We start from the raw sequence: 143,204 nt of genomic DNA on the forward strand, positions 1-143,204 counted from the left end.
TTATTTCACACCCTTGTATTATCTACAACCTCTTTGTATCTCCCTCACTTCCATTAATTCAATCTATTATACGCTTATTTTCCAAATAAATTTTAAATTTCTTCCAATCTTCTTCCGCTGCTTCTTCGCTCCGATCCCGGAGTCTCCCCGTCAATTCAGACAGTTCCATGTATTCTATCAATTTCTTCTGCCAATCATCCACTGTTGGTAATTCTTCATTCTTCCCATTCTTTGCCAATAATATTCTTGCTGCTGTTGTGGCATAGGCACCTATTTTTCAGAGATGGTTGCATTACAGACAATTAAATGATATGTTTAAGGAAGACAGAAAGAAAGGGTTTAGCTATACAATTTCTAGATTTCAAAAGGAAGTGATAGAAGAAGATGTGACACTACTGAAGAAAGCATACAGTGGTGCCTCGCTAGACGAAATTAATTCGTTCCACGGGTCTTTTCTTATAGCGAAAAATTCGTCTAGCGAATCCCATAGGAATGCACTGAATTTTTTTTACTTTTTTTGCCCATAGGAACGCATTAATTGAATTTCAATGCATTCCTATGGGAAACCGCGATTCGCTAGACGAATTTTTCATAAAAACGCATTCGTCCAGCGAGGCAACCTCCGCTCGAAAAATCCTTTCGTTAAGCAGGGCATTCGTTAAGCGAGGCACCACTGTATAGTATTTTGCTAGAAGGGGAAACGAAAGATGAGGAGGTCAAATCAGTTATGATTAAATGGGCGCAAGATATAAGACATAATATACAATTCGAGGACTGGGAAAAACTGTGGAAAGCAGTTTTAAAATTTACAGATTGTTCTCCTCTGAAGGAAAACTACATGAAAATGATGTACGGATGGTACACCAGTAAAAATGGCAAAAATGTACAAAACTGGGTTAAATAAATGTTGGAAATGTAAAGAAAAAGAAGGTACTTTTTATGTAGTGGGAATGTAGAGAAGTTTAAAAAAATCGGGAGATGGTATATAATGAACTGAAAAAAATGTTCAAAAAGACATTTGTTAAAAAAAAAAAAGCCAGAAGCATTTTTGTTAGGGATTTTAGGACAAGACCTGCCAAGGAAAACAAAGAACTTTTTCATGTTTGCTACAACAGTGGCAAGAGTCTTGTTAGCACAAGGATGGAAGAATGAGGAAGTCCCAACGAAAGAACAATGGCAAGAAAAACTGATGAGCTATGCAGAACTGGCAAAGTTAACATATAAGCTACGAGAGAAGGACAACCGTGATTTTAAGGAAGAATGGGAACTTTTTTACAAACTATTTAAAAAGACAACAAAAGGACTCGGACTCATTGGCAGGTTTTGAATAAACACCCAGAATTTATTATTTGAATATAGGATAGATAAGGTAAAGATATGTACAATTTTATAACATGCAAAGAATAACATTTGCAAACAAACCAGAGGGGGGGAGCTGAGGGAAATCTCGGGAGGGTGGGAGAGGGAGGGAGGGAGGGTATAAAAAGGGGGGAAATGTAATTGGTTATAATGATTGGTGATGTATTTTTGTTAAATTTGTTCAACAATTTTTTTAAAAAAAGAATGGCAACTTAAACTGGTGGAATATGTGCAGCTTGCAGACTTGCTTATAGAATAAGAGACCAAGAAGAACGTATGTTTCGAGAAGATTGGAAAATGTTTAATGAATATATGGGTGAGAACTGTGTACATTTGAAAACGTTGGCAGCATTAAGATAAATTCAACAGTGTAAATAAGTTTTGATGAATGTAAAAATGGAATGCCGAATGGTTTAGTTCATGTAAAATATGCAGGGATGTATGGCATGGAAAATGAACCACGGAAGGAGAAGAAGGGAAGTCAGTGATATTTTAAGGTTGTTCAACTGAATATTCTAAAATGTAAAATAGGAAAACTTAATAAAAGTTATATATATATATAAAAGAGAAATAAAAGTCTAAACTTTCCCTACGACCTCCACAACGCACAAGGAGCAGCTTCCTCTGTACCCATTTGCACTGGTTCCCCTTAAACAGTCTGAAGAGAGGAGAGGCGGAAAGAGCTTCATTCTGTGACCGAATACGGTAATATTGGGTGTATTTACCACCCACCCACCCCATAGATGAGGGGAGAACATGCCCACATCCTTTTGTGACCCTCGGCTCTTTTAAGGTGTGGCAGCCATTTTGCTTTATGCTCCGCCCTACGGCAGCCATTTTGTTACTGGCGCCCGCGGCATTTTCTCAGCATCCCGAATGTGCCCACTTGGGCCGAAAAGGTTGGCGATCTCTGTGGCTACCCAGAACCTTAAGGAGAAAAAACAACCACAAACCCACAACTTTCCCATCACTAGCAACCTGATAATTTTAACGGGAGACGCCATAAATTGAACCTGGGACCCTCTAAGTTCAGAGTAGGTCCTCCACAGCTGAGCTACGGCGCTTGGCAAACTGAAAACACATCATGACCCAGGCAACTTTCTGGACCTCCGTGGACGAGCTGGCCGGACGCAAATTCCCTGGTCCTAGTCCAGGCGGTTCCTGATGTTCTCCTCGCCTCGTAGATGAAAATATTGACAGGAACTCTTGCCCTGCTTTTGTTGTTTAAGCAGACGAAAATTCAACCAGAACTCTGTCGGGTGAAAAGGCCACGGGGTCTAAAGATAGCCAATTTCTGGTTTCCAATATTTGATTTCTGGGCTAGGCGGAAGCTGTAGAAATAGCAAAGACAATGACCAGGGGAAGTGTCCTTTTGCTGCCAGAAGACTTGACAGGATGTGTCTGTGTTTGCCCAAAGGAAGCCTGCAAAACAGGCTGTATTACTCACGGGTGTCTTTGCGAGAAGAAGCAAATTGACCTGCCTGCTGGACTTTTATATATATATATAATATTTCTATTGCATTTCCATTTTCAATTTTTTTAAAAAAAAAAATCCTTCCAGTAGCACCTTAGAGACCAACTAAGTTTGTCATTGGTATGAGCTTTCGTGTGCATGCACACTTCTTCAGATACACTACTGGAAGGAATTTTTTTATTTTGTTTCAACTACAGCAGACCAACACGGCTACCTACCTGTAACTACATCCTATGGAGGTATCTCTGACCTTTTTGGGAAGACGGTCCACTGTCCTAAGGCTATTTCCATACTTGGCACTTAACTGTGGCACTGCCACCCAACATGGTCCTATTTACTGCATCTTTGTTTTATTATTAATTAGCAAATGACAATACAGTAATTTGTTAAAATTCATTGCACACCTTAAACTTATTCGCTGGTGAACAGTTCCAACAAAGAATATAAATGGTGAAATCATGGGTAGGCAAACTAAGGCCTGGAGGCCGGATCTGGCCCAATCGTCTTCTAAATCCGGCCCCCGGGCGGTCCGGGAATCAGCATGTTTCCACATGAGTAGAATGTGTTCTTTTATTTAAAATGCAACTTTGTGGGGCATAGAAATTCGTTCTTTCTTTCCCCCGAAAAATATTGTCTGCCCCCCCCCAAGGTCTGAGGGACAGTGGACCGGCCCCCTGATGAAAAGGTTGGCTGACCCCTGGGTTAAATGAACCTTGTTTATCCATAGTTTCTTTGCTTGATTACTAAATTTATATCCTTTCCTTCAAGGAGCTCAAGGCTTCCACCCTGTTCCATTTTAATATTCACAACAACCTTGAAAGGTAGGTTAGGCCGAGCGGCAGCGATTGGCCTAAGGTTACTTAGCGAGTGAGATTCATAGCTGAGCCAGGATTCGAACCCCGGCTTTAGTATGATACTCGTAACCACTACATCACTTTTGGGGTGTGTGTGTGTGATGATGCCCTGTTGACGATGAAGGTTGTTGCAGTTAAGATAGCATCCAGCGTGCTTTTGTTTCTCTGCCACAGTGATTCACAGCGAGCCTTAAACATCTTTGCTGACGAGTAACCCCAAGCGATAATATTTGCATGTGGCTGCAGATAGAAAGATAAGGCATCTCTCCGTTGTCGTGCGCATGCTGCTCCGCAGGCTGTGTCAGAGCAAGTCATAAGAAAGGAGATGAAGGGGAAAATATGGGGAAGATGTCAGGAGGGAAAGCAGAAGACAACTGATAAGCCCAACGCCATTTGCATTGCACAAGTCAGCTATCTTCTCCAATGCCAAGGACAGAGAGAGAGACCCGTGACTCCACTTGGATTTGAGCATGGCTGTTTGTCTCTGCAAGAGGAACGCTCCTACACTCCTCATACCCTCCAGCATTCCTCAGATGAAAATAGGGACATTTCCCACTCCCCCAAAACCACAACTGACCCTCCTCGACACCATAGCTGCCAAGTTATCCCTTTTTTAAAGGGATTTTCCCTTATGCTGAATAGTCTTCCTTGCGAGAAAAGGGAAAACTTGGCAGCTATGCTCCACACACACACACACACACACACACACACACACACACACACACACCATAGACCAAAATTGCTGCCATGGGCAGCCAAAAATAAAACAAAATAGTGATGGTATTTTGTATGGATGAGTACCATCGCAAAAAAAGCACCCAAACCCCATAAAATTCAAAGCACACGACTCGCTGCAAAGAATCCTGGGAACTGTAGTTTATTCCTCACGGGGCTACGGTTCCCAGCGCCCTTGAAGAACTACAACTCCCACGATTCTTTAGGAGAAGTCATGCGCTTCAAACGAAGGGTGTGCAGACAGTCAACTCCGGAGAGAGATGGAGGTGAGGAAAACCCGACCTTTGGGCCAAATCAGGTCTGCAAAAAAAAAAAGCAATTTGGACCATATGTCCATATTTGGCCAGCTACCTGTCTCACACCTGATGCCATATGAATGATTTTGAGAGAGGTAGGTGGGGTTGTTTGGTTGCTATCCCCCCCCCCACCAGCCCTGCTTTTCCACCCATTATCCCTTGCTCTGCATCCCAGTTTCAGACTGGGCTAAACCTGTTGTATTTCTGCCAAAGCAGATGATATCCCCTTTTAGGATCACACCCAGAGACATCCCTGTTTTGTGGATTCTGTTTCAGTAGGCTGGCAAGGAAGCTGAAATTATTAAAGCTTTGGAATGGGTCCAAAGTTTTTTTAATTTTTGTTTTGTTTTATCCCATCTGTAAAAATTCCGAGACAGTAATCTTTCTGCAGGAATCCTGATTATCTAGAGTGCTCATTTTTCTACAAAGGCTGCCAAACAAACTGTCTCAAAAAGTCTACTGAAATGAGGTTGCATGCGTTTCAGTTTGATTCAATCACAAAGCTCTGAAGTTACTTCACTTTAATCACTCAATCCATCTGGGGCCCTTGTCAATCTTAATAACTTTCAAGATTACTGATTACAGTGGAGCCCCGCAAGACGAAATTAATTCGTTCCGCGAGTCTTTTTGTATTGCGAAAATTTCGTCTTGCGGTTTTCCAATGCAAGCAAAGCAAAGCAAAAAAAAAAAGCAAAAAAATTCATCTTGTGAAGCGTGGCCATAGAAAACTTCATCTTGCGAGTCAACAAAAAGATCGCAAAACGCTTTCGCCGAGTGAATTTTTCGTTGCACAAGGCATTCGTCTTGCGAGGTACCACTGTATCATTATTTCTATTCATTATGAATTTATATACCACTGAATGCAAAAATGGGCTTCTCGGTGATTCACAAAGTATAGAAAACAGTTACGCAAATACAAAATATAAGCATCCATAATTAAAAGACGCAAGTAACAATACAGCAATTATATCCCTTATTGTTGCTGAAAGACATAATTTAAGCCTGGAAGAATAAATACCCTCTGTGTCTATTACACAGTGGTCAGAGGACTTCATCACTCCTGCTACATTGAAACATATTTTTAATATTTTAAATCTCATGTAGATACATATCTGGGGATTTGCAGAGCTTCTATCGATTTATACGTTCAATTTTAGATGGAAGTACTGGTGGTTCTTGTGTTCTTATGACGTCTACTGGTGTTGGTGGTCATTCTATGTTTCTGCCTCTTTTCTTTGTTAAATCTGACATTTAAAAAAAACAACAACCCAAAACACAATGAAAGATTAGATATTTCGACCAATGTCCGCTGGAAAGGATTATATTATTATATATTTATTCAAACCCCACCTTTCCCCCAGATAGAACTCAGTGCGTTTCTTGAGCCACAAGTCTGCTCACCTCTCTTGCTGCGGCAGTGTTGCAGGACAGAAGAGGCTTCACTGGGGCCACGGCGGAGGAATTCAAACTGCTGGTAGGTGGAGGGGGCCTATCAGGAGCCGGATCTTGGCCTGCACCTGCATTGGCGAATGGGGATGCAGGTTGGGATGTGGGCTGTGCCAGGGGGCGGAACCGATGGAGCCAACAGTGGGCTTCCCTCGGATCCGCCCTTTTCCTATTTAAGCAGCCCACACCTGGGGCGCAGCCTGTTCGTTCCTGCGCCGGGTTTCCCCGCCCACCTAACCACGGTTTACACTGCTATTCAATTACTTTGTTTTGGCTACGGTGGTTGCCGTCCTTCAAGGGGCTGGGTAGGAATTTGTCCACCGGGATAATTATTGGCTGTGACCCGGTGGTTTTGCCTCCGCCTCCTCCTCCTCCTCCTCCTCCTCCTCCTTCTTGTTTAGTTGTTTAGTCGTGTCCGACTCTTCGTGACCCCATGGACCAGAGCACACCAGGCGCTCTTGTCTTCCACTGCCTCCCGCAGTTTGGTCAGACTCATGTTGGTGGCTTCGAGAACACTGTCCAACCATCTCGTCCTCTGTCGTCCCCTTCTCCTTGTACCCTCCATCTTTCCCAACACCAGGGTCTTTTCCAGGGAGTCTTCTCTTCTCATGAGGTGGCCAAAGTATTGGAGCCTCAGCTTCACGATCTGTCCTTCCAGTGAGCACTCAGGGCTGATTTCCCTAAGAGTGGATAGGTTTGATCTTCTTGTCGTCCATGGGACTCTCAAGAGTCTCCTCCAGCACCATAATTCAAAAGCATCAATTCTTTAGCGATCAGCCTTCTTTATGGTGTCTTCCTCATAGCAATTCATCGCAATGGGTTGGGCATTGCCCTGTGCCCAAGCCAAACCTCTTTCATCTGTATTCAATAAAGTTGTGGCCTGTTTTTTACCCAAAGCCCAGTCTCATTGGTCTCTTATTTATATGGGCTGGGGTATGGGAAGTCCGATGCCTTGTCCTGCAAAGTACATTTCTAATATTCAAGAGTGAATCTGGTGCATAAGTGTACAGTGGTGCCTTGGTTCTCAAACGCCTTGGTACTCAAACAACTTGGAACCCAAACGCTGCAAACCCAGAAGGAAGTGTTCCGGTTTGCGGACTTTTTTCGGAAGCCGAACGTGCTCCGTTTTGAGTGCCACACTTCCGTTTTGCATGTTACACTGAGGTCTGTCTGTTTTTGCTATTTATTTTGCGTTTTGTTTTTGTGACTGTGTGGAACCCAGTTCAGCTACTGACTGATTGATTGTGTGACTGCAGTACATTGTTTATTGCTTTCATTTTATGGATCAATGGTCTCGTTACACAGTAAATTTTCATGTTAAATTGCTGTTTTAGGGGTTGTTTTTAAAAGTCTGGAACGCATTAATCTGTTCTGCATTACTTTCCATGGGAGAACACACTTTGGTTTTGGAATGCTTTGGTTTTGGAATGGACTTCCGGAATAGATTAAGTTTGAGAACTAAGGTACCACTGTATCCCGAACCCCACATTCGTTTGGAAGATGGAAAGCATTAATAGAGCGGTCAATGGTTTCTAGTCACGATGACTGTATATTCCTCTATCTTAAGCTTAAGTGTATCTTTTCAGATAAGAAAAGGCTTCCTGACCCTCTGGCATTAGTGTTTAAAGAATAACAAGTGGGAGGGTCCTTGATAACAGCTGTACAGGACATTTTTCACCATGTCTTGACTTGTATGGTGAGGAATCATTGCAGGGGATCCATCATGGATGTCCGACCTACAAAATAAATCCACAAGATAAAGCTGAAACGATATCAGCTTTGGACCTACAAGTCAGACTAGGCAAAGAATACTTACCTGGGTCAGAAGTGGATGGAAATTAGGAGCCAGGTGTCTGGGAAACGACGATTTCATTTGCAGAACTCATCAATCCATTTATGAGAAAAGATGGGTTCAAACTGAAAAGTAAGGGAATGAGCAGCTCTCCTTTCAGAAGAAGAACAAGAGGAGGAGGAGGAGTTTGGATTTGATACCCCGCTTTATCACTACCCGAAGGAGTCTCAAAGCAGCTAACATTCTCCTTTCCCTTCCTCCCCCACAACAAACACTCTGTGAGGTGAGATCTCCTCGAAATATTCAGGATTTGAAAGGAAACAAAAGTCAAAGAAATAGCCCATGAGTTTGGAAAGAGTAGTGGCTGTTCCAGCAAGCTCGTTCGGTAAAGATGGAAAACTAAGAGAACTACGAGCAATTAATTGATTCCAGCAAATCCACATGAATATTTTTATATATTGCTGATAGAACCCCATCTAGGAAGACCAATAGCATCATCTAAAGCATACTTTAGGAGATAAAATATCAGGTGCTGCAACAGCTGAATCGTAACTGTTGTACCATGCAAACATGCCAGTTTTATTTGAGGCTTTTCGTTTCATCCATTCCAATATTTGACGATTCAGAAACTTCCAAATGTTGGGAGGTTTGGCATATATCCTTTACCCACTTGAGACAACAGGAAAACATACTTCCTGTCCAGGGTTGTTAGGGGAGGAAGTTTCTAGCTCAGTGGTGGAGCACATTTTACCCAGAGAAAACCCCAAATTTAATCCCTGGCCTCTCCAGACAGGGATGAGATTATAGGAATGGGGGAGAAAAATTGATTCGGTTTGCATTTAAAAGCGAATCTACCTTAATTTGTGCCTTCTGAAAAAATAGGCAAACCAAAACACAACCATTGTTCAACATTCACATTTCTCCAAATTCTGCAACGCGGTTTCCCAGCCATGTGTACAAAAATGCATATATTCAGCAAAGTAAGAGAGAGAATTTGATTATATTGGGAAAATACGTTTTGCAAAAAATATATCTATTAGGGAAAACTGGGCAACATCCCTCAAGTGTGAGGGCACATACACAACACCCCACCCAGGGAGTGCCCATTTTATATATGTATATAAATGTAGAAGGTCCATGTTTGTTAGGCTGCGACGTTCTCCGAAACCGCTTGCCCGATCACATTCAAATTTGGCCACAGTGTCACATGGGGATATCCGAGTGTTTCCATATGCTTAGATTGCCCACACCTCACACCTGTGGCAGGAAAATCAGGTAAAATATATTCATTTTGAACACTAAACTCAGAGGCCCAGGGATGCTGGGTAATTCTACCCTGGAACTCCTCCTCCGAGGGCGGAGCCTGTCCCACAGGCCGCAACACTCCCCAGAGACCTCGCCACCTCTAAAGAACCAGCCCACACAGGGAACCAGGCCTCTCTACGACCTACGGCGATCATCGAGACACTCACCCCCCAGAGAACCTCAGACCGCAACCCCGACCGAGACCCCCACCACCCATGGACCCGGCCCACTGCAGAGAGTGCACCTCCGCCCGAGAACCCTGCCGGTGACGGATCGGGCCTCTAAACAAACCGCTCCACCGCCCGAGAAACCCGCCCCAGCATGGTTGCATTCCTGTCTCAGCGACGTCTGTGCTGGCTTGGTCATGACCACAGAGTGGAAGATGTCTGCAAAATGTCACATGAAGGATGACTTCTGGGAGGAGGGCAGAGAGAAGAAATGTTCCGGTGCTATAAAGTTGAGAAACTACGCTGACAAGACCCGGAGCCTGCATCGTTTCTACCAAAACAGCAAACGGACACTGTGGCCTCATCGCCTGGCATTGGAGACTACTTGATTTGGAGAGCATACATGTGAAAGAGCAGAACTTCTGGGAATGCCCATACTTTGGTCTTCCACATGCATCATGCTCTCTCACAAAACGCTTGGAACTTTGCCTTAGCTGTCTGCAAATACCAGAATTGCCTCCTTGTCTGGGAACGAGCTTTGAGGGTCAAGCATCCTAGCGACAAACAATGAGAAGCTCAGGAAGAAAAGCACAACATCTCTGCCCGTTTGGGAAAGGGATGTGAATCACTTTTGCCAAACACCAGCCGCACAGCACCCACCCGAGGGGCACTTCCACTCCCAGAAATTCCCAAGGCCTCCGACAACGTCTGTGATGTAGATGATGGATGAGCGGCGACCACCGGGGCACAAAACAGCGGGGCAAGGGCATGTCCAGGCGTACAGCCAAATCGTGTGCCGGAAAGGTCACTCGCTGGTTCAGTTCTAGAGCAGAAGAGCAGCTGTCCAACATGGAAGGAGGCGGAGATCTCCCTTGGCAAGGGTGAAATGCAGGAGGGAGCCTCTCAGCTATTTGAGAGGTGGAAGGAAGGAAGGAAGACTCTCTGCTAAGGGCCCCATGAAGGAATAAGAGAAGGGGTATCTGTCGGTCCCAAAACTCCTTGAAATAGTTGCAAGCAGCTAGGAATAGCTCCGGACACCAAGTGGGCCCCCTGAAATCCATGGAGTGGCCTCCAGTTATGGAACACCCTCCCATCAGATGTCAAGGAGATGAGTAACTCTATAACCTTTATAGGACACCTGACGCTTAAACGTCTGTTGGTTAGAGTGTGGTGCTGATAACGCCAAGGTTGCAGGTTCGATCCCCGTATAGGACAGCTGCATATTCCTGCATTGCAGGGGGTTGGACTAGATGATCCTTGGGGTCCCTTCCAGCTCTACGATTCTACGAAGGCAGCCCTGTATAGGGAAGCTTTTTAATGTGTACTGTTTTATTTTGTTTTTATATGTGTTGGAAGTCATCCATTGTGGCTGGAGCAACCCAGTCAGATGGGTGGGGTACAAATAAAACATGTTGTTGTTGTTGTTGATGATGATGATGATGTTGTTGTTGTTGTTGTTAATCCTGTGAGAGAGGTTAGGCAAGAGGTTGTAACTGGCTGAAGGTGACCAGTGTGGGTGTGGACCAGTGCCTGATTTATGTATAAGCTAAACAAGCTATAGCTTAGGGCCCCACTCTCTTGGGGGTCCCAAAAAAATTAAAGGGGAAAAAACCTGGATGTATATTTCCAAAATATAAGATAAAAAACAAATAGAATAAAACCTATACAGCAACAGTGTTTGTTTTGTGTAAGCTCCTGTGATGTAAGTCATGGGCCCTGCCTGCTAGCCTGCTCCCTAAAATATCACTGGTTTGCTCCTTTCTATATATAGGGTGCCTCCATTCTGCATGGACTGGTTGCAGGGCAACTTATAGCATGCAGTTGCAGACTGCAGAGCAGCACAGTTGAATGTAGGTCAAGCTGTTGTACCTGTTATCTAATATTAAAATACCTAATTTGTTATGTGCAAATGGCTTTAGATACCTATCAGGTCCATAAATTACTGTATAGCATATATTCGACACAAGCAAAAAGCAACAATTTGTTGTTGACAAAGAGACAGCTGGAGATATAAAGGGCCCCATTGCCTTCAGTAGCTTGTTGTTGTTTAGTCATTTAGTCGTGTCCGACTCTTCGTGACCCCATGGACCAGAGCATGCCAGGCACTCCTGTCTCCCACTGCCTCCCGCTGACTCATGTTCGTAGCTTCAAGAACACTGTCCAACCATCTCATCCTCTGTCGTCCCCTTCTCCTAGAGCCCCCCATCTTTCCCAACATCAGGGTCTTTTCCAGGGAGTCTTCTCTTCTCATGAGATGGCCAAAGTATTGGAGCCTCAGCTTCAGGATCTGTCCTTCCAGTGAGCACTCAGGGCTGATTTCCTTAAGAATGGATAGGTTTGATCTTCTTGCAGTCCATGGGACTGTCAAGAGTCTCCTCCAGCACCAGAATTCAAAAGCATCAATTCTTCGGCGATCAGCCTTCTTTATGGTCCAGCTCTCACTTCCATACATCACTACTGGGGAAATCGTAGCTTTAACTATACGGACCTTTGTTGGCAAGGTGGTGTGTCTGCTTTTTAAGATGCTGTCTAGGTTTGTCATTGCTTTTCTCCCAAGAAGCAGGCGTCTTTTAATTTCGTGACTGCTGTCACCGTCTGCAGTGATCATGGAAGCTTCAGTAGCTTAGGGCCTCATCAAACCTAAATCTGGCCCTGGACAGGACTGAGGAGGGATGGTGGAGACTGCCCCCTCCTCCTGCACTTCGCAGAGAAGGGGGAGACAGTATAGATTTACAACAGTGGTTTGCAGAAGGTCATCATTCAGAGGCTGCAGAGGGGAGAAGCTGGGGAATATTGGAAGAGGAGCAGGAAGAAGAAGAAGAAGCACCAGGGGAAGAGACAGCTGACAGACCCAGTGTTCTTTAGAAAGCATTCCTGACCCCTCCTCTCCCAGAACTCGGCGGGCGTTGAAAGTAGGAGAATAGAAAGCTCAGAGGCAGACAGTACAGACCAGCCAACATAGGGATGATGTACAATAGGAGAGATGGAGGGGGTGGGACTTTACTCGGAGCAATGCTGTGGGAATGTTAGGGATGTGGATTAGGATATATTATTTGATAGATCCTATCCAAGCTTGTGTTAGCAAGCTTCCAATATCAGCAGAGTGACATTCCCCTTTTGTGTGCAGCAAAGCGTGTGCGTTCAGGTTTGCTAAAACCTGTACAATATTATACTTCCTGGCAAAGTCCCCTTTGTCCCTCTTAAAAGAAATACACAACACAGTGTTTATAAAATAAGATAGAGTTTACTTACAGTTTCATCCTGAGTTAACAGCATAATCTCAGAAAGGCAGGCTTACGTAGAAAAGTTACAGATATATACATGTGGAGACTACTTAGTAAAGTAAGGCTCCATTTGGTCTCTCTCTTGGCTGCAGGCCAAGAGGGAGAACCATGATAACTGGAGATTCTCTGGATATGTGTTCCCATCGAAGGAGAGAAGGCTAAGAAAAGAGAATGGCTGCTGGCTAGGGGCTTTTGTCCCAGCTAATCCATCTCATCTGCATATCTGGAGGAACAGGAACTTAATCAGGTGTCCCTCCAGGTGAGTTCCTGTTAGTGGACACTCTAGGAACTGTTGTGACTTGTCTGCCCCAGTGTTCCATCCCACAAATGCCATATACCCTACGTCCCTCTCTGTGAATACTGAATAAAATAGCTTGGTAAGAACTTCTTGTCTTTCCAGTACTGGCAGCCTGCTGTGAGGGAGGGGGATCAGATTCCCTGAAGCCTGACACACGGGAGGAGCTTCCTGGTGCAGAATAGGACGTCCCTATTTTCATCGGAGAAATGTCGCAGGGTATGTTAGCCCAGCAGGCAGTTGGCAGGCGGAACAATTCTTCTAACAGTGGGGTGCCACATTGGCACTATTCTGCCCCGGTGTGCAGCCAAGCCACGCCACCGTGTTTTTCACAAGGTGCAGCTTCCAAAACAACCTCTGGGGCAGCCCCACAGAGAGCGCATGGGCAAAAGTGTTTGTGAAACCCCAGCCTCCTGTTTTTAGCTCAGCTCTGCTCAGTGCTGTGGTGAAGAAGTTTTCCTTTCAATCAAGCTTTAAGCAGCTTTGAGACTTTACGCATGCAGGCATACCTGTGCCCAGAGTTTCCACTTTGGCAACAAACTCTGCATTCAAATCCCACCTTTTTCTCCACGGACCTCAAGGTGGCACACATGATTCCTGCCCCCTCCTCATTTAATTCACACAACAACCCTGTGAGGTAGGTTAGGCTGAGAGACTGCAACTGGCCCATGGTCACGAGCGGTGCGGGACTCTCCTTCCTTGGAGGTTTTTAAGCAGAGGTTGGATGGCCATCTGCCATGGATGCTTTAGCTGAGATTCCTGCATTGCAGGGGGTTGGACTAGAGGACCCCTGGTGTCCCTTCCAACTCTATGATCTATGAACCACCAAACTTCATGGCCACTCCACCAATGTCTTCTCCTCTTGGACATCCCATTGCTCAGATCTGAATGTCTCCCTGCTGGCATCCTCAGCTCTAAACAACTGTTAAAAGAGAAAGATGAGCCATGCTCTCCTTTTCACTAGACGCGGGTGGCGCTGTGGTCTAAACCACTGAGCCTCTTGGGCTTGCTGATCAGAAGGTCAGCGGTTCAAATCCCCGCGATAGGGTGAGCTCCTGTTGCTCTGTCCCAGCTCCTTCCAGCCTAGCAGTTCGAAAGCACGCCAGTGCAAGTAGATAAATAGGTACCACTGTGGCAGGAGGGTAAACGGCGTTTCCGTGCGCTCTGGTTTCCATCACAGTGTCCCGTTGCGCCACAAGCGGTTTAGTCCTGCTGGCCACATGACCCGGAAACTTACCTTCCAAGTCCCAGACTGCAGAATCTGGGACCGGCAGCCGTGTGACACCAGAAGTTGCATCGACGTAACTTCGGTGTCGCTTTGCCCTTCTATGGGCACAAAAAAATGGCCGCCGGCAGCTTCAAAAGTAGCTTCTACACATAACCGGAAGTGTGTCGACGCAACTTCCAGTGTCACCCTGCCCATCTACGGGCACCAAAAATGGCCGCCGCCAACACCGGAAGTCACATCTACGCACTTCCGGTCATGCGTAGATGCGACTTTTGAAGCCGGCGGCGGCCATTTTTGTGCCCATAGAAGGGCAAATCAGAAAGAAAAAAAATGGCCGTCGGCAGGAGAAAATAACGGAGAAAAACAGGAGACGAAGTGATACGGGGGACCACCGGGAAAAGGTAAGTAAAAAGGGGGGTTTCCCGGGGAAAACGGGGTACTTGGCAGCTATGCCCAGAAAGCTGTCTGTGGACAAACGCCGGCTTCCTCGGCCTGAAAGCGAGATGAGCGCCACAATCCCAGAGTCGCCTGGATTCATGGAGTTTGCCACCCGCAGAGTCTGCCCTCATCAGAAGTGGGCGTGTGCTTTGATTGGCAGATCAGGATTTCACATCCTTATGGCTATTTACAGTGTGTCCCTCCTCAAAGAACACACCTCCTTAGAGAGGGCAGAACAAGGCGACTCACCCTTTCTACCTGAAAAGCCTCCTGGGGGGGGGGATTGACAGGCGAGAGGTCCTGCCTGGAGACATCAAACACCTGTGCAAATATTATGTTTTAAGGTTCCATCTGCACCAACTCCCTTCTTAGGACTCTTTCCTCGGTTACTTCTCATGCCTAACATTTTAAGAAGGCTCAGAGCACCGAAAACAGCTCTGAAAGCATATCCATAGCAAACAAAGATGTGTGCAGTCAGGGAGCCCTGCCCTAGCTTTGCAGTGGAGCACATGCATTGTCCCGGGTTCAAATCCTGCCATCTCCAGTTAAAAGGAAGAGAAGGAAATCTCCACTCGGGGCCTCTGGGGAGCTACTGCCCTTCATTACGGTCATTAATGTGGAAATAGCATTATGGTATTGGCTGCCAATATCATAAGACTGCCCATATTATAACGCCATTATTATGCAAATCTGTGGCTCAGCCATATTCGGAGTACTGCGAACGGTTCCGGTCGCCTCACCTCAAAGTTGAGTTGGAAAAAGTTCAGAAAAGGGCAACCAAAATGACTGAGGGACTGGAGCTCCATGAAGAAAGGTTTGGGGCTTTTTAGTTTAAAGGGGAGTAAGCAGGGCACATGGCAGAGATATATAAAATTATGCACAGCGTAAAGAAAAGTAAATAGAGACCCATTTTTTTTCTCCTTCTCTCAGTACAACAAAGCTGGAAGATTCAAGACAGTACTTTTTAACACCAACGTGGATGTCTTTAAAGAGAATTGGACGAGCTCAATGAGGATAGGGCTATCAATGGCTGTTAGTTGTGATTTCTATGCTCCACCTATGTTGCCAGAAGCTATAGGCCACTGCTGAGAACTGCAGAAGGGGAAATTGCTCTTGTGCTCAGGTCCAGCAACTGGTATTCAGAACTATAATAGAATCACAGAATCATAGAATTGTAGAGTTGGAAGGGACCCCCAAGGGTCATTTAGTCCAACCCCCCAGCAATGCAGGAAACTCAGCTAAAGCAACCACGACAGATGTGTCTGTCCAACCTCTGCTTAAAAACCTCCAAGGAAGGAGAGTCCACAACCTCCAGAGGGAGACTGTTCCACTCTGGAACAGCTCTTTACTGTCAGAAAGGACTTCCTGATGTTGAGCTGGAATCTCCTTACTTGTAATTTGAAGCCATGAATTCGAGTCCTACCCTCCAGAGCAGGAGAAAGCAAGCTTGCTCCCTCTTCCATGTGACAACCCATGAGATATTTGAAGATGGATATCTGATCTCCTCTCAGTCTCCTCTTTCCCAGGCTAAACACCCCCAGATCCTTCAATCGTTCCTCATAAGACTTAGTTTCCAGACCCAGCGCCGTCTTAAGCGCCCCCGGTGCCGTGGTGCACCGGATCCCTCCGGCGCCCGCCGGATCCCTCCGGCGCCCTCCCGCCCCGTTCCGGCGCCCTCCCACCCCGTTTCCCAGCGCGTTGGGCGGGTGGGCGCCGCGCGCAGCGCGGGTGCAATAGACGCTGCTGCACGGCAGGCGGGCGGGCAGGCGCAGCTGCGGGGCGGACCGGTTGGCCAGCGGGTGGGCGCAGCTCGCGGCGCCCTCCTGGCGGGCCGGCGTCATGGTGCCCTGCGCCACCCAGCCTGCACGTAGGGCCGGCTCTGTCCAGACCCTTGATCATCTTGGTCGCCCTCCTCTGCACACCTTCCAGCTTGTCAACATCCTCCTTAAATAGAGGTGCCCAGAATTGGACACAGGACTCCAGGTGTGGTCTGACCAAAGCAGAATAGAGTGGTCCAAGCTGGTGTGCCATCACCGGCTCCTGTGGCAGCGAGTTCCACAGATTATTTTTAAAACTATTATTATTATTACTAGTCTCATTCAGCCCGTTAAGAAAACGGGCGCTAGAGGTGCGACGGGGCCACGGCCTTCCCTCCCTTTCTGCGCTTGGCCGCGGGGCGCGCCGGGAACGCAATTAAACAAAGCACTCTCCCGTCGTGTCCCACGGCCGAGCACAGAGAGGGAGGGAAGGCTGCGGTCCCGCCGCTCCTCCCACGGGCCAGGTAGGGTTGTCAGAAGGAGGCGGCGGCAGACCAAGATGGCGGCATCGGGCTCCGGGGCCGCAGCCCGCGGCGGCGGGGGGAGCCGGACCAGGCTCCTGCCGCCGCGGCCCCAGAGCCTGATGCCGGCATCTTGGTCCGCTGCCGCAGGGGAACGGGAGGCAGGGGGTTGAGGGGGGGAGAGAGTGTGTGCGTGTGTACGTCCCGCCTCTTCGTCCAGTCCCTGTGTCCATGGGGCACATGCACATTAGCGCGGACACAGGGGCACAGGGACTGGACACAGAGACACAGGGACTTTATTATATAGGATTATTATTATTATTATTACTACTACTACTACTACTACTACTACTACTACCCCGCCCATTTGGCTGGGTTTCCCCAGCCACTCTGTGGTGTGCAAAAGTGCTTTCTTTCTTCATCTGATTCCCACGAGTTCTAGTGCTAAGCAATAGGGAGAAAGTCCTTTTCTCTCCCCACTTTCTCCATGCCACGCATCATTTTATAAACCCCTCTCATGTCACCTCTTCCGAGAAGCATCTCTCCTTATCTCCCCAGCCCTGAGGCTCTGGGGACCAAGCCACATCACTCTCAGAGCCCAAGATCTCTTCTCCTATAAACATGAATCCCTGCTCAACTCCAGAAGCATCGCAGATGACAGCCTTCTGCAGTCTTTATGAAGTCCTTCCCGCAAAAAGAGTGCACAGATGGCCTCCTGGCAAAGTCCCTCTTGTCTAATGGTCTCTCTGTCCCATTCATCAAACATGAGCTAATGGCGTGTTGGCTGCCGTTGTGCGATGCTCGGGCCCAGACTGCAGCCATCAATCTCTCCCGTTCTCTCCATTTAGGCCTGCTGTAAATCTCGCTGCGCCGAGCTCTTTACAGAGCCAGGATTCCCCCTGAATTAAGCATCAGAAGTTCCCAGGAGCAGAGCTGTAAAGGGAGATGGAAACTTGTGGGGCTAGAAGCATCTTAATAAACTGCAGGACCAAAAGGCGCTTGTAAATTTGAGCCCAGGTTCCGTCCTCTGTCCGATCAACAACAGGGCAACCTCATTGCTGTTACTCCTTTGGAGTATGTCACGTGAGCAGGGCTAATTTCTGCCCACCTGTGGACCTGAAGTCACTATAAATTGCTGCGCATGGGAGGTAAAGGACCCCTGGACAGTTAAGTCCAATCAAAGATGACTATGGGGTTGCGGCGCTCATCTCGCTTTCAGGCCGAGGGTGCCAGTGTTTATCCGCAGACAGCTTTCTGGGTCATGTGGCCAGCATGACTAAACCGCTTCTGGCACAACAGGACACCATGGCGGAAACCAGAGCGCACAGAAGCGCTGTTTACCTTCCCGCCGCAGCGGTACCTATTTATCTACTTGCACTGGCGTGCTTTTGAACTGCTAGGTTGGCAGGAGCTGGGACGGAGCAACAGGAGCTCACCCCGTCGCGGGGATTCATAGAATCATAGAGTTGGAAGAGACCACAAGGGCCATCCAGTCCAACCCCCTGCCAAGCAGGAAACACCATCAAAGCATTCTTGACATATGCCTGTCAAGCCTCTAGTTAAAGACCTCCAAAGAAGGAGACTCCACCACACTCCTTGGCAGCAAATTCCACTGCCGAACAGCTCTTACTGTCAGGAAGTTCTTCCTAATGTTTAGGTGGAATCTTCTTTCTTGTAGTTTGAATCCATTGCTCCGTGTCCGCTTCTCTGGAGCAGCAGAAAACAATATTTCTCCCTCCTCCATATGACATCCTTTTATATATATGAACATGGCTATCATATCACCCCTTAACCTCTTCTCCAGGCTAAACATACCCAGCTCCCGAAGCCGTTCCTCATAAGGCATCGTTTCCAGGCCTTTGATCATTTTGGTTGCCCTCCTCTGGACACGTTCCAGCTTGTCAGTATCCTTCTTGAACTGTGGTGCCCAGAACTGGACACAGTATTCCAGGTGAAGTCTGACCGGAGCAGAATACAGTGGTACTATTGTTGTTGTTGTTTAGTCGTTTAGTCGTGTCCGACTCTTTGTAACCCCATGGACCATAGCACGCCAGGTACTATTACTTCCCTTGATTTGAACCATCAACCTTCCGATTGGCAAGCCCAAGAGGCTCAGTGGTTTAGACCACAGCACCACTCATGTCCCTTAGAAGTAAGCAGGGACTCGAAAGAAAGTCTCTCGTGCCAAGCAGTGCATTCGCAAGCCAAAGCTGATATACCATTGTGGCTTCACATCCTTCCCACCCCATTTGGATTGTCATAAGAGGTGACCTCATGGGAAGCTCTCTCTGGGTGCTCTAGATTCCGAGGACTTGCTAAAAATGTGGGTATGCATATTTTCACACTGGAAAGATAAACAGTGGGCATTGAGTCTGCGGAGTCTAGACCCTGTGAGCCTGTGAAGGATGAGCACATTGTAAAAAGGCCTCCTGGGGGAAAAAACAAGTGAGGATTATTATCAGAGGGCTCAAATGTATAGAACAGTTTCCCAAGGAACCGTGACGAGACACCCAGCCTAGAGGCAGCAGCAAGGAACTGAATCGGGGACGAAATGCGAGGCGATAATGCACTCGACTTGCATCAGCAAGGATGAATTTTGCTGGCTGTTTGTGTCACTGATTGTTCACTCTCAGCTGTGCTATTAAGTGCATTAAACTGCATGACTTTGGGCCATGTTACTATTTGGATTTAATTTCGAATTGAAAGCAGCCCGATCAAGTCATTGGGGTGGTTTGCAACGGACCTCACTGCGCTGCGCTTATTTCTGGGAATCTCAATGCATTACGCGACAGAAAGCTGACACACCCAACATGACCTTTTCTAAAAATGTATCACTGAAGTAAATTGGAGGATTGAAAGGCTTTCACTGGTGCGGAAAATACCATGCCTGGACTTCCTGGACTTGCCCCCAAGTGAGAGACTTCTGGGAAAAGATTTATAATGAATTGAAAAATGTGTTGAAAAACACCTTTGTCAAGAAACCAGAAGCCTTCTTACTTGGGATAACGGGAGATGAAATACCTAGGAAGGATGTTACTTTTTTTTTCTGTATGCCACAACAGCCGCAAGAATTCTACTTGCAAAGAATTGGAAGAATGAAGAATTACCAACAGTGGATGAATGGCAGAAGAAGTTGATAGAATTTATGGAACTGTCTGAGCTGACGGGGAGACTTCGGGATCGGAGTGAAGCAGCAGTGGAAGAAGATTGGAAGAAATTTAAAATTTATTTAAAGAATAAGCGTATAATAGATTAGGATCAGTGGAAGTGAGGGAGATACAAAGAGGTTGTAGATAATACAATGGTGTGAAATAAGTATTGTTAGAAGAGAATCATAAATTAATTAAGAGATAAAATATAGATAGAGTGTAAAAGGATAAGATGTAAAAGATAGAGAAATAAGGTAATATTAAAGCAATAATTAAATATAAGATTTAGAGTTTACTAAGGATAATATGTAAAGAAACACAGAAGGAGGTGGAATGAGGAAGTCAATAATAATAATAATAATAATAATAATATATTATTTATACCCCGCCCATCTGGCTGGGCTTCCCCAGCCACTCTGGGCAGCTTCCAACAGAAATAGAAACAGATTAGAAATAAGGGTTATAAGTTAGAATTTTTGTTTTTGTATTTTTGTATTTTTTTGTGCTTTGTATTTTCTTTTTGTGTTTTGTATTTTTGTATGTTTTTGTTGTTTGAAAAAAAACACCTTTAATAAATACATTTAAAAAAAATAAAATACCATGCCCAGAGAGCTTCTCTGTGGGGAGGCGATTCCGCAAATGGGGTGCCACCACCAAAAAGGCCTTCTCCCTAGAGGGGACTTCGAAAAGAGTTTCCAATGAAGATCAAAGGACCAGGCAGGTACATATTTATGGGAGGTGATCCTTCAAGGAACCTGCTCCCAAAACAAGCTTGTATCTGTTGACGATAGCAACACTAAGCATGTTGACAATAACAAATGTTATTTGGGAAACCAACGTCCCCCAAACATTCAGGGGGCGGTTGCCACGTTCCTCCCTCCTTGCTTGTGAGCTTCACAGAGGCAACGTTGCTGGAGAAAGTTAACTGGAGCTTGCTCTTAAAAATTGCCTTGCAAGATCAGGTGGTTTGCTTGCTGCTTATTATACTGGGGGGAAAGCTTGTTGTTAGGATAGGCAGGAGGTACATGGTACCGGTAATTCTATGGTATGGCAAGGACCCCAGGAGAGTGTTGTCCATACCATTGCTGGGATAACTCAGTTGATAGAGCATGGATCATGGGTTAAAGCCCCACATTGGGCAAAGAGATTCCTGCATTCCAGGGGGTTGGACTAGATGACCCTTGTGTTCCCTCTCAACTCTTCTATGCTTCTTCTTCTTCTTCTTCTTCAGTGATCACTCATAGCCGAGAAATATTGTCCTCCATGAACACGGTCTTAGCAATGAGTCCGTAAGTGACGTGGAGGCCAATTCTGGATCCACACATCCTTCCACAGTGGGGACATAGGTTTCCGGGCGGGAGTTGATCATGGTGAGGGTTTGCCAAGTGTGCCTTCCTCTTAGCACGTTTCTCCCTTTCGTCCTGAGTTTGAGCATCTTCAAAGCCCATGACACCTTTGGTAAAGGCTGTTCTCGCAGGCCCGTGTTTCCCAATTGTCGGGGTTTATACTACATTCTTTAAGATATGCTCAGGACACAGAGACATTGTGCCCCCTTCTGTCCCGCAGCGGCCTGTGCCAGCATTCAACACAAGTGTAGCAGCAGACTTCCTCCTGGAGCAGGAAATGGCAGCAACTGGAACCCAGTCACTGAGAGGCAATCTGGAGACCAAACCCATCGGCCCTGAATTGGCCCGACTTGGGCTGTATTGGTCAGGAAGCTCAAGTAGGGTGGTTATGCTAGGAGCCTTCATCAACCTGTGACCCTGCAGATGTTCTGGACTACAAGCGGTGAGTCTTGCATTGCAAGACTCTTGGGGTCTCTTTCAATGCTACAGTTCCGCGGTCCCATGTCATAATGATTGAGCAGCAATTCACTCTCGACAATTGCAATATATCGTTACTAATAACCAATAAAAACAGCAGCAAAGTTACCATATACAAAAGGCCACCCAAATAACCTCTGTAAAAAGATCCAGCTGAGCATAGAAGCCAACTTGGGGCCCCCAATAAAATATTTGAGGTCCCCCCCAAAAAGTTGATGGGCATTGCCATTCAAATGGTGCTTAGGTGCCATGTCAAGAACTACACAACTTTTAAAAGGCATCTGAGAACAGCCCTGTATCAGGAAGTTTTTAATGTTTGACGTTTTATTATGTTCTTATGTGTTGGAACCCAGGTGACGCTGTGGCATAGCTGCCAAGTTTTCCCTTTTCTCGCGAGGAAGCCTATTCAGCATAATGGAAAATCCCTTTAAAAAGGGGATAACTTGGCAGCTATGCGCTGTGGTTAAACCACTGAGCCTAGGGCTTGCTGATCAGAAGGTCGGCGGTTCGAATCCCTGTGACGGGGTGAGCTCCCGTTGCTTGGTCCCAGCTCCTGCCAACCTAGCAGTTCGAAAGCACGTCAAAATGCAAGTAGATAAATAGGAACCGCTATAGACAGCGGGAAGGTAAACGGCGTTTCCATGTGCTGCTCTGGTTTGCCAGAAGCGGCTTTGTCATGCTGGCCACATGACCTGGAAGCTATACGCCGGCTCCCTCGGCCAATAATGCGAGATGAGCGCGCAACCCCAGAGTCGTCCGCAAGTGGACCTAATGGTCAGGGGTCCCTTTACCTTTACCTATGTGTTGGAAGCTGCCCAGAGTGGCTAGGACAACCCAGCCAGATGGACAGGGTAATTATCATCATCATCATCATCATCATCACCATCATTATCATTATTACCAGTGCTTTTTTACTAGAAAAATAAGTGCTGGTACTCCGGGGCGAAACCAGGCTTTATTTCACCCGGGTCAAAGACCCAGTTTGGTATCCCACAACACACATTTGCACGCACACAAAAGCAGACTGGGAGCCTCAGCGGCGTCCCTCTGGAGGCTTCACCTGGGGCAAAAAAAAACTGGCAAAAAACCTCTTTCAGCTACGACTCTGCGGTACTCACTCTGAAGTTGTTACCGTAAGTGCCACACTTTTAACAACAACAAAAAAAGAGGTGCCATACTGCGTACTCTTGAGTACCCCCTGAAAAAAGCACTGATGGTGGTGGTGGTGCGGGGCGGGGCTTATCTGCCCCCCACAAATATTATTCAAGTTGGCACCCTTGCAAGTGAGCATAGGAGCCAACTCCGAAGGGATCTTCGCCACACACACACACACCCCACAATAAAAACATTTGAGGGGGCCGCCCCATGGGCGTAACCAGGATTTATGTTAGTGGGGGCAAGCTTTATGTTGGGCGGGGGCAGACCCTAAATTAGTTAAGTATTTTATTGGTTTTTATTGATGGGGGGCAGCCGATGAGCCGCCGCCCCCTGCCGCCCCATAGCTGGTGGGCATTGCCATTCAAATAGTATCTGTGCGTCATGTGATCGATTAGGCAGGGCTTACTTGGGAAACAACCCCCCCCCCCGATATTTTATTCACTCTTGCAACTGAGCAACACATAATCGAGGGAATTTTGGGTTGAAATTACCCACCTTCTGAACTCATCCTCCCCACCAACACCCTTTCCCCAAAGACGCGCGCCGCGCCCCTGACATCCCCAGTGGAAGATGGAGAGATGCGTCGAGATCCATCGAGCAGGTGTCCACGGAGGCTGGCGGCGGCTGCGGCTGCAAGAGCGAGGCTTAGGGAGCTGCCGACGGGGCGGGCTTGGAGGGCTGGCCCGGGGCGTGTCTGCCCTCCCTCCCGACCGCCTTCCCTGCTGTCCGCCCGGCGCGCCGCTTCCCGGAGCCAGAGCGCAACGCAGGTTCCCACGCGCCGGCGAGGAGGCTGGCTCGCGCCTCCGGCCAGGAGAGAGACCCCCCAGCGCGGAGGAAGAGGGGGACACGATCCGGTAAGGCTGCCTGGGAGGGAGAGAGAGAGGAGGGGAGCCGGACCTCGCCTGGGGCTGCCTGCGTTTGCTTCAGCTGGAACGCCCCACCCTCTTTGGAAAAGGGTGCCCCAAAGACCTGGGGTTGGGGAAGGTTGGCTGGGTAGGTGCCTTTCGAGAGGCGCCCCATGAGGCTTCCCGGAGGTCCCTTCTGTGGTTCCAAGTCTCTTACAAACTGAGCGCCGAGTCTCAATAATTAGAACTGATTGATTGATCTTTTTATTAGGCTTCCTCGTCGCACCTAACTACAGAAAAGCCTCTTAGACAAAATCAAGAGCCCAAAGGGGGGAATTATTCTCGTCGCTTTACTAAGAGAAGAACTTGGTGGCAGGGCAGCTGCTGGGTGTGCAGAAGGCCCCGGGTTCAGTCCTGGAGATCTCCAGTTCTAAGAGGGTCAAGGGATGGGAAATAGCTCTGTCTCTTTGCCTGAGACCCTGAAGAGAGTAGATGGACACACACACACCGAGCTGGACGGTCAAAAGGAACGGTCCTCTTATTGATGAGGCAGCTGCTTTGACTGCAGAAAGTCTCAGGTTCAATGTCTGGCATCTACGGCTTCAGGGATCAGGCAGTAAGTAATGGGGGAAGACCACCCACCCCCCATGCTCCAGGTTGAGAACCTGGAGAGCTGCAAGCAGTCTAGAAGGCAGCTCCTTGCATTCTGGGACCACCCCTCCTCCTGCCATTCAAAAGGCAAATGGTCTGACCTTGGTTGAGCAATCTACCCAGCATCTTCCCCTGAAAAGGGGAGCCACGCTGGTGGGAATTGCCTCTCTCCGAGACCCCAAAGCCCCCCCAGAGTGAACCATGCTAGACAAAACAGACCAATGGCCTGCTGACCTGGTTTGTCATAGGTTTTGGAAAGTCTGTCGGGTGTTTTTTTTTTGCACAGAAATTTGATGCCACCGTTGCCAAATTAATTTAACAGGTTTAACGCTGCACTGAAATGCCAAGCTATGTGATGTCAGAAAATCTAATTGCAAAGCCCCTGTGTCTTTTTCTCTACTTGAAGGGAGAGGAGGGGAGAGAAGCTGTGGGGAAGCAGGGGGTTAACCCTTTCCCCTCCTGGCTACTATTAACTCTGGGTTTGGTTTGGTTTGGTTTCAAGGCAAGGTACCTGTTGTACCTGTTTCTTCCTTGCTCCCCTTGGCAGCTGGAAGGAAGGGCTTGAATTTGAGGATCGGCGCAAGGGAAAGCGTTAAAGTCTCCCTCTCTCAAGGGGCTAGTCCTCATGCACACTGTTGCTTTCAAGCGAAGAAAAGAACCTTGAGGGATCTATCTGTCCTCATATATAGATAGCATGCCTCTTTGAGCCTCTGGCTTAACAAACACCCATCTCAAATGAATATGCAGTCCATGGAATGCACCTTTGAGTTAACTTAATCGAGTTAAACTGCGGAACTCACTGCCACAGGAGGCAATGGTGGCCACCAACCTTGATGCCTGCGTTATACAAATACATGGAGGAGAGGGCCGTTGGTGGCTCCAAGCCATAAGGGCTGTGCTCTGCCACCACTGACGCAGGCAGCAATGCTTATGAACATCAGTTTCTGGGAACTGCAAGGAGGGAAGAGTTGCTCTTGTGCTCAAATCCTGCTTGTGGGTTTCTCTGGTCGGCCCCTGTGAGAAGAGGGTGCTGGACTAGATGGGCCCTTCAGCACTCCTTATGCTCTTCGGAGTTGTTAGTTTAGCAAAAGCTCTCTCTTCTCCAAACGCAAACCCCGTTCGGAATAGCAACTGAACGGAATCAAAGTGCTGGGTTATCTAAGGATCGGTACATATGTCTTGTGTTCCTCTGCCTAGAAGTGGATATCATAACAGCCTTGGAGGCAGGGATGGAGGCCAACATATTTTCGAGACCGGGGGAAAATTTATGGGGCCCAGCGACATCTGAAGAGAGAAGAATTACAGAATGTGTGTGGATGGCTGTTATTTAGCACCCACATAGGCATAACAATCTATATAGTTTGGAAGCTCTGGCATTTTGGACATTTAAACACACACACACACACACACACACACACACACACACACACCGCCGCCCAATAGTCAAGATCCTTCTTACTCTGTTTGTAAAACTTTTAGATAACAGTGCTATTTTTCTAGGAAAAGAGGTGCTGGAACTCACCCTGAACGCCTCCCTCGTTCTCTTAGATGATAGATAGATAGATAGATAGACAGATAGATAGATAGATAGATAGATAGATAGATAGATAGATAGATAGACAGACAGATAGACAGATAGAAATTAAAAGTACAGTCATACTTTTACAGACGCTTCAGGTTCCGTCTTTTCAGGTTGCATCCTGCGCCGAACCTGGAAGTACCCGAAGGGGTTACTTCTGGGTTTCAGCGCTCACGCATGCGCAGAAACACTAAAATTGCTCTTTGCGCATGCGCAGAAGCTCTGAATCGCGACCCGCATGTGCACAGACGCGGTGCTGCGGGTTGCGAATGTTGTGGGTTGCGAACGTGGCCTCCCACACAGATCATGTTTGCAACCCGAGCATCCACTGTATCTCGGCGCTTTGGCAGTATTGCTTCTTTCAGGAAAAGCAACAAACCCAGAATGGAAATTTGGGAAATTATGCTAGCATGTCTTGACAGTAGGTAGTTCATACTCCCTTCAAACCAGAACTTTGAGCTCACCCACTGAAAGGGATTTGCAATGAATTTGGGAAACACCAAGTTTTTCAGACAGTTTTTTTTTTTTTTAGTATATGCAATTTGCATAAATGGGGTGCTGCTTCTGATAAATAGGACTAGGCGTGGAGATACAAAAGAAGCCCATCACTATTCTCTATGAGAGCTAAATCTCAATACAGCCTTTATGATCTTTAAAAGAATACGAATAACATTAGCAAACAGCAACCCGAAAACAAACTGTTCAGTTTATACATGCAGTCTCCCATAGGTGCTAACTCCCTGGGGCCCTGGGTACCCGAGCACCCACAAAATTCCCCGTGAAGGGGCTGGGCACCCACAAATTTTGGTGCCAGGGTCATGGGGCCAAGTTGGCATTGCTGCGCTCTCCACAGCCCCCGTGACTCATAATCGTTTACTCTATTTGGATCATTAAAACACACATACACATATGTGTCTGTGGTTTTATGCATGCTTTACCCTGGGGTGTGTGTTTGAATGAATGAATGAATGAATGAATTCTTGCACTTGGCTGGAGAGCTGCGTTGCAAAATTCGGGGAAGTGCAATTTTGGAAGGAGGGTTACGTTCTGGTTTGCATCTGATTCTGGAAAGTGCAATTTAGCGTGAACTGAATGACATTTCCTCCCCATATCCCTCCTTCTCCGGTTGCCCTCTCCCTGGGCTGACCTGCGGGAAGCTCAGTCAGTAGATCACGAGACTCTCAAATGGATGGAAAGCCACAAGACTCTTAATCCCAGGGTTGTGGGTTCGAGTCCCATGTTGGGTGAATGATTTCTGCATGGTATGGGATAGATGATCGTCGTGGTCCCTTCCAACTCTTCAATTCTATGATTCCTCTCCCTCCCTCCCTCCCTCCCTCTCATTCCTGCTTTCCCTGCCTCTTCTGCATCTCCTATCTCCTCCTCCTCCTTTCAACTCCCTTCTCAAGCAAAGCTTTATTTTGCACTTCCACTAGCATCCCCCTGGCTGCTTCTCCATCTCAGCAAGGACTCCCTCTATTTTCTCTATCGAGCAGTCCTTGACTAGCACAATATTGATGTGAAATCGATGCATTAGTACAGGGGTCGGCAACCTAAGGCTCACGGGCCAAAAGCAGCCCATGGGGGTCATTTAACTAAACCGGCCTGGAGCAGAGCAGGGACCGCCTTCCATGGTGCTGGCCGGCTTCCCATTAGCTGCAGGAAGCTCCTGCAGCCAATGGGAAGCTGTGCATGCCTCTTCCGCGCCAGAAGGAGCACCAGAAATAGCATTTGCGCACATGTGGCGTCTGCGGGACCGTGAACCGGCCCAAGCCACAAAAACTCTGCCGACCCCTGCATTAGTAGAGGAACAAACAGAGGAGACCTGTGTGGGCCACAATTGCAGCTCCCTGCGGATTTTCATCTTCTGAAAGTTCTGCGGTCCACATCCTAAGGCTGGCAGAACGATGGCAGAAAATAATCGCCTGGAACAGCAGTCGCCAACCTGAGGCCCTTCAGATGTTTGGGACCATCAGACGCAGCCAGCACGGCTGTACAATGGAAGTTGTAGCCCTGAATGTCCAGAGGGCAGCAGGTTAGCGGAGGCTGGTCTGGAGTAGTCTAGAAAACGTCAGATCTGGAGAAGCTGTTTTTGCAAAGACTTACATCATAGTATTGTCACTTTTCCCCCTCCCGCCGCCCTCTAGGTGTGCTGGCATTTTTTTTAAAAAAAACCTGACTTTACAAGTCGCTTTGCAAATCTTATTTAACAAGAAAGGAGATTCCATAGAATCATAGAATCTTAAGAGTTGGAAGGGATCTGAGGGTCATCTAGTCCAACCCCCCTGCAATGCAGGAATCACAGCTAAACAGTCTCTGGCCAATGGCCAACATTTTGACTAAATATCAGGAAGAACTTTCTGACAGTGAGAACAGCTCAACAGTGGAACGGTCTCCCTTGGGAGGTGGCAGATCTCCTTCCTTGAAGGTTTGTTTTTTTTAAAAAAAAATTTATTTGATTTATTTGATATATATATAGTACAACCAAATCAATTGCAAATCCAAATAAATAAAGAGATTGCTCTGAATCCATAGGTCTTAATATCAATATTTACAACTGTATATCAATCCATTATCACCCTTTTTTAAATCCAACTGAATTATCCTCAATTTTTGTAACTTTACAAGTGAGATTAAAATCCTGCCGATGTTTTTGCCTGCTTACAATGGTCTCCTAAATGAATTATAACTCTTTCCCTTTTCTTCTTTTAAAGTTTTTGTCTTCTTCGTTCCTGAGCTTTCCGCTTAATTTTGCCATTTCGGCATAATCCATCACTTGGTTTGTCATTCTTCCCTGGCCGGGATCAGTGCCGGATTTACGTGTAAGCTAAACAAGCTATAGCTTAGGGCCCCACTCTCTTGGGGCCCCCCCAAAAAATGTAAAGGAAATAAAACTGGATGTACCTTTCCAAAATATAAGATAAAAAACCAATAAAATAAAACCTACAGACAGCAACAGTGTTTTGTGTTGCGTAGGCTCCTATGATGTAAGCCTGCTAGCCTGCTCCCTAAAATATCACTGGTTTGCTCCTTTCTATATATAGGGTGCCTACATTCTGCATGTGCAAATGGCTTTAGATCCCTATTAGATCCATACATATAGCATATATTCAACACAAAAAACAGCGACCATTGGTTGTTGACAAATGACAGCTGGAAATATAAAGGGCCCCATTACCTTCAGTAGCTGCCTTAGGGCCTCATCGAAACTAAATCCAGGATTGTTTCTTTTCCCCGTCTCTGGGCTCCTTGAAGGTTTTAAAGCAGAGCTTGGATGGCCCTCTGTCATGGTTGCTTTAGCTGAGATTCCTGCATTGCAGGGGGTTGGACTAGAGGACCTTTGGGGGGTCCCTTCCAACGCTACAATTCTGTGAAGCAACAAATGCATTTAAGAAATGATTTTGGGCCAGATTCAGCTACCTGGGAAGCCCAAAGGGGCTTCCCCACTTCTCTCCCCCCATGCAACCCTGTGCGCCTTCCCAAAATTTGCTTTGGAAGGGGGGGGGGTTCCAGGAGACACCCCCACTCCAGGGCAGTAGGCAGGGATGGAAGGGGAGATTGTTCTGTCTGGGAAGAATAAATTATTTCACGGGCGGAACTATCTGCTTTGTGCTGCACTGAATTCCACCCTGTATTTATTTACATTCCTTGCCCTTCCTCTGAAAGTTGCTCAGGGCTATCACCTTAGGTCGGTTACAATCTCTCAGCCTAACCTGCCTTGCAGGGTTGTTGTAAGGATAAAGTAGAGACAAGGAGAAAGGATTGCCTGCCACTCTGAGCTCCTTGGAGGAAAGTTGGGATAGAAACATAATTGTTGTTGTTGTTGTTTAGTCGTTTAGTCGTGTCCGACTCTTCGTGACCCCATGGACCAGAGCACGCCAGGCACTCCTGTCTTCCACTGCCTCCCGCAGTTTGGTCAAACTCATGTTCGTAGCTTCGAGAACACTGTCCAACCATCTCGTCCTCTGTCGTCCCCTTCTCCTAGTGCCCTCCATCTTTCCCAACATCAAGGTCTTTTCCAAGGATTCTTCTCTTCTCATGAGGTGGCCAAAGTATTGGAGCCTCAGCTTCACGATCTGTCCTTCCAGTGAGCACTCAGGGCTGATTTCCTTAAGAATGGATAGGTTTGATCTTCTTGCAGTCCATGGGACTCTCAAGAGTCTCCTCCAGCACCATAATTCAAAAGCATCAATTCTTCGGCGATCAGCCTTCTTTATGGTCCAGCTCTCACTTCCATACATCACTACTGGGAAAACCATAGCTTTAACTAGATGGACCTTTGTAGGCAAGGTGATGTCTCTGCTTTTTAAGATGCTGTCTAGGTTTGTCATTGCTTTTCTCCCAAGAAGCAGGCATCTTTTAATTTCGTGACTGCAGTGATCAAGGAGACCAAGAAAGTAAAATCTCTCACTGCCTCCATTTCTTCCCCTTCTATTTGCCAGGAGGTAACATAATAACAAGTAATAAATATACACATCGATAATTAAACAAAACTATGATTTTTTTAAAATGTCTAGGAATATTAATATTCTTAATAAGAACAGTAACAATAACAATAAATTGTTTGCAGCTGTTCTGTAAAAGCTTCCAACATGTGGACAAAAATTAAAAGGTTTGGCAATAAGCATCAGTACATATGAATAATTCAGTTCCAACAATTCAGTGCATAGGTACAATTTAGCAGCTCGTTAGGTTTTAATTGTACAACAGATTGACGCCAGCATTGTCAAATATTAACGCATAAGTTCTCCAAGGTATAAATTGATCGGCAAGGATCTAGAAGGTGGCATGAATAAATAACAGCAAAATGCACAGCACTAATACGAAATTATACGCTGTCCTTCCTCTTTTCTGCCTAAATTTGCTGTGCGGTAAAAAATCACCCATAGCCACCTGTTCCCTGCCTGGTGGAAGCAGCTGAGTCGATGCCTTTAAAGTGATTGTGTCCACTAATTGTTAGTGGGGAAAAAATGTTGAAAAGAATCGTTCGGCAGAATGTGTGCAAATACTTAAAAGTACTAGGTATCTGGTGGGTTCAGATTCCTAAGCTGTGCTGGGAAGAGGTTTGCTTACGCAATTGTGTGTTAACCCTCATTGATCAGGGCAGAGATGCAAAGCCTTTCCCCTCCTTTTCCTAAGACAGGTCTAATGGTTTCTTTGCTGCTGCTATTTGGGTGTAACCCAGAGCTGGAAATAGCCAAGAAGAAGAAAAGGAAAGAAGGTCTATTACTTTTCGAAGAAATCAACCAGGGCCTGGAGGGGCTAATTGGTAGATGTTTTCAATTAAGTCTATTCATCATAAATACCGCTTGCTGTGGGGCAAACAAACAAACAAGGGTGTTTCCCTTTCCTGCACGTCCCACATGTGGCTTCCCAGAAGCATCTGTTGCAAACGGGATGCTCAGCTTCACATACCTGTCTTCGAGCGGATTCCCTGATTCTTGCCTAAAGCCGTCCTCTCTTAAAAGCCGTTAGATGTGGGCTGGGCATCTTTGAAAGCTACATGCAGGTTCTTGCAGATACTGTATACGAACTGTGATGTTTCGGTCGGGAGCGAGCAGCAATAAATCACACCAAGGAGCTGGAGTTAACTCTTTGTTAGCAAAACAGGACCTACACAGGTGTCTGGGTTTGAGTCAGAAGTAGGTCAGTACAAGGGACGCACGCGGGTGGCGCTGTGGTCTATACCACAGAGAGCCTAGGGCTTGCCGATCAGAAGGTCGGCGGTTCAAATCCCTGCGACAGGGTGAGCTCCCGTTGTTCAGTCCCGGCTTCTGCCAACCTAGCAGTTCGAAAGCACATCAAAGTACAAGTAGATAAATAGGTACCACTACAGCGGGAAGGTAAACGGCATTTCCATGTGCTGCTCTGGTTCGCCAGAAGTGTCTTTGTCATGCTGGCCACATGACCCAGAAGCTGTACGCCGGCTCCCTCGGCCAGTAAAGTGAGATGAGCGCTGCAACCCCAAAGTCGTCCGCGACTGGACCTAATGGTCAGGGGTCCCTTTACCTTTACCTTTAAGGTCAGTGCAAAGAAAATAAAAAAATTCCTTCAGTAGCACCTTAAAGACCAACTAAGTTTTTATTTTGGTATGAGCTTTCGTGTGCATGCACACTTCTTCAGATACAGTGAAATAGAAGTCCCCAGGCACTTATGTAGAGAAGGGGTGGGGAGGGGGTGGGGATGGGGAGGGGAGGGGGGATCACTCAGAAGGGTGGTGGAAGTGGGTGATTGACTGACTGATAGCTGTTGATGACCGAAAACGACTGAAAATGGTTTTGCATGAAAAAGCAAGGGTTGAGATGGCTGAAGATCGCTTATCATGTATAATGAGATAAGAATCCGATATCTCTGTTCAAACCAGGTCCCTCCATGGTTTTGAGCTTGGTGATAAGTTGTAATTCAGCAACTTCTCTTTCCAGTCTATTTCTGAAATTCTTTTGTAGTAAGACAGCTACTTTGAGATCTTGTATAGAATGTCCTGGGAGATTGAAGTGTTCTCCTACTGGTTTTTCTGTCTTCTGGTTCCTGATGTCAGATTTATGTCCATTTATCCTTTGGCGTAGGGTTTGGCCTGTTTGTCCAATATAGAGAGCTGAAGGGCACTGTTGGCATTTGATGGCATACACAATGTGTGCAAAGAAACATAGTCACTTGTCAATGAAGCATACCCTCCAATATAACAACAACAACAACTTATTATTTATACCCCGCCCATCTGGCTGGGTTTCCCTAGCCACTGTGGGCGGCTTCCAACAGAAATATTAAAAGACAATATTTTCCAACATTTCTCTGATGAACATAGGGATTTCCTGTAGAATAATAATAATAATAATAATAATAATAATAATAATAATAATAATAATAATACCCTGCCCATCTGACTGGGTTGCCCCACTGCCCAGCCACTCTGGGCGGCTTCCAACGTATATAAAAACACAATAAAACATTAAACATTAAAATCCTTCCCTATCCAGGGCTGCCTTCAGATGTCTTCTAAAGGTTGTATCACCTTGGCTCGTGGGTCGCATAACTCTATACCCTCCAACATTTCTCCGACGAGAAGGAGGACATCTTAAAGAAAAGTGGAATTTTCCAGGATCACCGGGATAGCTTCTGTAAATCTGGGATTGTCCCTGGAAAATAGGGACGCTTGGAGGGTCTGTTGAAGTTATTCTTTTTTCGAGACAATGCCTTGAATACAACTCAGCAACCCAAGCCCAGTGGGTCTTGCCACTATAGAGCAGTTGCCAGTAATGAAGGTGCCTTCTTTCCACCCTTTCTGAGGCTCCTCCATTGCCAGATGTTTCCCAAGCAGTTCTGTAACCTCACTTCTCGCAGGGAGGGAACCGTCAGAAGGCCCTGGGAGCTGGACCTCAGTGTCCGGGCAGAACAATGGGGGTGGAGATGCTCCTTCAGGCATTCTGGGCCGAGGCTGTTTAGGGCTTTCAAGGTCAGCACCAACACTTTGAATTGTGCTCAGAAACGTATTGGGAGCCAATGTAGATCTTTCAGAACCGGCGTTATATGGTCTCGGCGACCACTTCCAGTCACCAGCCAGTCTAGCTGCCGCATCCTGGATTAGTTGTAGATTCTGGGTCACCTTCGAAGGCAGCCCCACGTAGAGCGCATTGCAGGAGTAATCCAAGTGGGAGATAACCAGAGCATGCACCAATCTGGCGAGACAGTCTGCGAGCAGGTAGGGTCTCAGCCTGCGTACCAGATGGAGCTGGGAGACAGCTGCCCTGGACACAGAATGAGCACCGCAACTCATCTCCGACAGGTCTTTCCCCCATGAAGCAGTTGTGGTGACTAAACGTCCCCGCCTCCCCACAGCTGGCCATGTCTCCTTCTCTCCTGGGTGTTTTCTAAGCAACCAGAGACTGCGCCTGCATACCTGTCTTTGCTCCTCCCACTTCATGCCTCTGCCATGGACCACTTGAAAATCGCTGGAGGTCTTGGTAGACCACTTAATGTTTTTTCTTCCTGGAAGAACCTGGAACGTGTGCAGAGGAGGGCGACCGGGATGCTCAAGGACGTGTTAACCAAGCCTTATAAGGAACAGTGGAGGGAGTTGGGGATATTTATCCCGGAGAAGAGGAGATACAATAGCCATTTTCAAAAATCTGATGGGCTGCCCTGCGGAAGAGGGAGCAAGTTTGTTTTCTGCTGCTCAAACCAATGGATTCAAGTTACAAGGAAGGAGATTCCGACTCAAAATCAGGAAGAACTTAAATTAACAGAAATTAAATGTGCATTTGGCTTGTTTGTAATGTTTACAAAGATGAGGAAAATTGATTTTTTCCCCCTTCTCTTGTCTAGTCATCCTCCTGCGAATCTCAGCTAAAGCATCCACTGTCAAATACAGCGGTACCTTGGTACTCAAACACCTTGGTACTCAAACACCTTGGTACTCAAACAACTTGGAACCCAAACACTGCAAACCTGGAAGTAAGTGTTCCGGTTTGTGAACTTTTTTCGGAAGCCAAACGTGCTCTGTTTTGAGTGTATTGCTTCCAATTTGAGTGCCGCACTTCCGTTTTGAGTGTTACGCTGAGGTCTGTCTGTTTTCGCTATTTATTTTGCGTTTTTGTTTTTGCGGCTCTTTTTTATTCGTTTTCGTGACTGTGTGGAACCCAGTTCAGCTACTGATTGATTGGTTGTGTGACTGCAGTTCATTGTTTATTGCTTTCATTTTGCATTCAGTGGTCTCGTTTGATGGTAAAATCCATGTTAAATTGCTGTTTTAGGGGTTGATTTTAAAAGTCTGGAATGGATTAATCCATTTTGAATTACTTTCTATGGGAAAGCGCACCTTGGTTTTGGAACACTTTGGTTTTGGAACGGATTTCTGGAACGGATTAAATTTGAGAACCAAAGTACCACTGTAGCTCTTACTGTCAGAAATTTCTTGCTGGTGAAATCCTTAAAAATTGGCTGGCCAGTGGGTGGAGGTCACCCCAGTGGGCGACCCTCCCCAGGCGGCGGGGAATGCTCCACCACCAGGGCCGGCCCTACGGCCAGGCTGGGTGGCGCAGGGCACCACGGCGCCAGCGCCCGCCTGCTGGCCGGCCGATCCGCCGCACAGCTGCGCCCACGGCAACTGCGCTGTGCCTGCCCGCCCGCCATGCAGCAGCGCCTGTGGCAGCCGCGCTGCACGCTGCGCCCGCCCGCCCACCGCGCTGGGAAACGGGGTGGGGGGCGCCGGAGGGATCCGTCGCAACACGGCGCCAGGGGCACTTAAGACGGCCCTGTCCACCACTAACTGTGAGAATGGGGTGGGCAAGGTGGAAACTGCTCTCATCAAGCAGATTTGCCTTATGTTCTTATGTTCTTAAGGAGTTTGGAGAACAGGGCTTTAGGCAGAAAGGAAATCCTGCACGCTGTGTGTTCTGTTTCCCAGAAAGAATGTTGAGAATTAAAAAGCAGCTGGAAGTCAGCAAGTAATTAAAATTCTTCCGGGGGTGAAAGTAATGGGTAATAAAGAGGCTCTTTAAGTCCAGCGGAGCAGGCAGGCCCGGCGTCAACCGTTGGCGCGTGAAAGTCGAACCCTGGCAAATCTTAAATGGGCAGCGAGGGACAAGCAGGAGGGGCTTCAAGCACCCCTCGGAGTACTCGCTGCCTCCATGCTGCAGGTGTCGGTTCATCTATTCGCATGGCATTCCCCAAGATGCCACCCAGGAAAAGTGCAATCATCGGAGCACAAAGTAAACGAGGCTCTGATGTCGCTCCTTCAAGCTTTAATTGATTAAATCGCTGCAATTAATCAACTGGAGTTTAATTGCAAGTTCAGGTCTGATTAATGATTTGGCTGATGATGACAAGCAAAGACTCGGGCAGAGTGTTTCCTAAATTTCCAGCACCTAAGGCACAGAGGTGCTCCCCCCCCCAATTAAAAGTGGGAGGGTACTTTTGAGCCATTTGGGGCCATCAGTATGTCTTGTCAAAGGCTCCCTGTGGCAACGACAGCGGAGTTCACAAAGGTTGCAGGGTTTTTTGGATACACAATAAATTCATGGCTGAAATCCTACCGAAATCTGAACAGAGATATCGGGGGGGGGGGGGGAGAGCAGGCCTGTGCTAAAGATCACTGATGGTTTTCGAAAGATATGCAGAAGGTCCTGAGTTCAGTCTCCAATAGGATCTCCAGGTAGGAGATAGAAAGATTCTACTTGAAGCCTCAGAGAGTCACTGCCAGTCGGGACAGAAGACTCGGCTAGTTGGACCACTGCCATTACCAGACACCTTCCTATGTCCCTGAAAGTGATGCAGCTGGTCTTGTTTTGAGTGGGAGGACAAGAGGATAGGTGATATTTCAAAATCACCCGTTCCTGTGCATGCTAGGCGAAATTCACTTGGTGTGTTTCTATGAGGGATATTTTTTAAAAAATGCAAACCTGATGTGCAGAACCGAACTCAGATTGGAAAGATGCAAATAGCTGGGAGAGATTTGCACACTGCTGGTTGCTCTCCAATCCCTCCCTCCCTCCCCATCCTAGTACAGTGGAACCTCGGTTTATGAATTTTCGGTTTATGAACGCCGCGGACCCATCTGGAACGGATTAATTCACTTTCCATTACTTTCAATGGGAAAGTTCGCTTCAGTTTATGAACGCTTCAGTTTATGAACAGACTTCCGGAACCAATTACACCCATGCTTCAGGTTAAGTACGCTTCAGGTTGAGTACTCCGCGGACCCGTCTGGAACGGATTAATCCACTTTCCATTACTTTCAATGGGAAAGTTCGCTTCAGTTTATGAACGCTTCAGTTTAAGTACTCCACGGACCATCTGGAACAGATTAATCCACTTTCCATTACTTTCAATGGGAAAGTTCGCTTCAGTTTATGAACGCTTCAGTTTAAGTACTCCGTGGACCGTCTGGAACAGATTAATCCACTTTCCATTACTTTCAATGGGAAAGTTCGCTTCAGTTTATGAACGCTTCAGTTTATGAACAGACTTCCGGAACCGTCCATAAACCGAGGTACCACTGTTCCGGGTCGCAGTTCGTAACCCGAAAAGTTCGTAACCCGAAAAGGGCCCGAACCGCCGTTTTGCACATGCGCAAAGTGCTATTTTCGCGCTTTGCACATGCGCAAAGGCGCGCGGCGCTTCTGTGCACACGCGCACGGCGAAAATACTTCCGGGTTTGCGAAGTTCGTAACCCGGGTTGTTCGTAACCCGAGGTGTTCGCAACCCGAGGTACAACTGTACTGTACTCCACCCTCCTTTCTCCCTTGGGGTCTGTAAGATCTCCAAGGCTGCAGCGCTGACAGTGGAGGCCGCAGCTGGCAGAGTTTCCCCTCTCGGGTTCTAGACTCCAGACATAACAAACCATTCCTTCAGCCACCCTATCGAGTGGCCAGTCTCCCTCGCGTTCCTCCCTCTCTGGCATCATCTAGCACCTCCTGGCTTCAAGGTCTGTGGTGTTTTCTTCAGAGTGGTTCTCCCGCCAGCCCTTCGCTCTCCCGGTTCCTTCTCACCTCTCCCCTTCATTGCCATCCTTGGCCTCCACTGCTAATGCTTCCCAATAGACCCATTTTTGCCTGCGGTTTTTTGCCATGATGTACACAAGCTTGCAAAGCAGTTTCTGTGGGAATGTTCAGAGTGGCAGGAGACGATATATTCTCTATTAATATCCTTCCTAACTTGCTCTAGCAAGTTCCTTTACTTAGCAGAGATTACATTCCCCTTTTTACATGCACAGCAGATAGCTGGTTGCAGGCTCGTGTGAGCCCCTGACTATTATACAATTCAATCTGTCTCAGATTGAATTGTACGTTCTTGAATCCCTCCTAATAGAATAAAGACACCACAGTCTTATTCAAAGTCAATAAAAGAAGTTTACTTACATCAGTTCACGGTTGGATCCCTGGAGGCAGACCTAGTTACAAATATGTACAGTACATGTGGATCTACCCCATATGGGGGAATAATCCCAGGGCTTCTGCTAGCTGAGAGCTAGCAGAGCAGTCCTAGCTAAAAGTTGGTCAAATGAAGAAAGAAGTCAAAAAGAGAGGGAGGTGTGCTGCGTGACTTGTCCTTTTGTTACCTGGACAGGTTAGGTCATGCCCACCTATCACATGCAAAAGGAAGGATGCTCTAGCCAGGAGGAACAGGAAGTTTCGACTGGCTGGACCAAATATTCCCTCGCATGTCTTCTCTAGCATTACAAGGAATGTTGTACTTGACTGCCTCTCATGAATCACACCCCACATTTTCCCCAAACATCATCATTTCTTATCTGCTAATTTTCACTAATAACTCCATCCTTATGCACGCTGCACCCAAACAGATGCATTTTTTTTTGCACGCATCACTCAGCCGGAGAAATGCATTGCAAAATTCGGGGAAGTGCGAATCTTGATGGAATCATAAATTCATAGAGTTTGGAAGAGGATCCCCCAGGATCATCTAGTCCAACCCCCTGCAATGCAGGAATATGCAGCTGTCCCGTACTAAGCTTGGTGCTATCAGCAACCCGCTCTAACCAACTGAGCTACAGAGGCACCAAAAGTGTACAAAAGGATAGCCGTTTCTCTTTGCATATTGCTTTGGGCTATGCATATTGCTTTGGGCTCCCTCCTTACTTGTGTCTCTTGCATCTTTTCTTCCTCCTACGCAGCCAATAGCAAGCGGAGGGAGGTGGAGATTTGCAGCGTCAGGAAATCACAGCAGAAGCAAATGTTTAAATGTCCCCAAATCTCTGCCCCAAATTCCAATGAAGTGGAATTTAGTTTAAAAACAAACAAGTCATTTAGTTTAACAGCAATGGAACTAGGAGATTGTTCTTCTTCTTTTTTCATTGATTGATTTGGTTTTTCCGATTAAAGTTTTACAATCACATATCCAGCATACAACATAAAAATAAGATTCCAAAGAATCTCCTGGGCTTCCCTTTGTTGATCATTTCCTCCTGCATCTTTTAGAATAATCCAAATCTTTTACCTCTCCATTGTGTCCAAAATTCACCATTAAACTACAAGTGTTATTCCAAACCTACTAACGATTTTAGCTGTTTTCAATGGTTTATAAGATAAATTATTTTAAAAAATCCCCATTCCTTATTAAATATTAACATTTTAATAAGGATTTTAAAAAAAACAAACCAGGAGATTATTCGTGGATCTGGTACAACATAATCTGTGCCCCATTGTTTGACTTCAAGGATTATTATTCTGAGGTCAAATCTATTATTATTATTATTATTATTATTATTATTATTATTATTAGGTCAACTAAAGTATTCATTCATTAATGATTTAGCTGAGATTAGTTGAGATTTTGTTGAGATCCCTGCCTTGCAGCCCTCCCAACTCTACAATTCTATGATTCTGCGACTCTTAATTAGAGGATGAGACAAATTCATGGAGGAAAGGAGAGGACGATTCATGGCTACTACTCATGGCAGCTACGCTCTTTCTCCAAAGCTGGAGGCAGCTGTGCTTCTGAATAGCATTTGCTGGAATCCGCAAGAGGGGAGAGTCCTCATGTGTTCGAATCCTGCTTGCAGGTTTCCAATCGCGGCATCTGGCTAGCCACAGTGAGAAGCAGGTGCTGGAATTATTCGGGGTAGCTCAGTCGGTAGAGCATAGGACTCTTCATCCCAAGGTTGTGGGTTCGAGCCCCATGTTGGGCAAAAAGATTCCTGCATTGCAGGGGTTGGACTAGATGACCCTTTGGACCCTTTCCAACTCCACAATTTTGTGATTCTATGACTAGATGGGCCATTGTCCTGATCAAGCAAGCTCTTATGAGGAACAGCTTAGGGGGCTGGGTATGTTTAGCCTGGAGAAGAGAAGGTTAAGGCGTGATATGTTCAAATATATAAAAGGATGTCATATAGAGGAGGGTGAAAGATTGTTTTCTGCTGCTCCAGAGAAGCGGACACGGAGCAATGGATTCAAACTGCAAGAAAGAAGATTCCACCTAAACATTAGGAAGAACTTCCTGACAGTAAGAGCTGTTCGGCAGTGGAATTTGCTGCCAAGGAGTGTGGTGGAGTCTCCTTCTTTGGAGGTCTTTAAGCAGAGGCTTGACAGGCATATGTCAAGAATGCTTTGATGGTGTTTCCTGCTTGGCAGGGGGTTGGACTGGATGGCCCTTGTGGTCTCTTCCAACTCTATGATTCTTCTTATGCTTTTATATTCCTAACTTAATATGATCCTGGGATCTCTTTTCTTTTCTTTCTTTCTTTCTTTCTTTCTTTCTGGTTTTGTTTTCTCTGCTGCAAACAATTTCCCTCCTGTGTCAGTCAACCAGTTCGACTGGTTTGGGTTCCTCCGGTGGCATGAAAGCAGCCGAACTCGGGGGGGGGGGCTGGGTCGCTCTGGGAACTGGGATCGCGTCCCCCTCTTTCCGCACCGCACCCCGTCGACGTGGGGCTTCCTGCGAAAGCGAGTCAGAGGCTGGCTGGCGACTCGCGCCTAAGGCACCGTGATCTTGCTGTCAGTACAAAATCTCAGCTGTGGGAGGCAGGCTCAACTGGTAACTGAGCAGGTCATTGAGCAAGGACTATAAAGAGTCTCCTTGCCCAAGGTGGAGAGAGGAAGCAGGAACCCCCCCCCCAAGGTAGGAGCTTTACTTTAGGGGATGTTGTACTGTTATTTCAAGACGCAGAGATAACTCACTAGCCTGGGTGGTTGCAAAAGAGGATTCAGGGAACCTCTTTACAATTCTATGATTTTATGATCCATGCAGGAAATGACTAATGGTGGCTACCTGTACTTCCACTGTCAAAGGCAATTATGCTCCTGAATATCAGTTGCTGGGAATTGTAGAATTTAGAGTTGGAATGGACCCCGGCGGTCATCTAGTCCAACCCCCCTGCAATACAGGAATCTCAACTCAAGTATCCATGACAGATGGCCACCCAGCCTCTGCTTAAAAAACCTCCAAGGAAGGAGAGACTGCTATCTTTCCAAAGGAGTTCATTCCACTGCTCTTACAGCCAGAAAGTTCTTCCCAGTGTTTCGTCGGAAACTCCTTTCTTGTAACTTGAAGCCGCGGGTTCGAGTCCTACCCTCCAGAGCAGGAGAAAACAAGCTCGCTCCGCCTCCCATGGGACAGCCCTTGAGATATTTGAAGGTGGCTATCATATCCTTTCCCTTTTTTTCCACGCTAAACATACCCAGCTCCTTCAACCGCTCCTCATCAGGCTTGGTTTCCAGAACCCTTGAACATCTTGGTCGCCCTCCTCTGCACACACGTCCCAGCTTGTCAACATCCTTCTTAAATTCTGGTGCCCAGAATCGGTCTTTTTTATGTTCTTAAAGGTGTTTAGACAGATTTGTGTAGGACAAGGCTCTTGAGGACTACTGACTTTGAGGGCTGTGTTCAGGCCTACCACGAAAGTTCCATGGGGAACATAGAATCATAGAATCATAGAATTGTAGAGTTGGAAGAGACCACAAGGGCCATCCAGTCCAACCCCCTGCCGAGCAGGAAACACCATCAAAGCATTCTTGACATATGCCTGTCAAGCCTCTGCTTAAAGACCTCCAAAGAAGGAGACTCCACCACACTCCTTGGTAGCAAATTCCACTGCCGAACAGCTCTTACTGTCAGGAAGTTCTTCCTAATGTTTAGGTGGAATCTTCATTCCACTATCTCCCTTAGCGAGCATTGGATGGAGGTAGAAAAAGCTACTTCTCCAGGGTCTCAGTCCCCCTTAGCCCTACTTGTAGATGCCAGGGGATTGCACCTCACACCTTCTGCTTGGCAGGGAGATCTTCTGCCAGAGCCGTCTTTCGCATTGGGTTTCCTGGTGCGTCGCGCCAGGGCGCAAGCCTCTCAGGGGCGCCCCAGCGAGTGGGGGAGCTGCGCGGGTTTGCCGGTGGCCTCCCCTTTCCCTGCACACCCGTGAGCTGCGCCCCATCAACCATATGGTGTGCGTGCGTGCAGCTGGCCTCCCAAGCATAGCTGTCAGGTTTTCCCTTTTCTCATGAGGAAGCCTATTCAGCATAAGGGAATTTCCCTTTAAAAAAGGGAAAACTCGACAGCTATGCTCCCAAGCCTCTGCGGGAGGAGAGTGATCTCCGCAGAGGCTTAGGATGGAAGCTGTGCCCCGCCAACTATATGGCTGGCGGGCGTGCAGCTTCCTTCCCAAGCCTCTGCGGGAGGAGAGCGATCCCCGCAGAGGCATGGGAAAAGGTCAGTAACTTTGGGAAACAGGGGTGGGGTGGTGCGTCGGAGGGATCTTTGCGCCACGGCGCCCTAAATGGCCTCGGTCCAGTATACCTGAAGGAGCTTCTCCACCTCCATAGTTTTGCCCGGACACTGAGGTCCAGCACCGAGGGCCTTCTGCCGGTTCCCTCGTTGCGAGAAGCCAAGTTGCAGGGAACCAGGCAGAGGGCCTTCTCGGTAGTGGCGCCCGCCCTGTGGAACGCCCTCCCAACAGATGTCAAAGAGGAAAACAACTACCAGACTTTTAGAAGACATCTGAAGGCAGCCCTGTTTAGGGAGGCTTTTAATGTTTAATAGATTACAGTGGTACCTCGGTTTATGAACACAATTGGTTCCGGAAGTCTGTTCATAAACTGAAGCGAACTTTCCCATGGAAAGTGATGGAAAGTGAATTAATCCGTACCAGATGGGTCCGCGGCAACCGAAAATTTGTAAACCGAGGAGTTTGTAAACCAAGGTTCCACTGTACTGTGTTTTATTTTTCTGTTGGAAGCCGCCCAGAGTGGCTGGGGAAACCCAGCCAGATGGGCGGGGTATAAATATATTATTATTATTATTATTATTATTATTATTATTATTATTATTATTATTAGGTAAGGGTAAAGGGGCCCCTGACCATCAGGTCCAGTCGTGTCCAACTCTGGGGTTGTGGCGCTCATCTCACTCTATAGGCCGAGGGAGTCGGTGTTTGTCCTCAGACAGCTTCCGGGTCATGTGGCCAGCATGACAAAGCTGCTTCTGGCGAACCAGAGCAGTGTACGGAAACGCCGTTTACCTTCCTGCTGGAACGGTCCCTATTTATCTACTTGCACTTTGATGTGCTTTCGAAGTGCTAGGTGGGCAGGAGCTGGGACCAAGCAACGGGAGCTCACCCCGTTGCAGGGATTCGAACCGCCGACCTTCTGATCAGCAAGCCCTAGACTCTGTGGTTTAACCACAGCGCCACCTGGGTCCATTATTATTATTATTATTATTATTATTATTATTATTATTATTATATGCTTAAGGCGGCCCTGTCTTCTGCCACCCAGCTACAGACCCTACTCTTGCCGTTCTCTGGTAGGCTGTCCCTGATTCTCCATCTCATATCTTGGTGTTGAGCTTCCGTGGAACTCAGCCTGAGCCCTCCTTGTAGCCGGATGGATGAAGCTGTCCTTGGGGGCTGGCGTTTGAGAAGAATAGCGTCCCCCCCCCTTATCTTCTTTTTTTACCGAAACCTCCCGGTAAACTAAGAAAAACGGGTGCCTAATGCAGCCTTCCAGGGAGTGCTGTGGTCTGTTTGCTTCTTTTGGGCTCCAGGAACTTCAGAAAGTGAAAGCCGCCACTTGGTCAAACTGCAAGTCTGAGCGGGGGAATGGGGTGGGGGTGGGTGGGTTGCGGTTTCTCCCCCCCCTCGCCTGCCCACAGCGCTGAGTAGTGCAGCCAGCCCCTGCCGCATGTAATGGATGGATCTCAAGCTCAAAAGAAAAATCCATAAATCTCTTTCCTTCGCTGCACAACATGTCAAGAGGCCATAAAAGAGGCTCGGGGGCTGCCCTGCAGATTGATTCATCAGCTAATGTTTGCAAAGTGCCTGGAAGACATCCTCAACCCCCCACCCCCACCCCGTGCCTTTTCTTTTAAAAAAGAAGAAGCAGAAAAGCCATTAGGAACCGCATCTGTTCCAACTCTACAGACAGAGAATCTCACCTAAGAGATCTACAGCAGACCTTTCATTGCCTACAGACAGCCACCCAATCTTAAACAACTCCTCACCCACAATAATACCACCACCAGACTTAACATGGACACTGGTACCAGAGCCTTCAATAAACCCAGATGCCAACTTTGCTGCCACATACACCCGGACAACACCATTACTGGCCCCAACAACATCCAACACACCATCTCAGGACTATTTAATTGCTCATCTTCTAACATTGTGTATGCCATCAAATGCCAACAGTGCCCTTCAGCTCTCTATATTGGACAAACAGGCCAAACCCTACGCCAAAGGATAAATGGACACAAATCTGGACATCAGGAATCACAAGACAGAGAAGCCAGTAGGAGAACACTTCAATCTCCCAGGACATTCTATACAAGATCTCAAAGCAGCTGTTTCATTACAGAAAATTTTCAGAAACAGATTGGAAAGAGAAGTTGCTGAATTGCAACTCATTAGCAAGCTTAAAACCATGGAGAGACCTGGAATGAACAAAGACATAGGATTCTTATCTCATTATACATGATCAAGCTTTCCTTAGCACCTCAGCCCTTGCTCCCCCCCCCGCAAGACCAATTGCAGTCATGAACAGTCGTTAACAGTCATCCACAGGTTTACCACTCCTATCAGCCCATCACCCATTCCCATCACCCCCCACCCCCCCACCCTCTGAATATACATAAGGGTCTGGAGGCTTCTGTCTCAGTGTATCTGAAGAAGTGTGCATGCACACGAAAGCTCATACCAAAATAAAGTCTTAGTTGGTCTTTAAGGTGCTACTGAAGGAATTTATTTTATTTTATTAGGGAAAGAGTAATTCCTTGTATCCAAGCAAGAAACCCGGTTTCAGAACAGATGTGTCTGTTCACCACTGAGAGAGAGATAACTTTTTTGGGGGGGCTCACAGTGGGTGTCTGCTGTAAGATCTTATGTGCTGAAGAACCTAAGAATTGGCTCAAACCAATGGCCAATCGAGAGCAGCAACCTGTATACACCGTGGCAAATCAGATGCCCGCAAGCAGGATTCGAACTCAAGAGCAACTCTCCCCTCCTGTGGTTTCCAGCAGCTGCTATTCAGAAGCATTGCTGCCTCCAACTGCGTAGTCCAGGGGTCCCCAAACTAAGGCCCGGGGGCCGGATGCGGCCCAATCGCCTTCTAAATCCAGCCCACGGACGGTCCAGGAATCAGCATGTTTTTACATGAGTAGAATGTGTGCTTTTATTTAAAATGCATCTTTGGGTTATTTGTGGGGCATAGGAATTGGTTCATTTTTTCCCCTTCAAAATATAGTCCGGCCCCCCACAAGGTCTGAGGGACAGTTCACCAGCCCCCTGCTGAAAAAGTTTGCTGACCCCTGGTGTAGTCTGAGCATAGCCATCACGGCTAGTGGCCATCAATAGCCCTCTACTACTCCACGAATTTGTCCAATCTTCCATTAGATTAAGTTGGCTGCCGTCGCTGCCTCTTGTGGGAGAGAGTTCCGCAGTTCAACTCTGTGCTGTGTGAAGGACTTTCTTTGATCTGAAACTTCCAACGATCAGCTTTGTAGGATGTCCATGAAATCTAGGTAAAAAAAAGGTAAAGGACCCCTGGGCGGTTAAGTCCAGTCAAAGGCGACTAGTATGGGGTTGCGGCGCTCATCTCACTTTCAGGTCAAGGGAGCCTGCATTTGTCCACAGACAGTTTTCTGGGTCATGTGGCCAGCAGGACTAAATTGCTTCTGGCGCAACGGGACACCATGATGGAAACCAGAGTGTACGGAAACGCCATTTACCTTCCCACTGCAGCAGTACCTATTTATCTACTTGCACTGGCGTGCTTTCAAACTGCTAGGTGGGCAGGAGCTGGGACTGAGCAACGGGAGCTCACCCCGTCACGGGGATTCGAACCTCTGACCTTCTGATCGGCAAGCCCAAGAGGCTCAGTGGTTTAGACCACAGCGCGACCTGCATAGCACAAATTCTAGTGCTATGAGAAATGTAGAGAAGCTTTTCTCTATCCACTGTCTTCATTCCACACGTAATTTTAGAGACTCCCATCATGTTGCTTCTTACTCGCCTTTCCTCTAAACTTAGACATCCGAAATGCGGCAGCTTTTCTTCATAGGGAGGTAACCCCACCCCCCTTCATCATTTTGGCGGCCCTTTCCTGAACCTTTTCCAACTCTACGCAGAGCCATGTTCAAATATATAAAAGGATGTCATATAGAGGAGGGTGAAAGGTTGTTTTCTGCTGCTCCAGAGAAGCGGACACGGAGCAATGGATTCAAGCTACAAGAAAGAAGATTCCACCTAAACATTAGGAAGAACTTCCTGACAGTAAGAGCTGTTCGGCAGTGGAATTTGCTCCCAAGGAGTGTGGTGGAGTCTCCTTCTTTGGAGGTCTTTAAGCAGAGGCTTGACAGGCATATGTCAAGAATGCTTTGATGGTGTTTCCTGCTTAGCAGGGGGTTGGACTGGATGGCCCTTGTGGTCTCTTCCAACTCTATGATTCTACTCTGTACACAGTTCTCCAAATGCTTCCTAATACTTGCATTGTTGCTGTTGTTGTTGTTGTTGTTGTTGTTAGCATCTATACATTGTGGGCACTCAAATCCCAGTCTGTATTCCCCGCCCCGCCCTGTTTAAACTGCATTTACCCTTTGACAGGAAATCTGCCAAGTTTTGAAGAAGGAAAATGGCCTGTTTGCAAGGGAGGATGATCACTGGGGCAAAGCAGGGCAGAGACCTACCTCCCCCCCCCCAAAAAAAATTCAGAATTGTGTCCCCAAAGGCCATTGCTTGTGCAGAAGGACTTGAGTTCAGTGGCAGGTCACTGGCCTTGCATGCAGAAGACTAGCTCTCAGATACTGAACAGCCACTGGCAGTCGATGTAACCCAGGGGTCAGCAACCTTTTTCAGCCGTGTGCCGGTCCACTGTCCCTCAGACCATGTGCTGGGCCGGACTATATTTGGGGGTGGTGGTGGTGAATGAATTCCTATGCCCCACAAATAACCCAGAGATGCATTTTAAATAAAAGCACACATTCTACTCATGTAAAAACACGCTGATTCCCGGACCGTCCATGGGCCGCATTGAGATAGGGTTGCCAGACCCAATAGTGGACTGGACTCCTGTGCCTTTAATTGCCCTGCTCTCTTTTGATTCTGGAAACCTTAAAGAGAAACCAGCAGACCCTTTGTTTAATTGCCAAGCAAAGGGTCTGCTGGTTTCTCTTTAAGGTTTCCAGACTCAAAAGAGAGCAGGGCAATTAAAGGCACAGAAGTCCTGTCCTCTATTGAGTCTGGCAACCCTAGATTGAGAAGGCAATTGGGCCGCATCCGGCCCATGGGCCTTAGGTTCCCTACCCCTGATGTAACCAATGCAGAACTAGAGGCACAAGTGATCTAATTTGATAGAGTGCTGCTTCCTGTCCTGGCCTCTTGGCTTCTGAAGCACGAGGTTGAGAGCAACTAAGGTGCTGGGCTGTTTTTGGCCTCGCTGGCGAAACCGCAGTCTGGACGTTCGTCCGCTGCAAGAGCATTTCCTCTTTTCCTCTGCCTTTCGGTTAGGAGCTTGCATGTGGCGTCTGCATGCAGAAGGGGAGAGAGGATTTCCCCCCCCCCCCCCGTTTTGAAGATGGTGACAACACTTGCCTTCAAGCCCGCAGGATCCTCACCTACATTGACAAAGGAAAGGCGCTTTATCTGCATTGTATATGCAGTTAGAACACGGCGACACCAGATGGCGCTGTGGAGTTCCGTTTTTGCCAACCCGGTTTCTCATAAAGTCTGCAGCACGTTTTACTGAAAAGCTTCTTGGATGTGTCTAGATCCAGCCCAATCCCCAAGGATTCTCAAGGATTAGAGGCAGAGACTCTGAGATTACATCTGTAAACTCTCTTGGCTACAGCTCATCAGGCCCTGGAGACAATTCATTTGAAGCAGCTAGGTATTCCCTGACCACCTCTTTTCCTATCTTGGGCTGCAGCTCCCTCCTTGCAGCAATATTATTATTGCATCGTTCATTCTGTTATCACCAGGATGGGTGCTGCTTTGGCCGAAGACAGAGGCAAAGTAGGCAATGAGCAGTTCCTCCTCCCCTCTCTGTCACCCAATAGCAGGCACCTCCAAACTGCGGCCCTCCAGATGTTTTGGCCTACAACTCCCATGATCCCTAGCTAACAGGACCAATGGTTGGGGAAGATGGGAATTGTAGTCCAAAACATCTGGAGGGCCGAAGTTTTGGGATGTCTGCCCAATAGCATTTGTGGACTCTCCTTCCTTGGAGGTTTTTAAGTTGTGCCATGGAAGCTCTAGTTGTGATTCCTGCATTGCAGAGGGTTGGACTAGATGACCCTCTGGGTCCCTTCCAACTCTGCGATTCTATGATTTTATGTTTCGGCGGTGGTAGGTGCAGTGGCTGGATGCCACAGCTGGACAAGCCAGCTCTCCCTTGAATAGCTGTGGTCACTGGAGCCATATTCGTTGGATACATATGCTGGAACAATTGTGTAGCCAGCCACTTCCCTCCATTCCACATCTGGGCTCTGTGTGGGGCTTCCCTTTACTGCAGGCACCCCCCAAACTGCGGCCCTCCAGATGTTTTGGCCTACAACTCCCATGATCCCTAGCTAACAGGACCAATGGTCGGGGAAGATGGGAATTGAAGTCCAAAACATCTGGAGGGCCGAAGTTTGGGGATGCTTGATTTATGGGCTACTACTAAAATGAAGCTGCATTTTAAGCTGTATTTTAATTAACTGTTTGTTTGTTGTTGTTGTTTTCTATTACGTTTTATTGTAATTCATATTTGGTGTTCGCCGCCCTGAGCCTGGCCCAGGCCGGGGAGGGCGGGGTATAAATAAAAATTCTTCTTCTTCTTCTTCTTCTTCTTCTTCTTCTTCTTCTTCTTCTTCTTCTTCTTCTTCTTCTTCTAGGTTGACCCAAAAAGTGCACAATAATTTCTATAATTCACCTTATTGGGTGAAGAGGAAGGGGAAAACCCTTGCATTCTTCAGTCTGGATTTTTGCTCCGGAGGTTGAGCATAAGTTTCACAATGCCACAATATTCATCTTAGGAATATTAACGGCTCTTGTCTCGTTAGCGCTGAGTGACGTTTTCCGGAGATGTTCTTGCTTTGACTGAAGATGTCCTCCTGGGGTATTTGGCTGCTTTCTGCTGATAAGATCAGACGTGGCCCAGCCATCAACAGAATACCGCTGTGTTGTAAAAATTTGCAGAGCTACACGGTCCTAGAATTAAGTGGATCCTTGACCCAGGAAGAGTCCAGGTATCCTGGCAGGCAGACGAAGTTTGAGCGTCTCCTGCCTACCAAATAACAGAGGCCAAACCAGGACGTACGAAGCAAGGTACTTTATTAATTAAATAATAAAGCTACCGTGTTTCCCCCTTTTTAAGACACCGTCTTATAACATTTTTTCCTCAAAAAAACACAGGGTGGCTTACTTTCGGTGGGATGTCTTTTTATTATTATTACCGGTATGGTTTTTACGGCTCAGGGCACTGCTGGGCTCTCTTGAGTGCTCAGCCACCGGTTGCGGGTGGCGGGGCGGCAGGCGTCCTTGGCCGGGCCAGGCAAGGAAGAAGCAGTGAGCCCAGTGGTGGCGGCGAGCACGGAAGCGGCAGGGACGGCGGTGGACGGGAAGGCAGAGCGCGGGGATGCAGCCAGCAAGGCGGGAGCGCAATCAGCTGTTAAGCGGAGCTCTTGGAGCGCCGCTTCACAGATGATCGCGCTCCTGCAGTGCCGGCTGCATGGAGTGATTCTGTGAGTGGAGGTGCCTGTGGGGGTTGGTTTCCATGGCGCGGAAGTATGGCTTATTTTCGGGGTATGTCTTATATTTCTCAAATGCTTAAAAACCCTGCCATGGCTTACTTTATGACTAAGTATTAAAAAAGGGGAAACAGGGTATTGCAATAGCGATCCGTTCACACAAGCAAGTTGAAGTGAAGGGACCCCGAACAAAGGAAGCTTCACAAATTTATAGGTTTCATTTCCAATAGTACAGAATTGCATAAAAGGTGGGGAAATGGGTTCTGGGAGGGGGTAATCGCGAGAGGACAAAGGGGTTGATGGAATTCTTGATGTAAGATATCATGGTGATAGTCCAGGTAATGATTATGCATGTCTCCTTATTGTTTGACAGGAAGACTCTGCGGATGTGGGAAGATTGTTGATAACACCTGTTTATCAAATAAAATTGTTGTTCTCACTGAAAGTGTGTATTTGAGTCGTGCTCTTTTAGACTGGCTAGGTGGCAGTGTGGTATCAAGAAGAAGTGGAAACAGTCCGTAAAATATGTTGTGCCACAGAGGTGCCTATTAACTTGCAACAAAGTTTATACAAATATTCAACGTTTGCAATAGAGAGAAAAGACTACACTTAAAGTTAAAGAAGAAGAAGATATTATACAGTAACTAATAATACACAGAGAGGATACAATTCTAACAGCGGTAAAACGTTCACAGTTCAGAGCGATGTTTGACAGCTTATAACATTTTATCAAGGACAACGAACTAAAAGCTTAGAAGGGTGCATAAGTGGAAACCTTTGCAAATAGTAGAGTCAAACAATTAATTCTTCAGGATGGCAGGATTTTTTAAACAGGTACAATTTGATAGAAAGGTTCAAGGTATCAGTGCAAGGTTATATTATTGCGGTTTCGTAAATAGATACAGTTTCATACAGAGTAGAGAATAGGGAGATGCATCGGGTAACATGATAGAGGACACCATAACATTACTAAAGGAACAACGGAATAGTTTATTAGGGATAAATATATATATCTTAAAAAGGTCCATGGTTCAGCTGAATCTGGGTCATGAAAAGTACAAGGGAGGGCACCTCAGGCGGGGATTTGGGAGGGTGGAAGTTCCGAGAATGGGTGATCGTTATCGTTTTTGGTTATCTGGCTGGAGGTGCGATTATGCAAGTTTCCATGTGGGTGTGAGACAGGATTTAGCAATGGGTTATGTAAAAGGGTGCGTGTGTTTTCCAAGAGGTCTGGAGGAACTGTCTGGGTCAGCAGGGGATTAATTTACCTTGATACGGCAGAATAGGCTTCTCTTGACTTTTGAACCATGAAGTCAAGAAAATGGCTTCTCTCTGGCTAAACTGTCCCCTCTCTGTACATTGGTAGTCTCGTAATGCATGGGGGCAAATTCCTCTTACCCTGCCCCTTATAACATTTCCCCTCTCTGCGGATTAATTTTTAAGTAATTAAAAATTATTTCCGCACACCGGGGTAATGTACTCCCCACTCCCAAGGTGGAACATCGGTACTATCTCGGGGAACTCAGGGGAAGGACATAACGGAGCTTGAAAGGAGGTTGGGGAGGGCTTTTGTCTGCGGGGAGTTAACATAGCCGGGAAACATTGGAGGCAACAGCAAAGGGAGGTAAGGAGGAGGATCAAAGATAGAGCTAGAAAAAGGGTGCCTTTCACGATTTCCCTGAGCCAGGAGGCATTGGGAAGCCACGACCAGATATCCCAGTCTGAGACCCCTTCATTCTGCACCTCGTGGAGATCTTTTGTTAGGGAATCGATGGCTCGGAGGTGTGCTGTTATATTCAGGGTCTGATCGGATACATACATACAGCACTCCGCCCCGATGAGCTTACAGGTCCCGCCCTGCGCTGACAGGAGGAGATCAAGAGCCAAGCGGTTCTGAATAGAGAGGGATCGGACCTGAGTGAGTTCTGTTAACACTGCTAGCGTGGCGGCCTCAGATTCATTGATGAACCGCAACAAAATATCCGTTAGTTTTAAGATGTCCATATGGTTCGAGAAAGCCCCATAGGCTGGGAACACTGCGCGGAGCCAGGTCTCTGCCTTTGCCTTAGGTTTTAACGGGGTAGTCGGGGACCTCCTGTTTCTCAAGCGGCCGGTAGGTAAGTCCTGGGTTACCCGGAACCCTGGGTGTATGTGGCCGAGGAAGCAGGATCCTCTCATGTGAATACTGACCCACGTATAACCTCGGGAGGAACAGAGCCAGAATAGCCCGCTGAGGGGTTTCCCAATTCGTCCGGTGCTAAAGGCTTCTATGAGACCGTCAATGGGTGATTCTTGAATGAACGGGAACAAGACGGCTGTCAGGGCAGACTTGAGATCAGGGTAAGAACGGGAATGCGTGTGATTCCTGACTAAGGTGAGGTCCTCTCCGGGGTTTATTAAGATCGTAACGGGGCATTTGCTAGAACCCACATGGCTTCCAGTTCCTGTAAATTCTCTACAAATGGGTCCTTGGGACTCACCACTCAGGTATATATACTGTGAAGTGGGCTTTAAGAAAGTAAGGTTCCGGTTCAGGAGGTAGGTACTCTTATACTGTTGGAGGGTGAGGGGGTTTGCAACGAAAGGCACTCCCTGCTCTATGTGGGATGGGATATGGGTGCAGATCCAGCAGTCAGTTAAATTCGTGGCATGGGCGGCCCGCTGAAGGAGCTGGACGTACGTATTACTTTGCCATGCAGAGATATCGGAAATGCGCGGGGGCAAGGGAAGTCCTGTAAGGTTGACGTTTCTAGGGGCAGTGCCGAGGGGCTGTAAAGGGTCCTGTCGGTGGAGTAAGTGTAGGTCAGTTGAGACTCCCCCGCATCTCTGGGGTCCTACATGGTCCCATTCCGTACTAGCCCCACCTCCAACTGAGTGTAACCATCCCTCGACATACCTATTTCCTTCCCAGGTTGATGCCGTCCCTATGTCCCATATACAACAAAATTTTCGAACGCAGATACCTTGAATGGTCGTAGCAGTGGATGGATTGGTACACATGAATCCATAAGTCCAAAAGTCATAATGCATAGAGTCCGTGTATTCCCCCCAAAGTCCTTGTCCTTGTTCTGCGGGGTCAAAAGTCTTAATAGTGGTGCCCCATTGGGTCTGATGAGAAGTTCCATTGTGGCAAGTTAACCGGTTCCAGGAATGGTCAAGGGTAAAGAAAGCACGTCCCAATATAGAGAAGGAGGCAGACCTTATAAGTAATTCCCAGGTTTGGGTGCCTCGCAGTTGGGGTCGAAAGGCATGTGGTAGCCACCTCTTAGTTCCGGGAAGGCAGAATTTGAAGTCTCCAAGGTTGTTCAAGGAAGTAGGGTCAGAGGAGTCGACGGTCCGATGATCCAGGAAGAAGAACTCAGAAGGATTTTCTCCACAATTGAGCTGCTGGGCTGCGACGTAGGTGATGAAGGCGAGACAGTATCCCAGGAGCAGGGTCCGGTCCATCTCACGGGTTGGCAGAGGCGAAAATCTGTATAAAAATAAAGAAAGAACTCGACAGACACGATACAGTTAGGGAAGGGAGGGGGTGGTGGTTTTTGGGTTTGAGAAAGATAAGGGAGGAGGGTGGGAAAACTGGGTTGGGTTTTGGGAAGGTGGTATGAGAAAGGGAAGGTAAAACAAAAACTGGGGTTTCAGGTCCCGCTCCCGGTGTCGTGGCATTTCTGTTTCCGGAACTGCATTCGTATGGGTGGATGATCTGGGTCGTCTGGTTCAGGTACTACAAGGATCTTTGACATCCACTTCTCCAGGTCTCCTTGGTCACCTTCCTTGGCTGTTATTGGGATCGAGGTGGGTTCCTCGGGAGGGTCTTGGGGGGATTCGATGGCTGGCGCGGGATTGTCGAGTGGGACGGTGTCTTCGGTGGAGTTGATGGAAGATGGGGAGGTCCTTGCAACGTCACCCAGGTCGTTGGGGTTTGGTGCGGACTTACAGAAGGTGTGATGAATCCAGGCAGAACGTTCAGAGACCTTGATTGCAGTTGGGGTCGTCAGGAGAATCTGGTAGGGTCCTTCCCACTGGGGTTGTAAGGTGGCTCGCCTGTAAGTTTTAACCCAAATCCACTGTCCAGGCGTGAAGGAGTGAGCATCGACATCAAGGGGAACATTCTGACAGGTTGCTGCATAATGGTGTAGTTTCTTTAGTTGTCGTTGTAATTGTGTAACATATACAGTCAGTTCGTTTTCCCCAGTCTCTAGCTCAGAGACGGGGAGTTGGGTGGTATGAGTCGGGGAGGGTCTGGCGAACAGGAGTTCATAGGGAGATAGTTTCAAGAGTCCTCTCGGCTGGCTACGAATATTATGTAGGACTAACGGAAGAGCATTTATCCATTTTAGCCCGGTAGCCTTACAGATTTTTCCCAATTGGGTTTTTATAAGTCCATTCATCCGCTCCGTCTGACCTGAAGAGGCCGGATGGTACGGGGTGTGGAGTTCCCATTTAATTCCAAATGCCTTGGTGACAGACTGAACTACCTCTGCAGCGAAATGTGTCCCACGGTCAGAGTCTAATCGACGTGGAACTCCGTATCTGGGAATTATTTCCTGCATGAGGATTTTGGCAACGGTTTGAGCATTTGCTCGTTTGCATGGAAAAGCTTCTGGCCAACCTGAAAGTCGGTCTGTTATGACAAGTAATTGTTTAAACCCCATACAGTTCGGGAGTTCTGCAAAATCTAGTTGTAGGCTTTCAAAGGGTATATATGCCCAAGGTCTAGACCCTGGTGGTTTGCGTGGTTCTTGTTTTGGGTTGAATCCGGCGCAGATGGTGCAATTTTTGGATACTGCCTTCGCAAATTGGTGTGCACCTGGGGCATACCAATGCCTAAGGATGCTGTCTGCTAGGCGGTTTGCTCCCCAGTGTGTGAAATTGTGTAAAACCCGGAGGTGGCGGGGTACCCAGGCTTTAGGCATTGCTAGACGTCCGTCCGGCAAAACCCACGCATTGTCCCTTTGGTGTGCCCCCAGTTGTTGCCATGAGCTTATTTCTTCTACACTAGCGGTGCGATACATTCGATTGAAGTCTACATCGGCTGGAACTAAGATGGCTTGAAATTCATTTTCATACATTTCCCCTCTCATGGCCGCTGCCTTCTGGGCAGCGGCGTCCGCAATACTATTCCCTAAGGAGACAAAGTCCGTGCCATTTGTGTGTGCTTTGCAGTGTATTACTGAGATGGCCTTCGGGAAATGTATGGAGTCCATTAGTCTTTTCACTAGCGGTGCGTGAGAGATTTGTGTTCCTGCAGCTGTTAGGAATCCCCTCTGTTTCCAGAGGGTACCCGTAGCGTGTACCAGTCCGAAACAATATTTGGAATCAGTATAGATATTTACGCGCTTGCCTTCACTCAATTCGCAAGCTCTGATAAGGGCAATAAGCTCAGCTGCCTGCGCACTGTAGCGCGGGTTTATAGGTGCAGCTTCTAGGATGGTGTCGTGTGTTACCACAGCGTACCCAGTTTGTCTTGTTCCAGCCACGACCTTGGAACTTCCATCTGTAAAGATTGAGATATCTGGGTTTTCCAAGGGAAGGTGGTCTAAATCTTCCCGTGGCCTTTCGGCCAAGCGGACTGCTAAGGTGCAATCGTGATGGGGGGTCCCGTCGTCGGGCAGAGGCAGTAGGGTGGCTGGATTTAGGATATTGACTCTTTTAATGCGCACGTTGGATGGTGTGAGCAGGGCAGCTTCGTACTGATTTAGTCGTTCGTTACTAAAATGTTGACAGTTTCGTAAGTTTAACAAGGTGGCTACAGCATGTGGTACATTTAGGATTAGTTCTTGATTTTGAACGATTTCTAGGGCTCTGTCCACTAATTCCGCAGCGGCAGCAATTGCCCTGAGGCAACCTACAGTCCCCTTAGCTACCGGGTCTAATTGAATACTGTAGTAGGCGACAGGACGTTCCTGGCCTCTGAAGGTTTGTGTCAGAACTCCGGAGGCTACCCCTTTCTGTTCATGCACGAACAGCGAAAAGGGGAGACGGTAGTCTGGCAATCCTAAGGCTGGAGCGGACCTCAGTTCCCTTTTGATAGTTTCAAAATTTTGTAGGCTTTCTTTGGACCATTCAAGGGGTTCTGGTTCGTCCTTATTAGTCATCTTTACAAGGGGTTTGGTTAATTCTCCATACCCTGGGATCCATGACCTGCAAAATCCGCTCATTCCTAGAAACCCGCGGAGCTGTTTCTTGGTCTTTGGCAGGGGAACCTTAGCTATAGCATCTACTCTTTCAGTTGTCAAAGCTCTTGTTCCGTGGCCAATTATGTGGCCCAAGTATTTTACTTCAGTTTGGCAATATTGTAGTTTTTTTGGTGAGACCTTGTGGCCCTTGTCGGCAAGGGCGGTTAGTAGATGGACGGTGTCCATGTGGCAATTAGTTGCGGAGGTGGAGCAAATTATCAAGTCATCTACATATATTAAAAGGGAGGAGCCAGCAGGAAAGGAGAGGTCTTGTAGGTCCCTATGCAATGCACAAGCAAAAATTGTTGGGCTCTCTACATATCCCTGTGGGAGTCTAGTCCAAGTCAGCTGTCCTTTTTCCCACGTAAAGGCGAACAGAAATTGGCTTTTCTCATGCACTCTTATGGAAAAGAAGGCGGAGCATAAATCAATGACACTGAAATATGTACTATCTGGTGGGATTCCGGTCAAAATTGTATTAGGGTTGGCGGTGATGGCGTGGCGGGGTATCACAAAGTTGTTGATAATTCTGAGGTCTTGGACAAGCCTGTATTTAACTGGGGCACCCGGGGGTGATGGCTTGCGTACCGGCAGGAGTGGACTATTGCATGGGCTGACGCAGGGAACAAGGATGCCTTGATCCATAAAATCCTGTATCATTGGCCTCAATCCTTCTATTGCCTCCTGCGGCAAGGGGTACTGTTTGATGGAGGGGTATGGGACATCAGTGCGGTATTTAATAACAACGGGATCTGCCGATTTTAAGAGTCCCACAGAGGTATTAGTATTTCCCCATAGGTGAACTGGTACCTTGTCAATCAGAGGGGTTGGTATTTCTAAATCAGTCAGGTTTTCTTCCTTTAAAATGCCTTGAAAGGAGACTGCCGCCTCTTCTGGCATGTGGAGGTAGATACCCTCAGTGCTGCAAGTTATAGTTGCCTGTAATTTACATAGTAGGTCTCGCCCTAGTAGGTTGACAGGGCTCGGGGTCAGTAGAAATGAGTGCTCAGCAGTCAGGGGCCCTATCGTTACTTTCGCTGGCTCTGAAAGAGCGCATGTCCTGGGGATCCCATCAATGCCCATTATACGTTGTTTTTGCTGACTGGACCTCAGATGACTGTCGTTTAAAGTTGAGAAAGTTGCCCCTGTATCTAGTAAACACTGATACTCATGGCCATCTATGGTGATTGTGCATATGGGGTCATGGGCTGATAAGGCAATTGTCGGGCATACCAGGGCAAGGTTTGAAGGATCCCCGTTTAATTGTCATTGGTTAGTCTCTGAATTAAGAGTGGGTTGCATTTGCTCCTGGTTAAATTCCAGCGGTAGTTGGAATGGGCGCTGATTCTGGAAAGGGTTTGGCGCTATCGGGTTAGGGTTTTGTGCTGCATTGGATCCCATCCCTAGAGCTGGTTTTGGTGCCACGGTATTTAAGAATAATGGACAATTTCGCTTGAAATGCCCTATTTGATTGCAGAAAAAGCATTGAGAGGTGGTCTCTCGATGCTGGACATTGTTAGCCCTTTGGTAAGGAGAGGCTTGTCGATTTGCATGTGCGTTCATCCCTCTAGGTTGTGTGGGAGCCTTTGAATTTCTGAAGGGGTAACTAGGTTGGGGGTTATATGCGGTACTGGCTGCACTCAAAGCCAAGGCGAGGACTCTAGCATCGTCCTCCTTTTCCTTCCTTGCCTCCTTTTTCTTTTTCTCATCCCTTCCATCATAAATGGTTTTCGCAAGCCCGAGGATCTCACTCATGGGTTTCCCTTCATAGGCTACTTGGAGGGAGAGGAATTTTCTGATGTCTGGACAAGCTTGGTCTTTAAAGAAGCTTTTCACCACTACTTGGTTGTCTGGGGTATCAGGATCGATCCCCCCCCCATGTTCGAAAGGCGGTTATTAGCCTGGTATAGAAGGCGGTGGGAGTTTCATCAGGTTCTTGGGTTACCTCCCTGATCTTAGTCCAATTTGTAGATTTTTTTCCCGCGAGCCTTATCCCATGTAAGATGGCTTTTCGAAACGCCTTCAGATACCAAATCCCAGGCGTGGTGTTATAGTCCCATTCTGGTTCGGTTCTAAGTTGGGCTGCAGTTAGAGGCTCGATCCCTGCAGGTTTATTGAGTTGGACATCAGGTAATTTTAGGGCTTCTGTTGCTTTCTCTAAAATCTCCTCCCGTTCGGGCTCATTAAAAAGACCATTCAGGAGCATGTGTACGTCTGCCCAGGAGGGATTATGAGTAGAAAAAATAATGGCAATTTTACGATAGCACATGTCAGGATTGTCTTTTAAGGTCGACATCTGCTGAGCCCAATTCAGTAGGTCTGAGGTTAAAAAGGGAACATGGGAATAGACGAAGTTCGTCCCATCTGAAACTGGGACTGACCTTAAGGGATATTGTCCCTGGGTTTTCTCGGTAGCCTCTGGTTCCTTTTCTATGGGGTCTCTTTCCTTTGTGGACGATCCCTTTAATTCCGATAAAACTGTCACTAGTTGCTCCACTAAATTGGTTTCTGGGTCACGACTACGAGTTCTGCTAGCAACAGGACTTAGCTGGGGGGGTACTTCAGCAGGAATTCGGGCTTCGAGGTTGCCCTGAGGTGCTGGACTTAGACTAGGCATGGCAGGAGTTACAGATCCGCCCTCCACTGCACTCCGGGAGTCTTGGACCTCAGCCTCCCGTTGTCTGTTTGCGTTAGAAGGAGATGGTGCCGGGGCTTCGGCAGGGCTGCAGAGCTGGTCTACCGGCTCTTCTATAATTGTTTCCTGGTACGGTGGGGGTCTTGAACTCCTTTCCGTTATTACTGGCATTTGTGGGGCTGTTGGACCTTCAGTCCCTTTAAGAAGGATTTTTGCCTTTTCAAATAAGTTGAGATATCGAATTTGCAAGGGGTATTGGTCTTCCAGTGTTATTCTTAGTGCAGAGATTCGCTGGGCATTAAGGGAACCTCTCGGGATCCATTTTTCCCCCTCTGGATGGTCCGCAGTGACGCGGATCCAGTCTTTCTGACAGAGTCTTTTTAGCCGATTTTTGTCAAGTTTTTCCACCCCAGGTAATTCATGCCAATGTTCGAATATGAATTGTAATGGGCTTTCATCCTCAGAGTCCCCACTTTGGCGAAGCTTCCATTGAGCTTTGCCACGGCTGGGAGTCTGGGACAGGAATTCCTTTGAATTATGCGCACCCATGTTTATTCTGGCTCTTTATACTGCAGTTCTGGGTCCCCGACCCTGTTCCTGGACACTCTTAACTTCCCGAGTCTATGACTCACCCCCACGTCCTTGTGGTGTTCCTGCCTGCCGTTCGCGTGCACTAACTACTAGGCGGCCTGGTGCAGCTAGATACCTAAGGACCCCCTTCTGGTCATCAATTGCCTAGGGTCCTGCAGCAACTTTCCTGCCTCTTACAATCTAATAGAAAGACTACCTGCCCTGGACGCTTGCCCACGCAATGCCGGGTGGTTAGCCTTGGAAGGAAGGTTTTTTGAAAAGAACGGGTGACCTTGCGATCTAGAACAACCCCGTCACTTCCCGGTGGGGATCGGGGGTGTCTAGGGGCGGCTTCACCCGAAGATTAAGAGCAGAGGAATACGGAAAAAAGGTTGGGTAGATTGCTCAGAACTCCTGCGCAGATTGGCAGGAGCGAGCTGGGTCCGTCCTTCTGGGTATTTCGTTTAACGAAAGGACGGATCCCAAAGGCTCTAATTCTTCTTTATCCCTTATGCCTTTACAGCTTAGCTGCAACTAGAGCCCAAGATAAGAAACAGAAAAGGAGAGAACAGTGAAGAGTGAAGTTTTAGAATTTTAGTTGCTGCAGTAATCAGCCCACCGCGTGTCCCCTTTTAATACTCACGACCGATCCTTTCAGTCGAATCCCGTTGTCTCCAGCTTCCCACTGGTTCCTGAAGAAAAAACAGCCTTGTCCCTTTAAACGTTGCTTCGTCCTGGGGGTCCCGCTTGGACTCTCAATTACTACCAAGCGCCTCGGGTCCTGAGGTTGGTTTACCCCCCTGCAAAAGAGGCAAGGGCGCGCTGGGCTCCCCTTCCTCAGTGAACCCGGAGCTCAAGGCAAAACTGGGTCCCCGAAGTGGTCGCCAAACTGTTGTAAAAATTTGCAGAGCTACACGGTCCTAGAATTAAGTGGATCCTTGACCCAGGAAGAGTCCAGGTATCCTGGCAGGCAGACGAAGTTTGAGCGTCTCCTGCCTACCAAATAACAGAGGCCAAACCAGGACGTACGAAGCAAGGTACTTTATTAATTAAATAATAAAGCTATTGCAATAGCGATCCGTTCACACAAGCAAGTTGAAGTGAAAGGACCCCGAACAAAGGAAGCTTCACAAATTTATAGGTTTCATTTCCAATAGTACAGAATTGCATAAAAGGTGGGGAAATGGGTTCTGGGAGGGGGTAATCGCGAGAGGACAAAGGGGTTGATGGAATTCTTGATGTAAGATATCATGGTGATAGTCCAGGTAATGATTATGCATGTCTCCTTATTGTTTGACAGGAAGACTCTGCGGATGTGGGAAGATTGTTGATAACACCTGTTTATCAAATAAAATTGTTGTTCTCACTGAAAGTGTGTATTTGAGTCGTGCTCTTTTAGACTGGCTAGGTGGCAGTGTGGTATCAAGAAGAAGTGGAAACAGTCCGTAAAATATGTTGTGCCACAGAGGTGCCTATTAACTTGCAACAAAGTTTATACAAATATTCAACGTTTGCAATAGAGAGAAAAGACTACACTTAAAGTTAAAGAAGAAGAAGATATTATACAGTAACTAATAATACACAGAGAGGATACAATTCTAACAGCGGTAAAACGTTCACAGTTCAGAGCGATGTTTGACAGCTTATAACATTTTATCAAGGACAACGAACTAAAAGCTTAGAAGGGTGCATAAGTGGAAACCTTTGCAAATAGTAGAGTCAAACAATTAATTCTTCAGGATGGCAGGATTTTTTAAACAGGTACAATTTGATAGAAAGGTTCAAGGTATCAGTGCAAGGTTATATTATTGCGGTTTCGTAAATAGATACAGTTTCATACAGAGTAGAGAATAGGGAGATGCATCGGGTAACATGATAGAGGACACCATAACATTACTAAAGGAACAACGGAATAGTTTATTAGGGATAAATATATATATCTTAAAAAGGTCCATGGTTCAGCTGAATCTGGGTCATGAAAAGTACAAGGGAGGGCACCTCAGGCGGGGATTTGGGAGGGTGGAAGTTCCGAGAATGGGTGATCGTTATCGTTTTTGGTTATCTGGCTGGAGGTGCGATTATGCAAGTTTCCATGTGGGTGTGAGACAGGATTTAGCAATGGGTTATGTAAAAGGGTGCGTGTGTTTTCCAAGAGGTCTGGAGGAACTGTCTGGGTCAGCAGGGGATTAATTTACCTTGATACGGCAGAATAGGCTTCTCTTGACTTTTGAACCATGAAGTCAAGAAAATGGCTTCTCTCTGGCTAAACTGTCCCCTCTCTGTACATTGGTAGTCTCGTAATGCATGGGGGCAAATTCCTCTTACCCTGCCCCTTATAACAGCTGCTTTCGCCAAGCCGGTGCCCGCCGGATGTTTTGAACTTCATTTCCCAACATCCTCGGCACCGCAAGACTTTGAAGTCACAAATCTCCAGAGGGCACAAGGTTGGGGAAAAAGGCTGGAGCAGGTTTGTTTTGGAGAGCTCAGCTTCGTTTCGCAAGCTGGGAAAGTCCCCGGTCTTTATCCTCACCCTAACAGTCAGGCGTGCTATTGAGCTGACTTGAAGACTCAAAAGTCTACAAGGAAAACAAAGCCCTGGGGTGGGGGCGGGATTTGTTGAGAGATGTAGGAAGCTGATCCTTGATTGCTGATTCCCCGAAGAGAGACGGGAGGCATCAGCCGTGATTCATATCTTGGACGCAGATCATATTCTCTTGACTTGACGCTGACATACACCTTTGCCATTGATGCAACCCGACAGCCAGGCAGGGTTGGGAGGGGCTGGGAAATCATTTAGCCGTCCCCGTAGGCAGGCGAGAAAGCAGCCGGATTTTGATGGAATCATAGAGTTGGAAGAGACCACAAGGGCCATCCAGTCCAACCCCCTGCCAAGCAGGAAACACCATCAAAGCATTCCTGACAGGTGGCTGTCAAGCCTCTGCTTAAAGACCTCCAAAGAAGGAGACTCCACCACACTCCTTGGGAGCAAATTCCACTGCCGAACAGCTCTTACTGTCAGGAAGTTCTTCCTAATGTTTAGGTGGAATCTTCTTTCTTGAAGTTTGAATCCATTGCTCCGTGTCCGCTTCTCTGGAGCAGCAGAAAACAATCTTTCTCCCTCCTCCATATGACATCCTTTCATATATTTGAACATGGCTAGCATATCACCCCTTAACCTTCTCTTCTCCAGGCTAAACATACCCAGGTGAAAGGGTTAAACCCCCTGCTTTCTCCCCTTCCCCACTGCTATTTTGCTCACATTTATCCAGCGAGAGAGAGAGGTTCCGCTCGGTTAGAAAGTGGGGAGGCTGGCCCTGTCTCGCCTGCTGCCGTTCATCCAGTTTGGCCGTAAAGGTAAAACTTTTCAGGTGGTGTGTTGACGGTAAAGATTTGTGCCAAAGGACAGAGAGAATTTATTCATTCGGTTTTGATAAGTAGGAGGCACAGGACTTCTCTGGAAAGGAGCACTTGTGCAGCTGAAAAAGGGGAAATTCCGTTTTGGTCTTGTATGAACAGCCAGAATGAAACTTAGCAGATCCGATTCCTCTGTGGAGTTCAGAAATGAAAATGGTGATCAGTGTGTGTGTGCAGAAAATGTACTTCCTCGATGGGCCACTCCAGATGTCCTTTTCTATTACGCATTCATGATTCTTTATTTCATTTATTGTAATTATATCCAAGCAGCTGAAGGTGGCACACACGATTCTTCCCCTCCTCATTTAACCACCACAACAACCCTGTGAGGTAGGTTAGGCTGAGAGGCAGCGACGGGCAGCGAGGTCACCCAGTGAGAAATTCGAACCCTGATCTCCCAGGTCCAAATCTGATACTGTAGCCTAGGGGTCGGCAAGGTTTACCTTGCCTGGGCCAGTTCACTCCAGTGGAGATCCCTCCGTGGGCCGGATCGTGTGCACGCCTGTGCTTTCCAGCATCTGCATCTGCGCAGATGTGATTTTTGGCGTCTGCGCATGCGTGGTTTTCGGTGCCGCGGAAGTGAATCCCCTAGTTCAGTGCAGCGTGGGGGGGGGGACTTGCTGAGGGGGCGGCTTGGTTCGGGGGCGGCTCTTGGGCCGGTTAAACGACCCCCGTGGGCTGCTTGTGGCCCATAGGCCTTAGGTTGCCGACCCTTGCTCTAGCCACTACCACCACACTGGTTCTCAGACCACACTGGCTCTCTCTGAGATGATGTTGGCTGCTTATACACAATCCTGCTTGGTTGGTTGCCAATCCACGCAGCCTCCTGCCCCTCCAGGCAGCAATAATGGGTTATCATTCAAGAAGCGTTGCAAAATAAAAGTGGAATGGCGTGCAGATGACTCATTATAAATCCAGCATGAATGCATTATTATTGCATGTTTTGTGCATATGTAATAGGGCTTCAGTCTAAAAGTTGCACATTATATTTTTATTTTCCAAAAAATATCTGCGGCCTGAACCAGGGTTCCCACATGTGTGGTGCAAGCGAGGGAAATAATGAGACAGACATACTTTTAGAGCAACTTTAAAACAACTTTTTGAGGGCTTCCCGGGGGCATTGAGTTGGCCACGGTAAGAAAAAGGTGCAGGGTTAGAAGGGGCTGTGGTCTCATCCTGCAAAACTTCTTGTGCATTCCGAGCATACACTTAGTCCCTAAGAGCACCTGGAATGTGGCATTTTATTGTCGGGTACAATTCTGGCTATATGGTTCGGAGGAAACTGAGTGACGAAGTTGGCTGTGTGGGCCGAACTCTGCCCTTGAACTCAGCAACCAGTGTAGCCCAAACACATCCAGAGACCAGAATGCACTTTTACCCCAGAAAATATTTGTATGTACTGATGCCGTTGTTTGATCAGAGACTGAGAGGATCGAAGTTATGTGAACTTCTGGCCGGGGGCGATGGCTGAAATTGTGAAACTGGCATGATCAGTGGCAAATCCGCCGATGTGCCCAGGATATAACCGTATTTTCCTGTGTATAAGATGCCCCCATCTATAAGACGCCCCCTATTTTGGGGGGACTAAATTTAAAGAAAATGAGGGGAGATGGCCCAAACTTGTTGAGCTTTTTTTTAGGGGAAATTGCTATCTAGCCAGCCACTATCCCAGTTTTTTGACATGATTTAGGAGTCAAAAAACCTCGTTTAATACACGGGAAAATACGGTAAGTTAAAGTTTCATAGTCATCGAGATGGTCAGCCATCAGGCAAGTGGTGCTCTTGGACCAGGATAGCTTGACCACAGTCGTTCAAGCGCCGGCAACATCAAGGCTGGATTGCTGCGACGCTTTCTTTGTGGGGCTTCCTTTACGGTCGATCCGGAAACCGCAGCTGGCGCAGAGTGCTGCGGCACGGTTGCTGACAGGAGTGAGACCCTGTCTGTATATTGCACCTCTGCTCGGAGATCTGTACTGGCTGTTGATTCATAAAACTGGACCCGAGTCCAACGGTTGGTATATGCAGCAGGGCCGGATTTAGAAAGGCGACACAGCTATTAAAGAACCTTTTAATGAGGGTGAAAGAGGAGAGCGCAAAATGTGGTCTGAAGCTCAACATCAAAAAAACCAAGATCATGGCCACTGGTCCCATCACCTCCTGGCAAACAGAAGGGGAAGAAATGGAGGCAGTGAGAGATTTTACTTTCTTGGGTTCCATGATCACTGCAGATGGTGACAGCAGTCACGAAATTAAAAGACGCCTGCTTCTTGGGAGAAAAGCAATGACAAACCTAGACAGCATCTTAAAAAGCAGAGACATCACCTTGCCTACAAAGGTCCGTCTAGTTAAAGCTATGGTTTTCTCAATAGTGATTGATGTATGGAAGTGAGAGCTGGACCATAAAGAAGGCTGATCGCCGAAGAATTGATGCTTTTGAATTATGGTGCTGGAGGAGACTCTTGAGAGTCCCATGGATTGCAAGAAGATCAAACCTCTCCATTCTGAAGGAAATCAGCCCTGAGTGCTCACTGGAAGGACAGATCCTGAAGCCGAGGCTCCAATACTTTGGCCACCTCACGAGAAGAGAAGCCTCCCTGGAAAAGACCCTGATGTTGGGAAAGATGGAGGGCACAAGGAGAAGGGGACGGCAGAGGACGAGATGGTTGGACAGTGTTCTCGAAGCTACGAACATGAGTTTGACCAAACTGCGGGAGGCAGTGCAAGACAGGAGTGCCTGGCGTGCTATGGTCCATGGGGTCACGAAGAGTTGGACATGACTAAATGACTAAACAACAACAACAACTACAACACACAGCTATCCCACTGGTGCATAATTTCGGCTTAGGGACAGCAGCGCGACCTTTGCCAACCTTTGCCCATCAGCCCCTGTTGGCTGATGGGAGTTGTATTTCAAAACATCTGGAAACACCAGGATGACAAAGCGTGCATTAGTCTTTCCTCTTCTGTAAAAGCTATTTTTTCCTTTTGTAAGCTTTTCTTAAAAACAAAAACAAAACAAAACAGAAAACAACCCCAGAAGTTAAAATGGAGAAAAAACGTTGTCGGATTTGCATGAGCTTTCCTTCCTTCTTTCCTTTCCTTCCTTCCATGCGTTCTTCATTCTGAGATGTCCACCTTTTCCTCTTGAGCTGCCGTGGTTTTGTCTGCACCTTGAAAGCAATATATTTTATACAGCCGCCTTGATCAGGCCTTTACATCGCCAGATCTGTCGTGCAAATACTGTACCAAAGGCTCTGGTGCAAAGGCGGTGGCGATATTAATCCTTGCCTTTTGCACAGATCTATGGAAATGTGTCACAAACAGGGCTGATTTCTGCGAGCTGAGGGCAGTGCAGCCTAGTGGTTGAATCCCAGCTTCAACTTGTTCCATCCCATAACCCTTAATCAGGGGTCCCCAAATTAAGGCCCCGGGGGCTGGATGTGGTCCAATCACCTTCTAAATCTGGCCCGTGGAAGGTCTGGGAATCAGCATGTTTTTACATGAGTAGAATGTGTGCTTTCATTTAAAATGCATCTCCGGGTTATTTGTGGGACATAGGAATTCGTTTATATGTCTTTTCAAAATATAGTCCGGCCCCCCACAAGGTCTGAGGGACAGTGGACCGGCCCCCTGCTGAAAAAGTTTGCTGACCCCTGCCTTAAATCATGGAATGAGTTTGCAAAGACCGCCCACCCTGCACCCCAGGGAGCTGTTGATGATGATCCGGCAGATGGACTATTGATCTGAGGCTGCTTCATCGCTTTAACTTTTACATTTGGGAGAAAAATGATAAAATAATGGGCTTTTTAAAAAAAAAAATCAATCATAAGTACTTCCAAATGGGGATCTGCAATAAAATGTTGCAGCATCAAGAGGGTGGAGTCTTGTTCAGGGTTCCAGCCGCTCCATTCCATCCCTCCTCCCTTTTCTCCCCCCTCCCCCCTGCCAGCCGCTCATCAGCATTCCATAGCCACTGAGCATGCTCACACACCAGTGGGCTGTTGTGGGTTGTTTTCTAGTCCAGCCGACGAGAAAAGTGTTATCTAGTCCAACCGACATTGCAGGTTGGACTAGATAACACTTGAGATGTTGGCCAAGTAGCTAAATTGCAGCTGTGTACAAGGCTGGCTCTTTTCTTGAAATTAAAACAACATCCAGGCACTTGCTAAAACATTCAAAAGCTTTTTACTTGCAGAACATACAGTATAGCTAAAGAAGAATATATACATAGTACAGAATTTGCATTCACATATCCAAGCATGGGCTTAGTTGTTCTTGTTGTTGTTTTAGTTGAAGGTTACAGCTTCTTCCTTAAGCAAACTGTGTCTTTCGCTCTTTCCAGTATTTGCTGAAATGTCTGGGAGAATCTGGACATGTAGGTAGTGTTGATTTTGGCTCAACAACACAACAGCTCAAAGCTCAATAGTTTTGGGCAATACCAAACAAACAACTTTTGTGTCTGGACTTTTTGAAATATGGCATCCCTATCTGAGATTCCACTCCTTCTCCTTACTGCTTCTTCCAGAGAACATCAGCTTCTGTATATGAATCCATTATTCTCTCTGTGTGTGTGTCTCGTTCTCACTTCCAAATTAGAGATCATTTAAAGAAGCTCACTTAATGAGACGAAAATATCAATACTACGCTAGCGCTAACTCTCAATTAAAGCTTACTTCTTATGTATCCTGGTATTCTTGCAGGGTTTGAAATACTAAACTTTTGTACGGCTGCATCGATCTGTTGCTTTACGGACTTGTCGTGGCCTTTGGCTCTAGAACAATAAACTTTGACAGAAATACAATAGCATGCAAACAAAAAACCCGGCTAATTTTCTGCACGGTCTTTAGTGACGTGTTCACATTCCATCGACAGCCCGAAGAGGAAGTCAAGGTGTTTGGTTCTTGGAGGAAATCAGACTATTTGCACCTGCATATTTACACAGCTCATATCAAATATTGAAGGATCCAGGGCAATCCGCTTGACTGAGGAGAGGCTTTTGGGATGTTTAGGCCTTGCGCAGAAAGAAGAAAAGATACAATTTTGTCCTCTCGGTGTGGGTAGCTTAAAAGGTAAAGGTAGAAAGAAGATTCCACCTAAACATTAGGAAGAACTTCCTGACAGTAAGGGCTGTTCAACAGTGGGACTTGCTGCCAAGGAGTGTGGTGGAGTCTCCTTCTTTGGAGGTCTTTAAGCAGAGGCTTGACAGCCATCTGCCAGGAATGCTTTGATGGTGTTTCCTGCCTGGCAGGGGGTTGGACTGGATGGCCCTTGTGGTCTCTTCCAACTCTACGATTCTATGATTCTATGATTCTAGGTAAAGGGACCCCTGACCGTTAGGTCCAGTCGCAGACAACTCTGGGGTTGCGGCGCTCATCTCGCTTTACTGGCCGAGGGAGCCAGCGTACAGCTTCCGGGTCACGTGACCAGCATGACTAAGCCGCTTTCTGGCGAACCAGAGCAGCACACGAAAACACCGTTTACCTTCCCGCCAGAGCGGTACCTATTTATCTACTTGCACTTTGACATGCTTTCATACTGCTAGATTGGCAGGAGCAGGGACCGAGCAACAGGAGCTCACCCCGTCGCGGGGATTCGAACCGCTTACCTAGTGCCCAAAGGGAAGTAATGTACCACTTTTTTTTAATAAGACGACAAAAGAAAGCACAGATTTGCATGCACTAATTTATGTGTGCAGATGCAAATTTAGAAAAGTCTCCTCAAATATAGAAGTCTCCTCAAATATATAGCTCGTACTCTCAGGGTTCGAGCCCCAAGCTGCGCAAAAAAATCCTGCATTGCAGGGGGTTGGACTAGAGGACCATCGGGGTCCTATCCAGTTCTACAGTTTTATGATTCTATAATACATCTCGCCATAATGGAGAAGGCTCTGACCAGGTGACCCATGAACTTGCCGCTTTCACAGCTCATATAAAACCAATTTGCACAACCAAGGAGAAACGATTTTAAAACCAGCCACACTTTGTTAAACAGTCAAGTATTCAGCCCAATATTTGGGATTAAAAGCGGCTGGCAATAAATGGATTTTAAAGGCCCCAACTTGAAGCCATTACTGATGGGGGCCAAGCGTCTATCCATTAAGTGGGATATGGGGCCACCAGCAAGAAGCCCTCCCTCTGTGCATTTTGCCGTGCAAGAAGATTTCCTCTGCAAAGTTCATCGAAAGGAGCAGGAATCGCTCAGAGACATCTCGTTTTTGGATCTGACAAGAATTTGTTCTCTGCAAGCAAGAGCTCGATCTAGATAACTATATTCTGCCCTCATCAGCTTGAAGAATTTCCTCCTCTCTCCCTCCCACAGCCTCTCATGTCTGTGCAGGGTCTTCTGCCAAACGGCATCTTGGCCGTCCTTGTGTGTGTGTGTTTATGTGCGCGGCCTTTGCGGAGCAATTGTCGAAACATTTGCGAGGTGGTTGGAGGAGGGAGAAAGTTTGCTTGTGGTTTTGATCAAAGCCGCGCATTGTCCCAGATCAGCCTGACCGGGCCGTCACCTTCCACGTGATGCTGTTAACATGCCCGGAGAGATCCCTGTTGACATGTGTTGCAGGAAACAAGGGTCAAGTCGATTATATCCCTTCTCCTTCCGCCCCCTCGGTGCTTCCTGGCTGCGAAAGCTTTCGAGCGTCGGCCATGGACATTGCAAGTGCTTTCCTGGTCCCCAGGCTCTCCTGGAGTTTCACAGAGATCATAGAAAGGTAGAGTACGAAGGGACACCCCCCAGGGTCATCTAGTCCAACCCCCGGCAATGCAGGAATCTCAGCTGAAGAATCCCTGGCAGATGGCCATCCAACATCTGCTTCAAAACCGCCAAGGAAGGAGATTCTACCACCTCCACTGTCTAACAGCTCTTACTGTCAGAAAGGCGCTTCTTGATAGTTCGTCGGAATCTCCTTTCTTGTAGCTTGAATCGATTTATTTGGGTCCTGTCCTCTGGAGCAGTAAAAAACGAGCTTGCTCCATCTTCCATGTGACATCCCTTGAGATATTTGAAGATGGCTAGCCTGTATCTCCTCCCGGCTGAACATAACCAGCTCCCTCAACCGTTCCTTCTCAGGTTTGGTTTACGATAAACCCAGCCAGATGGGCGGGGTAGAAATAAATTATTATTATTATTATTATTATTATTATTATTATTATTATTATTATTGACCCCAGATCATTTTGGTGCCAGAGACGTTTTGGTGCTCCCAGTATGTTCCCAAGCACAATTCAAAGTGTTGGTGCTGACCTTTAAAGCTCTAAACAGCCTGGGCCCAGGATACCTGAAGGAGCGTTCCCCCCCCCATTGTTCTGCCCGGACATGGAGGTCCAACTCCGAGGGCCTTCTGGCGGTTCCCTTGTTGCGAGAGGTGAGGTTGTAGGGAACCAGGCAGAGGGCCTTCTCGGTAGTGGCGCCCGCCCTGTGGAACGCCCTCCCATCAGATGTCAAGGGAATAAAGAACTATTTGACTTTTAGAAGACATCTGAAGGCAGCCCTGTTTAGGGAAGTTTTTAATGTGCAACGTTTTATCGTGCTTTTAAGATTCTGTTGGGAGCCGCCCAGAGCGGCTGGGGAAACCCAGCCAGATGGGCAGGGTATAAATAATAATAATAATATTATTATTATTTATTTATTTATTTATTTATTTATTATTATTGAGAGAGAAAGGGTGTCAACGAAAGAGTGAGGTGTGTCAGAAAGAGTGAGAGAACGGGTGTCAGAAAGACACAATTTCTTCGCCATTCAGCCCCCAAAGGAGTTTGACCCTTGGCATGAAAAGCTCTCCCCATTAGGAGGAGAAAGTCAAGGAAGCTCTCAGGGTTTCCTAGCTACCAAGGGATTCTCTCCCCACCCCCAAGTATACGATTTCGCACCTGAATATCCTTTTCCTAACCGTGGTCAGCCAGGAGCTTCTGGGGATGAAGGCAGCAGCCCCCTCCCCCTTCTTCGTGATCACTCATTGCCATGTAAGATTGTCTTCCATAAACACGGTTTTAACAATGAGTCTGTAAGTGACTGTGGAGGCTAATTCTGGATCCGCACGTCCTTCCACAGTGGGGACATTGGTTTCTGGGCGGGTGTTGATCACGGTGTGGATTTGCCAAGCGTGCCTTCCTCTTAGCACGTTTCTCCCTTTCGTCCTGAGTTCGAGTGTCTTCAAAGCCCATGACACCTTTGGTAAAGGCTGTTCTCCAACTGGAGCGCTCGCAGGCCAGTGTTTCCCAGTTGTCGGTGTTTATACTACATTTTTAAAGATTTGCCTCCAGAGAGTCTTTGAACCTCTTTTGTCGACCACCAGCATTACGCTTTCCATTTTTACGTTCGGAATAGAGTAGTTGCTCTGGAAGGCGATAATCAGCTCCCGAGCGTGGAAGTTCAACATCGCAGCCATGACCCAAAGCTGCAGACAGTTCTATTATCGGTGAATCTTTCTAAGGTCTATTTAAAGCATTTGCTAGAATCTTCAGCCTCCCTCCCTCCTTCCTGCTCAGCCCTTGTCAGGCAGATACACCCGCCACCCATCAAGTCTTCTGCCAGGCCATCTTCTGCCCCTATTCCAGTGGTCTAAAAGGGGAGGCTGGTGGTTGCACTTCCTCCTGTCAGAGACCAGGCGGAGGTTTATCCTCCCAAAATCCTGCTCCCACTTGCTGCCTGAGATATCAATGACTTGGATGATGGGCTTGAGGGCATCCTGAGCAAGTTTGCAGATGACACCAAATTGGGAGGGGTGGCTAATACCCCAGAGGACAGGATCACACTTCAAAATGACCTTAACAGATTAGACAACTGGGCCAAAGCAAACAAGATGAATTTTAACAGGGAGAAATGTAAAGTCATTGGGCAAAAAAAAAATGAAAGGCACAAATACAGGATGGGAGACACCTGGCTTGAGAGCAGTACATGTGAAAAGGATCTAGGAGTCTTGGTAGACCACAAACTTGACATGAGTCAGCAGTGTGATGCAGCAGCCCAAAAAGCCAATGCAATTCTGGGCTGCATCAATAGGAGTATAGCATCTAGATCTAGGGAAGTAATAGTACCACTGTATTCTGCTCTGGTCAGACTTCACCTGGAGTACTGTGTCCAGTTCTGGGCACCACAGTTCAAGAAGGATACTGACAAGCTGGAACGTGTCCAGAAGAGGGCAACCAAAATGGTAAAAGGCCTGGAAACGATGCCTTATGAGGAACGGCTTAGGGAGCTGGATATGTTTAGCCTGGAGAAGAGAAGGTCAAGGGGTGATATGATGTTGTTGTTGTTTAGTCGTTTAGTCGTGTTCGATTCTTCGTGACCCCATGGACCAGAGCACGCCAGGCACTCCTGTCTTGCACTGCCTCCCGCAGTTTGGTCAAACTCATGTTCGTAGCTTCGAAAACACTGTCCAACCATCTCGTCCTCTGTCGTCCCCTTCTCCTAGTGCACTCAATCTTTCCCAACATCAGGGTCTTTTCCAGGGAGTCTTCTCTTCTCATGAGGTGGCCAAAGTATTGGAGCCTCAGCTTTACGATCTGTCCTTCCAGTGAGCACTCAGGGCTGATTTCCTTAAGAATGGATAGGTTTGATCTTCTTGCAGTCCATGGGACTCTCAAGAGTCTCCTCCAGCACCATAATTCAAAAGCATCAATTCTTCGGCGATCAGCCTTCTTTATGGTCCAGCTCTCACTTCCATACATCACTACTGGGAAAACCATAGCTTTAACTATACGGGCCTTTGTAGGCAAGGTGATGTCTCTGCTTTTTAAGATGCTGTCTAGGTTTGTCATTGCTTTTCTCCCAAGAAGCAGGCGTCTTTTAATTTCGTGGCTGCTGTCACCATCTGCAGTGATCAAGGAGCCCAAGAAAGTAAAATCTCTCACTGCCTCCATTTCTGATATGATAGCCATGTTCAAATATATAAAAGGATGTCATATAGAGGAGGGAGAAAGGTTGTTTTCTGCTGCTCCAGAGAAGCGGACACGGAGCAATGGATTCAAACTACAAGAAAGAAGATTCCACCTAAACATTAGGAAGAACTTCCTGACAGTAAGAGCTGTTCGGCAGTGGAACTTGCTACCAAGGAGTGTGATGGAGTCTCCTTCCTTGGAGGTCTTTAAGCAGAGGCTTGACAGGCATATGTCAAGAATGCTTTGATGGTGTTTCCTGCTTGGCAGGGGGTTGGACTGGGTGGCCCTTGTGGTCTCTTCAAACTCTATGATTCTATAGTTCTTTTGTGCCAGCCGTCCCACAACACCAGGATGTGGTTAATGGACAGGTCAGATTTGCTGATCCTATCGCTCTTGCTTTGAGTTTCGTACGCTGCCACTCGACCATCTGACATCCTGTTTCTGCTGCTTCCTCTTGCCGCCTATATAGGGCATCCCCACAGAAGGACTTTCTAAGCCTGGTCACAACAGGTGGAAAGTCAGCACGGTGGGGGTTGTCGAGGTCACCTGAGCCGGTCTGGGAAGAAGAGGTTTTGTCCTGCAGGTACGCAAAAGGCTTTGAAAAGGCACCCCATTCATGCGCCTCTCGCTCTCTGCGAGCTGCTAGACCTGAAATAGAGGTGAGTGGCAGACTTGGGGTGGGTTGGCTTGAATTGAATTGTAGAAAAGGTTCCTTGGCACGTATCATACTCGTTTTTCAAAGCTAGGTTTAAGGGTGAGTAAGGATGGGCAGGTTGGCTTCTCATTTTTCCACTCCAAAGTTGAGGTTCTCCACATCAGTTTGCGGAAAAAGTAGCGAAAACCCTGAATATTTACCTGCATTTTAGTGCCAATTTCTCTTGATGTACATAGTTTGTAATGCAGTTTTGCCCAATAACATGTGATTTTGCAATTCAGTTTTCTCTTTTTAAAATTTTATATTCTTTGTTGAAAATGAGAAATACAAAATTGCAAGTGCACAGAGTAAGATAAGACACAAAAAAGAGGAAGAAATTTTCTATTTTCTTTAAAAATACTGGAATGTTGCACAGTACTTTTAAATTTTCTTTTCCATATCAGGCACCTCAAGATATCCCCAGTTCCCTTTTTTCCGAATCTAGTCAGCTTGTTTTCTCCTGCTCTGGAGGGTAGGACTCAAACCCATAGCTTCAAGTTGCAAGAAAGGAAATTCCGACTAAACGTACGGGAAAACTATCTGACAGTAAGAGCTGCTCGGCAGTGGAACGGTCTCCCTTGGGAGGTGGTGGACTCTCCTTCCTTGGAGGTTTTTAAGCAGAGGTTGGATGGCCACCTGTCATGGATGCTTTAGCTGAGATTTCTGCATTGCAGGGGGTTGGACTAGATGACCCTTGGAGGTCCTTTCCAACTCTACAATTCTCTAATTCTATCCTTGACTAAATTCAATAAATGTATTAAGAGGTCAATGGGTGTGTTTGATCTGAAAACCTCATCTTAATATCTCTGTTTTGTGCACCCAGAACAGTTTTGTTTTTCTGCCTTCCCATCGTAAAAGGGCAAAACTATGACCTTTTGCTGTTCGCCATAACCAACACTTTCCCAGTGATTTCTTGATCCCCCTGTCTGGAAACCTCTTCTTGTGTAATTTAAGCCCATGAGATGTGGCTCTGCCTTCTGGGCAGCAGAAAAAAACAAGCCTTTGCCTGCTTTGATGCAACCTTTGGGCATTTGAAGAGGGCTTTCCAGTCCCCCTATGCCTCTCCGAGCTCCACGTATTTCATGTCCTCCTTTCTTCCTCTCCCTCTTTCTTCTGTTCTAATCCGAACGGTGCCCATTCAAAACCTGAACTTTCTGCCAACTTTACCTTTTGAAATTTGCTGGGGGTTAAGGTGCCCATTATGCCAGGAGCGGTGGACCCGATTGGTTGGAGAGGCGAGCCGGTTTCTCAACATCGCAGGTGCCCGGGGACGGCAGGGGACGGTGGGAGGAGAGAAAAGTGTCGTTTCCGCCCGAACTCAACACCCCACAAACAATTCCACCGCAATTAAGCGCTATAGAATTGGTGGGAAGGAGGGACGGTTCCTTCGGTGATGGTGACTTAACTGCCTCCCAGCCTTTGTGGAGTAAGAATGGGGTAACAAAAAGGTGTTGTGTGTCTGCCTACGTGACGCAGCGACTCTCATTAGCAGCCACGCGCAGTTCGTGACCTTTGCCTGTGAAGGGCATTGCCCTTTGGGGCCGGCTCTGCCATTAGGCAGGAAAGTCACGTGCCTCAGGCGGTTGGATTGGGGTGTCACGAAAAGGCAGCAAATGGCTCGTTCTTTCGTTTATTTTCACGGGGATTTTCGGCTTCTCTTGGCTGTTGTGCACCTTGCCTCTTGGGTGGGTCGGTGGGCAGAGGGGGGCATTTGCTGTTCCGCCTCAGGCAGCAAACTATTTTGGGCTTTTTTCCTAGGGGGAACGCAAGGGGACGCATACTCCTAAACTTAATGCGAATCTTTGTACTTTTCTCCATTTACTGTATTTATTTCCCCCGTTTTGAACTATAAACTGGTGGTTTTCTTGAGTCAAAATGAGAGTACCCCTAAACATTTTTAAAAAGGAAATAAAGAGCACTGCTCGGGGCCATGGGTGCCATGCAGAGTGCACTGAAATTTGTGGGTGCCCGGCTCCTTCATGGGGAATTTTGTGGGTGCTCTGGCACCTGGGGCCCCAGAAAGTTGGCACCTACACTCCTGAGAAGGAACTCATCGTATGGATTCATTCCCCGGCACTTTCAGATTTCAAACCTAAAAGATTCTGCGAGGATTGACTTGGGGTAGGAAGCTGGGGGGGATCAATCTGGCTCACGATTCTAGGGACCAGACCCCCTTACATTGATTTGATTTGATTTATTACAGTTCATAGAATCATAGAACTGTAGAATTCGAAGGGACCATGAGGGGCATCTAGTCCAACCCCCTGCAATGCAGGAATCTTTTGCCCCACATGGTTCTCGAACTCATGGCCGTGAGATTAAGAGTATCAGGCTCTGCTGACTGAGCTACCGGGTTTTCTACGCTGCTATTCATTCAGGAGAACCCCAAAGCGGCTTACAAACAATAACTAATAATAATAATTTATTATTTATACCCCGCCCATCTGGCCGGGTCTCCCCCCACCACTCTGGGCGGCTTCCAACACACATCAAAATACATTAAAATATCACAGACTAAAAACTTCCCTAAACAGGGCTACCTTTAGGTGTTTTCTGAATGTCAGGTAGTTGTTTATCTCGTTGACCTCCAATGGGAGGGTGTTCCACAGGGTGGGCGCCACTACCGAGAAGGCCCTCTGCCTGGTTCCCTGTAGCTTTGCTTCTGGCAGTGAGGGAACCGCCAGAAGGTAATATGATAGAATGTAATAGAGCATCGCAAAAGAATCACATAGAGTAATTAACAAATCGATGGTGGAACAATGACAATCTATAAAACGCTGTTGACAGAGTTTGGCTGTCGAGTGTCCCTCGATTCTTATCTGTGAGGTGTCATAGAATTGCAGAGTTTGAAGGGGCCCTGAGGATCATTTAGTTCAGCTGCAATTCTGTGGTTCTGTGAGTTAAGAACTATGTAGAAACCTTTGAAAAATATTTGACATTAGAGGTAAAAGAGACGAAACTCATCAACCGGATAGGCTTGCCCAACTAAAATGTTTTAAGCAGGTGCCAAAACGAGTACAGCAAAAGCACCTGCCTGATGTCAACAGCCAGGGAGTTCTAAAGTTTTGTTGCCACCATGCTTCCTGACAGTAAGAGCTGTTCGGCAGTGGAATTTGCTGCCAAGGAGTGTGGTGGAGTCTCCTTCTTTGGAGGTCTTTAAGCAGAGGCTTGACAGGCATATGTCAAGAATGCTTTGATGGTGTTTCCTGCTTGGCAGGGGGTTGGACTAGATGGCCCTTGTAGTCTCTTCCAACTCTATGATTCTATGATTCTATGCTAAAAGAATAATTTCTTACAAGAGCAGTTATTTGGCAGATACACTGTAGTGGAATCCACACACCTGTTAAAAACGTCGTGAAAATGCTTTTTTTACACCATCTGGTGTCACAATTGTATCTTGCACTTTACAACACACTCAAAGCGTTTTATTGGCAGCTGTATAGCTGAGTCCTGTATCTCTTTTGACCAGACCATGGGTAAGCAAACTAAGGCCCGGGGCTGGATCCGGCCTGTTCACCTTCTCAATCCGGCCACAGACATTCTGGGAATCAGGGTGTTTTTACCTGAGTAGAATGTGTCCTTTTATTTTAAATGCACCTCTGGGTTATTTGTGGGGCCTGCCTGGTGTTTTTACATGAGTAGAAGGTGTGCTTTTATTTAAAATGCATCACGGTGTTTTTTTTTCTTGGGCATAGGAATTCGTTCATTTCCCACCCCCAATATAGTCCGGCCCCCCACAAGGTCTGAGGGACAGTGGACCAGCCCCCTGCTGAAAAAGTTTGCTGCCCCCTGGACCATGCAAATGCCTGACCCTAGATTAAATTTTGTTATCCTTCCTAACCCCGATAAAATAAAATAAACGACAGGAACAAAAAATGCAATTCCTTTATGTTGCAGCATTAAAACGAGTTTGAAATGCAGCGACTTGCTGCCCAGGAGGAGCATTTGAGAGAGGCAGGTGGCTTTCCGGCAGCTTCCTCCCCCCCCCCCTAAATGCGCCAGTGAATTGCCACAGAAATTCTCGTGCGGCTGATAAGAAAAGTTGGAAGCAGGCGATGAATGGACAGCTGTCTCCTCCCCCAGGCAACCCTGCCGGGGACACATCAGAGCGAAACTTGTGCAAAAGGAGGAAGCGGTTGGTGTGTCAATTTCGGGTGAAAGTGATGCGCGGGCACAAGCGAGAGGGGGGGGCCTCCTGTCCTTTGCCGCTGAAACCACAATGCTGCTTGGCTTGAACGAAAAAAAGGGCCAGAGGAATTAGACCGGCCTTGGCTGCAGGAGGTTTCCTGCTTTCTTGTTTTTAGGTTTGAAGTTGCAGATTCTGAGCCAGCTGTAGGTAAGTGTTGGGGGGGGCTAGGTTGTAGCTCGGGGGTGAGGCATCTGCTTGGCATGCGCAAAGTCTTGAGTTCGGTCCCTGGCATCACCAGGCAGGGCTGGGAACATTCACTGCCTGAAACTCCAACGCAGCCACTGATGGCCAGGGTAGACAGAGAGACAAATAGTTGACCTGTTTATAGGCTCTGCCTTGGATGCAGGGCCTTTTCGGTAGTGGCGCCCGCCCTGTGGAATGCCCTTCCATCGGAGGTCAAGGAGATAAACAACTACCTGACATTTAGAAAACACCTAACGGCAGCCCTGTTTAGGGAAGCTTTTAATCTGTGATATTTTAATGTATTTTGGTACTTGTTGGAAGCCGCCCAGAGTGGCGGGGAAAACCCAGCCAGATGGGCGGGGTATAAATAATAAAGTAATAATAATAATAATAATTCAGGTTCAACCCCTAGCATTGCCAGGCAGGGCTGGGAATGCCCCCTGCCTGAAACCGCTGCTGAGCCGCTGCCAGTCAGTGAAGGCAGTACTGATCTAGATGGAGCCATCAGTCTGAGTCGGCAGAATGGAGCTTCCTATTAAGCCGGTTCCTTGTAAACCTCGAGCGTTTCTGCGTAAGGCTGACATGCAGGACCCTCGTGCCTGAGCATTTTTCCTCTCTCCCCCAGTACTTTCCCCAGTAAAACCTGCATTTTAACCCTGAACCGGAGCAAACAGCAACTGTGTTTTCCACCGGCCGTCAGTTGCTCCAATTCAGCTGTAAAAACAACAACAACAACAACAACAACAACAACAACAACAACAACAACAAAACGGGTTTTCCTGGGGAAAACACCAGGAAAAGAAAAGAAAAAAGATCAGACACAGAACTTTAAAACGTGGAGTTGTGGCTAGAAAGCGCGGCACAACAGGAAGTCTGGATGAGCCCTGTGTGTGTTTGTGTCTAATCGCGGGATTTAGTTGGGAAGATTTGGGGCAGGTAAAAGAAAGCCTTTCTTTCACGCAGCGCAACGTTAACCTGTGGAACTGACTTCCGCAGGGGTCAGTGACGGTCACCAGCCTAGATAGCTTAATAATAATAATAATAATAATAATAATAATAATAATAATAATAAATAACTAAGTTTGTTCTGGATATAAGCTTTCGTGTGCATGCACACTTCTTCAGATACTTTTGTGCATGCACACGAAAGCTTATACCCAGAACAAACTTAGTTGGTCTCTAAGGTGCTACTGGAAAAAAATGTATTCATATTGACTGCGTCAGACCAGCATGGCTACCTACCTGAATCAATAATAATAATAATAATAATAATAATAATAATAATAATAATAATATTTATACCTCGCCCATCTGGCTGGGTCTCCCCAGCCACTCTGGGCAGCTCCCAACAGAGTATTAAACAGAATAAAACATCACACATTAAAAACTTCCCTAAACAGGGCCGCCTTCAGATGTCTTCTAAAAGTCAGGTAGTTGTTTATTTCCTTGACATCTGGTGGGAGGGCGTTCCACAGGGCGGGCGCCACCACCAAGAAGGCCCAATTCATGCAGGAGGTGAGGGCTATCGATGGCTACTAGCCACAGTGGCTATGCTGTGCCCTCACAGGTGGAGGCAGCAATGTTCCCAAACACCAGTTGCAGGAGAGGAAAATGTTGCTCCTGTGCTTGAATCCTGCTTGCAGGCTTCCCAGAAGAGGCATCTGGCTGGCCACTGTGAGAACAGGATGCTGCACTGGATGGGCCATTGGTGATTGTGCAAACTTTTGCTTCCATTTTTTCCCTAGTGGGTTCACTTTGCCCTGGCTAGAGGCACCGTCTTTGAGAGATGCCCTGGATTTTTCTGCTTCAGCAGGCCTTAGGACCATACCTGCCAAGTTGCTGTCAGAGAAATAAGGGACCGGGCCAGAAATAGCAGACCGGAAGTAGCGCTGCCGCCATTTTGGAACTGGGCGGAGCATGCTCAGAAGTGACTTTTGATGCTGCTTTGCCCAGTTCCAAAATGGCCGCCATGCCAGAAGTCGCACTGCAGCCATTTTGGAACTGGGTAGAGCAGCATCAAAAGTCGCTTTTGAGCATGCTCCGCCCAGTTCCAAAATGGCCGCCGCACCAGAATAAACCAGGAAAAAACAAAAAAATCCGTTTTTTCAGCTAGGAACAGCTGGAAAAACGGGGATTTCCCGGGGAATACGGGAGACTTGGCAGCTATACTTAGTATATAGTGCCTCCTCCTAAGAGCCTTTGCCTTCTGGTCTATCCTTTGTGCAAATCTTTAGCGCACGCACAACTGCTTTCTTCCTGCTTTCGGTGCCAGAGCAAAGATAAGAAGCATGAGCTGGAGCACTGGGTGCCAAAAGACATGTGTGTCTATGGGCAAGAGATTTGGGGCATAATATTGAATACGATGCGTGGTTGAAATTGTGGAATCAAACATTGAAGTTTACTGCATGTACCGCCTTGAAAGAAAATGTAATGAAGATGATGTATAGATGGTATCTAACAACAGTAAAATTAGCCAAGATGTATAGAATGAGTAGCAAAATATGCTGGAAATGTAAAGATAAAGAGGGTGAATTTTATCATATGTGGTGGACATGCGAAAAAGTAAAAAGATTTTGGGAAATGTTATATAATGAACTGAAAAAGATTTTTAAGTATACCTTTCCCAAAAAAACCAGAGGCTTTTCTATTAGGACTCATAGGAGAGGAGATCAAAAATTATTTATGTATGCTACAACCGTGGCTAGGACTTTATTAGCCCCAAAATGGAAAGTACAGGAGATGCCGATGATCGAGGAGTGGCAGATGAAAATGATTGACTATGCAGAATTAGCTAAGTTGACCTGCGGGATCCGAAACCCAGGGAGAGACAAGGTTCCAAAAGGAATGGAGTAAATTTGTGGACTGTTGTGTATTGAGTCAAAGGATTTTATCTCTGTATTATTATTGTCTGTATTTGCATTAGGATAAAGTAACTGCCTTTTGGTTCCAGAGGGTACAGCTACTATTGGTTCATTTAAGCTGCTGTATTTGGATCCTCTGTCTTATTGGTTCCCTCCAAAAGGCAGCACGGTGATTGCCTGATATTGTTCCCTCCAAAATGTATCCCCTTCTAGCTAGTTCCCTGTCCCTATAAATGTAGCCTTCCTGCCCTCACAGTCAGTCTTGTTCACTTAAATAAAGAGCTGTTACTAGAGAACTGTCTCCAGCATGTTTTGTCAAGAGAGCTGAAATCACAAACCCCACGTCACAACAACTGGCAACGAGGATGGGATCCGGAATGCTGAGGAGCGGTTAAACACAACCCTGCCTCAGAGTCCGGATTGCAGCTGAGAACAAGACTCACTGGCCAGCTGAGAAGACGACCCTGCCCGCTAGGACAATGGAGAGTCCAAGGGTATTGGAGCCCTTCCAGCCATCAGAACCCCACACCTGGGAAGACTACGTCGAACGCTTCGAGTTCTTCGCAGTGGCTCAAGGGATCACCGATGCCAGCAAAAGAAGGGCCACATTCCTGAGCTACTGTGGGCCCGAGACCTTCAAGCTAGCCAAGGCATTACTTGCTCCAGCGAAGCTGAGTGAGACATCTCTCCAAGATATTCTTGCCTGCCTAACAAGCCACTTGGCGCCTACTGAGACCAAGATGGCCCGGCGGATGGAGTTCCATAAGAGGCAGCAGCATGCTGGGGAGTCTGTATCCGCATTTCTGGCTGAACTCCGGAAGCTCGCTCAGCACTGCGGCTTCCAAAATCTGGAAGAGACTCTCCTGGATCGGTTTATTGGTGGTCTGAGCAGCAAGAAAGCCAGAAGACGCATCGTGGCTAAAGAAGAGGTTACCCTTGCTTCAGCCTTGAAGGAGGCCACCGCCATGGAGAATTATGAAAGAGAGGAGCTTGATGCCAGTCGCAAGGCCACTAAGCCACAGATAGAAGTTGCGCATGCCATGGACGAGCTAGAGGCTACTCCGAGCCAGAGCCCAGTCCGTGGGGTCGAGTTGGTGCGTCAGGCCTGCACAGTGCACAAAGATCGCGGAGACAGTTGCCCAGGTTGTGGTGGAAACCATGGGCGGAAGAGTTGTCGTTTCAGGGATGCTATGTGCCGGATGTGCGGGAAGACAGGTCACATCGCCAGGGTCTGTAGATCGGCGGCGTCAGGAGCAACAGGAGCACCTATACTGGAGCATCGCAGACCGCCCACAGCAACTCATTTTCGAAAGGACTGCCACTACATAACGGAGATCAACGGGAGGGCCGTGCAGTTTCCAGCGCAAGGCAAGGCACACGTCAAGGTGAAGATTGAGGGTCAGCAGTGCGACATGGAGGTGGACTCTGGATCTGCATTCACCATTGTGTCGGACCAGACCGCGAAGACATTCTTCTCCAGGGGTAAGTTGCCCCCTCTGGAGCCCTTCCCGGCAACCTTGCAGTCGTACTCAGCAGGCCGCATCCATGTTATGGGAATGTGTGCCGTGAGAGTACAGTTCCGGGACAAACAGGCTGTACTCAAACTGGTGATTGCGAAGGGCAGTCGCCCCAGTCTCCTGGGCACTGACTGGTTCCCCGCCCTGGGACTGAGTATCTCAGGGCTTAATTCAATCCAAACCTGCCCTGAGATGAGTGAGACATTATGCAAGGAATTTGCTGGTCTCTTTAATGGAAAACTGGGTTGTTATAAAGGGCCCCCAGTTGACTTCGAGTTGGACCCCGGGGTGGCCCCAATCCGACTCAAACCAAGGCGAGTGCCATTTGCACTGCAACCCAAGATCGAGGCAGAGCTGGATAAATTGGTCAAGCAAGGAGTTCTCTCACCCGTGGACTCTGCTAAGTGGGAGACTCCAATCGTCACGCCCCTTAAAGCAAATGGGGAAGTCAGAATATGTGCAGATTACAAATGTACTATCAATAAGGCACTCAGGGGAAACTCATACCCCATTCCAGTCGTATCACATCTGTTGGCTAAACTGGCTGGGGGCAAGGTGTTCGCCAAAATTGACCTGGCACAAGCTTACCAACAGCTGCCAGTAACCCCACAATCAGCGGAAGCACAGACTATTGTCACACATAAAGGGGCGTTCAGAGTTAACAGATTACAGTTCGGAGTTTGTGTGGCCCCAGGGATTTTTCAAGGGCTCATGGAACGCCTGTTAAGGGGTCTGCCGGGGGTCTTGCCATTTTTTGATGACGTTTTGATTGCTGGAAAAGACCCACAGGAACTGGTTGCGCGTGTCCGTGCAGTGTTGCTCAAGTTCAAGGAGGTGGGGTTGCAACTGAAAAAAGAAAAATGCAGTTTTGGGGTGCCAACTGTGGATTTCTTGGGGTTTAAAATTGATGCATCAGGCATCCACCCCACAGATGCTAAGATTAAGGCCATCATCGAGGCACCACGACCACAGAACAAGACGGAGTTGCAGTCATTCCTGGGACTTATTAACTTTTATCATTCATTCTTACCCCAGAAAGCTTCGGTAGCTGAACCATTACATAGACTTTTGCAGAAAAAGAATGTGTGGCGCTGGGGGCGGGAGCAGCAGAAGGCTTTTGACTCCTTGCGAGAAATGCTGAGTAGCAGGAGCGTCCTTGCTCATTATGATGAGTCGAAGCCGCTGGTCCTGGCATGTGATGCCTCTCAATACGGCCTGGGGGCTGTGCTGAGTCATAGGGAACCGGATGGGTCGGAAAAGCCCATCTCTTTCTATTCCCGTACGTTGTCACCCACGGAGCGCAACTATGCTCAAATTGATAAAGAGGCACTAGCAATTGTGTCAGGAATCAAAAGGTTCTATGATTATTTGTACGGTCGCCATAAACGGACCACAAACCACTGTTAGGGTTGTTCAACCCAAACAAACAAACGCCACAAATTCTCTCCCCCAGAATGTTGCGTTGGTCAATATTCCTGAATGGGTTCCAGTACACCTTGACCCATGTGCCGGGGAAACAGTTGTGCCACGCTGATGCGCTGAGTCGATTGCCCCTTCCTGGCGGGAGCAATGAGGATCCTGCTCCGGCGGAGCACATTATGATGCTAGAAACACTTCCTGGGGCTCCTGTAACAGCTACTGATATAGCTGAGAAAACGAGGAAAGATGCTGTTCTCTCCCGTGTGCTCACTTGGGTGGGGAGGGGGTGGCCAGGTGGTCCGCATGAAGAAAAATTCAGGCCTTATGCGACAAGGCAGCACGAATTGTCCATGCATAAGGGTTGTCTCCTATGGGGAGATAGGGTGATCATCCCAGCACCACTGAGAAACAGGGTTCTTGAGACGCTTCACATGGGACACCCGGGAATGGTCAGGATGAAGTCGCTAGCCCGATGTTATGTGTGGTGGCCTGGAATGGACCAGAACATAGAACAATGGGTACGAACATGCAAGGCATGCCAAGAGGTGCGGCCAGAAGTGGCCAGAGCACCAGTCCACTGGTGGGAGCAGTCCAGGACTCCCTGGAGCCGGCTGCACATAGATTTTGCTGGGCCATTCCAAGGGAAGGTCTTTTTGGTTATCGTTGATGCATATTCCAAATGGTTAGAAGTGGCGATGGTCCCTAGCATGGCATCAGCTGCCGTAATCAAGGTGTTGAGGCAGCTGTTTGCAACCCACGGGTTACCTGAGACCATTGTATCAGATAATGGGGCAGCTTTTGTATCCCAAGAATTCAGGGCATTCTTGGCTGATAACTTCATAAGAGGGGTCACATCCGCGCCCTTTCACCCATCCTCCAATGGGCAGGCTGAGCGCATGGTAAGAACAGCCAAAGAATCCATTGCGCGCTTAATGGAGGGTAACTGGTCGGCTCGCATTGCATGAATGTTATTTTTGCAGCATGCGACGCCGTGTACTGCGACGGGCAAGTCGCCAGCTGAGCTGCTCTTAGGTAGAAGACTGGTAACGGTGCTGGATTATGTCCACCCAGATAAAATGCCAAACCGTAATTCAAGAGCAACCCCCCAGGCTGAGACTGACACAACAAGGTATCTCGCCCCTGAAGATCTGGTCTGGGTGAGGAACTATTCACGAGGTCCGCGGTGGGTGGCTGGTGTGATCACCCGGGCTAGTGGACCTGTGTCCTATTATGTGACCTTGGAAAATGGGCAAGTTTGGAAGAGACATATAGATCAGCTGAGGCGCCGGGCGCTCAGCAGGGAGGAGTCAGATAATTCATCCCTGGCTAATGACGCACAGCTGCGAGACCAGAGTGAAGATGGCCCAGAGGTGCAGTCACCAGGGGCTTCAGCAAATGAACCAGGGTCTGCTAGTCCTCAGGATGACGAGGTACAGGTAGGGGACCCTGAGATGTCTGGGACTCCATCTGTTCCTGACGAAACCCCTATAGCAGCCCCTCCACCACAGGTAACACCCAATCCAGAACCTGCAACACCTGTTGTCAGGAGATCAAGTAGAAGTTGTAGGACCCCACAGTACCTGAGGGATTACGTCTGCTGTGCTCACTAGGGGGGGAGGGGTGTTGTGTATTGAGTCAAAGGATTTTATCTCTGTATTATTATTGTCTGTATTTGCATTAGGATAAAGTAACTGCCTTTTGGTTCCAGAGGGTACAGCTACTATTGGTTCATTTAAGCTGCTGTATTTGGATCCTCTGTCTTATTGGTTCCCTCCAAAAGGCAGCACTGTGATTGCCTGATATTGTTCCCTCCAAAATGTATCCCCTTCTAGCTAGTTCCCTGTCCCTATAAATGTAGCCTTCCTGCCCTCACAGTCAGTCTTGTTCACTTAAATAAAGAGCTGTTACTAGAGAACTGTCTCCAGCATGTTTTGTCAAGAGAGCTGAAATCACAAACCCCACGTCACAACATGGACTATATGGAGAAGAACTGTAGAAGTCTGAAAACACTTGCAGGACTGAAATAAATCCTACGCATTGACTTTAAGTAGGTGGACTAAAAGGAACTGCGAGATAAGAGTGGGAAAGAAAACCGAATGATGGGAGGGAGGGAAGTCAAAGCTCGGCAGAGCAAGAGAAGTAGAATAGTTGAATATGTTTTTTGTTGTTGTGTTTGTTGTTTATTGTTTTGTTGTTGTTGAATGTTGTTTATTTGAAAATTTAATAAAATTGTTTCTTTAAAAAAACAAAACCATGTGTGTCTAGCCCGGCTGGAGGTCGGCCGACGGTCTAGCCCAGGGATTCCCAAACTAAGGCCCGGGGGCCGGATGCGGCCCAATCGCCTTCTAAATACGACCCACGGACGGCCCAGGAGTCAGCATGTTTTTACATGAGTAGAATGTGTCCTTTTATTTAAAATGCATCTCTGGGTTATTTGTGGGGCCTGCCTGGTGTTTTTACATGAGTAGAATGTGTCCTTTTATTTAAAATGCATCTCTGGGTTATTTGTGGGGCCTGCCTGGTGTTTTTACATGAGTAGAATGTGTCCTTCTATTTAAAATGCATCTCTGGGTTATTTGTGGGGCATAAGAATTCGTTCATTTCCCACCCCCAATATAGTCTGGCCCCCCACAAGGTCTGAGGGACAGTGGACCAGCCCCCTGCTGAAAAAGTTTGCTGACCCCTGGTCTAGCCCAAGCCGTGCCGTTTCAAAATGCCAATCTCTCTGCAAAAGACAACTTCCCCGAACTCTTTGCATCTTCCAGCTTTAAAAAATAAAATTAAAAATTAAAGCAAGCCAGAGGCCTGTGGTGGAGATGATTTCTGGCTTTTCCTGCCTATTTGAGCTTCTCATTTGGGTTGTGGTTAGCTGCTATTATGATGGTCTCGCTGCGGTTGGTTTTGGTGGGGAGGGAGGGCAGGAGATGTTGGAGCAAGGAACAGAAGTGTGTAAAAAATGCACAAGGCCGTAAAAGAACCGGCTTTCCTGGAAACCCATGTGCCTTGCATGCTGCTGGGTTCTGTCGTTTGCAGAAGGTGGCAGGGATTGCTTTTCTATTGGAGTTCTGTCCCTTCAGGGCAGCACCAGGGTCGCCATAAAGAGACTTTATGGTTGAGGGTTAGGGTAAGAAACCCAGCAAATAATGTCGGCAGTGATGCTAGGGACTTTTCATGTTGATTAAATGGACCTGGCCTTTAAGTTGATTAAGTGGACCTCTGGCCACCCAGCTGTAGTTTTTTTCTAGAGGAAACAATTTGAGCTTTAGATGAGTCAGTATGGCGTTTGTGCAAGCACTAACACACACGGAGCAATGGATTCAAACTTCAAGAAAGAAGATTCCACCTAAACATTAGGAAGAACTTCCTGACAGTAAGAGCTGTTCGGCAGTGGAATTCGCTACCAAGGAGTGTGGTGGAGTCTCCTTCTTTGGAGGTCTTTAAGCAGAGGCTTGACAGCCATATGTCAAGAATGCTTTGATGGTGTTTCCTGCTTGGCAGGGGGTTGGACTGGATGGCCCTTGTGGTCTCTTCCAACTCTATGATTCTATGATTCTATGATTAGTATTTGCACTGAGCTCGGAACTCAGCCTTTTGAAGAATCTCACCTTCCTTTTTTATTTTTTTATTTTTTATTTTTAAAAAGCACTCACTTCTGGGCAACTTCTGAGAGCCACATGCCAGTGGTAGTAAAGCTGCTCTGCCAACAACAGGGGGATAGGTGCCTGCCCCAATGAGCTTGCAGTCTGAAATTGCAAGCTCCTTTGGGACGAAGGGCGGGTTAGAAATGTCATAATAAAATGAAGTCAATTTGACACAAGAGGAGACAGTGGATGGGGGAAAGGAGACAGCGACAGTGAGTAAACTAGAATAATACACACACACACACACACACACACACACACACACACACACACACCTGCAGTTACATGAACTTAGGCGTACTTGCATAGTTTTTTGGGAACTTAATATTACTTAATATTACTAAAATGGCATCCTTTCTGCATGACCTGTAATTGTAAGAATGTGCAAGCTTCCGAACACTGCTTCAGTCAATTCCGTCAACATAATTCTGGCATTTAATTACTTTTTAACAGATACATTGCATATGGATTTAGCTTTCTGCATTTAATCTGTTTTTGCAAGCCTCTTCGAGTCCCGGCCTGGGGAAAAGGCGAGATATAAATAAATCGATGGGGTGGGGATGCTTCACGCTGTAGCAGGCGCAGCTCTGAGGCAGGTGCAGCAAAAATTTGATCTCCAGCGCCCCCCTCCTTCCTTTCCTGTTTATCGCCCGGACTTTATCTCCCTGTGCGTCACAAGGGTGCCATCTGCTGGCAAGCGAAAGTTAAAACAGGAGATGCGTTTCCCAATTGCAACAGGTCTGATTGGGTTTTATTTTTACAGGGACCAGCCTCCACTGAAATAAACATGTATTAGAATCTTGAAATCCTAGAACTGTAAAGTTGGAAGGGGCCATGAGGATCAACTAGTCCTATCCCCTGCAATGCAGGAATTTTGTGCCCAGTGTGAGGCTCAATATGATAATGTAAATGGACTGTTAATTGGGAAATGTATTGATTTGTTAATAATAATAATAATAATAATAATAAATGAAATAATTTTGATTTTATTTTACAAGTGTAAGATTATAACATTACCAAATACGTACGTATTTAGAGATTTCTCTGAATCTCTGGACTTTCCACCTTCCCCTCCCTGGGTCCTGATATCAACCTTTCCAACTGCATATTATTTCATCATCCAAGTTTTAGGTCTCTCCATTTTGTCCATAGTAATTTCTACATTACAAGTGTTATTGCAATCCTGCTCATGTTTTCATCTGCTTACAGTGGTCTCTCAAGTAAATTGTAAAAATTTTCCCATGCTTTATTCAAGTTTTGGTCTTCTTGGTCCCCGAGCTTTCCTTTTTTTATAATAATATTTATTCGTTTTACGAGCAAAAACAAACAAACATAAAAACAAACATACACAAATATTACTTATAAATTCATAATTTTCTTAAACAGTGGCCTGTGGAACGCCCTTCCATCGGAGGTCAGGGAGATGAACAACTACCTGACATTTAGAAAACACCTAAAGGCAGCCTTTTTTAGGGAAGTTTTTAATCTGTGATATTTTAATGTATTTTTATATTTGTTGGAAGCCGCCCAGAGTGGCCGGAGAAACCCAGCCAGATGGGCGGGGTATAAATTAATAATAATAATAATAATAATAATAATAATAATAATAATAATAATCTGTGACCAACAGCTTGGTTTGCCATTCCTCTCTGGTAGGGAGTTTGTCTTCTTTCCATCTCTGGGCCAGTAATATCCGTGAACTTATAAATATTTTTATTAAGGAATCTTTCGCCCAGCATGGGGTTCAAACACCTGACCCTCTTTCTGCCTTGCCCACAGATCCTAGCTGCCTCGAGGACGACCCTCCCCATCCGAAAGTCCGGGAGCTTGCGGCATGGATAACCTGACCACCTCCGGCGGCGGTAAGGACTCATGCACCTACCACGAGGAATTCAAGCAGATCCTTCTGCCCGTAGTCTACTCGGTGGTCTTCGTCCTGGGGCTGCCCTTGAACTTCATCGTCATCGCCCAGATCTGGCTATCGCGCAAGGCTCTGACGCGGACCACCATCTACATGCTGAACCTGGCGGTGGCCGACCTCCTCTACGTCTGCTCCCTGCCTCTCCTCATCTACAACTACTCCCAGAAGGACTACTGGCCTTTCGGAGACTTCACCTGCCGATTTGTGCGCTTCCAGTTCTACACCAACCTGCACGGCAGCATCCTTTTCCTCACCTGCATCAGCATCCAGCGCTACCTGGGCATCTGCCACCCTCTCTCCACCTGGCACAAGAAGAGGGGCAAAGGCTTCACCTGGATGGTCTGCGGGGTCGTGTGGTTCCTGGTGGTCGCCCAGTGCCTGCCCACCTTCGTCTTCGCCGCCACCGGCACCCAGAGGAACCGGACCGTCTGCTACGACCTGAGCCCGCCGGACCGCTCCGCCAGCTACTTCCCTTACGGGATCACCTTGACGGTCACGGGCTTCCTGATTCCCTTCGTCTCCATCTTGGGCTGCTACTGCTGCATGACCAAGATCTTGTGCCAGAAGGACGAGATGATCGGGCTGGCCGTCCGCAAGAAGAAGGACAAGGCCATACGGATGATCGTCATCGTGGTCCTCGTCTTCGCCATCAGCTTCTTCCCCTTCCACCTCACCAAGACCCTCTACCTGATCATCCGCTCCATCCCCGGGGTGCCCTGCCTCACGCGGCAGGCCTTCGCCATCGCCTACAAGTGCACCCGGCCTTTCGCCAGCATGAACAGCGTCCTCGACCCCATCCTCTTCTACTTCACGCAGCGCAAGTTTCGCGAGAGCACCCGCCACCTGTTGGATAAAGTCAGCTCTAAGTGGAAGCACGACTCGTGAGCGGCGGTTCACATGTGATCCTGTGCCAAGGAAGGGTTGGCGATGCCCCCCGCCTGCGTGGCACCGGGCGCCAGAGGGAGAGCTCGGCCTAGCATGGCTTCAGAGGCCTAACTCTGGTTGCCGTGCCCAACCCTCTCTGAAGGCCTTCAGAGAATGCCCCTGTGTGAACAATGGGCCACGGGGCGCTCTGCTCTCTCCCTTGCCTTAGGGCTGTGAGGATTCGCTCCTGCTGGTTTGGGAGATATCTGCTCCCCGCGGCTGGGCGTCAGTGGTCCTTCGTACCGCCATGCACCGGACGTGCGGCCCAGAAGCTAATTTGAGTGGCGGAAGAACAGGAGAAATGCGACTGGCGTAAAGTCAGGGACGTAGATGCCACCCTCTCCCAAGTCACTCTGCCGGTCCACCTGGCACAGTCTCGTCTACCTGGACTGGCAGCAGATCCCCAGGGTTTCTGGCTGAGCCACACCTGGAAACTATAGAATTGTAGAACTGGAAGGGACCCCCAAAGGTCCTCTAGTCCAACCCCCTGCAGGAATAAACGAGGTGCCATTGGAGATTGAACTTGAGAATTTTCTGCATGCTGAGCAGATGTTCTGCCGCTGGGCTACGTCAGCTGAAGGAGGGAGGATCCTGAGCAAACCTCTTTAATGAGATATTCCAGATGGATGGAATGGGCTCTGGGTGACCGGGAGTGGGTTAGGGGTCATCGCTTAATTGTTTAAAGCCTTCGGGGGTCACCCAGGCCTTGTTCAATAAACAGTATTATTACCTTTCCACTGAGAAGGGAGTCCTAGTCTTTCAGATCCCTTTTGAAATCAGGAGGTTCCAAGCATGAGCTGTTAACAGATCCTTTGACGACAGATCTCCAGCTGGAGGACGAACATCAGCAAATAAATGCAAACCCCAAAGTTGCTGCGATGAACTGAGAAGCGGGGCGTTGTCCCGTCCGGCGAGTCCACCATCGTCACATTTCTCTGAAGGGACCCCGTTGAAAAACCACCAGTGTTTATTGAATATTGATTTTTTGTTGTCATTTCTTTCAGAAGATGTAATAAATTTCAGGCGTGGAACCTCGGCTTAATATGTACAAGCTCCTGTTTGAGCAACCAGTTGTGTGGGAACCTCCTTGTGAGCCTTGCGAGAGAGTTGCCGGCTTTTTCTTTTTCTTGCTTCCCTGTAAATCAAGCAAGTTCCTAGTCCTCATGAAATACACGGTGCCTCTGAATACCAGGTGCTGGGAATCACAAGTGGGGAGAGTGTTGTTGAGCTCAGGTCCTGCTTGTGGGCTGCTCACAAGCGTCTGTGAGCCCAGGGTGCTGGAGTCAACACAGCAGGAAGACTGTGTAGTGGTTAGAGAGACGATAATAACTGGGGTGCCCTGGGTTCAAATCCCCATCTTGCCAGGCACTTTCCCTCTCACCCCAACCCACCTCACAGGGTTGTTTGTGAGGCCATGACGAGCCAGGTTGGCGGGGCGGGGGGGAGAGAGACAGAACTCTGCACACTATTCTGAGCCCTTTCTAGGAAAGGTCGGATAAAAATGTAGGCATTTCTGCACATGCATCTTTCCATTCAGGCAGGTCAGAGCCATCGTTGCCGTTTAAAGACATATTTCAGCCAAGCAAAAGGCCAGCCTGCCGCATGACCCAAGGGAGCCGTCCTGGCAGCCACAAAGAGGTGCCTAAGGTGGGGGGCAAATCTGAGATTTTTCCACCCCCAGCCTGTTTGCTTTGCCCCGTTGCCCTGGCTCGGTTTAGCCGTCTGCTCTTTTGCACGTTGGTTTCATTTCACCTGTCCCAGGTTTCACCCCATGGTAGCCAGCCAGACTAGGACCTGAGAGACCAGGGTTCGAATCCCACCTCAACCATGAAGGTTACAGGGTGACCTTGGACCTGCTCCTCTCTCGCCTCCTGACCTACCTCATAGGGTTATTGTGAGGATTATCCAAGGAGGGGGAGAAGCATATACACCACTTTGAGATCCTTGGAGGAAAAGGTGGGATATGAATGGAAATAATCAACAAGCAAACCACCGGTTCCAATCGTCCCGTATAGATTTTTCTCTGCCCCTTGCTTTCAACTACTATTTCATTCCTTGTCCAAATGCAGGTGGAACAAGTGTTACCTGCAACAAAATGTTGCAGCGCATCTCTCCCCCCCCCCCCCAAGCAGGAAGTGTTGCAGGTTCCGCTAGGTAATTCAGTCCCTCCTCCTGAGATACTCCAGGTTATAGGGGAACCTTTTTCATCCCAACAGCCACAAATCCTTCTGAGGATCCACATTCCAGGAGTGGGTGGGGCCGGAAGCAAAATGGGGCGGGGAGGGGGGCACAAGATAATCTACATGAATTTGACCTCTATATTCCAGGCTTTCTTCTCCATATAGAAAACATCCATCTCCCAGGCAAGCAAGAATTCATCAGAGTTGGAGGACGCATTTGAAAACCAGGCAGAGCAATTAATGGGAGAAGCAAAGCCCCTAGGGGTGCGGCTGGGGAGGGGTGTGTGGCCTGAGGCGAGTCCCTGGGGCCATATAAAGAGGGCTGGAGGGCCGCATTCAGCCCTAGGGCCTGCCAGGAGCGAGAAAGCAGCAAATTGCACTGTGCAAGTCGGAGCTAACTCCTTATTAGCAAGTACACAGTCTGCACAGACTGAGTGGAGTGTCAGGCCTAATGGGCACAGCAGCTCATCCCTGGTAGGTCTGGGCCACCCATGGATCCGTTGCCAAGACTGAAAGTCCCCAACCCCACCCCCCAGCCATCTAAGTCCTCTCCAAGCAATCAGAGACTGTGCCTGGATGTAGCCAACCTCTCCTCCGCCCTCTGCATGCCTCTTCTGGTACTGGGAGACCAGGAGGGAAGGGGAGAGTGTTGCAGCAGGAGGGGGAGACACCTAGGACTCTTCACCAGCAGGACTCATCTCAGCCTCTTGGCCTGCTTCCACTTCTGATTCTGAACTTCGCTCTGCCACAGAATCTCCTCGCTCACGAAGCCCTGTTCCCTTTTCATCTTCTGACACCACCTCCTCCCAGTCCTCTCCCTCTTCGTCGTCCCGCCACCAATCCCTGGGCTCTCAGCCTTCTTCCCTTGAGGGGTTCCCCAGCTTCTTCCTCCCACTATTTCTCTGTGCCAAACCAGTCCAAGGCCGCCTTGAGGTTCCACATCTCTGCTATAGCCTGTTAAGAAAGGGCATCTATCCATCTTTCAGTTTTCTTTTGCCAACTCACACGCATCTTTCTGTATCCACTGAGCATGTTCAAGGCTCGCCGGACTCATGGCTGGTGCTGTGATTTTTTCATTTTAGAATTTTTAATTTTTTTGGGGGGGGGGCTGCCCTCTGCCTGTCGATGCCTCCCTCTCGCTTCTCACGCCCTGCGTTTTAGAGTAAGCGACGCCTTGCTTTGCAAACGGTCTCTCTACCCATGTAGGTGAATTTGAATGCCGCAAAATATTACGCCTCCCTTTGCAAGATGTTCCCGGTGTTTTCTTTTTTTTCCTTTCAAGCTTCACCTCTATAAATAACTAGCTATCTTGCTTGAATTTCCCCCCTCCTGTGTGTCCTTGCTGTTTGCTGTTGTCGGTTAAGGATTTGTGAATGCCTTTGAGAATGCCTTTGTAAGCTCCTCGGGGCAGGGAACGGTGTTTGTATAACTTCCTACGGTCCTCTCTAAATAAAAAAAATTGAGTCCCCCTGCCTGCAACTCTCACATGTTGCCCTGTTGTCCAGCTTTGTTATGTGCACACAAGCAAATTGTACAGCGTCCATGGTGGGTGGGTGGGTGGGTGGGGGCTCTTCTACATTCAATAGCTTTTTGTCCAGAACAATCTGATCCTCTGGGGTGACCGATAAAGGCAGTTTGCAGCTAGAGGAAGAAGAGAACAGCACATCGGAGCGTCTGCAGGGCTGTGCTTGCACATGGGAAACCCAGGCTCAACGAAATCACCCACGATTATCGAGTCCATCATTTGCAGTTCTCAGAGGTCTACTTTTGTGGAGAGGGCGACCTGCTAGAGTCCCATTTCCGTTCTACTCCCTAGACCCCACCTGACCCTAGCTTCCTTTGGCTTTCTCCTGGGGGGTGGTGGTACCCAGGGGTTTCAATGGCTATGAGCCAGCTCACACGCCCTCCATCCTTTCTGAGATAAGAGATTCCCCCCCCCCAACATTCCTCTGATGAAAATAGGGACGTCCCATTTGGGAAAGCGGGTAAAAGCCTCAGAGAAGCTGCTAGGAGTTGCTGTCATCTTGCCCCCCCCCCAATGTATTTCTTGTCCATAAAAAAATTGGTGTGGCTGAAAGAGGAAAAAGTTTGAGGAGTGCTGGCCTGCTCTCCCCAAAAGAGACCTTGGAGCATTTTATGGAAGATGCGGTTTGGTTACAGTGTAACCAGCGAATGCCCCCAGCAGAGAACATCGCTTCAGATCAGAGGTGGGGAGCACAGCTTCTAATCAGTAACTCATTGACAGCAGGCAACAGTCTTGAGTGCTCCTGCAATGCTTTGGTGGCTCATTCCTGAGAAACCTTTGCAGGGGATCTGGCAGAACCATGCGGAAGTGGTAGCCAGCCCAGCAGAAGCCCCAGAGATGCCACCTTCCCAGCCATGGGGATTTGTGATATTACGGGGCCACGATGGGGATTCATAGAATCATAGAATCGTAGAGTTGGAAGAGACCATAAGGGCCATCCAGTCCAACCCCCTGCCGATCAGGAAACACCATCAAAGCATTCTTGACATATGCCTGTCAAGCCTCTGCTTAAAGACCTCCAAAGAAGGAGACTCCACCACACTCCTTGGCAGCAAATTCCACTGCCGAACAGCTCTTACTGTCAGGAAGTTCTTCCTAATGTTTAGGTGGAATCTTCTTTCTTGTAGCTTGAATCCATTGCTCCGTGTCCGCTTCTCTGGAGCAGCAGAAAACAACCTTTCTCCCTCCTCTATATGACATCCTTTTATATATTTGAACATGGCTATCATATCACCCCTTAACCTTCTCTTCTCCAGGCTAAACATACCCAGCTCCCTAAGCCGTTCCTCATAAGGCATCGTTTCCAGGCCTTTGACCATTTTGGTTGTCCTCTTCTGGACACGTTCCAGCTTGTCAGTATCCTTCTTGAACTGTGGTGCCCAGAACTGGACACAGTACTCCAGGTGAGGTCTGACCAGAGCAGAATACAGTGGTACTATTACTTCCCTTGATCTAGATGCTATATTCCTATTGATGCAGCCCAGAATTGCATTGGCTTTTTTAGCTGCTGCATCACACTGCTGACTCATGAGAAGTTTGTGGTCTACCAAGACTCCTAGATCTTTTTCACGTGTACTGCTCTCAAGCCAGGTGTCACCCCATTCATCGATTCGTAGAGCTGTAAGGGACCCTGATGGTCATCTAGCCCAACCCGCTGCAATGCAACATGGGACTCGAACCCACAACCCAGAGATTTAAGAGTCTCATGCTCTACCAACTGACCTACCCCAGGCAGGCGGCCTGTGTTCTTACAGGTGCTGACTGTGGCCTCCCGACTCCCATCAGCCCCTGGAGCCAAACATGGCCCAACATAGCTTACAGCCTAAAAATCTGGTGCAGGAAGGAAGCACAATAGAGAACATGATACAAAGGAGAATGATATTTATTTCAGGTAAGTGAATTCATCAGAACTGCCTTTGCCAACCTGGAGCCCTCCAGGTATTGAGGGATGAGAGGCAGTATGGTGTAGTGGCCAGAGCGTCAGACAAGGATCCAGTAGAGAGCAGGGTTTGAATCCCCACTTGTCCGTGGCAATGCTCCCCCTGGGCCAGCCTCCGCCTCTTAGCCTATTCTACCTCAGAGGGATGTTGCAGAGATTAAATGAGGAGAGGGACAAGAACCACATGTGCTGACCTTGAGGGAAATAAATGTAATAAATGCAACTCCCATGGTGGCATCCGGAGGGGGCAAATTGGGGGTGTTCTGAGAAGAGGCAACATACGCACTATACATTTCACACACACCCCATCAAAGGAATTTTGGGTATTGTAGTTTTGATAAGGGGCTTCTGGGAACTGTAGTTCTGCAAGGTCTACTCTACAGCTTCCAGAATTCTTTGAGGGAAAGGGTGTGTTTTGAGGGTGCTTCAAAGGCGCCATGTGCTTGCAAGCCAATGCACTGTTTGGTCTGCCTTTGACACATAGCTCCTTTGGGTGCAAAAGTGTTTTTTGATGAGCAACAGTGCTCTAATTTAATTTAATTTTAAAAATGCCCATACAACAGGCAGAAACCAACAGGTGAAGCTTTTCCAATGAAGAGGAAAATACCTCTGCAACTGTACCTTCTCGTTCATGCTTGATGAAAAGTCCATTTTTATTTGATTTGCAGCTTTGCGGACCACTTGAAAGCTAATGTTTGAAAGCAAGTGTGTCTTCAATGAAAGATACCTATGCTAAGCAGGGATGCCTTAGAGCTGAGTCATTGCATTCAAATAGGGTTGCCATGTGTCCCCTTTCCCCCCCAGGACATGTCCTCTTTTTTCAGGGGTAAAAATTTGAGACCAATTGTATCTATTTGCTTTGAACGGCCGTCGTCGCGTCCTCAGTTCTGCTCTTCAAAATACAGCAAGCCCAAGAAGAGAACCGAGTTCTTTTAAAAACAGTAAAATGAATAAACCACAATTCTTACAAGTACACCCAGCGCTCTCATTTGCTCCTTCCAAAAACACCAGCTGAAAGTTTGCATTTAGAGCTGGATTCAAACGCTGGTTCAGCCAAAGGATTCCTTAACACGGCAAAACGTTTTAGTTCACTCTCGATTCCTGTCTGTGAAATGGGTCTATTTATATCCTACCCCAGAAAGGCAGGGAATATAGCAAACATGGATATATATATGCACACAAGTGAAGACAGCTGCACAGTTGCTAGTGTTTAATCGGTAGATGGTGCCCAAACTGCTTCCAGAGGAAACGGGCTTTCCCAGGCCTTACGAGTTAAAAGCAACAACACACTGTATTAAAATATTTGGCGGCGATCCTAGCCCATTAAAGTCAATGGGAATTTTGGAACCGACTTCAGCAGAGATCACACCCTTTCAATTCCTGACTTGCTACCTCAAAAACAGAGGGAGCCTTGGAAAGGAAGAGCTCCGATTTGGCCCAGAGCGGAAAGCCACATCCTCTAAAAACAAAGGAATGGGAACTGACACAACTCGAAGGCATAAGCCAGCTGGAGATTCGCTTTTCGGGCGACTCAGTGCAGGAGATACTCCCGCTGATCTGCACCTTCCAGCGCAGCCAGACTGAAATCCACGGAGGACGGGCCCACCGATGGCTTTTTGTCATGGCTATTGCTACAGAGGAGCCCCCCTGTCCAGGGGCAGTCTACCTCTGAGGATCAGTTTGCTGGGGATGGCTTTGTTCCTCGAAGCATCTGGCGATGTACACTGTGGGAAGCCAGATGCTGGCTTAGATAAGTCCTGGGGTCTGATCCAGCAAGCCCGTCTTTACAACCCTCCTGTGCCTAGCAAGCTGCCTTCAAGGGCGCTTGTTTGCAGAAGGGACTCTCGCAGGGCAACGCTTTGGCGCAACCCGATCCTATGCCCCTAGAAACAAGCCTTGCATAGGATGGCGGTTGCTAGGCCTGCTCCTGGAGGTTTTAGGGTCTAGTAGTGGCTGCAAGACCTGGAAGTCGAAATATTATATCCCTTCCGAAGAGTCAAGGGGGTTGCTCCTCATTTCCTCCTCCTCCTCCTCCTCCTCCCTTTTTAATTGCACAAGAAATGTTCCCAGAGACTTCGCTTTGCAAAAGACCACCCCCCTTTTCTTCTTCTTCTTTTTAAAAAAGAAAAGAAACCACGCCTCTTGAGGGGGAAAGTTTATGTGAAATGCTTAAAAAAAAAGGCAGAGAGGAAAAAAGAACCACGCAAAAATAAACACAACAAACAAACGGCTGGAACGAGTAAGACGCGATGTTGTTTGCAACGCGGCCGGGGGCTCCTGCAACCGTTTTTTAAAAATTATTTCTTGTAAATTACTTTATTTTTTTTCTTTAAAAAAAATGCACGATGGCGAGAAGGACCCCCCTACCCCCACCCCCGGAGAATTCCTGCGCATACTTGGGAAGTCGCTTCTTCTTTTTTTGTACTGAGATGCGGCGGGGGGCTCTCTCGTTGAATCCGACGGGCCGGCCGGATTCCTGGGCCTGAAAGTTTGGCGTCGCAACCATCACCCTCGGCTTTCCTTCCTTCCGCTTCTCCAGCCATCGGGCTCTCCTTTCTTCTCCTGGGAAGGAAAAGGAACAGAAGTCCGGGTCGCGGGTGCTGGGGAAACGGCGGCTGGACCTCCTCTCCGGGAGCCTGGATCGAGCAAAAGGAACAAGCGAATCTGCAAGGCTGCGATCTCTCCCTTCCTCCCCTTTTTTTGCATTGTTGCAAAATCCAGCGCGGGCTGCTGCAGCCGTCCACCCGCCCCGCTTAAAACTGAACTGCAAAACTGTGCGAACTTGCCTGGAAGTTTGGCTACTGCAAGATCTGCCTCTCTCTCTCTCTCTGCCGCTTCCACCCCCCACCCCCCCAAAAGGCCGTCCCCCACTTTCTTTGCACGGCGGAAAGGAAGCGCGGATGGGCGCCGGCGCGGTGCCCCGGACGGTTTAGAGAGAGGGGGAGCCAGGAAGGGGGCAATTCCGGGGGTGGCTTTGGAAAGCAGGGCGCGTAAAAACAATGGCGGAGGGGGAGGCCGGGAGGAGAAGTACCCTTTCCCGGAGCGCCTCGTGCAAGCGCCTCGAGAAGTGGATCGGGCCCGAGGAGCGGGCCGGAGGAGGCGGCGGCATCGGCGGCCCCCGGGGGGAGCAGGAGGCGGCGGCGCGCCCGGGCGCCCAGCCGTGCCAGGGTCAGCCTCCAAGTGCCAGGGCGCAGCAGCCGCCGCCGCCGCCGCCGCCAGCGCAGCTCATCGGACGGCGATCGCCCAGCCGAGCTGCTTCGTTCAGCGTCTCCCGCAACGTCGGTAAGCTCTCGTCTTCCTCGCCTTCTCCCGGGCCGGATCCTGCTCCTCCGACGCCGCTGCCGGGCGGCCGAGCCCTGCGGAGCCTGTCGCCGTCGGTGCGCCAACTTTCGCGGCGCTTCTGCGCGCCCCAGAGCGAGCCGGGCGCGGGGAGAGGCTCCTCCACCTCCACCTGCGCCGGGGCCAGGGAAGATCAGTCGGCTCGGCCCGCCGATGAGACGCCGCCAGCCGCCGCCGAGCAGCAGCAGCCTCCTCCTCCGCCGCCTCCTCGGGCGAAAGGACTGAGCGAGCCCCCCAAAGGCGGAGACACGGCGCTCGACTGGCCCAGCGTGACCGAGATGCGCAAACTTTTCGGAGACGGGTTCCGACGGCAGCAGCAGGGAGGCCCCCGAGGCGACGCCGTCGAGGAAGGCGCGGGATCGCGCGCCCCCCAAGACCAAGCCGGGGAGCTGGGGCACCTGCCAGGCAGCATGGACGGCGCCCAGGCGCCCGGGCGGAGGGAGGAAGAAAGGCCCCGCGTCGCGGAGCAGCGCCGGGAGGCCCCCCCGACGCCTCCCCCGCGCAGCTGCATCCCCTTTCGGACCCACCGCCTGCCCGCCGGGGGCGCCCCAAGGACCGAGGCGGAGAAGTTGCCGCAGCCGCAGCAACTTCGGGAGAGTTTACATTCCTGGCATAGTTGGACGCTGCTGCCAGCTGCCTGCTCGTCCTCTTCTTCTTCCTCCTCCTCCTCTCCAGCCGTCCTTCTCCTGGGCGAAGGTGGAAGCAGCAACTTCAGGCCAGGGGAGATCTCCAGCAGCGAGGAGGAGCTGATGGCCAGGCCCAAGGGGGGCCCCCAGCCGGCTGCCTGCTCTCCCCCTGGCGGCAACGGCTGGCACGGATCGCCCCACGAGAGGTCCTCGGGAAGCGAGGAGGAGAACCGCCTGGCTGCCCCCAGGAAGCGCTCCCTGCGGAAGAAAAAGAAGGATCCCTTGCCCCAAGAACAGGCCCCGGGCAGCGATGGGCTGGTGGCAGGGATGGAGTGGTACCTCAAGGCCCAGGAGGACCTGGCGCAGACTCTCTCCCTGCCCACTGAGGAGAGGACTAGGCTGTCTTCCGAGGTCAAGGCCTCAGCCACCGGCAGCTTGCTGGGCGAGGCCAAAGCTGCAGGCGAGGGGCCCATGCTCGTGGGTCGAGGGCTGCTGGAAGGCAGCAGCAGCAGCTCTCTGCTCAGCACTCACGGGCCCCTCTCCTCGGCGCCCACTCTTCCGCTCGTCTCCCGAGTCTCCAAAGTGAACATCCCCCCTTTCTCCCCGAGCCCCTGCGGGTCGCGAAGCAGCAGCAGGTATTCTAGCACCGAGACGCTGAAAGAGGAGGACCACTTTGGGGCCTCCTGGCCTGGTCAAGGCAGGGGTCCGCAAGGGGGTCCGGGCCTCTTCCGGTCCCCGAGCTTCAACCAAAGCGACAGCCTCGCTCGGCTGCAGGCTCAGGTCCGCCCCCGCCCCAAGTTCCCCGTGGGGATCGTCCGAGCCAAGCAGGACTTCCCTCCGTACGAGAACCTGCGCGGCGTCAGCCTGGAGGAAGCGGAGAAGTCCAGGAACAGAAAGTCCATGTCGAACCCGGACATTGCGACGGAGACGCTGGCGCTGCTCAGCTTCCTGAAGTCGGACCTCTTGGATCTGAAGGCAAGCAGGAAGGACAGCAGGGCCGGCCAAGTCGAGGAGGAGGAGGAGGAGGAGGAGGAAGCCCTTGGTGGCGGCAGGTGCAGAAGTTACCAGTATGGCTTGGCCGGACAGCAGCTGGTAGGTAGAACGCAAAGCGAGGCTCAGCCACCAAACCGCTGGGCACCGGGCGGCAGCCGCCCGACTCTGAAAGACCTCACGGCAACCCTGAGGCGGGCCAAGTCTTTCACCTATTCGGACAAACCTGTTCCCCGCAGGCTCTTCCACCAGAGCGCGATGAAGCAGAGCTCCTCCGAGCTCCTCCTCACTAACGCCGGCAGCCAAGATGCCGTTTGCGGCCGTGAAATTGGCCGAGGTGGCGAGGACGGCGAGTTGCCGGTCGTCATCCAAGACCAGTACATCCAAGAAGCCAGGCAGGTCTTCGAGAAGATAAGCAAGATTGGCTCCCAGCACGATTACAACTTCGGTCTGGAGCAAAAGGACGTCGGAAGTGCGGAAGGCCAAGGAGAGGATTTGGAAACGTGGAAGGAGGGAGCTGTGGAAGAACGCAGTGGGCAGGGCTTGCGGAAGGTGGACTCCGAAGGGAAGCTGTCTGGCGGGAAGTCCTTGGAGGAACTCTCGGGCCCCGAATCCAGCATGACGGACGAAGGCATTGTAACCGAGCCCGAAACGGGCCCTGCCTACAGTTACCTTAACCCGTCGGTTGTGGCCTGGAAGCATCAAAGAGGAAGCGAAGGCGGCCTGTCCGCGGTGAGCCTTCCAAACCACACAGCCAAAACGAACAGCGAGAAGTTGGGCGCCGCGGAAGAGGCCCTTCCCAACGCCAAGACTGCGCTGGAGGCACCTTCTACGCCCAGTGCTCTCAGACGGCGTAGGAAGTTCCCATCGGTGGGGAACGGCGCCTCCGAGTCCAGTACTGGGAGCAACAGCGAGTCCAATGGAGAGGCCTACCGGTCCTTGAGCGACCCCATGCCGCAGAGAAGGTGCTCCCTCACGGATGACGCAAATAACTTCTCCGTGGACAGTAACCTCCTGGGGTCGCTGAGCTCCAAGTCGGGGATGCCGGAGGCTTCTGCCGTTGCGCTCTCCGAGTGCACCGCCAGCGCTGCCAGCGACCTGTCGGTCTGCAGCGAAGGCGTCAAAGACTACAGCACCGTGATCCAGAACATCGTCAGCCAGCCCGGTGCCCTGGACAAAGTGATCGATGAGAAGGGCAACGGGAAGACCATCAAGAAGAAGTCATTCAGTGACCCCAGCCGCCGCGGAGAGCTGGCCGGCGCCGGCTTCGACGGCCCCGGGGAGCCCATCAGCGAGATGGACCAGAGTATCCCTCCGTCCAGCAGCGAGCCCATCCTGTCGGACCAGGTGAGGGAGGCAGACGGGGGGGAACTCTACTCCCAGTCCGAACACATCCTGCCGGTGGCTCCAGAGGGTGACACGGCCGACGTGGCTCCGAGCTACGGCTTCGACCCTAAGCTGGCCGAGGTGCTGTCCCCCAGGATCGTCCGCCGAAGCTCGAAGAAGCGCAGCAACAGGGCCAGCTCGCAGGAGGGCAGGGTGGAAGAGCCCGACCTGCCCCCCGCCGTCGCCCCTTCCGTTCTGGGGAGAGCCAGGCCGCCCTCCAAGCACACGCGCCACGCCAGCGAGCCTGCCACCTTCCTTCCCATCGCGGGCGCCATCCCACCCCCTCTGTTGAGCCAGAACGTCCACGGGGCCACGCCGGACCTCTCCCGCCTGCTCACGAAACCCTACCCAGTCCTCCCAACCCCTTCGTTGGAGGATGTTACTAAACACTACATCTTGGCCCTCGGCTCCGGTGAGCCACCCTCTGCCAGCTCGGTGGATACGCCCAGATCCTCACCCACCACGTCTGAACCCAAGCTGCCCAGGTGTCCGAAGCACCACGAGGAGCCGGGCGCCGGCCTCGCCAGGAGCAAGCCACAAGTGGTGAGTTGTAAGATAATTTTGATTTGGTAGGGCTAAGAGCTCTCGCCCTGACTTTTTTGTTTGGAGGGAGGATTCAACCTTTGTAGGTGGAGTTGTAAGATCTGGACTTGAGTGGCGTGGGGTGGGGAGCCCCCAATTGCTTTGAGTGTGGCTGAACGTGGGTGCAGCTGCAAATGCAACATGCCGTGCTGGAAACTGGCATCGTGGTGGAGAGGATTGGCGCCACGGAATTGGTTGTCAGTGGAGCATTTTGGGGAGGGATCGAGGCCTCCTTGCAAACGTTGCATGGAGATGATTGGTTCTGGAGAGGAAGCTGTTGTGTGGAAACACGATGTGCATGTGTGATCTGGTGGGTCGGTGCTGCTGTCCGGATGTTATTTCATTTTTTATTTCACTCTTTAATTTGTCCCTTGTAATGATCTGATCCAATATAAAAAGTCGTAATGAAACATAACTTTAGAATGAATGGCTTAACATCAAGTGGCGTTCAACAATCTGTTTGGATATAACAGTACACAATAGAATTAACAAAACACCAGCAAATGATAACTACAGTGGAACCTCAGTTTATGAACACCTCGATTTATGAATTTTCGATTTACAAACGCCACGGACCCATATGGAACGGATTAATTCACTTTCCATTACTTTCAATGGGAAAGTTCGCTTCAGTTTATGAACGCTTCAGTTTATGAACAGACTTCCGGAACCAATTGTGTTCATAAACCGAGGTACCACTGTAAACAGGAATCCACACTTAACAATTGCGACAATCGCCAAACGATGATAAATAAAAAAATAACGCCAAGTCACAGTGCATAAAATGCCACGTTATGTATAAAGCCGTGTAAAAGGACCAAACTGAGAAACAAAGACTTATCAAATCGTTCCTAGCGCTCATGCACAAGTTGACCCGAGACGGCAGCACCAATATCAGTGCTTTATGGTGTAAGGCTGTGTACCCCACCGTCTCCCCCAAAATGCCTGGATGAGGAGTAAGCAATATATTCCTCCGTGTTTGGTTGACATGCTTAGGGCTTGCGGTGGTAAAGATCTTGAGATGTTTGATGTCGGAATAAGAGGTTCCTGGAGGAACCGCAGGCCCAGCTCTATTCAAAAGAGCTTAGCTCTCCTTCCGGGAAACCCAGTTCCCAGTGAAGCGTTGAAACTGGGCACCCAGGAGGAAATCCTGCAATATTTGCTGACTTGTCCTGTCTGTGTGCCCAGGGCACTTTTCTCCAGCTTGCACATTTGCTCATAGGTCCAGAGAACCGTTCTCTTCCTTGCCTTATATCATTCCTGCCTTTGTGGAAGAGCCATTGCTCCGTGGTACAGCGTCTGCCTTGCATGCAGAAGGTTCCGGGTTCAATTCCCCAGGGAAGGGCTGGGAATCAGTGTTAGAAATTCAGATATATAAGTGAATTGCCAGTTGTTGTTGTTGTTGTTGTTGCTGTTGTTGTTAGAATCATAGAATCGTAGAGTTGGAAGAGACCACAAGGGCCATCCAGTCCAACCCCCTGCCGAGCAGGAAACACCATCAAAGCATTCTTGACATATGCCTGTCAAGCCTCTGCTTAAAGACCTCCAAAGAAGGAGGCTCCACCACACTCCTTGGTAGCAAATTCCACTGCCGAACAGCTCTTACTGTCAGGAAGTTCTTCCTAATGTTTAGGTGGAATCTTCTTTCTTGTAGTTTGAATCCATTGCTCCGTGTCCGCTTCTGTGGAGCAGCAGAAAACAACCTTCCTCCCTCCTCTATATGACATCCTTTTATATATTTGAACATGGCTATCATATCACCCCTTAACCTTCTCTTCTCCAGGCTAAACATACCCAGCTCCCTAAGCCGTTCCTCATAAGGCATCGTTTCCAGGCCTTTGACCATTTTGGTTGCCCTCTTCTGGACACGTTCCAGCTTGTCAGTATCCTTGTTGTTGTTGTTGATTTTATTTCTATGCCACTTTATATTTTAAAGGAAAAAAATACTGTACCAGAAGTGGTTTGCAGCACGTCAAAAACAGCAACTAAAATAATCCAGGGTAAAGCAAATGTAAGCTTCTTGGAAAATATTTCAGATCCTTCTCTCGGGGACAATGTTTATTTACTGACTTAATTTATAGAGCTGCCCCCTAGCAGAAGGACTGTAGGGAGCCAGGATTGTGTAGTGGTTAGAGTGCCGGACTAGGACCTGGGAGGTCCGGGTTCAAATCCTCACTCAAGTCATGAAGCTCGCTGGGTGACCTTGGAGTCAGTCTCAGCCTCCTAACCTACATCGCAGGGTCGTCATAGGGATTAACCGAGGAGAGAGGTGGGTTTGAACCATGTTCACCTTGAAGAAAAAGGTGAGATATAATTGCAGTATACAAGCTCTTCTGCTGGCCTGCTTAAGAAAGTTGGAGGGGGCCAGCCAGGTGGAGATATCAGTCCAACCTGGCACCCAGAGATCTCCCCGCGGTCGCAAATGGACCCATGCCATGCGCCAAATGCTCCTGGCACCTGGGGGATTTCGAACCCTGGCCTGAAACCCTGGAGAGCCGCTGCCGGCCAGTGCAGACAATACTGATTTAGGCGGACAAAGCATCTTACTTGTAGTTGATTCTGAGTAGGGAAACGGTGTGATTTGAACGCTCTTCTGCACAAAATAACCTAGCTATGGCCTGCAGAGCTCAGCTGGTTAGAGCGTGGTGTTGATAACGCCAAGGTTGCAGGTTCGATCCCCGTGTGGAGCAGCTAGCTGCATATTCCTGCATTGCAGGCTGGATGATGCCCAGCTCTGCAGTTCTCTGATTTTATGATCTCCTTGTGTTTAGATTTGCAGGCTGACTTTTTTCTCTGATGTGCTGGTTTTGGATGCCTGGAGCTTCTCCTGCGATTGCGTGGTGTGGGAGACACACACTGAGTTTCTCCCACCTCCAGCCCAGTCGCAGGACGGTTTTGCCAGTTCGCCTGCCTCTCTCTGCGTGTCAGCCAGGCAGGGCCAGGAGTTTGCTTGCTCCCAAAGAGGGGAGTCACGTGGTGCAGGACTCGTGCTGTCATGTGTGAACCCTGCCAGCGATAGTTCCCTGGACTGCTATATAAGGTCTCTGCAAAGTGTTAATCCGTTGGCTGGCTGTAGCCGATTTTGTGCCTAGAACATTGGATGAAAAAAAGAGAGTTTTCAACTCCTCTGTAGGGGGTTTTGACGGCTTTCTCTCTGTTTTATTTGATTACTTTTACTTTTTCATTCGCTGTTGTTTCTGATGTTCTGCCCATTGTCATGCGAAAGTGAACAGAGGTTTTTTAAAATATATATATTAAAAAAAAACCTCTTTAATATCTTGACATTCCTGTGTATGGGTATCTTTTTGTGGGAAGGAATGCAATGCTTCTCGGGCTCATATTTTGTTTTTGCGCGAAGGAGAGTTGTTTCCTTTTCAAAAGCAGGCTTGCGACAATGCAGAGGAATGTGAAAATAAACGGGGATTTAAGATAAGTTCACACGTATTCAACGTAAGGTTTCCATATATACATATATGTACATATAGCTCCGCTGGTAGAGCATGAGACTCTTAATCCCAGGGGTGTGGGTTCGAATCCCATGCTGGGCAAAAGATTCTTGCATTGTGGGGGTTGGACTGGATGATCCTTGTAGTCCCACCCAACTATGATTCTCAGGATGAACTTCCCGCAGAGTTAATCTGTAGAATTTGCATGTTTTATGCCCTGTGTGGTTGTAATTTTGCAAGTTTGCAATAAGTTTGGATAACCTAGATTTCTTTGTGACTGCATGGAAAAAGTCACAGTAGCCACCCATCAAAGACATCCCTCGATCTCTCTTCCGAAAGTCTTCTGCCCCAGAGACGAGGGCATCTACAGTCCCCCCCCCTAAAGTTTTGTATTTGCCTGCAGAGGTATAAATAAGATCTTAAGAAAATGGACCTGCTGTGTCCATCCTGGGGCCCATCTAATTCAGGTTACGGACAAGGGTGAAATTTAATGCAGCATCGGAAGGCAAACCAGCCCAGTCCACGCTTTGCAAAACAGTAGGTGAACCAAAGCACAAACATCTTTCAAAATGCACACTTCTCCATGTTTTGCGGTGTATTTTCGCAGCCAAATGAAAAAATGCATTGGCTTGGAGGAAGTGCGAATAAAAATGTGCATGCTGGTAAAAAGAACATGCAAAAAGTGCATTCTTAATGGGGGGGATTTGCTTTGCCTATGCAGCTCAGCTGGTTAGAGATCGTGGTGCTGATAATGCCAAGGTTGCAGGTTCGATCCCCGTATGGGACAGCTGAATATTCCTGCGTTGCAGGGGGTTGGAGTAGATGGTCCTCAGGGACCCTTCCAAATCAACATTTCTATGACCCCCCCCCCCCAAATGTGTCTGTTAGGATTAGGATAAATTTGCACTACGATGCTGATGAGTTTTCATGAGAACTTTTAAAAGAAACACCCGCAAAGTGATGTGGAGATGTGCAGTTAAGATTGAAAAAGAAAATGAGAAGGAGGGAAACCGAAACGGACAGATTCACCAGTCCCTACATCAAGGTAAAGTTAAAGGACCCCTGGGTGGTTAAGTCCAGTCAAAGGCGACTCTGGGGTTGCGGCACTCATCTCGCTTTCAGGCCGAGGGAGCCGGTGTTTGTCCACAGACAGCTTTCCAGGTCATGTGGTCAGCAGGACTAAACCGCTTCTGCTGCAACGGGACACCGTGACGGAAACCAGAGCACACGGAAACGCCGTTTACCTTCCCGCCACAGTGGTACCCGTTTATCTACTTGCGCTGGCGTGCTTTCGAACTGCTAGGTTGGCAGGAGTTGGGACAGAGCAACGGGAGCTCACCCCGTCGCGGGGATTCGAACCGCTGACCTTCCGATCGGCAAGCCCAAGAGGCTCAGTGGTTTAGACCACAGAGCCACCTGCACCCCTACTTCCAAAATCTTTTAGACAACATAAGGCTACATGGACAATTAACCTGGCTTGCCAGAAGGCAGATTCCTGTGTTTTTGGCTGTCACAAATATTTGGATATGGGCCCGGACCCTTCCTATCTCCTGCACCAGACATATCACTGCAGCAAAAGAAAGTTTGCACATATGAGACCAGGCTATTGAGGGCAATGTTTTCTCCCAGTGTGCGCCCCCTCCCCAGGACCCCCCCCCCCGAGATTCTTTTACTGCCCTGTCTCGTGTGGCTTCCAGCAACATTTCTCATGCAGCAAACTTTTCCCGGTGGGGAAAAAATTGCCACATGCTAAATTTCTGCGTCAGGTTGCTGTTAAAAACAGGCTTGTGTTTTATCTGCAGTGGAATAAACCAACCAACAAACAAAAAAAACACAGCACAGGGGCATTTTTATTTTAAAGTAGCTACTGCACCCCAGAGCTCAGACACTCTGGGAAAAACTGCTTTAGAGCAGAGAACCGATTTTTCAGCCAAAGGGGCGTTTGAGAACTCTTAGCCAACTCAGGGGCTCTGGTCTCAAAACTTTTTTAAAAAAACTTTTTCGCGACTCAAACGTTTTTTAAAAATCTGACAGTGAGGAGGGGGAGACAAATCTGCAGAAGATATAAATGCTAAGGTGGATTTTGAAAATCTGGCTGTAGCAAAGGGATCGATGCGGGTTCTTTGACAACTTTGTCAGTATCCAGCTTTTTAAAAAATACAGCAGTGCCTTGGTATTCAAATAACTTGGAACCCAAACACTGCAAACCCGGAAGTAAGTGTTGCAGTTTGCGAACATTTTTCGGAAGCCAAACGTGCTCCGTTTTGAGTGCCGTGCTTCCATTTGGAGTGTTATGCTGAGGTCGGCCTGTTTTTGCTATTTATTTTGCGTTTTTGCGGCCCTTTTTGCTTTGTTTTTGTGACTGTGTGGAACCCAGTTCAGATTCTGATTGATTGATTGATGGATTGTGTGACTGCAGTACATTCTTTATTGCTTTCATTTTTATGGATCAATGGTCTCGTTAGATAGTAAAATCCATGTTCAATTGCTGCTTTAGGGGTTGTTTTTAAAAGCCTGGAACGGATTAATCTGTTTTGCATTACTTTCTACGGGAAAGCGCGCCTTGGTTTTGGAACGCTTTGGTTTTGGAACGGGCTTCCGGAACGGATTAAGTTTGAGAACCAAGGTACCACTGTATAGGTATCTGAAATGGGGCAATCCTGTGTTTTCTCATGCTTGCCTCTTGGCTTCCTTCCTTCCTTGTTGGGGCACAGAAGTTTGGCGCATGTGAAAACCCCTGTCCTTGCTTCAGCCTGTATCTCTGTGATTTGAAGTGCGCCAGAGGCTCGATGGAGGTGGTGGTTTTTCCACTTGGCACAGGGAAAGGGAGAAGGAGCCACCTGATCTCCGCAGGGGGCCTGGCGGAGGGGGGGGGTCATTCTCCTGCTTCCGCCAAGGGGGTTATTATCCTTTCTAAAAGTATATTGGCTGCCCGCTCACTGGGACGTGAAGTTTCACTCGCAGTTTCTTAGCTGCACATTGTGATTTATTTATTTATTTGTGATGACGTGGAGGCTGAAAAATGGCATTTGGGCACGGCTGGTGGACTCTGGCCACATTCACGCACCGTACATTTTAAGAGCATGAGACTCTTTAATCTCGGGGTTGTGAGTTCCAGCCCCACATAGGGCGAAAGATCCCTGCGTTAACGTTCTTCCGTTCACTGTGATACTGCTTTAAGCAGACGTGCCTTCTTCCCCCAAAGAATTCTGGGAGCTGTAGTTTGTTAAGGGAGGCGAGAGTTGTTTGAAGACCCCCCCAAAGACCCCCCGCAGAAGTACCATTCCACAGAGTTCCCGGGGAAGAGGGGTTGATTGATTAAACCACCCTGAGATTGCAGCGTGTATAAAATGCTCACCCCAAAATATTAATACAAAGGATGAGTTCTGCCCACCCCATTAAAAGTTGAACCCTGTTTTAGGAGGCAGCTTAAGGCCTGTGTGAAAAAGAAAGGACTTTGCCTGCCACCTTCAGGCTGCCCATGATGGTGCCTGATCTGCCTCCCTGGGGAGAGCATTCTACAAGAGGGGAGCCACCACCGAAAAGGCCCTGTTCTTGTGTGGCCACCCTCCGCCCCTTGGGTGGGGCATACAGAGAAGGGCCTCTGATGGAGACTGCAAGGGCCCACGCTGATTAATATGTTGGCATGCAAACGCAGCAATGAAGTGACCTCTCCAGGACGCAAGGATAGGCAGTGTGTTTGGAGGGCCTGGGCTACTCAGAAGACAATACCCACATCTTGGCCTTGCTGGTACAGCGGTACCTTGGTTCTCAAATGCCTTGGTACTCAAACAACTTGGAACCCTAAAACTGCAAACTTGGAAGTATGAAAGGATGTCATATGGAGGAGGGAGAAAGGTTGTTTTCTGCTGCTCCAGAGAAGCGGACACGGAGCAATGGATTCAAGGTACCAGAAGGAAGATTCCACCTAAACATTAGGAAGAACTCCCTGACAGTAAGAGCTGTTCGGCAGTGGAATTTGCTACCGAGGAGTGTGGTGGAGTCTCCTTCTTTGGAGGTCTTTAAGCAGAGGCTTGACAGGCATATGTCAAGAATGCTTTGATGGTGTTTCCTGCTTGGCAGGGGGTTGGACTGGATGGCCCTTGTGGTCTCTTCCAACTCTATGATTCTAAGTAAGTGTTCCGGTTTGCAAACTTTTTTTTGGAAGCCAAACGTGCTCCGTTTTGAGTGTTATGCTTCCGATTTGAGTGCCACACTTCTGTTTTGAGTGTTACGCTGAGGTCTGTCTGTTTTTACTATTTATTTTGTGTTTTTTGTTTTCGCGGCTCTTTTTGTTTTGTTTTTGTGACTGTGTGGAACCCAGTTCAGCTACTGATTGATTGATTGGACTTCCAGAACGGATTAAGTTTGAGAACCAAGGTACCACTGTATTGTGGTTGTTATTATTAGGCTTTTGTGGAAGTGCTACATCCCAGGAGGTTGAGCCCAGGTCAGAGACCAGAGCGATATGTTCTTGTATTTATAACCCAGGTTTGCACCCTCAGTCTCAGGACCGTAGAAACAGTTCATTTCTCTCTCCATCCCTGTTACACTCACAACAGCCCTGCGAGGGAGGCTAGGCTTCCTGAAGACCTTCTTTTTAAAAGTCAAAATCTTCCCCAGTCTGCATCTGTACTAGAGTTGGCTGTTAGTATCATAGACTTGCAGAACTGGAAGGGGGCCCAAGGGTCCTCTAGTCCAACCCCCTGCAATGCAGGAATATTTTGCTCAGCGTGGGGCTCGAACCCATGGCCCTGAGATTCAGAGTCTCATGCTTCTACCTGCTGCGCTATCCCATGTTTAAATGGTGTTTATATGTATATATATTAATAACTCTCTTTTCACAATGAAATGTTTCCTGTGCCTCCTCGAGAGATTTCAACAGACGGATTTCCTGGATTGCTTTCTGCTTTCCACACTGGTTTTTGTTTTTTTAAAAAAAATATTATTAATGACACTGCCGCTAGCTTTTCCTGAGATTGCAACCCACAATATTATATAGCTCTTCTGAAGTGCTTCAGAAGCTGGGGTGCTTTCCTAGAGCTGGGATTAAGCCACAAGGTCGACAAGTCCGTGACCCCCCCTTTCCTTTTTTTGCAGCAGCAGCAAAAAAGGAAGCGAACGATAGTCTAGGATGTATCAACAGAAGTCTAGTCTAAATATCAATTTCATTTCATTTCACTTTTATTTTTCTATATGGCTATATGGCACAAGCTGGAGAAACAACCACGTTATCTAAAAACCTGAACCAATACCAAAAAAGTCACAATAACTTTAAAATGAACAAGTTATATAAAATAAAGCAATATTCAGTAATCCATTAGTAACCTGTATCATTTGTTGTTGTTGTTTAGTCGTGTCCGGCTCTTTGTGATCCCATGGACCAGAGCACGCCAGGCACTCCTGTCTTCCACTGCCTCCCGCAGTTTGGTCAAACTCATGTTGGTAGCTTCGAGAACACTGTAATAATAATAATAATAATAATAATAATAATAATAATAATAATTTATTTATACCCCACCCATCTGGCTGGGCTTCCCCAGCCACTCTGGGCGGCTTCCAACAGAAAAATAAAATAATAGAGTAAAGATTAAAAGCCTCCCTGAACAGGGCTGCCTTCAGATGTTTTCTAAAAGTCTGGTAGTTGTTTTTCTCTTTGACATCTGATGGGAGGGCGTTCCACAGGGCGGGCGCCACCACCGAGAAGGCCCTCTGCCTAGTTCCCTGCAACTTGGCTTCTCGCAACAAGGGAACCACCAGAAGGCCCTCGGAGTTGGACCTCAGTGTCTGGGCTGAACGATGGGGGTGGAGACGCTCCTTCAGGTATACTGGACCAAGGCCATTTAGGGCTTTAAAGGTCAACACCAACACTTTGAATTGTGCTCGGAAACGTACTGGGAGCCAATGTAGGTCTTTCAAGACCGGTGTTATGTGGTCTCGGCAGCCACTCCCAGTCACCAGTCTAGCTGCCGCATTCTGGATTAATTGTAGTTTCCAGGTCACCTTCGAAGGTAGCCCCACGTAGAGCGCATTGCAGTAGTCCAAGCGGGAGATAACTAGATAACTGTCCAACCATCTCGTCCTCTGTCGTCCCCTTCTCCTTGTGCCCTCCATTTTCCCAATATCAGGGTCTTTTCCAGGGAGTCTTCTCTTCTCATGAGGTGGCCAAAGTATTGGAGCCTCAGCTTCACGATCTGTCCTTCCAGTGAGCACTCAGGGCTGATTTCCTTCAGAATGGATAGGTTTTATCTTCTTGCAGTCCATGGGACTCTCAAGAGTCTCCTCCAGCACCAGAATTCAAAAGCATCAATTCTTCGGCGATCAGCCTTCTTTATGGTCCAGCTCTCACTTCCATACGTCACTACTGGGAAAACCATAGCTTTAACTATATGGACCTTTGTCGGCAAGGTGATGTCTCTGCTTTTTAAGATGCTGTCTAGGTTTGTCATCGCTTTTCTCCCAAGAAGCAGGCGTCTTTTAATTTCGTGACTGCTGTCACCATCTGCAGTGATTATGGAACCCAAGAAAGTAAAATCTCTCACGGCCTCCATTTCTTCCCCTTCTATTTGCCAGAAGGTGATGGGACCAGTGGCCATGATCTTGGTTTTTTTGATGTTGAGCTTTAGACCATATTTTGCGCTCTCCTCTTTCACCCTCATTAAAAGGTTCTTTAATTCCTCCTCACTTTCTGCCATCAAGGTTGTGTCATCTGCATATCTGAGGTTGTTGATATTTCTTCCGGCAATCTTAATTCCGGCTTGGGATTCATCCACTCCAGCCTTTCGCATGATGAATTCTGCATATAAGTTAAATAAGCAGGGAGACAATATACAGCCTTGTCGTACTCCTTTCCCAATTTTGAACCAATCGGTTGTTCCATATCCTGTTCTAACTGTAGCTTCTTGTCCCACATAGAGATTTCTCAGGAGACAGATGAGGTGTTCAGGCACTCCCATTTCTTTAAGAACTTGCCATAGTTTGCTGTGGTCGATACAGTCAAAGGCTTTTGCATAGTCAATGAAGCAGAAGTAGCCGTTTTTCTGGAACTCTCTCGCTTTCTCCATAATCCAGCGCATGTTTGCAATTTGGTTTCTGGTTCCTCTGCCCCTTCAAAATACAGCTTGCACTTCTGGGAGTTCTCGGTCTGCATACTGCTTAAAACCTGTATTATTAAATATCGTTAAATATGAGTTAAACAATTTAGACTTATCAATTACAATAAGGGAAGTCATAGTCCCACTCTATTCTGCCATGGGGTCCTGTGTCCAGTTCTGGGCACCACAATTTAAGAAGGATGTTGACAAGCTGGAAGGTGGGCAGAGGAGAGTCACCAAGAGGATCCAGGGTCTGGAAACTAAGCCTTATGAGGAATGGTTGAAGGAGCTGGGTATATTTAGGAAAAGAGGAGACTGAGAGGAGATAGGCTAGCCGTATTCTGATATTTTGAGGGCTGTCGCATGAAAGATGGAGCAAGCTTGTTTTCTCCTGCTCTGGATGGTAGGACTCGAACCCATGGCTTCAAGTTGCAAGAAAGGAGATTCTGACCAAACATCAGGATTAACTTTCTGACGGTAAACACTGTTTGACTGTGGGATGGAAGGTGACGGATTCTCCTTCCTGGGAGGGAGGTTTTCATTTATTTCCCCCCCAAAAAAGTTATTCATTTTGCCAATAAACACACAACCTACATAAAAAAAGACTGTAACAAAAAAAGAAAACAAGAAACAACAAAAGAAAAAAGAACAAAAATCCAACAACATAATCTCAGTTTATTTCTTAATATTTTGACTTCCTCAAGTCCCCCCTTACTGTGTTTCATTGTAATTCATCGTTAGTAATTTCTGTATCATAATTTCAATCAAATTATTAATTGCCTATCATTCTTTTCACTTAATTTTACTTCACGTTTATATATAACTCTTAAAATACCTAACATATCTATCCTCTACAGCCTATCTCAACTTCTAAATCTGATCAAACATTTCAACCCTTGGAGGTTTTTAAGCAGAGGTTAGATGGCCATCAGTCATGGACGCTTCAGATTCCTGCATTGCAGCGGGTTGGACTAGATGACCCTCGGGAACCCTTCCAACACTGCAGTTCTGTGACTCTTTGATTCTGTTGTAATCCTGGAAGCCGCAGAGCACACTCTTTTTATATCCTTCAACTACCCTCAACTGAAGCCTGGCACAGTGGCTAAAAGAGCAAATAGTGCCCGCTTTGAAATACTCCGAGATCTGCAATTTGGCCAGAGAATGGCCCATTTGGCTAGAGTTCTCCTGTTCCAAGAGATGGCTTATTTGAGGTCTGTTTAGCATCCTCACCCGTCCTCACAGTTTAACAGCACCCTGGAGGAGCTGGCGACATCATCTTTGTCCCCCCCCCAAAAAAACAAGATATTTTGCGGGGCCCGTGACCCAAAATCCCCCTCTGGTCTCGCCTCACGCTGCGGTTACTTATTAGTACGGGTAATGGCTGAAATTTCTCCTCGGTGGTTTTCTCAGGGATGTGTAGGAGAGACAAGCCTTTGATGTGACTTCCTCATTCCATCTTCCTTTCTGTGTCTGTTTCCAGATATAGATGGAAACGACTTTCCTAATAGAGTTTTGCACTGTCAGCAGATTCCTCATTATTCATGATCCACACAGACAATCGAGTCTTTCTGTGCTGAGTTTCCCCTTGTAGGTCAATACCCTGAATTCCTGCCTCAGATTAGATATCAATATTATTGCCATTATTTTAATGAAGTTTAAATGAAGTTTATTTAAATGTGGGGTCCCAGAAAGGGTTTCTTCATAGAAGAGGAAAGGGAAAAGGGAATAGAGGATCAGGCTAATTCAAATTGAAGGCCAGGCGGAATAGCTCTTGTCTTACAGGCCCTGCGGAAGGAGATCAGGTCCTGCAGAGCCCTAGTCTTGTGGGACAAAGCATTCCACCAGGTCGGAGCCATCACCAAAATCAGGGCTGTCAAATGCCAGTTGATGGAAACCACAGATCCTGCTTGTTGGTTTTCCACCTCGTCGGCCACTGTGAGCCATTGGCCTGATCCTGCAGCCTCTTCTTATGTTCTTACGACCTGAGAGCAACAGCACGTCTCTCTCCACTTGCGATTCCAGCGACCGGCATTCAGAGGCGTGCTGCATTTATTCCTGCATTGCAGAGGGGGGGTGGACTGGATGACCTTTGGTGTCCCCTTCCAGCTCTCAGGTTCTGTGATGGTACGAAGCTGGCATTGCCTCTCGAGCTCATAGACACCCAGTGAAGCGAAGTGCTGAAAGATTTGAGGCAGGTAAAAGAAAGCCCTTCTCCAGATTAACTCTGCAAGAAGTCCTTCCTCGGAATCACAGAATTGTAAGAGTTGGAAGGTACCCCCAGAGGCATCTAGTCCAGCCCCCCTGCAACGCAGGAATCTTTTGCCGAACGTGGGGCTCGAACCCACGACTCTGAGATTAAGAGTCTCATTCTCTACCAGTTGAGTTATATCCTTTTTGCCTCTTCTGAACCTTCCAGTGTTCAGCTTCATTGGCCGCCTGCGAGTTCTTGCATAGTGAGAGAGGGAGGAAAGCTTTCGTGTGCCCACTTTCTTCAATCCACTTGGCCGTGTCCCTTTTCCTTAGACGAGATGCTTGATCTATCTGGGCAGGGGTGAGTGTGGGCAACAGATCTGAGAAGCAGGCCTTACCTCGCGCGAACTTCTGGGCTGCCCCGACCAGCGAGGGGGAGAAAAAAAACCAGAATAACGGGTGCAATTTTTTCCCTTTTAAGGGCAAAGTTTTCCAGCTGTATCTCGGAATATCTCCCTTGCCTTTCAGCCTCTTTGTGCCACAGCCATAACACAACTTAAAAGAGCATTTTATCCGCCCTTTTGATTTATTATATATCAGGGCAGGGCACTGCGGGATGTTAAGATTTCAGAAGGCATCGGGTGGGAACGGAGAGCCCTTGAATTATTGCCGCACCGAGCGGCTCAGAAGAACAGGATGCGACTTGGCACCAGACATGCCTGCCTCCAGCTAAGCGCAGGATAGGAACAGATGAAGCTGCCTTGCACCGAGTCGGACCACGGGTCCACCTGGCCCAGCACTGACTGGCAGCAGCGCTCCAGAGTTGAAGGCCAGAGTCTCCCTTGCTCTGTTCAGCGCTGAAAGATGGAGGGGTGAGGAAAAGGGCCATGGCATTTGTTTTTTTTTAAGAGAGTCAAGTTGCGGGGAGACCAACCTTTGCCGCACCTTCTCTCCGCATGCATGTTTGCAGTTGCCGGGAGCCGCAAGAGAGGAGAGTTGCTCTTACGCTCAAATCCTGCTTGCAGGTTTCCCAAAGGCATCTGGTTGGTCACTGTGAGAACAGGATCCTGCACTGCGCCTACATTGGCCTGATTCAGCAAGCTTCTCTTATGTTCTTAAGTTAATTCATCAGCTCCAGATTTTAGCATCCCCCAAATGGAAATGAAGAACTGGGAGTACTCCCCCCCCCCCAGGCTCCCACTTTGCCGTTATGGCTGTACCTGTCCCAAGGGATGCGGGTGGCGCTGTGGTCTAAACCACTGAGCCTCTTGGGCTTGCCGATTGGAGGGTCAGTGGTTCGAATCCCCACGACGGAGTGAGCTCCCGTTGCTCTGCCCCAGCTCCTGCCAACCTAGCAGTTCGAAAGCACGCCAGGGCAAGTAGATAAATAGGTACCACTGCGGCGGGAAGGTGAATTGCGTTCCCATGCACTTTGGTTTCCGTCACGGTGTCCCGTTGCGCCAGAAGCAGTTTATAGTCCTGCTGGCCACATGACCCGGAAAGCTGTCTGTGGACAAACGCCGGCCCCCTCGGCCTGAAAAGCGAGACGAGCACTGCAACCCCAGAGTCGCCTTTGACTGGACCTGACCGTCCAGAGGTCCTTTACCTTTTTACCTTTCTACCTGTCACAGGCTCTACCTGAGGTCACAGGACACCAGGTGAGTGACAGGTGGATGTGGCCAGCCAAAGGCTGGTCTCAATTAGTACAGAGGCCTCTGTTTGCCCATCTTTGAGCATCTTGACTGTTGTTTCTGAGTTGCTGCCAGGAAGGTTGCTGAGAAATCCAGGTGTGTTGTCAGTCGAAAGAGCCAGCCACTCAGGCTCTCTAGTCTATTCCTCCAGCTTCCTCAAGTCCTTCTCCCGCCCATTCTTCCTTGCTTACCCAACTGGGAGGTCTAGAGTCACGTCATGGCAGATCTTGGTTTTGGCTTGGTGACCTGGAATCCATTGGAACATATCAATTGCAAGCTTCCCCAGGCACCTTACCTGCCCATCATTTCCCAAACCCTCCACCATCCCGATTTCTCCAGGTCAGGTTCTTCAAAATTAATTTGGCTTCTTGCAAACAAACAAAAACACACCTTTCCCCAAAATTCTTACGGAAGCACTGTCACCACTTGTGAGCATCTCGTGCCTTTTGCTGCCCATCTCAGCCACTTAGAAACTTGACACCTGAAACTCTAAATGAATTGGTTCCATAAAACACAATTTTGGCTTGCCCTGTGTTTTGCGGTGTGGCAACCAGTGCTTTTCATGCAACTTGAGGAGCGCGGGAGGGGGCGCATTAACTTACTGTAGTTGGCACAATCTGAGCCCCAGATGTTGGTGCAGTGTTTTAATTCTAGACCGCTTGCCTATTTATTATTTCATTTTATTTTTTTGCAAAGCTGCCGCAGAAACTAAGCCTTCTTTGATACTTCTTTAGCAAAAGCGCTCAGTTCCTTTTTGGTCCTCCCGTCAGCGTGGAGGAGGGCCATGGGGAGGAAACATAAATATATCCTTTCCTGTATTTTGCTTACAGTAGTGATGCCCTCTCCGATGACCCTTCGGCCTCCTGGCCTCTCTTCTCGTTTCCCAGTGAGGCTCAAGCTGCCTGCGACAGCCACAGGCTGGCTAGCTGAAGCCCCGCTCTGCCCCAGCCAGTTCATGCTCCCTCCCCCACCAAGCACAGTGGAATGTTCTTCCGAAGCGGCATGCATAGGATTCCACTGTCGAGGGGCTAATTACCATTCTCCCAGGAGCATGCAAACTTCTGGACTACACAGAGCTCTTCATTTACAGAGCAAAACGAACAATGATAGGTAGACTTAAGCAGATTTGTTCCCTCAGTATTCACTTTAAGGCTCTTGACCAGACATCCCCAGACTTCGGCCCTCCAGATGTTTTGGACTACAATTCCCATCATCCCTGACCACTGGTCCTGTTAGCTAGGGATCATGGGAGTTGTAGTCTCAAAACATCTGGAGGGCCGCAGTTTGGGGATGCCTGCTCTTGACCATCTTCACTGCGCATGTGCTGAGGGCATGTCAGATAGCGCTGCTAATCGGGGCTCTGTACCTGTGTTCCCTGACTGGCTTGCCCTATTCAGGCCTGAATTTTAAAAATGCTTTATTAACCATAGTTACATCCATACATCAAATATATTTTATAGTCTGCAAATCAAACCCACCAAAATAAAAATCCCAACCAAGAAGTAAGTATATATCTTCATGAATTTGACTTCCCGTCCTTCTCAACACCTTTGCGCTCTAATAAACCTATTGCCTAAATTTATCAGCAAAATCATAATAATATCCTGATATGCATCTATGTATACGTATTCATTTTAACCCTTTTAACCTTTATTTACAGAGCTTATTCAAAAGCTGCCACCGAATTCAGATTGCAACACTTCTCTTTTTAAGTAACTCTTTAGAGGTTTCCAGTTATCAATGAACTCCTGTTTTTGCATATATCTAGTCTTTTCCGAGAGACTATCTAGTTCAGCATACTCTACCACTTTTAGTAACCATTCGGATCTGATGGGGATTTGGTCCCCCTTCCAATGTTTTGCTATAAGTACTGTTTTTAGGGGAGCCCTGATGGCTTGAGATGGCTTTAAGTGTTGGGGCATAAATGAGCATAGCTGCCAAGTTTTCCCTTTTCTCGCGAGGAAGCCTATTCAGCATAAGGGAATTTCCCTTAAAAAAAGGGATAACTTGGCAGCTATGTAAATGAGGCGTTGCAATAAATTCAGTTTGCTGCTATGCACATTGTTTTATATTTTGATGGGCACCTCTTTGCTTTTGCTACGTTGTTACTTTCACTTTCTTTTTTTATAAAAACGACTTATTCTGATGGGGTATTTGTAAGAGATCCAAAAGACTCCCCCCCCCCCCCGGGAGGACTTCCTTGGGAGGTTGTGCACTCTCCACCATGGGAGATTTTTAAGCAGAGGTGAGATGGCCATCTGCCATGGATGCTTTAGTTGTGATTCCTTTAGTTGTGACTAGAAGACTCTCGGGGTCCCTTCCAACTCTACAATACGATTCTGTGTTACTGGAGCAAATATTGGCGTCTGAGCCCTTTGCAAAGCCCGCTTTTCTGAAAGCCACAGAGTTGTTTTGTGGCTAATAATAATAATAATAATAATAATTTATTATTTCTACCCGGCCCATCTGGCTTGGTTTTCCCCAGCCACTCTGGGCGGCTCCCAACAGAATATTAAAACACGATGAAACATCAGACGTTAAAAACTTCCCCAAACAGGGCTGCCTTCAGATGTCTTCTAAAAGTCAGAGAGTTGTTTATTTCCTTGACATCTGGTGGGAGGGCGTTCCACAGGGCGGGCGCCACCACCGAGAAGGCCCTCTGCCTGGTTCCCTGTAACCTCACTTTCTTGCAGGGAGGGAACCGCCAGGAGGCCCTCGGAGCTGGACCTCAATGTCCGGGCTGAACGATGGGGGTAGAGATGCTCCTTCAGGTATACTGGGCTGAGGTCGTTTAGGGCTTTCAAGGTGAGCACCAACACTTTGAATTGTTCTCGGAGCCAACGTAGGCTTTGAGCTGACGCTCCCCACCTTTTCTCTCTCTCTCTCTGTTTCCGTCCCTTTCGGAGGGATGAGAAACAAAAACCTCCTCCTGGTTGAGGATCCAAGAGGAGAGCCGAAAATGCCAGCCGGAGATTATGGGAGGAGGCCGGTTGGGCCGAAGGAAAATAAATAAGGCAAGGCCAAGCAGCTGGTTGCCACGGAAACCTAGCTCCCAGGTATGCAGTCCTGAGATGACTGAAGGGAAGGGGGAAGAGAATGGCGTTCTGCTACTCGAGTGAAAAGTCGTTTATGTTGATTCCCACCACAAAAACAGACACTCAAGATGGTTGCCCGGTCTGCAGTTTTATTTATTTTTTGTTGGGAGGGGGGAAGGCTCTGCTTTATGTAATATTACTTTATTTGTCTCCGTTAATGCGAGTGCTTGGAAGCAAGGCCACGCTCCTGGCCTTGCCTCCGGTGGTAAAAGCACAAACGCAAGCCCTTCTATGTATTTAAAGTGCAATAGGCGCCGCTTCCGACGAAAAGAGTAGATCTGCGACCACAAAGCTGCAAACAAGCCCTCTATCCCTTACCGTAGATTCCCCCAATTTTGCGGTGCGGAGCCATACGCCTGCTAAAACAATGTGGAAATGAGTCTGTGTACACTCATTGTTCGAAATTCCCCGGGGTGCGTTTTGCTACTGGTGCAACTGGGTCCAGTTGCGAATACATGGAGATTTCTGGGCATATTCAGGACCGGGGAGTCCCCCATACCCGCTCGCCCCCTGTCCCCCCTAAACAGTACTTCTGTCTTGTCAGGATCCAACCTCTATCTGTTAGCTGCCATCCATCTTCCAACCGCCTCCAGGCACTCACACAGGACCTTCACCGCCTTCACTGGTTCTGATTTAAAGGAGAGGTAGAGCTGGGTATCATCCGCATACTGATGAACACCCAGCCCAAACCCCCTTGATGATCTCTCCCAGCGGCTTCATGGACTCTAGGGTTTCAGGAAGGAGATATCGGGGATTGAACCTGGGAAGTACTTCGTGCAAAGCGATGCTCTACCTCTGAGCTGTGGCCTTTCCTCGCGCCAAAACTGCAAAATGAAGAAAGCAAAAGGGGGGAAAACCACACTCTCTCACACACACACCAGTAAATAAAGTCCAACGTAGCAGCTGGAATAAATGATATCTATTCAGTACTTCGGTGCTGATTCCAGTCGACAACTGCAAATGTTTATGACCGCTGCAATTAACATGGGTTCCGCTGGAATTTCAAATTCTCGACAGAACAAACACAATTTATGGCTATTAAGATCTGATAATGAACTCGGCAGCAAGTCCGAGGAGACCTGTGTTACCCTTTGCACTGCAGGTTTATTGGGTGTATGCTCTTGTCCTACCCGTGCCCCCCCCCCCCAAATCTCTTAATAATAGGAAACACAGCTGTTTTCATGCTAAAAGAGTTTGCTCGCTCAAAGGACAGTTTTTGTGTGTAGCTACCTCCGATTTCTCTGCTTTTTGTAATTCTACCAAACGAGGTCACCTTGGGGGGAGCGGGGGCTTTGGGGACGGATCTTGCATCACCCAGGTTGCAGGCAGAAGGTGTTGTCTACAAGTCTGTGATTTCTGAACTCCCCTTCGGTCTTGGGAGCCCTTGATCTCTTACAGATCCGCAGATTGGGGAACCACTTCTCGTTCATCTGAAGCACATCTCTCTTAATTCTGGATAACGTCCTAAATCAAGCCCAGAGTAGCTTCAGAGTCTCTGCAGAAGACCAATGCATGCAAAGGAGGTTGCACAGTGGTTCTAGTTTTTGCAGTTTCCTAGGTGTTTGTTCATGTGCTCATAGCCCGAGGGCAGGATGGAAGCGGTTTATGAATTTTCAGTTTACGAACGCCGCGGACCCATCTGGAACGGATTGATTCACTTTCCATTACTTTCAATGGGAAAGTTCGCTTCAGTTTATGAACGCTTCAGTTTATGAACAGACTTCCGGAACCAATTACACCCATGCTTCGGGTTAAGTACGCTTCAGGTTGAGTAATCCGCGGACCCGCCTGGAACGGATTAATCCACTTTCCATTACTTTCAATGGGAAAGTTCGCTTCAGTTTATGAACGCTTCAGTTTATGAACAGACTTCCGGAACCAATTGTGTTCATAAACCGAGGTACCACTGTAATAGGTACCGCTCCGGCGGGAAGGTAAACGGCGTTTCCGTGCGCTGCTCTGGTTTCGGTGTTCTGTTGCGCCAGAAGCAGCTTAGTCATGCTGGCCACATGACCCAGGAAAACTGCAGACAAATGCCTGAAAAGCGAGATGGGCGCCGCAACCCCAGAGTCGTCTGCGACTGGACTTAACTGTCAGGGGTCCTTTGCTTTTTTACCGCCAAGCCAGCAGCCGTGGAACCTCCAAAATAGGGTGCTAGCTAGGAAAACACCCGTGTTGAATGCAGTGCTCCTGAATATCAGTTGCTGGAGACTGCAGAAGGGGACAGCTGCTCTTGTGTTCGAATTCAGCTTGTACATTTCGCACGGGTGTCTGGTTGGCCGCCGTCAGAACAGGATGCTGGACTAGACGGGCCGTTGGCCTGATCCAGCAGGCTCTTTGTATGTTCTTAAGAATCCTGCTGGAAGAAAGCAGCTTTTAAATGGGAATGATTTGGAAAATACAAGTGCAGGTGGAGAAGAAAGTTTTCCCGGCTGCCTTGCGCTGCTTTTCCCCTGCTCCAAATTTTAAACAATGCATGGAAAATTTAGCTAGGCCCGGGATCTTTGTCTTCGTGGAGGCTGGGTTTTTTTTTTTGGAAGAGGAGCTGGCTGTTCTCTTCTGTAGCCCTCAGGCTGGTACTTCCAGCCTGTGTGGTCTAGGATCTCGCAAGCCGGTCTGGAACCAAAAGACGTTTTAAAATAATAACACCATCGGGCTTGTGGGGTTCCCCCCCTCCCTCTCCCTTCCTCTTTTAATGTCTTTGGCTCCTCTGCTTTGTTTGTCCGCCGGTATTACTTTGCCGCTGCTATTCTATACACAGATATAAACACGGATATTAGAAAAGGGAGGGAAGTTTGCGTGCGGCAAGGAAATGGCAGGAGCTGCTTTTGGGCAGAGATACACCCCAAACCAGCTGTGGGATCTGCGATTCAAAGAGGCTGGTGGAAATGCACAAACTCCGAGGTTCTTTCTCTCTTTTTCCTCTTTCCCTCTATCCCTTTTTCTTTTCTTTTGCCAGCTGATGACACTGCCGGATGAGTGCCACAACACATAGTCGCCTTTGACTGGACTTAACCGTCCAGGGAAGGCACCCCCAAACTTCAGCCCTACAGATGTTTTGAGACTACAATCCCCATCATCCCTGACCACTGGTCCTGTTAGCTAGGGATCATGGGAGTTGTAGTTCCAAAACATCTGGAGGGCCGCAGTTTGGGGATGCCTGGTTCAGGGAGTCCTTTACTTTTACCTTTTGCCTAACCCAGAGGGACCTTCAGATTACGTTGCCCATTTTTCTAATTTACGTTTCAAAATAATCATTTAAACAACCGTAAACCAACGGCTTCCTTTCTTCTCTTTCCATGGTTCATTTGGCATACCATACAGCCCTCCGTATTTTACATGAACTAAAACATTCAGTATTCCATTGTTACGTCCATCAAAACTTATTTACACGGTTGAATTTACCGGTATCTCAATGCTACCCATTTTCACCCACATATCCAGCAAACATTTCCCAGTCTTCTTTAAGCACATGTTCTCCTTGATCTCTTATTCTATATGTTAGGTCCGCAGGATGCACGTATTCCATCCGTTTAAGTTGTCATTTTTCGTTGGTTGGGACCTCGCTTGTTTTCCATTTCTGGGCTAGCAAAACACGGGCCGCTGTAGTGGCATACATACAGTAAATAATCTTTTTTTGACACCTGGGAATTTCCCTTTGAGTTATCACCAACAAAAAGGACTTTGGGGGTTTTTTTTTTGGAAAGGTACTTCAAAACATTTTTTCCGGTTCATTATATATCATCTCCCAATACCCTTTTACCCTTTTACAAGTTCACTTCTGTGTCTTCCAAGCACATTGATTGACCAGTGTTGCAAATGGGATGCTGAACTAGCAACTGGTAAGGGTCCAATTGCGACAATGTAGAGCTCTCCGGGTGCTGGGCTGGTGACTTAAAACACATCAATCCAAAATAAAACAAGCTCCAAGGAAATTATTTCAAATCCTGCCCTAAGTGACATTTGGCTTTCCCCATATCTATTTACTGACTTAATTTATAGAGCTGTCCTATAGCAGAAGTACTCTGGGGCGGAGTAGTGTTGTGTAGTGGTTAGAGTGTCAGACTAGGACCTAGGAGATCAGCGTTCAAGTCTCCACTCAGTCAAGAAGCTTGCTGGGTGTCCTTGGGCCTGTCACAGCCTCTTTGCCTACCTTGTAGGGTCGTTGTAGGGATTCACCGAGGACGAGGGTGAGGTATAAATGCAAGGAATTAGCTCTTCTGCTTAGCTGCTTAAGACAGATGGAGGGGCCAGCCAGGTGGAGATGTCGGTCATCCAGAAGTTTCTGTGTGGTCGCAACTGGACCCACGCCAGCAGCAAAACGCGCCTGGCGCCTGGCTAATTTCTAACACCGGTGCCTGTATATATTTTTTTCATTTTTTCACCCATTTAGAACATTTGTACCCCACCATTCAGCTAAAAAAGGCTCGGGGGGGGGGCTTACATATAGTCAGTTAAAACAAGACAGTCCCTGCTCTGCTTGCTTACAGTGTCACGGCACAAAAGGAAAAAGGGATAGGGTGGGAAGAGGAAAAAAGTAAACCCAGGCACCAATTGTGGCTGCTTGTCTGCTTGTTTGTATATCTGCAATCTAAAATGGAAACCAAATTCCACAGGAAGTTAACAGAGGTCAAAACAGAAGGAGGCCAGCCTTCAGGCCACCTGCTTAGCAGCAGATGCAATTTCCTGCGTAGCTCTAGGCTTAACTTGTAGCTATGGCTGATTTTCAAATTGATGCCGTTCCCTTTCTGGGAGACCTCACTGATCCGAACTAAAAACCCCAGCTCTGTGTCATAAAACAAAGCTTTTCAACCCTTAGTCCTGCAAACTTAAGGTAAAAGAATCCGGCTGCGCCTCGGGGGAAATCTGAAAAGCTGGCCATGGGCTGACCAGAAATTCGAGTTATCCTGAATAAGCATCGGATACAGTTCCTTCCCCTTCTTGAGGGTTGGCAAAAAGTGGAATAAGTTGGTTTTAAAAAAAAATAAATCACAGAGGCATTTCTGCATAATTTTCATGTTTATAGCCAGATTGGAGGTTGCTGCTCTCAGTTCATAACCGTGGCATGCACATAGTTTGGCTTCATAGAATGATAGAATTGCAGAGTTGGAAGGGACCCCCGTGGGTCATCTAGTCCACCCCCCTGCAATGCTTCTTGCTGATGTTTTAGACTACAACTCCCACCATCCCTGGGCCAGTGACCATGCTGGCTGGGGCTGGTGGGAAATGTAGTCCAGAACAACTGGAGGGCGCCAGGTTGAGGAGAAGCCTGCTCTGAGCTTGGTAAATAAACGAGGGAAGCTTGCAATCCGCACTTTTAAAAGAGCGGATTGGAACAGAGGGGTTTGGGTAGCCCTGGTGGGGTTGCACACGCACGGACCCCTGCGAAGAAATAAGTGAATGCAAAGAAATAAGTGAATGCAAAGAAATAACTAAATGCAAAGAAAAAACTAAATGCAAAGAAAAAACTAAATGCAATTTAAAATGATCATTCCTGACTATAGGAGCATGCAGTGATTCCTCCCCTCTTGCCTTTGCGTTTGGGACTGATCCTGCTCCAAACCAAGAAGGTGCTGGCCTCTCTCTCCTTGGATTCCTTCCAGAAAAGGGGGTGGAGGTGGGGGTGGAGCGCTTGGCAGGATGCCGCAGAGGGAGCCTCGAAGATCCGTCTGCTTTGGCAGGATCCTCCCTCCTCTCGGAGATTTCAGATGCTTTTGTTTTTATGGGGCCAGTGGGATCGCGAGCCGAGCTCTCTTTCCCACCGTGGCTCTGCTGGGCTTTATTTACTTGTGTTTGGAAAGCGGGTTGGAAGCGAGGGGCCGTCCCCGCTGCATCATCAGCCTTCCACAGCGCGGAGGGCATCGGGTTCGGGGGAGGTTGTCAGTGTTAGAAACTCTGAAATATAATCTAGGCGCCCAATGGCTCCTTAAACAAAGTCTGCCGCAATGGAATGTCTGTTCGCCAGGGGGTTGGGCTGGATGACCCCTTGGGTTCCTTCTGATGCTATGAGTCTACGTTGCTTGACTGCAGCTTGCTCTTGCAACAGTTCACTGGCAAGAAGGAGAAACGCACGCAGTGGAAGTGGAATTAACTATGGTCTGTGGCAGAGGTTTCTAAGCTATGGTTTGTGAGTTCCATCTGGGGGGCCTGCAGCCCAGTCAAATATCTCTGCGCTCAGCCCTGGACTTACTTTCTTTAAGATGATGATGGAGGACTAATCTGTGTGTTTTCGCTCATGTGAATCGTTTGGCATACTTGAGTCTCCCAGAATGGGAGGGCTGGTGGTTTGCCAACAGCCGTGCAAAGCTTTTCAACAACCCATCCTTCGCACAGCAGACTTGCATCCCTCATGATCTACAGATGACCATCGCAATATTTGACTTGTGGAATGGCAGTAGCCCCATCTCTGGGCTCCTATAGACCTCATTTTTTGCTGTGCATTCTTTATAGTTTTTGTTCTGGGTGCTATTGGGGAAGACTCGCACGATCCCTGCAAAATTTTGGGGCGACCGCACTGCTTCACTTTGCCGGTCAGTGCATATCTCATCATTTCCTGCCGGACTTAATGCACTGGTTCATTTTTTGGTTTATCTCTGTCCAGCTCTTGTTATAGCTTCTCCAGATAGCAATTGTGCGGCAACGCTGGAGAAGCATTGCAGAGCAAACTAAAGCAGGAGAAATCTGCTGTTATTCTTTTAAAAACTTGCTGCAGAGCGCACTCGCAGTAAAAAAACACCAGCCTTCACAGCTCGGGATACAGTGGTACCTTGGTTCTCAAACACCTTGGAACCCAAACACTGCAAACCTGGAAGTAAGTGTTCCGGTTTGCAAAAAAAATTCGGAAGCCGAACATGCTCCATTTTGACTGTTGCACTTCCGATTTGAGTGTTGTTGCTGTTGTTGTTGTTTAGTCGTTTAGTCGTGTCCGACTCTTCGTGACCCCGTGGACCAGAGCACGCCAGGCACTCCTGTCTTCCACTGCCTCCCGCAGTTTGGTCAAACTCATGTTCGTAGCTTCAAGAACACTGTCCAACCATCTCATCCTCTGTCGTCCCCTTCTCCTAGTGCCCTCAATCTTTCCCAACATCAGGGTCTTTTCCAGAGAGTCTTCTCTTCTCATGAGGTGGCCAAAGTATTGGAGCCTCAGCTTCACGATCTGTCCTTCCAGTGAGCACTCAGGGCTGATGTCCTTCAGAATGGATAGGTTTGATCTTCTTGCAGTCCATGGGACTCTCAAGAGTCTCCTCCAGCACCATAATTCAAAAGCATCCATTCTTCGGTGATCAGCCTTCTTTATGGTCCAGCTCTCATTTCCATACATCACTACTGGGAAAACCATAGCTTTAACTATACGGACCTTTGTAGGCAAGGTGATGTCTCTGCTTTTTAAGATGCTGTCTAGGTTTGTCATTGCTTTTCTCCCAAGAAGCAGGCGTCTTTTAATTTCGTGACTGCTGTCACCATCTGCAGTGATCAAGGAGCCCAAGAAAGTAAAATCTCTCACTGCCTCCATTTCTTCCCCTTCTATTTGCCAGGAGGTGATGGGACCAGTGGTCATGATCTTGGTTTTTTTGATGTTGAGCTTCAGACCATATTTTGCGCTCTCCTCTTTCACCCTCATTAAAAGGTTCTTTAATTCCTCATCACTTTCTGCCATCAAGGTTGTGTCATCTGCATATCTGAGGTTGTTGATATTTCTTCCGGCAATCTTAATTCCGGCTTGGGATTCATCTAGTCCAGCCTTTCGCATGATGTGCTTTATTTATTGCTTATGACTTTGGTTATGTTTGTAATGGTGTCAGTATTGTCATGTGTAAGCCGCCTTGAGCATCGTTTCAACTATGGAAAGGCAGCATACAAATAAAAATGATGATGATGATGATGATCTCCAGGTGGGGTTGGGAGGGAGAGACTCCCGTCTGAGATTCTGCTGCCAATCACTGTGGGGCAATACTGTGGGCAATACTCAGCTCCTTGGGGCCAGTGACCTTCTAAGAGAGGCAGGCAAAAGTGTCAGCTGCCTCTAGCCTGCGGAAAGAGGGCAGAGACAGAGAGGAAAGGAGGAGTAAACAGAGAGAGAGAGAATGCAGGCAACATGGTGAAATTGCCCTCTTAGATTAAGGAAAAAGTGGGCCTTTGAGCAATTTGAGTGCCGTGCTTCTAGTCTAAAAGGAACAATGTTGTATAACACAAAAGCTTGCACACTCCTCTGCAAAACCGTAGGCTGGTTTGTGGGAATGATTTTGCTGCTGAAACTTTATCGTCCTTCCAGGCTTGTTGCTGTTTTAGTTTATGAGCTATTTAAATGGTTTACACAGCCCTCTTTCGCAACCAGCTGGTTCCTTGTTGTTGTTGTTGGCTTTTGATCCGATTTCCTCCGGGTGTAAATTCTGAACCCATGTGGCTCCCTATTTACGGTATTTCTTGATATTGAAGGTGATGTAGATAACCTCAGTCACAGTCGTGGTTGCAGCGAGGGTATTTTGTTTTCATTTGATGGGTTTGTGCAGCTTACTGACTTTTTACAACTGTAGCCTCAAAAAATTAATAAACATATAATAAAAGTAAGAAAATGCATGGTTTCATTGGAGTGCACTGCTGTTTTTTTTTTAATTTCACACTGCACCCTTTTGGCTTCTATGCAAGTCGTTTAGAGACCTCTCGAGTAAGTGACAAAATTGTCAAATAAATAATAGCAGTAACAATCTGTATTATGGGACGGGTGGGGTGTTTTTGAACCAAATGACCCTTAGGGGTCCCTTGCAACTCTACTCTCTTGCAACCAGAGTGGTGCATGCTCTAGTTATCTCCCGCTTGGACTACTGCAATGCGCTCTATGTGGGGCTACCTTTGAAGGTGACCCAGAAACAACAACTAACCCAGAATGCGGCAGCTAGACTGGTGACTGGGAGCGGCCGCCGAGACCACATAACACCGGTCCTGAAAGACCTACATTGGCTCCCATTACGTTTCCGAGCACAATTCAAAGTGTTGGTGTTGACCTTTAAAGCCCTAAACAGCCTCGGTCCTGTATACCTGAAGGAGTGTCTCCACCCCCATCGTTCTGCCCGGACACTGAGATCCAGCGCCGAGGGTCTTCTGGCGGTTCCCTCGCTATGAGAAGCCAAGTTACAGGGAACCAGGCAGAGGGCCTTCTCGGTGGTGGCACCCACCCTGTGGAATGCCCTCCCACTAGAGGTCAAAGAGAACAACAATTACCAGACCTTTAGAAGGCATCTCAAGGCAGCCCTGTTTAGGGAAGCTTTTAATGTTTGATGGATTTCTGTATTTTAGTGTTTTGTTGGAAGCCGCCCAGAGTGGCTGGGGGAACCCGGCCAGATGGGCGGGGTATAAATAATAAATTATTATTATTTATTATTACAGTTCAATTTTTCTGAGCATCTTCCCTCTGGCATCTAGTTGGCCTTTGTGAGAACAAGATCATAGAATCATAGAGTTGCAAGGGGCCCTGTGGGTCATCTATTCCAACCCCCTGGGATGCAGAGATCTTTTGCCCAGTGCGGGGCTCGAACCCACGACCCCGAGATTAAGAGTCTCGTGCTCTGCTGACTGAGCTATCCCTACTGACACTGGACTTTATGGGCACTAGGCTTGATCCAGCTACAGGGCATTGCTTATATTTGTAGAAAATTAAGTCACCGTCTTAAGTCACCGGTGATGCTATAAACACAATATCACTTTTGGCCATTCACAGCTTTTGCAGGTGGTTTGGACTACAACTCCTCAGCTAGCAGTGCCTTGGTGCAAGGACAATTATAAGCCGAGTTAGAGGAATATAAGAGGTGACATGGCAGAGGTTTTAAAAATTGGGCACAGCATGGAGGAAGTGGATGGGTAAAATGTTTTCTCCCTCTCTCAAAGCACTCCTGGGCACCCATGAAGCTGAGTCATAGAATTGTAGCGTTGGAAGGGACCCGAGGGTCATCCATTCCAATCCCCGGCAAGGCAGGAATCTCAGCTGAAGCATCAATGAGAGGTGGCCATCCAACCTCTGCTTAAAAGCCCCCAAGGAAGGAGAGCCCACCATCTCCTGAGGGAGATGGTTCCCCTGTCGAAGGTTGGAAGATTCAGGACAAATAAAAGAAAAGATCTATTCACAAAGTGCGTAGTTAAACTGTGGAACTCCCTGCCACAGGAGGCAGTGAGGGTCAGCAACTTGGATGGCATTAAAAGAGGACAGGACAAGTTCGTGGAGGGAGAGGTCTAGCCACAGCTAGAGTCCCTCCACAGTTGGAGACCGCGATGCTTCTGAATCCCAGTTGCTGGAAACTACAAGACAGGAGAGTTTCCTCTTATGCTCAAATTCTACCTTTTGGATTGCCTCAGGCATCTGTTGAGAGCAGGATGCTGGACTAGAGGAGTCCTTGGCCTGATCCTGCGCGCTCTTCTTACGAGTGCATTACGTATGAGCAAGTGCGCGAGGATGACAGATCTGCAGAATTTGAGAAGATACGCCCAGGACAGCCTTCGCCAAGCTGTTTCCCTCCACATGCAGGTGGGGACTACAACTCCCATCAGCCGCAGTTGTGCCGGCTGCGGATGATGGGTTTTGTAGTCCAGAGGCATTTCGAGGGCGCCGCCTTGGCAAAGCCTGGTGGTGTGCGGGACTGCTCCCCGGGGATTTGACCTGCCCACGGACTGGAGGCAGCCCCCAAGGCGGTTTCTCCAGATGTGGCGTCTGTGTGGCCGTTCCGGCAGTGGCTTCTTCTCGTGTCAGTGCCCAATTTTCAAAACGAACAAATATATATATAAATACCCGTTTCTCTCTGCTTTTCCCTCCTCTGTCTCTCTCCACCCCCCCACCCCCTTTCTTCCTTATAAAGCCCTGGAGTTTGCTCCCAGGGGGGGCTGTTTCATGGGCTCTTTCAGTTGCCATGGTGAAAAATGAGCAAGGAGGTTTCAAAGCCAACAGCTCCACAGCTCCAAGAAGTCCTCTATAAATAGAGCAGTTTTGCTTTCCTGTCTTTGGGAATTGCAAACTGCCCGAAAAAGAAAGAGCAGGGGGGGGGGGTTGGAGGAAGAAGATTGCAATTTCAGATTTATTTATATATATTTTTATTTAAAAAACCCACACCCATAAAACCTTAATGTTTCTGTTACTTCACATCTCTCCACCCCCCCCTTTAAAAAATAAATACATCCTGTTTCCAGGCACAATTCAAATGCTGGCTATGCCCCATAAAGCCCTTCACAGCTTGGGTCCAAGTTATCAGAAAGACCATGTTCTCTCCAACCGCCTGCCATGGATGCTTTTGCTGAGATCCCTGCGTTTGCAGGGGGTTGGACTAGATGGCCGTTGGTGTCCCTTTCCAACTCTGCCGTTTTATGAACCTGCCCAGGTTTTGAGATCTTGGGAGAGGCCCTTCTCTCACTCCTGCCACCCTCGCAGGGACACTTAGTGGGAACGCAGATGGCAGGGCCTTCTTGGTGGTGGCCTCTCCCAGGCAACTTTGCAACTCCCTGCCTAGAGAAGCCAGGCTGGCTCCCCCGCCCCCTGCTGTCCTGGGAATTATATGTCAACCAGGACTTTATAATCTTCTCAGCTGATTCTAGGAGCTGGTGTAGCCTGGTGGGTCGAGGACTGAGCTACGAAGATGGGACGATTCACACAGCGCATAGTTAAACAATGGAACTCCCTGCCACAGGAGGCAGTGGTGGGCAACAACTCGGAAGGCTCTAAAAGAGGATTAGACAAGTTCGTGGAGGGAGAGGTCTAGCGAGAGGCTACTAGCCGCAGTGGTGATGTGATGCTCCCGAATCTCAGTCCCTGGAAACCGCAGGAGGGGGGAGGGCTCTTGTGTTCAAATCCTGCTTGCGGGCCTCCCACAGTGAGCAGGCTAGGCTGGTCGTTGGCCCGGTCCACCAAACTCTTCTTACAAATTAGGAAGTCCCTGGTTCGAATCTCACCTCTTCCATGGGGCTCCTTGGTTGTGTTTAGGCAAGTTAGTTAGCGACCTTTTCTCAGCCTCAGTCCTCCCATCTGCAGTATGGGCGTAATACTTCTGATTTACTTGCAGGGTTATATGGAGATAATGCTCTCAGCGGCAGGGTTTGTGTGCTTTGGGAATTTGGAAGGGCTGTGCGAATGTTCAGGGTTTAAAACGATTAGCAACCAAGTTTGCATAAATGTTGTGCCTGTGGATGACGTATGTCACCCACCCTCAGCCCTTAAGAGGAAGGATGCAATGAAAATTATTTTTTTCATGGTTTACTTTACCAAGAAAGGAGGACAGTGCATAGCTGCCAAGTCTCCCGTATTCCCCGGGAAATCCCCGTTTTTCCAGCTGTTCCTAGCTGAAAAAACTGATTTTTTTGTTTTCCCCTGGTTTATTCTGGTGCGGCTGCCATTTTGGAACTGGGCGGAGCATGCTCAGAAGCGACTTTTGATGCTGCTCTGCCCAGTTCCAAAATGGATGCAGTGCGACTTCTCATGCAGCGGCCATTTTGGACCTGGGCAAAGCAGCACCAAAAGTCACTTCTGAGCATGCTCCGCCCAGATCCAAAATGGCGGCAGCGCTACTTCCGGTCTGCTATTTCCGGCCCGGTCCCTTATTTCTCCGACAGCAACTTGGCAGGTATGGGACAGTGACACCTTCCAGAGTGATTGTAGCAGCTGCGTAATAAGGATGCCGTCCGAGTGTCGGAGGAGGACCTGGGAGACCAGGGTTCGAATCCCCGCCCAGCTCACTTGGGTGACCTTGGGGCAGTCATAGCCTCTCAGCCGAACCTGCCTCCCAGGGTTGTTGAGAGGATGCAGTGGGGAGAAATATGTGCACCACCTTGAGCACTTTGGAGGAAAGACGAGACATGAACGAAACGCAGCGCGGTGCCATTAAAAACCCCGAGAAGGAGCAGGGCTTCTGTGAGGAGGCTTCCGAGTTACAGCTTGAGTCAAGGGCAGCAAAAATCAGGGCCAGACGAATGACACATTTCACGGCACCAGCCAGCCTGGCGCCCTGCGGACATTCTGAATGACAGCTCCCGTGGGAGTTGTAGTCCGAAACGTCCGCAGGCTGCCAGCCTGGGACGGCTGCCGTATACTTTCATGGGCTGCCGGGGGGGGGGGATGAATGAAAGCCTTCTCCTCTCCTGGCCATTGTGCCTGTCCTTTGGGCCAGGGGGGAGAAGGTGGGAAGAGATCCTTTAAGAGGGACTTGGAAGTTTGCTGGGTTTAGAGGAGGGTGAAAATGGGGGAGTCTGGCTGGAGCCATGTCCCGAGAGCGTCTTTGGCCAAATATGGAAGGTTTTTGCCTCGGAGTTTAGTCACACAGGCCCCTACCCAAGAGAGGACTGTTTTCCAAGCGCTTAGGTCACACGGAAACAACCGGGCCGGCCGGCCGGCCTCCCTTCCAGCCATTTCTCTCCCCCCCTCCCCCGCCACCCCACTCCCCGGCTTATAAACACCCGCCAGCAAGGCTCCATGCGCTCTTTTCCGGCCCGTGTATGCATGTTTGCAAGGAAGAGATTGCAAAGTTCTCCCTCCCTCCCTCCCCACACCAGACCTCCTGGAAATCCAGGAAGATTTGGGACATGTAAAAAGGAAGCACTTCATTTAGCGCACGAGGCAGCGGAAATGCAGAACTCCCCGAGTTGCGGACGGCCCCCCCCCCCCCCGAGTTTGAAAGAGGACAAGACAGGTTCGGGGAGGCTGCGTTAAAATGCGCACCAAACTTGGTTTCTCCCCCATCACTCTATAAGACAGGGGGAAGCCCTCAGATGGAACTTCTTGAGGACTAGAAGCACAAACCTCTCCACCAATTTCGGCCCACTAGGGCCTGTCTTTGTTCCCACGAGGGGCGTGCTCATTTCAGCGTGACTAGCGCAGGTGATGTACCTGGCGGCAGCTGGTACCTGCCCACCCTTAAAAAGGAACGTCTGAATCCTTACATACGGGCACTCGCTGCTCAGGAAATGCTCTCCTGCCTTTGGACTACAAAGCCCATCGTCCACAGACTGTGGCTGATGGGAGTTGTAGTCCAAACCTTCTGGAGGGCACCGGGTTGTTGAAGACTGAAATTGGTGGCAATTGAACTTGGAGGGGCTAAACTGTTTGGGGTGCCCTCTCCCCTCCTGTGTTTTCCAGCAGCTGGAATTCAGAAGCATTGCTGTCTCCCACTATAGTCGAGCCATCCTAGGAGCGGTCGAGAGCTTTCCCCTCCATGGTTTGGCCGGCAACTTCTGATCAACCCCAGCCGGCACGGCCAGTCGGACATCAGGCTGGGGAAGGCCAAGGCCGGGAGTAGGTGACTTGGGGTTAGATTGACAGGAGATCTGACTCAGCAGGAGCCGGCTTGGAGGGAAAAGAGAGACTCCCTTGTATGCAGAGCGAACAAAGAGCTCTTAGTAGGGCAGCCAGCCTGCAAAACAAGCAAGGAGCCAGAGTTGACGTACGCCCTGCCTCGGGGAAGGGCCGCAGCTCAGCGGAGGGACACATGCTTAGCATGTAGAAGCTCCCAGGTCCAACCCTTGGCATCTCCAGGCAGAGCCGGGATCGAATGTCCTTGTCCTGGGCAGCTGTTGCCGTTCAGTGCAGACAATGCTAGGCCAAATGCTGCCCTTTGGGGTGAGGCCGCTGCCTGTGTTTCTCTGCTCCACACCCAGTTTTCCTTCCATGTGTTGGAAGTGGGCAGGGCCGAGCCATCCCCTACCTGCGTTTGCTTCAGGTAAGACTCACAGAACTGTCAAGTTGAAGCCATGGGTTCGAGTCCTACCGTCCAGAGCAGGGGAAAACAACCTTGCTCTGTCTTCCATGGGACAGCCCTGGAGACGTTTGACGATGGCTGTCATATCTCCTCTCAAACTCCTCTTTTCCAGGCTAAACATACCCAGCTCCTTCAACTGTTCCTCATCAGGCTTGGTTTGCAGACCCTTGGTCATCTTGGGAAAATGTATACCAGCTTTCAGAGTGGATAGCTTCATGCTCAGTCCAGTTCTGGCTCTGTGACCGTTTCCCAGACCGTTTCCCAGACTAACCTGCAGGCCAGATTATTGGCTCCCAGTACGTTTCCGAGCACAATTCAAAGTGTTGGTGCAGACCTTTAAAGCCCTAAATGGCCTCAGTCCAGTATACCTGAAGGAGCGTCTCCACCTCCATCATTCTGCCCGGACACTGAGGTCCAGCACCGAGGGCCTTCTGGCGGTTCCCTCATTGCGAGAAGCCAAGTTGCAGGGAACTAGGCAGAGGGCCTTCTCGGTGGTGGCGCCTGCCCTGTGGAACGCCCTCCCAACAGATGTCAAAGAGGAAAACAACTACCAGACTTTTAGAAGACATCTGAAGGCAGCCCTGTTCAGGGAGGCTTATAATGTTTAATAGATTACTGTGTTTTATTTTTCTGTTGGAAGCCGCCCAGAGTGGCTGGGGAAACCCAGCCAGATGGGCGGGGTATAAATAATAAATTATTATTATTATTATTATTATTATTATTTAGACTTCACACTTCTGCATTGCAGTTGCCAGCTTTAAAGATGTACAGCTGGGATAGCTCAGTTGGTAGCGCACGACAGCCTTTTAATCTCAGGGTCGTGGGTTCGAGCCCCACGTTGGGCAAAAGATTCCTGCATTTCAGGGGGTTGGGCTAGATGACCCTCGGGGTCCCTCCCAACTACAATTCTATGAATTTAATTTTAATTTAATTCATTAAATTTGTACACCACCCTTCAATAACGTTCACAATTTGTGCGGGGGACGGACGGACAGACGATATGCCCACTCCAGCAATGTGTGTGTTGATATGAAATTTGTGTTTAAATCCAAATTTTGGTGCGGATTTTTTTAAAATGCGGAAACGGGACAAAACAGATTTATGAATGGACACATGCAAACTTGAAAGAGGCTGGAAAAACCGGCTGATCCAACCCAAAGTCTTTGCTTCTTTTCTCAGCCCTGGGCTGTCATCAGAACTCCATTCCGCCCTCCCTGCCCCCCCCCAACCCAAATGAAGGGTTCTGAACACGGGGAAAGAAACGCCTCAGTGCTACTTGGGAGCCTGGGAAAGAAACTCGGAGGAGTTGAAAGCAAATATCCACCGCCCGAGGGCTGTGGATAAACACTGGAGTATATTCTTAGTAACCCAAGTGGAGGCTGAATCAGAGAGCCACTGATTTATCCCCCATGAGTCCCTCCCTTTGGAGAGGTTATGCCTTACAGAGCCTCTTGGACATTTCTAACCGTGGGAGAACAGCCAGCGTAGCATGCAAAGGCGGGGTGGGGGGCTAAGCAGGCACAGCTCTGGGAGCAGGAAGAAGCGAGCTTCTGTGGCAGGAAAGCCACGTTCAGTGGCTGGCTTGGGATTCCGAAGCAGCAGGGGAAGGGTTAAGCTCACACTCCCCTTTCTGCCTGTTGCTTCTCGACTGTGAATGCCCCCCCCAAAAAAGTGGATGCTAAACACTTCCTCCTTCCATCACTTTTCCTCTGCAGTCTGTCTGTTTTTTTTTTCTACAGAGAGCACACGCTTAACCCTTCTCCGTCCGTCACTTTTTTCTGCAGCCCTCCCCGTCTGCTTTTCCTAGGGAGAGGGCATGCTTAACCCTTTCTCATTCTATCATCTTTTCCTAGGGAGAGCGCATGCTTAACCCTTTCTCCTTCCATCACTTTTCCTAGGGATAGTGCATGCTTAACCCTTTCTCCTTCCATCACCTTTTCCTACGGAGAGGGCATGCTTAACCCTTTCTCCTTCCATCACCTTTTCCTACGGAGAGGGCATGCTTAACCCTTTCTCCTTCCATCACCTTTTTCTAGGGAGGGGGCATGCTTAACCCTTTCTCCTTCCATCACCTTTTCCTACGGAGAGGGCATGCTTAACCCTTTCTGCTTCCATCACCTTTTCCTAGGGAGGGGGCATGCTTAACCCTTTCTCCTTCCATCACCTTTTCCTAGGGAGGGGGCATGCTTAACCCTTTCTCCTTCCATCACCTTTTCCTACGGAGAGGGCATGCTTAACCCTTTCTCCTTCCATCACCTTTTTCTAGGGAGAGGGCATGCTTAACCCTTTCTCCTTCCATCCCCTTTTACTAGGGAGAGGGCATGTTTAACCTATCACCTTTTCCTAGGGAGAGGGCATGCTTCACCCTTTCTCCTTCCATCACCTTTTCCTAGGGAGAGGGCATGCTTCACCCTTTCTCCTTCCATCACCTTTTCCTAGGGAGAGGGCATGCTTCACCCTTTCTCCTTCCATCACCTTTTCCTAGGGAGAGGGCATGCTTAACCCTTTCTCCTTCCATCACCTTTTCCTACGGAGAGGGCATGCTCAACCCTTTCTCCTTCCACCCCCTTTTCCTACGGAGAGGGCATGCTTAACCCTTTCTCCTTCCATCACCTTTTCCTACGGAGACGGCATGCTTAACCCTTTCTCCTTCCATCACCTTTTTCTAGGGAGGGGGCATGCTTAACCCTTTCTCCTTCCATCCCCTTTTCCTATGGAGAGGGCATGTTTAACCCATCACCTTTTCCTAGGGAGAGGGCATGCTTAACCCGTTCTCCTTCCACCCCCTTTTCCTACGGAGAGGGCATGCTTAACCCTTTCTCCTTCCATCCCCTTTTCCTATGGAGAGGTCATGTTTAACCCATCACCTTTTCCTAGGGAGAGGGCATGCTTAACCCTTTCTCCTTCCATCCCCTTTTCCTTTGGAGAGGGCATGCTTAACCCATCACCTTTTCCTAGGGAGAGGGCATGCTTAACCCGTTCTCCTTCCATCACCTTTTCCTAGGGAGAGGGCATGCTTAACCCTTTCTCCTTCCATCACTCTCCCCCCCCCAGCCCTTCCCCTGCCTGCTTTTTCTTCCCTTTTCAGGCAAACTTATCAGAACTCTTGAATGGGGGAAAAGCAGCTGGGGTGTGGTGTAGGGGGAGGGGTGCATAGGAGAAATGTCATTGCTGAGAGGGGGGGCGCAGCCTTGAGGTGGGTCCCTCTGAATGCATGGATCGCTTAGATCAGGGGTCAGCAAACTTTTTCAGCAGGGGGCCGGTCCACTGTCCCTCAGACCTTGTGGGGGGGCCGGACTATATTTTGAAAAAGAATATGAACGAATTACTGTGCCCCACAAATAACCCAGAGATGCATTTTAAATAAAAGGACACATTCTACTCATGTAAAAACATGCTGATTTCCGGACCATCCGCGGGCCGGATTTAGAAGGCGTTTGGGCCGCATCCAGCCCCCGAGCCTTAGTTAGGAGACCCCTGGCTTAGATCGACCAGACAAGGGCTCTGTAGCGAAACACCTTCCTAGCTTCATATTTAAACTTTTGCCTTCCTGGGATTTGTGGATGAAGAAGTGTGGAATGCAAATTTAACATAAGATAACTAAATAATAATAGCAACAATTTCAGTGCTCCTAACTGCTTAATGGGCCACATCTGTTTGTATTTATGATAGCCAATGATTGCTGCTACCTATTGCTTTTCTTACAAATCAGTTACCTTACACCTGCGGTGGTTTCTTTCCACCCGATGCTTCCATTAGCAAGAACGCGTGCAAAAATACATGCAACCATTCTTCGCTTAATTTTATTGCCTTATCTACTGCCTTCCTTTTAGCTGGTGGTGCAAACAGCTATTCCTAACAATGCTCTTTAGGGGGTGTGGGGGGGGGGTGCTGGGCACGAGAGGGCTTTGGCCTGGAAAAAGTTGGGGAGCCACCGATTTGGAGGCTGTTCTGGAGAAGAGGGAGCTGAAATGTTGCATGCCCCCCCCTCCTTCCCCACAGCCCTGTAGTTGGGAGAGGCCGCTGCCCAGATGAAAGAGTAAAGCGATTGGGCGACAAGGCAGGAATCTGTCTTCAGGGGAACTGGCAAGGAACATGATGGAAAAATGAAGGTTTGGGAAAGGGGAGGAAGTGTTTCTGTAATCCGATCGCAGGAGGTTCCAGGAGCCTTGGAAGGGAAGAGCTGTTTGGAGAGATGGCTGGTGATTGGGGGGGGGGAGTAGCCATTGCTTCTGCCCCATTTTTTTTTTTTGCCAGCAGAGCGAGATGCAGCACAGCACACCTGTGGCCTTCGAAAAAGCCTCTTGGCTACCGCACCCCTCCACAAGGCAAGGAGGATAAACCAGATGCTGCAAACCAGATGTTTTTCCTCTGCACTGCGGGGCTGCCTGAACTCTGCACGTCCTCCATTGCATTTGATTTTGCTTCTTTTCAGCTTGCAGAAACGGTCCGCGATCAGGAAGGCAGCGAAGCAAATGGCGATTTTATGAGTTTTATCGGATTATCCACATGCTGCCGGGGGGAGGGGGAGAGACCCCGAGTTTACCAGGGAAAATCATCAAAATGGTCTCTGGGGCTGGTAGCATCAAGTGTCCGTTGCTGATTTTTCGTCTTTTTTTAAGCTCAGACAAACTCTTTTGCATTGTCATGTGGCTCAGACGTGTTAGCGCTATCTCATCATGGGGGGGGGGATTTTTGAGCCGGGACACCTCCATTTTGGAACGTTTCGGCTCCCGAACGCTGAAAACCCGGAAGTAAATGCTCCAGTTTTTGAACGGTTTGTGGAAGCTGAACGTCCGACGCGGCTTCCGCTCGAGTGCAAGAAGTTCTTGCAACCCATCGGAAGCCGCGCCTCGGTTGTCGAACGTTTCGGAAGCCGAACAGGCTTCTGGAACAGATTACGTTCGACAACCGAGGTTTGACTGTGTAATTAAATGCAAAACACACACACACACACAGGAAATAATAATAATAATAATAATAATAATAATAATAATAATAATAATTTATATACTGTACCATCCTTTATCAAAAGATCTCAGGGTGGTGTACAACATTAGGAACACATGACAAAACAATGATAAATGGTGGAGATAAATAGTAGCGATAATCTCTGTGTGTGTGTGTGTGTGTGTGTGTGTGTGTAGGTAAAGGGACCCCTGACCATTAGGTCCAGTCGTGACCGACTCTGGGGTTGCGCGCTCATCTCGCATTATTGGCCGAGGGAGCCGGCGTATAGCTTCCAGGTCATGTTGGCCAGCATGACAAGGCTGCTTCTGGCAAACCAGAGCAGCACATGGAAACGCTGTTTACCTTCCCGCTGTAGCGGTTCCTATTTATCTACTTGCATTTTGACGTGCTTTCGAACTGCTAGGTTGGCAGGAGCTGGGACCAAGCAATGGGAGCTCACCCTATCACAGGGATTCGAACCACCGACCTTCTGGTCAGCAAGCCCTAGGCTCAGTGGTTTAACCCACAGCGCCACCTGGGTCCCCCCAGGTATATACACATCTCTGCTCATTTGTGGAGAGGGATTCAGAAGACAGGTAGTGGAAAATACTTTATAAGCAGACATATTATTTGCAACCCTTTCATTCCAATAGACTTATTAAAAGGACCCATCATTTTCAGAACTTGTCCTCCCTGGGGGTTATTCTCTTCTTAAGTATGCCAATAAATGTTGCCACTTGCATAGCTGCCAAGTTTTCCCTTCTCTCGCGAGGAAGCCTATTCAGCATAAGGGAAAATCCCTTTAAAAAAGGGATAACTTGGCAGCTATGCACTTGCCCTGCTCTCTCCAGCTGGTGTTTCGGCTGCAGATTTAAAGGGAATCGAAAGAGCTGCAAAACACACTCTTGATTCCTCAATGTGCATAAGCCCCTCCTTTCTCGAAAGCAGACCTTGGACCCAGCAGGGGTGTCACGAGAGGAACTGAGCAAGATGTGCTTGGGAAAACGAAGCTACCTTATTGGTGGTGGCCCCAAAAATGCCGTGACATCATCAGAAGGGAGGAGTTGAGGACGCCGTGGGAATTCCTAGGTGCAGTCAGTGTGGGGGAATCTTACAGTACATGCTTTCTAAAATAAAATAAAATAAAAATCCAATTTGCGGCTGCCTTTTTAAAAAAAAGAGTACAAATTGACATAATTCCAGGGAGCTGTCTAAAGTGAGCTAATCAGCTCTGTGCCCTGGGTACCAAAACAGTTGGGCGAAACATGCTATGTAGCCCCTTATGGTTTGGAAATCTGTACTTAAGAACGGACCTCCAGAACCCGAGGTACCACTGTACAGGGAAGTTTTTAAGTGTCTGTTGTTTCACTGTGTTTTTAATATTCTTTTGGGAGCCACCCAGAGGGGCTGGGGCAACCCAGTCAGATGGGCAGCGGTGTAAATAATAAGATTATTAGCCATTAGCATTAGCATAACATGGCAAGATCTCAGGCACCAGAGGAAGGCTAGGCAGGCGTTTCTGGAAACATGTAGCCCTGCAGACTGCAACTTCCATCGTCTTCAAACAAATCGGAGCTTCTGCTTGGCAGCGATTTGCATCAGAGAAAAAGTGCCTCTCGCCTCGAAAGAGATTTAATTTTTCACATGGTTTATTTTGCTTCCTACCAGCTCTCTGTTTATTGCCTGCTTCCTTTCCACTTTGCCTCTGCGCTAACTTAACTTAAGACGGTGCTACGGTAGGAATTAGCTGCTCTCTGCTTCCCCCCTCTCCTTTCCAACGGCACAATGAGATCAGCCGTCCCGCTGGTCATCTCAACAGCTGAGGGACTCCCCCGCTCCCCAATAAAAAGCAATTAGAGGTTGGCAGGAGATAAGAAGGCACCTTCGAAGCCCGGCATCCGTCAGGCAAGGGATGTGCAACGCAGAGAGGCATTCGGCGACTCTTGGCTTTCTGCAGAGACATTTCAAGGTCACGTTGGTCCTTCCTGATAGCCCTGTGGTGTGTGTCCAAAATTACACATGCATCTGGCAACTGTCTTGTTGGCATATATCCACCCATCCCCACCCCCCTGCAGCGTCCTGGAGTTTTCAGAGGGGACGTTTCCCCCCAGAAAAGGCTTCTAAAATGTGTGTGCGGTTAGAACGTCCTTGGAAGCTGCTGTGGTTCATTCTAGTTCAATACTGTTTGCACTGACTGGCAGCAGCAGCTCTCCAGGATTTGGGGCAGGGAGTCTCAACTGGCGATGCTAAGAATTGAGCCTTCTGCTTGCCCTTCCCCTGGAGACCAGGCTGTTCCTTAATAGGATGGTGAGTTTTGTGGCCTTCTTAAGAAGCGATTTTTTTGGGGGGGGGATATCCCATGGTCAGATCCGCCAAGGTGAGCGGCTTAGGATGCGGTGGATCCCTGGATCCACAGGCAGATTCCTGGCTCCTCCGTTATGAGGAAAGCACCTGTTGAATTTCTGCCAGGTGGCGCTGTGGGTTAAACCACTGAGCCTAGGGCTTGCTGATCAGAAGGTCGGCGGTTCGAATCCCTGCAACGGGGTGAGCTCCCCTTGCTCGGTCCCAGCTCCTGCCAACCTAGCAGTTCGAAAGCATGCCTAAAAGTACAAGGAGATAAATAGGTACCGCTCTGGCGGGAAGGTAAACGGCGTTTCCGTGCGCTGCTCTGGTTCGCCAGAAGCGGCTTAGTCAAGCTGGCCACATGACCTGGAAGCTGTACGCTGGCTCCCTCGGCCAGTAAAGCGAGATGAGCGCCGCAACCCCAGAGTCCGCGACTGGACCTAATGGTCAGGGGTCCCTTTACCTTTTTATAGCAATGATAAGCATTATCAGGGGTGTCCAAACTTTTTTTTTTCAATTTTACCCCAAAGTTGTTGACCTTGAAGGATTGAAGTTGCTGAGCTTTTTTTAGGTTGCAGCAGGGGCCTGATTAAACCCACCAGCAAGCTGGATTAGGCCCCCGGGCCAGACTTTGGACGTGCCTGCCTTAAATGATGCAAAAAACAGGAAAAGAGATTGGCCTTCTTGGTAGTGGGATGGGAGGAAAAGGTGCTGTTGAGAGGTCCGGAATTAGAGAGTGAGGGGCTGTTTGCTAAGCTGTCGAGTTTTGTCACAATTTAATGCACTGACATCATCTGTTACAGGTAGGTAGCCGTGTTGGTCTGACGTAGTCAAAACAAAATAAAAAATAAAAATAAAATTCCTTCCAGTAGCACCTTAAGTTTGTCATAGGTATGAGCTTTCGTGTGCATGCACACTTCTTCAGATACACTGAAACAGAAGACCCTTATGATAGCCATGTTCAAATATATGAAAGGATGTCATATAGAGGAGGGAGAAAGTTTGTTTTCTGCTGCTCCAGAGAAATGGACACGGAACAATGGATTCAAGCTACAAGAAATAAGATTCCACCTAAACATTAGGAAGAACTTCCTGACAGTAAGAGTTGTTCGGCAGTGGAATTTGCTACCAAGGAGTGTGGTGGAGTCTCCTTCTTTGGAGGTCTTTAAGCAGAGGCTTGACAGGCATATGTCAAGAATGCTTTGATGGTGTTTCCTGCTTGGCAGAGGGTTGGACTGGATGGCCCTTGTGATCTCT

General features: G+C 48.3%; 2 protein-coding genes across 6 annotated transcripts in view; both read left to right on the forward strand.

Annotated features, from left to right (window-relative positions):
• Positions 1 to 23,833: 23,833 nt before the first annotated feature.
• On the forward strand, positions 23,834 to 93,526 carry P2RY6 (pyrimidinergic receptor P2Y6). Of its 4 annotated transcripts, XM_060273935.1 has the most exons (3): positions 23,846 to 23,935; positions 34,479 to 34,607; positions 88,783 to 93,526. In XM_060273935.1, the coding sequence occupies exon 3, from the start codon at positions 88,838 to 88,840 to the stop codon at positions 89,807 to 89,809; it is 972 nt and encodes a 323-aa protein (XP_060129918.1). In that variant the 5' UTR covers positions 23,846 to 23,935; positions 34,479 to 34,607; positions 88,783 to 88,837; the 3' UTR covers positions 89,810 to 93,526. The 4 variants fall into 4 exon arrangements, with proteins under 4 accessions (XP_034972004.1, XP_060129918.1, XP_034972005.1 ...); XM_035116113.2 differs by lacking the exon at positions 34,479 to 34,607 and having other exon boundaries at positions 23,834 to 23,935; XM_035116114.2 differs by lacking the exons at positions 23,846 to 23,935; positions 34,479 to 34,607 and adding an exon at positions 72,712 to 73,158.
• Positions 93,527 to 97,542: 4,016 nt separating this feature from the next.
• Positions 97,543 to 143,204, forward strand: part of ARHGEF17 (Rho guanine nucleotide exchange factor 17) — a 165,891-nt gene continuing 120,229 nt past the window's right edge. The window contains exons 1-2 of one of the 2 annotated variants that reach the window (XM_060273936.1): positions 97,543 to 99,868; positions 99,905 to 102,376. In XM_060273936.1, coding sequence (XP_060129919.1) covers positions 98,492 to 99,868; positions 99,905 to 102,376 — 3,849 coding nt within the window. In that variant the 5' untranslated portion in view covers positions 97,543 to 98,491. Of the gene's footprint in view, positions 102,377 to 143,204 lie in introns of both variants that reach the window. The other variant, XM_035115379.2, reaches the window with a different exon arrangement.

The sequence above is a fragment of the Zootoca vivipara genome, chromosome 4 (genome assembly GCF_963506605.1).
Source record: "Zootoca vivipara chromosome 4, rZooViv1.1, whole genome shotgun sequence".
Lineage (NCBI taxonomy): Eukaryota > Metazoa > Chordata > Lepidosauria > Squamata > Lacertidae > Zootoca > Zootoca vivipara.

Bases quoted from the DNA above. Each gene is read 5' to 3' on its own strand.
- P2RY6 (XM_035116113.2), top strand. From the start codon at position 88,838: ATGGATAACCTGACCACCTCCGGCGGCGGTAAGGACTCATGCACCTAC.